The sequence below is a fragment of the Pempheris klunzingeri genome, chromosome 4 (genome assembly GCF_042242105.1).
Source record: "Pempheris klunzingeri isolate RE-2024b chromosome 4, fPemKlu1.hap1, whole genome shotgun sequence".
NCBI classification, from domain to species: Eukaryota; Metazoa; Chordata; class Actinopteri; order Acropomatiformes; family Pempheridae; genus Pempheris; species Pempheris klunzingeri.
Genome location: NC_092015.1, coordinates 12683560 through 12827738, shown reverse-complemented (window position 1 = coordinate 12827738; position 144179 = coordinate 12683560). Strand labels below are relative to the sequence as shown.

The 144179-nt window shown below is 41.5% G+C and overlaps 6 protein-coding genes across 6 annotated transcripts; 3 read left to right on the top strand and 3 right to left on the bottom strand.

The window, feature by feature from the left end:
• The first annotated feature begins 42453 nt into the window (after nt 1-42453).
• On the top strand, nt 42454-104378 carry dock10 (dedicator of cytokinesis 10). Its single transcript, XM_070829963.1, has 56 exons — nt 42454-42634; nt 71085-71204; nt 73477-73566; nt 74565-74647; nt 76984-77056; nt 77369-77506; nt 77863-77997; nt 79060-79246; nt 80155-80243; nt 80750-80833; nt 81002-81160; nt 81331-81579; nt 81715-81837; nt 82394-82476; nt 82595-82717; nt 82822-82901; nt 83010-83197; nt 83385-83450; nt 83580-83672; nt 83843-83966; nt 84091-84212; nt 84424-84507; nt 85511-85603; nt 85789-85907; nt 86225-86294; nt 87766-87879; nt 88066-88137; nt 88297-88443; nt 88870-88953; nt 89089-89185; nt 89343-89375; nt 89651-89829; nt 90289-90405; nt 91195-91312; nt 91427-91548; nt 91912-92026; nt 92398-92464; nt 92865-92912; nt 95416-95526; nt 96098-96210; nt 96296-96411; nt 97034-97171; nt 97258-97440; nt 97537-97647; nt 97765-97980; nt 98091-98148; nt 98814-98915; nt 99527-99633; nt 99790-99912; nt 100006-100119; nt 101424-101570; nt 101717-101927; nt 102039-102229; nt 102305-102405; nt 102794-102932; nt 103406-104378. Exons 1-56 carry the CDS (start codon nt 42527-42529, stop codon nt 103451-103453), a joined length of 6525 nt encoding a protein of 2174 aa, XP_070686064.1. The 5' UTR covers nt 42454-42526; the 3' UTR covers nt 103454-104378.
• A 3234-nt stretch (nt 104379-107612) lies between these two features.
• LOC139199610 (putative coiled-coil domain-containing protein 195) lies at nt 107613-109087 on the top strand. Its single transcript, XM_070828675.1, has 3 exons — nt 107613-107934; nt 108502-108724; nt 108958-109087. Exons 1-3 carry the CDS (start codon nt 107613-107615, stop codon nt 109085-109087), a joined length of 675 nt encoding a protein of 224 aa, XP_070684776.1.
• Nucleotides 109088-110442: 1355 nt separating this feature from the next.
• On the bottom strand, nt 110443-118375 carry LOC139200018 (guanylate cyclase soluble subunit beta-2-like). Its single transcript, XM_070829246.1, has 16 exons — nt 118359-118375; nt 117172-117250; nt 116991-117064; nt 115195-115289; nt 114000-114160; nt 113812-113911; nt 113463-113661; nt 113237-113301; nt 112933-113036; nt 112579-112795; nt 112174-112494; nt 111914-112062; nt 111589-111735; nt 111230-111384; nt 110927-111123; nt 110443-110783 (listed from the first exon to the last, which is right to left on the bottom strand). The coding sequence occupies exons 1-16, from the start codon at nt 118373-118375 to the stop codon at nt 110443-110445; spliced, it is 2421 nt and encodes an 806-aa protein (XP_070685347.1).
• A 1609-nt stretch (nt 118376-119984) lies between these two features.
• Nucleotides 119985-124335, bottom strand: cep57 (centrosomal protein 57). The gene is made up of 11 exons (XM_070829705.1): nt 124204-124335; nt 123587-123773; nt 123068-123268; nt 122841-122962; nt 122597-122725; nt 121900-121977; nt 121606-121698; nt 121173-121253; nt 120830-121053; nt 120606-120750; nt 119985-120501 (listed from the first exon to the last, which is right to left on the bottom strand). Exons 1-11 carry the CDS (start codon nt 124249-124251, stop codon nt 120316-120318), a joined length of 1494 nt encoding a protein of 497 aa, XP_070685806.1. The 5' UTR covers nt 124252-124335; the 3' UTR covers nt 119985-120315.
• A 339-nt stretch (nt 124336-124674) lies between these two features.
• Nucleotides 124675-130043, top strand: mre11a (MRE11 homolog A, double strand break repair nuclease). Its single transcript, XM_070829627.1, has 20 exons — nt 124675-124743; nt 125205-125274; nt 125435-125567; nt 125700-125860; nt 125957-126044; nt 126204-126345; nt 126440-126554; nt 126657-126842; nt 126942-127113; nt 127220-127300; nt 127385-127514; nt 127618-127718; nt 127833-128003; nt 128075-128134; nt 128217-128397; nt 128712-128798; nt 129021-129085; nt 129201-129262; nt 129415-129511; nt 129697-130043. The coding sequence occupies exons 2-20, from the start codon at nt 125255-125257 to the stop codon at nt 129736-129738; spliced, it is 2094 nt and encodes a 697-aa protein (XP_070685728.1). The 5' UTR covers nt 124675-124743; nt 125205-125254; the 3' UTR covers nt 129739-130043.
• Nucleotides 130044-130639: 596 nt separating this feature from the next.
• tmprss4a (transmembrane serine protease 4a) lies at nt 130640-140709 on the bottom strand. Its single transcript, XM_070829852.1, has 13 exons — nt 140151-140709; nt 135722-135776; nt 135324-135467; nt 134942-135094; nt 134712-134838; nt 134461-134580; nt 134038-134081; nt 133633-133795; nt 133353-133519; nt 132921-133016; nt 132669-132811; nt 132293-132445; nt 130640-131892 (listed from the first exon to the last, which is right to left on the bottom strand). Exons 1-13 carry the CDS (start codon nt 140154-140156, stop codon nt 131881-131883), a joined length of 1383 nt encoding a protein of 460 aa, XP_070685953.1. The 5' UTR covers nt 140157-140709; the 3' UTR covers nt 130640-131880.
• Nucleotides 140710-144179: the final 3470 nt, after the last annotated feature.

The following is a 144179-nucleotide window of genomic DNA, read 5'->3' as shown; positions in this document are numbered from 1 at the left end:
TAAACATCATCAAAAAAAAGGAGGAAACCCTCCAGCTTCACACTATTGGGTTTCATTCATTTCATTTGATTTGACATATCATGCTTCTGTGCCTTGGCAATAAGGACACAACATTGCAGCATATTGGCAAGCTCATTTGCTTTTCATAGTGAGCGTTGTGTCCAAAAAAAAGTGCCCCCTGGGATAAACACGTGTACGGGGACTGCGGGCTCGCCGCCCCAGCAGCAGGTGGCCCATTGCTGCCTAATGAACACCGCAATCTGTTACTATCGCAGCGGTGCTTTTCACCAGACAATTAGGCGACTAAGCATGTCATTATTCCAGGCCAACAAGAAGAGCCTCTTCTCTAATTTCATCTTTTCATTCCTGTTTACTCACCCACACTCCCCTCATTAATGAGAGATTTTCCAGTCCATGCTAATTGGTTTCAATAACATTCATTTTAGTTGAAAGGAAACGATTCTGTTAATTGAGGAGCGCAGAGAGAGGAGAGAGGGAGCGAGGAGGAAAAAAAAGCGGGGCTTCTTTTCATTTTCAAGTGCGTCCATGAGATGACGCTTTTGAAAAAGCGCTCTACAGGTTCAGAGCTAATGAAATTAAGTGATGCCGGCCGTGGCAAAAAGGAAATCCCAAATTAAAAGCAATTTATTTTCATTGAGGCATGTGGCACTGTTCGGGCACAATTAATGGGCTGAGCACAGACACAGAGATATGGAGAGAGAGAACAAAAAAGAGACAAAGATACAAAGAGATGACTGGTGGAACAGATGAGTCAAGGGAGAGCAAAGTCTAGACCTGGACAGATTAACTGTAACGATTTGTATTATTGTATTTCTAGATCTTTTTTCTGTTTTGCTAAGTTTGTAGAAAATACAGGCGCTGGATGTTCAAATATTTAATATAATCTCAAATGCTGTAGATGTTTGTCTAAGTCTGGCACAGAATAATACTGTGTGTGGTTTGCCATCAGAATAACTACAATCAGGACTAATTCATATTACAAAGGCTATGGTTTGCCTGCAGAGGTAAAAACATCAATGTATGAAAATATTTGGTTCAAAAATGATTATGTAACCTTTTCCTCACTGAACACAATGTGGATTAAAATGATCACTTCATCTATATATATCACCATTTCTTATGTCTATTTCCTCGTAATTATACTATCATACTACATTTCACACTCTTTGCACTATTATCTATATTTAAGAAATGACTTTAGTTTTCTAGTTCTGGGTTCTGGAGCTTTTGACCCTATCACGTGATCTTCGTCAGTGGATGGATTTGCCTTATTATCCTGGAATTATAGCATTATAAGTATTTGTTGATACATTAATTAAAAGTTAATTCTTTCCTTGCTTCATTTAAATCGATAAATTCCTGATTTAATTAATTTTATTAAAAGACCTAAAATTCCATGACAACGGGGAAAATACCATCTGGTAATGAAGACCGTGTGAAGTAATTGAAAGCTCTAGAAGAGATACCAAATGGACCTCAGAATCTAATGCTGTGATAACATGACTTATAAGATCATGGGTGTTCAAAATTAACACTTAAATCATGATTAATCAAATAAACAAATTTCTGAAATGTTCAGGCAGAAAAAAGGAAATTTACAGTTTCATGACAAACTTCCTTCCTTCTGGTGACATTAGATGTTGATGATGTTTTCTCATTGACAATTCACAAGGTCAAGACTGAACTTTATGCCTCTATTTAATATACATGTTCACTGGCTACTAGCATGACTTTCAAGTTCTGCTGACTGTTCAGTCAAGTAAGGTTTATTTATATATAATCTGTAAAACATATAACGCCGCCTATCCTTGATAAGAGGAAACTCAATAACCAATATACACAAAATCATATCTTACTTATTGTACACCACCACTAACACGTCTTTGCTTGGACTTCCTGCACACTACAAACTAAAATGGTAAATGTAATTTTGAAAACCCTCCAGGCAGCGTCACCAAAGCCTGAGAAATGAGTCAGTAATCTTTCCGGGAAGTATATCAAATGTTAGAGCCTAACATCGCTGCCAATAACAGAGCCACGGTGTGGGCCATAACCCCTCCACAGCATTCAGATACGGTCAGTCAGCTGCCTAACCAGCCGTTGTATGGTTGTTTAGTGACGGCAGAGTGAGCGTGCTAATGGCCCATCTAAACAGCCTCAGCTGGGGGTCACAGTACCGGGTGGGGAGGGAGGGTGAGGATGAGTAAGACAGCCCTCTGGCTGCTCTGCAGCCTCGAGGTGTGGCAAGCTGTAGCCTGTAAAGGCATCTGGAGACCAGAGGAGGAGAAGACAGAAGGGATGACTCAAGCAGCTATAATCATTACTTATCGATATGTTGACAAGCACAGAGAAAGGCAGGACGGAGCTTGAGATGGAAAACAATTAAAAGAATTATTTGCAGTGCTGTCTGTTTCCTGGCTGAACCATCAGTATATCTTTTCCTGCCTGTGTTTCAGCCAATGAGATACCAAACTAGTATAAAGTATGACTAAATGCCCTGCTAGTCTCCGAGGAGCTCTGAGTACGGAGCTAGCGGGAGATCAGTGCAGTTAATTTACATAGCATTTGCATTATGTCAGGACATGAGCTACAAATAGGTATGAGTGTGTGGCTTAATTAAAAATGAGCCAGGCTTTTCAAAAACACCCTTTTGCATCATAATTGAGTCAGTTCAGTGCTGGAGTAAACGGCAGTGAGTGGGGGAAAAGATGCCTGTTTCTGAACACGCTCAGAGATGATTGGCAATTATGATACACCTACCTAGGCTCAGAGCAAGTTGTATTATTTTCATACAAAACATTAGTGTGCGCTTTGAACTGCAGCAGAAGAAACTGCCCTATAATATCTGGGTCAAAACAATTACATACATGATAAATATTGTATAGAAATGCTTTGTATGCAGAAGGGGTGGGAACTTCAAGGTTGCCAGTGTTTCAATACGTGGGCAGTTTTTGATCAAGGATGCACAGAAGTTTGTCTCAACCACTGCTAACATCAGGAGGTCTAAAGAGCAAGTATAAATTACTACATTTAGGACAAAGTTTATGTGAATATTTATTTGACATCTACTGATGAAAGATTATTCAGGCGAAAAGCGAAAGCATGACCATGAACCATGAAATATCTGGAGAGAATAAAATCCAGCATCAGGTACAGACGCAGTAATTTCCTGAAACACCTGGGCACTGTAGTTTTTGGCAAACATGACTCAAACATGAGTAGAAAGTGAATTTGTTGGGGACTAATTTCACCCGCGGATTGATACACATTTGGTGCAGTACTGAGCTTTTACAGCTGCAGATTGCTGTATGTGGGATTAACTCAAAGTAAATTGAAGTACCTGCGTTAATCACAATGAGGGAACATGACATTCTGAGAAACAGTGTAGCTCAGTTATGGGTTTTTAATAGTCTTTAGCCAATAATGAAGCTCTAACGAACTAAGGAGAAAAAACAAAACAAAAAAAATAATTTTAGGGTGTCAGGGTGAGGATTAGGGTTAAACAATCAGTGTCACGGTTGACAAAATCACATTTCAAGGACAAGTGGCGTCAAACTACGCCAGAGGATGCCATTGACAGGAATTGCTTCCACTGGGCAACAGTTTTCACAGACGAGGCCTCAGCCAAGCCACAGAAACCCCAAATGACCATCTGAAGCTGATCTGTGGCCAAGGGGTCAATAACTTTTGTCTCACCTGCATACTGCATCTCTTCATGTATTTAATAGCCTCTCATTAACTATGTCTCTATTTTGATCCTGTCTGCTCATGTGTTGAATATGGCTTTGAATATTTTTGTCTTTGAGTGTTCGACGCTGACTGCGTTAATGTCTGCACAACCTGCTTTAAGTGTGTGATGTACAGTATTTTTTGTTTGTGACAATGTGTGCGTTTGTATTTGAATTTGCCAAGCGATGTGCCAAAAATGGGTGTGTGTTGGGGAGCTGGGGCGTTCAGAGTACCTGGGGTTACCAAGGTTACCCAATTGAATCGTCCCCTCAGACATGCCTGATCTACATAATTCGGTGGTATCATTCACAGCGTCTCACGGCATGAGTGATGAATGGCAGCTGCAGATGATAATATTTCTGCTTGGATGTAATAAATCTTATGTAAAGTGCTTCACCGCTTATATAGCAATGGCAGAGATGTGGTAGAAAAAAGACGCACTCCTTTTTTTACTCTCCCGCCATTTCTCTTTTAGCTCTACTTTTAGCTCAGTTGATCCCATGAACAACAGGAAGTCCAAGTTGTATCTCCAAAGGTTGAGTCATGATCCACAATGTTAGTCACTGATTTCGATGGTCACACTACAATCACAAGAGTAATGTATGGGAAATTTCACTTTCACTTTTCTTCAGACACAATAAATGTATATGTTTTTCTACGGTGTGTAGTTTCTGATAACGCTGGTCTCCTCAGAGACATCTTCCTTCTGCTTCCATCTCTGCTGCTCCCGTACCTGTTGTATTGATCGCAGCCCCAACCATCCCCTCGCAGACAGCCCGCAGTGTCCTGCTATTACTAAACCAGCCCCTGGGTCGTGAACTCGTGACCTCCTGCTGCTCAGCGCTGCTCAGCGAGGGGGCATGACCCCCACAAGGGGCTGCTGGGAGCCGAGGGACACTCTGGATAGCTGTTCATGTTATTCATAGCCCCCCCCCTCAATCATCATGTTTTTGCATGTGTTTATCATGCATTAACACTCATTAAAAACACAGTAAAACTGCGAACAGCTTTGCGATAGAGATCCAGAGTCAGCTAGATTCTTAGTGGTATAACAAAGCATGCAGCAAAGAGAAATAGACGTGGAATGGGTTTGTGTGCATACAGACTTCTGAGCACTTTGTTTGCCTGTGTGGAAACAGGAGCATATGCAAATTAAATGCAAACTGTGTGTGTTACTTGTAGTTTAATTTGATATGTGATAACACTGCTCGAAAAGTCAAAGTCAGAAAATGTCTATTTATTCCAAAGGTTACTAATCACAATTGTTTACTAATTAAGTTTTTCGATCTCCTTCCTCCCATTATGCCTGTTTTTAATAAGCTGAGAGTCAGGTGTACTTGACAGTAATGAATGACTGATTTTAGCTGATCGTTATTGCTGCCCTCCTCTTGCCTGCGATGCACCATGTGTGTGTGTGTGCACGTGTGTGTGTCTGCGCGTGCTGCGGCTGCCTAATAAAAGGGATAATTGTTCCATCTTTGCTTGCAGACACATAAAGCAGTGTGTATTGACTGCTTGACAGGCTGTGATTCCAGTAAAGCTAATGGCTTTCTCAATTCTCCTGCTCCATCCATCAGGCCCCGAGAGCACCCCGTCATGTTTTCAATTAATGAAGAGAAAACCATAAAAAGTTAAAAGGCGGAGTGACACAGTGAACGACAGCGTGTATACACACTCAGGCGGGGGCACATACACAAAATTTGTAATCACCAATATGAAATATACACACACGCACACACAGACGCAAAAAAACCAAAAAGAAACAAACAAACTTGAGACTTGAAAGCTCTCACGGCTCTTTTGCCATGACACACACACACACACACAGGCAGCAAAACAATCCTATCTTTTGTCTGCTGTGGGTCTGAAGCTCGCCTGTGTCTCAACTTCACACCCTCAGCTTGTAATCATAATGTATATGTATTCTGGTGGTGGGCCTGCTTAGTTTGGGTGCAGCTTGCCGGCTTTATGTAGGAGATAAAGGGAAACTTCCGATCTGCCTGGGTGAGCGATAGTAAAGCCCTCCAATTCAGGCAGGAAATTATGGAGTAAGTGGCTTGGTGGCTGATAGTCAAATGAAGCCAGGGCGGCTGGATGCCTGCTCTAATTAACCGGCTGGCAGGTTTCAGCGATATCAGGAATCCTACTGGCTAACCTGATGACAAGACCAGGGTGCGCACAGGGGTACAAACAGGCACTTGTCTGGAAATACACAGGATAATATACACACACACACACACACACACACAACTGCGACACATGCTCACAGACATGCACACAAGCCCACACAAATGATTATCTCAAACCTCAAATTCAATAAATAAAAACCCAAAGAAAACTGTGCTTCATACCTTTGACCTCGCATTGTTTACGCCATAGAAAATAACGCGAATGTGCTCAGATCAATTTGCATGTGCGATGTTTTCTTATCGAGCAAATACCCCGGCTATATTCTTCCTCATCATCACTTTCCAAATAAGATCAGAAAAGGAATGGGGAAGCGAGCTGACAAATATTAAAACTTTGCATTCTGGTTTCAAACGCAGTCAGCAGAAGAAGCCATTTTCTATAAACAACTCCCCCCGTTCCCTAATGACGGCTCATGTCTGTAGATCAACAATCTAACAATCACATCATCAGACGCTTTACAGAATTAATTTTAAATGATTGACAGTCTTTTATATGCATATCACTAATCTCTGTAATTCCCCATTACCTTATTGGATGGAAATAGGGAAGGAAAATGGGGGGGAAAAGTTAGCAGAACAATTAACTGAGGAAAAAAAAGACTAAAAATATGCAGAATACACAGATCAATTACAAATATATATGTGTATTTGAGGGACCTACTGCAATATCTAAGCATTCAGGTCAATCTATTTGTGACTACAGAGTATAGAGTTACAATACTGGGGAAAAATTAGACCATAAAAACGGTTGGAGAAGGTGTATATTGGCCGGCAAGGAAGAGATTTATGCCTCTTCTTGTGTTTAATTTGCCGGTCTAAATCACCAGTGACATGATGAGAAAGTAAGCTAAAAAATAAATGTCACAGTGACAAGAGTGCCTGCTGGGAAATGTTCTACATGACTGCCATATTCCTGAAGTCTGCTGGCAGTGTTTACTCCACATAGACATATAAAACATTTATCTCCGCTGCTGGTTTCACTGAAATTAATCAGGAGAAATGCTTAAAGAGGAGACTCAGTACACTGTAAGCACATGATTTACTGAAAGGGAATATTTCTGGAGTTTTCTCGTACATTTATGCTTGACGTTCCCCTGCTACTGGACCATACATGTGTGGGTACCTCTGACTTGCTGCAACAGGAGTTCACACCCAAGGACTTTCTGTTTCCTGACCAGTAATAAGTTTAATAAGATGAGAATTTAAAGTGGTTAAAAGAAGTTAACTTGGTGAGAATGACTTGATAGAAATCACATGAGCATCCCGTTCTGCGCCTGCACGCCTCTTCACTTAAACCAAACAGAGCTGAAGGTGAGAGAGCTACTGGAGGATAGATGAAGACAGCGTAATCATGCGTGGGAGTGAGATATAACCAGTGCTTGTCAATCATCATCAAGCGCCCTTCTTGATGCCTGCAGTTTGACTTTCCTCATCGTTCAGGATAAGTTCCAACTCGACACACTCAAGGCTTTTTGAATTTGATGTACTTATTTTTCACTTTGCTCGCGCATGTTGAATGTGACACATACCTTATTCTGTCTCACTAACACACATGCATTTTCACGGCAATGTTTTTCAGAGGGGAGAAAAGGAGGAATGGCAGCTGAGGATAAATGCATTTTTCATTATTATAGATTCTCTCCACTTCTCCGCTGGCAGTGAGAGCAACCTCTGCTTAAACATCTCTTCTCTGCCCCTCGGCGCTTTCTCGCGTTTGGACGCCGGCCAAGCAAAAAGTAATTTAAACATTACAGGAAATTAAATCTCACATTTCCAATTTTTACCCTAAAGTTTAAGTACAATGAAAATGTCACCCATGAATTATGGAATCAAGCTGAATTTCTCTTCCAAACTTTAAACTGTAAACGTAAATGCCCTTGACAACAAGGTGGGCACTCAGAGGCTTTTGCCGCTCCCTCCCTCTGATGTGGTGCTACAGCCAATCAGAACCAGATAAAAAAAAAAAAAGCAGAGGATAAAACCATTTTGCTGGTTCTCTGCTTCAAAAATGAAAAAAAAAAAGATCAGATGAAAGTGAGATTCAGTGATTCGTATCGGCTATATTTTTTGTCTGATTTGAATTTGTCTTGCAATAGAGAGAATCTCACACTCAAACTTAAGGTTTGACATACATTTTCAGGGCAAAGTGTTGAATCTCTCACAAAGCCATCATCTGCTTGACATCATCTCTAACAGTATCTGATGTTATACCGTATTGTACCTTATCTAAAACATCATACCAGTCTCCAGTGTTCTTAGTTATCCTAAGATCACCTGTTAAAACATGTCTTTGGGATATTTCATTCGCTAAGCACAGCATTACTGCAAAGATAATACATCCACTTGATATGTCTCACACCAAGACCAAATTATATTTACTGCTAAATCACATTTTTGGTGGTGCTGCGTTATTAGAAAATTGCATGTTGTACGTTTGATTTATGTCCTAGCATATCTAGAGAAAAAAAAAAAACCATCCACCCACCCACGCTTGCAGGTGAGATGAGTTCCTGCAGATTGCTGTTAGTGTCATCCTCCGGGCTAAGTGTTGTATATTAAAGAGACATCGCAGTGGATTGTCACGCTGGCGCCCCACCACCTAGCAATGGGCCATCTTTAATTATGGTCCAGCGGAGGTGAATGCATCAGAAAAGGCCTGACAGAGCGGCCACTGTGTAGATTATTTTAATTTGCGCCCCGCCCCTAGGTGAGCGATGCGGCCGGCCTTGACCCTCCTCTGACTGCATGGATTAATGCCTGGTAATGACTGCTGAGGCTATCATTGCAGCGGGCATCATTAATTATCCTTATTGATTGTTGCTTTCAGAGATAAAGCGTTCTGCTGACTGGAAAATACCCTCCATAAGCAAGGTCAAGGTAAGAAAAAAAAAAAGAAAAAAAAAGGAACTTAGATAATCGCATAGGGGCCACCACACCTACAATAGAAGATAAATATGGCTGCCGCCCATTGCACCCCCATACGACTAATGTCTCACTCTCTCTGTCCTGTCCTTCGCTCCTGTCCCCTGTCTCCTCCTCTCTCCCTCAATCTGTCTGTCTCACTATTTCCTGCTCCTCCTGTCATTTTCTCCCAACAGGGACTGTAAGAGAGTCCAACAGGAAACTTAAGCAGGTTACGTTATGTGTACACTGGGAGAAGAAACATACAGTTTGTGCATGTATGTGAAAAAGACTAATGACATGACAGAAAATCTGGTGAGAAATGAGGGAGTCTAAGTGAAGGAAGATGCTGAGAGAGAGGAAACAGTTGGAGGACGGCAGGAAAGAAGCGCCGGGGAGCAAAGGGAGACAGCAGTGAGGTAGGCTGGCTGGCAGCTGTAGTGCTCAGGCAGATTAAGTTTCTGTGGCTGCCATAATGGAGGAGACAGCAGGAAGTCAGGGTTTTATATTTACACTACTCTACATCACCCTGCCCTCAAAGACACGGAAACAGGCACACACACCCTTGTTACCAATATTCGACTCTCCACCCCAGCACACAGTCCGCTCTGAGCGTAGTTAAAGAAATCGCACAAAACCTAGAAATGCAATTGACATATTTCCAAACCCATCGCCAAACAAGACCATCAATGTTGGGCGACTCTGCAGAAACCACGTTTACGCTCAATGAAAAAGTTTTTTTTACATTCAAGGCCAGTGTTTTATAAATCCTCAAATTCTTGTTAAAAGAAGAGTTTGACATTTTTGGAAAATATGTTTGTTTTGCTTTGACTCACTGTCATGTCTGTACAGTAAATGTGAAATACCTCAAGCAGCCAGAACACACTATATGGCAAAAGTCAGCGGACACCTGCCCATCACACCTATATGAGCTTATTGGACATACCATTCCAAAACCAGGGCATTAATAGCCCCCTCTGAGGCTATGACGGCCACCGCTTTTCTAGAAAGGCTTTTTGTAGTCTGCTTAGTGCATTTGTGAGGTCAGGCACTAATGCTGGAGGAGAAGGCCTAGTCCACATATGCGTTCTAATTAAACCCATAGATGTTGAGTGGTGCTAGAGGTCAGGGCTCTGTGCAGGCCAATCGAGTTCCTCTGAACTAAACTCGTCTAACCATGTCCTTATGGACCCTGTGTTTGTGTACAGGGGCACAGTCAGTTAAGGGCCTTCCCTAAACTGTTGGCACAAAGCTGGAAACGGCAAATTGGCTAAAATGTCTTTGTTGCATTAAAAAGATCCTTCATTGAAACTGAGGGGCCTCGCCCAAACCCTGAAAGCAGCCCGAGACAGTTATCCCTCAATAGGCAGAGGCAGAGCGGGCACGTATTAGACAAACTGACTCGTGGCAAAGTTCCTATGACTGTGCCACATTTACGGTCACTAAGGTCTACATTCTTTGTCTGTGGAGATGTGTATGACTGAAACACTCAATAATTAGGAGAAGTGTCCACTGACTTCATATGGTGTAACTTAAGCGTAAAAACAACACACTCAGTATACGTGTAAATATTCTTCATCATTTGACAGTGTGAGAGTGGGCTTGTTTTAAGCCTACCACCTTCACGAGATGCCTGGTGTGTGTATAGCTGCTTGTCTGTGTCGGTGAGTGTCTCCGCTTCCCGACTCAAACGGGCTGATCCAGCAGACGGGAAGTGAGTGTGACAGAAATGTATTCTCCTTTCAAACGCTGGCTGGAGAGGCTGCCGTAGCGCCTCTCTTGTCCTCTCTCTTGTCTGTCTTCTCTAAGCCTGTGATTGGCATGTCTTCATATGTGGATCCTGTTCTTCCTGCGACTCGCTCCTCTGTACAACTAGCCCGTGTCAAACAACAAATAAGTAAAACTAAACCCATCCCAGAGAGAGGCAGCCACACTAAAGTTGTAGAATATGCAGGCACTCATTTATAAAGGTTCATGTAGTCCTTCAAAAGAACACCCGCGTTTCTCTTGGTCTTAAAATTGATATGAAGGATACATTTAGGCACACTCTGCTGGTTTTGGTGGTCTTGATCCATAAATGCACTTTGTCTGGGCTTTATGAGGCGATAGAGACACAGACAGTGGAGGTAGGGAAAGATGAAGGAGTGGTCTGTCTTTTTTTGTTAGTACCTGTTTGAAGTGTATCAGAAGGAGCTTTCCAAGGTCTGGAAATTCATTACTGGACAGGAGCTTTGAAAGGGGTCTGTTAGAAATATATATGTGTGTGTGTCTGTGCGTGCGTGCGTGCGTGCGTGTGTGTGTGCGTGTGTGTGCGAGCCTGCAGCCCATTGTATTCAGAGAGGAATTGCTAAGCAGTAGCCTGAGGCCATGAAAAGGCAACTATGGCCAGGTATGGCTAGCCATTACTGCAGGGCATCAGACTCTATCAGACTCTCTGGAGAAAAGATCATACAGGCCATACACACCCATATAGGTAGTGTGTGTCTAATTGGGTGAGTGTGCATGCATTTCTGTGACAAAGACAGACAGAAGAAAGACATAATCTATGTCTACATTGTAAAGCTGTTACAGGATCCAGAGCATTTGAACTTTGATTGTGATCTTATTCAGTGTAAAATTGAATTGTTTGATCTGGATCAAATGACCCCGTCATGTGTATACGTGTGTGTGTGTGTGTGTGTGTGTGTGTGTGTGCATGTATGCAAGCATATGAAACAGAAGGGGAAGGAAAACCGAGAAAGAGAAGTCAGACCGAGTTGTTCAACAACTGCTGGCAAATCAATACATGACCACAACACAGACAGGAGAACCCAATCAGAGTTCAAAGGCTGGAGATACAGCACCAACGCTTACAGTGCATACACACATTTATACCAAATGGTACAGTAAAGTGCTGTGGTGTGGTGATTCATCAGCTCTTCTCTTTTCTCTTCTCATAACGTTGATCAAACATTAGAGCTGAAAGTGGCTTTAGTTTTCATCTGGAGAGGAGATCCTTGGGGCAAATAGACGCGACAATTACTTGAGTCCCGGGCTGGAGAAAAAGTCATCATCCTTGTTACTGCTACATGCAGTCCATGCCAGCGTGTGCAATCCTATCCGGTGTTCTACAGAATGTGTATGCTGCTTGCTTCAGATAGTAACTGGGGTGTAATTCAGTTCTGCACATTCTATATGCAAAAGATAAGACAATAATCGTATTACACCTACAGTTTTGATAATATGATATGAACTTCTTTTTCTTTTGTGCAGTATTTAAAACGATCTGACATATGAAACGGATTTACATGTAGGTAGATGTGATGTGTTTTGTGAGCACACACATTTGATAAACACACACACACATGCAAAACAATTTGAGGGGTGTAGGGGGGGGCTTAGGTATCGTAGCATGATGCCCATCTATCTTTCTGACATCTCCTAACCCAATCCCACTGGGGCTAACTGAATTCAATCCTCAACATTAGATAAGCACATACCCCCTCCCTGCTTGTGTGTGTGTGTGTGTGTATTTGTGTGTGTGCGTGTGTGTGTGTGTGTGAGAGAGTGTCTGTGTCTATGAACTTATCACACACATAGCAGCAGGTTTAGATTGTTTCTACAGTCAAGTGTTAGTGTGCAGGTCACATAGCAAGAGGGGGAATGAGGCAGAAATCAAGAGAAAAAAGCCAACAGGCCCAGCAGACAAAGAGAGACCCTGGCGGAGACAGAGGGAGAGAAAAGGTTTGACGTTGCCTGTCCGGTGGGAGTCCATCCTCTCTTCCCTCACCCTTTCTCCCCCCTGTATCTCCCTCACTCTCTACCCCCTGCCTTGTACCACCCCCACCCCTCCAGTTCTCCCTTCTCAGCAGCTCTCTGCTGATTGTTTGGGCTTCTTGGTGCCTATCAGGCCCATCGCTCTATGTTTCCATCAAACACAGCATTTATCTTATCATTGCCTTGACAACTGCCTATTAGTCCAAAAGAGTCTGCAGGCTCTGTGTTCCCATGGCGATGACATGGTGACATTGCCAGACAGCTCTGAACCACCTGCTGAGATAGTGTACCCTTTTCCTCTCCTCCTCTCACCCTGCTCTTCCCTCGGTCTTCCCCTTTGCCCATCCCTTTGCCTCCCTTTTGCTCCTCCTTTGGCAGCAGCCCCCATCCCCGGAGCTTACAACTCTTTGAGGGTGTGTGCACGTGTGTGCATGTGCAAACATGCACGTTTAAGCATGACAGATGGGAAATTCTCCTGCTCAGTGTGTCCTCCTGCCTATGTGTCTATTTGCCATGTGTAGTGTATTGTATTACTATCACCAAAGTGGGGAGAATAGAGGCTCCAGGAATGTTCAACAAACACCTGGCGAGGACATCCACAATCTTTGTGTTTTCTGTGTTCTGTATCAGTGTTTAGGGCAGTATGGTACCTCATTAGTGAGGGTCTAGGGACGGTGAAACATCTGACGCAGGTTTATACTTTCTCTATTGGAAAAAGAGATTCTGTAATCGCATAAAGATGAATCAAAAACAAGGACAAATGATTGATGCAAGTGAGAAGGTATGCATAGACTGTACATGAAGTGGCCTTACAGCTGCATGACTCTGTTCCTGATACTCATCATCTGTGGTAGCATGTGTAATTACATTTCAGTCTGAATAGCACTCCTGCATCGGGGCACATGGAGAATTTTTAAACCTCTGCCCTATTTTTTTCTTTACATATCTTGGGTTTGAAATCACTGGTACGTACAAAACGGTTTGGAAATGGTCCAGTAGATCACCTCAGCTGGCAGCAGTGAACAGGCTACAATGGCTGTTATGTAATCCTTTGGGACAACTACGCCTGTCAAATTACGACCTCTAAAAGGAGTTGTTTTTGCCAGTGAGTGGGTCAGATTGCTATTCTAACAATCTGTGTCGGTGCCTGACACTGACATTTGTTCAGCAACAAAAATTTTAAGTTTTGGGATCGTATTCTATTATTATGTGTTATTTATCTTCTTCTTTCTAATATTATCATCACTAGTAGTATTGTGGAGAGGTTCCTTACAGAGAAAGATCTGTAAGATTGTTTTTGTACCTACCAGTCAAACCCAAAATAAGTTAAATATGGTCCAAGTTTGAAAATACAGAAGTTATCCTATAACTTTGATTCACTGATATATTCTGAGCCAGATGGCCTAAAATGTGCCTTTGCACCGCTACCGTTACTAATGTTGACATCACTGGCACTACGGCTTGCATCCTTTCAGTCTCCTGTGTTTTTTTATGAGAGGGTTCAATTTCAGATAATGTAGATTTACATTTCGGCCAGTGGTCATATGTTTTTATGCTTTCAAGTTCATATTTTTCAAAACTTGTCTGCATATTGTAGCAAGAGATACTGAAACTGAAGCGAAATTAAGTCCCTGTTCATGTTATGCACAGACACAGATGAGTAATGAGAAGGAGTACTATACACACACACACACACACACACACACACACACACACGACAGTGTTGGAACTTGCATTGTGCTGACTAAACTCTGTTTCCACACTCCTTTTACTCACTTCCTCTTGTCCTGTTACTGAGCTCCTAGGTGTGTTATTATGAGTGCTGTACGGCAGTTTATGAGGTTTACACGCAGACTGGGTCATCTAATCTGCTGCTATTTCTACACACTTACACATTACAGTAATACCGAAATGTTTAAAATTACATCTTCTAATTTTGTTTGCCAGGAGGGATGAAAACACATAGACACAGTGACACACACACACATTTATGCAAATGCTATGATTATCAGTATGTTATCCTGTGGACAGTGATTCAGTGCATTAGCTGTGATCTGGATGAGAGAGGAAAGGGTCTCAGAGGGCAGCTCAAAGCGGCCCTGCTCTAATAATAGAGTGTAAATCTCAGTCATTACTGCTCTGACAGGACACTGTGTCATCATTGTCTGGCGCACAAGTCCATTTGAGTGGAGAAGCTTTAAGTTAACTACTGTTTTTTATTGTGGGCAACTAAGAATCACTTGTAGTTTGGTAAATGACAGTAGGGGGAGTTATGAGGGCAGCGCAGTCACTGCAGGATGTTTGATTCAAGTTGCAAGAACAGATATTATGATTTGGTACTGAACTTTGACTTGTTCCCTATCGATCCAGAGAACTACCATGAGACCAAAAAACTTTTGCACTATTGAAAGATTTTCCTGGATACAAATGTCAAGCAGAGTTATCCCAACAAATCTGAAAACTACTGTTGCTACACCAGCACTTTATAAGACCGTTTTCCACTGTTAAAACAGCATGCCAGTGGGACTGACATTCCATATCCTGTTAAGCAGGAAATCATCATTGGTCTCAATAACAGCAGGCCATAAAATCACATTTCAGCATCCATCGATTTTTATTTCATAGTAAATGGCAAGTAACAAACCACGGGGCCGCTGAGCGCTGCAGTGTAAATGCACCTCTGATAAACAGTTAAAGAAGTTCATCCACTCTGCTGAACTGCGGCTTGGCGGCAGAAAAATCAACACTAATCTGATGAGAGGCAGCAAAACAAATTCTACTGTTGTGCTCTCAACACAGAACACGCAGAGGAGAGGAGAGGAGAGGAGAGGAGAGGAGAGGAGAGGAGAGGAGAGGAGAGGAGAGGAGAGGAGAGGAGAGGAGAACCAAGACTAAGGAGAGGGGAAGAGAAGACATAATAGGAAGAGTGGAACAGGTGAAAAAAAAACGAAGAAAGGAGAAAAGCTAAAGTAAAAAGGCAGCAAAACTACATAAACAAGAAAGGATTAAGACAAAGTGAAGGGAAGACAAGAGGTACAGGAGATGTTTGGAGACAGAAGGGGATAGAGAATATGCATAGAAAACATAGGGTAGAAAAAAATAGGCTTCATTAACAAAATTAATTTGTAGGTTTTTCTCTCTTAATTGAATTAGTTTGCACTTTTCCTTTAATTATGAGTAGTTCTATTGCTTGAATGACTATATTGTCATGTGTTTGCCCCAAAACTACAAGTCTTGTATACGTGTAGAATATCAATTAACGACCATCTTTAAAAATGAGTCACTACTTTCTGTATAGTCATTGTTTATTTTAAAGTCATTGTTGCTGTCAAATTATTTCAGTGCAAACCAGACTTGCTTGAAATAACAGTGAACTACTCCCTCCTGAAAATTGTTTTCAGAGTAGTTTTAATCATCTTGAATGCAAGAACCTACAATCTTAATTTATCCATTTCACAACACGTGTGTAATCACTGTCTTTCATTGTCAATTCATTGACATGAATTCAAGAGAAAATGGCTGCCTATAAGGTGGGAAATCAATCTAAAACCTCATAGTTTGCTTTGGAAATGGGATGGGAAATGCTGAAGAAATGTTACAGTATGTGCAGGTTGTGGATAATGGGTTCAAACATCAGTTTAAACATGCAACAAATACGAATATGCAAAAGAAACGATCTAGTATGTTCTTTTAACCCATTTCCTTAACTCCCTACATTCTCCCTTGCCTGTCTATTTCCTTTTTTCCCCATTTTCTTTTCTCCTTCAGTCTCTCTCGTCTCTGCACTCTTTTTGGAGAAAAAATGCCAGCTCAACAGAAACGTCACATCCAGGATAAGGGGCTTACTTTTGTATCTTCTAATTGAAGTGCCTTCCTACCTTAGTGTCTGACAGCGCCTTTTGACAAGTGATGTGTTTTTTGAAAGTGAATCAGCTTTCTTTGGCTCTGAGTGCTAAAGACAGCAGAGATCAGTGAGGGTCAAGCTGAATGCTGGGCTCTATACTGACTTACTGCTGCCTCCTGCCATCACAAAGCTTGTCATTTATCTCATCGTTAATCCGGCCTTCTTCTTTCAGCAGATACATTCCCTTCATGAGTTTTTTTCCTCCCCTAAAGTAGCAAACAAGCCAACCAGGCTTGCAGTTCTCCCGCATGGTTTGTTTGATAAATGTTTAAAGCTCCAAGTACTAATGAATAATTTTGGAACAATGGATCAAATGACCATGTGTAACATGAGGTACAACGCTTGTAGTGACCAACCCACAGAAAATTATCACCTGACTCGTGCAGACTGTGCAGCATTTTAGCAGCTTTCAGCTCACCGTTTTGGTTTTATGGTCTGCAAACGTATTGTTTTTTCTCTTTTCAGTGAAAAGGTCTAATAAACCTGCTGTATGCTACCTGCCCAGCACCAAACAGCACACAGACAAAGTTAGCAACTAGCTGGTGAATAACATAGCCTTAAGGAGCTAAGTAGTGGCATATCTCTATCAGGAGTTGGTGGAGACCAAAACAGAGATAAAAGGGAAGTAAATATTAGACTTAGACTTATTAGGTGGACATAAACTCAAAATGAATGTTGGTCAGTTTTCTAGATGACACAATATATTTATAAGGTGATAATGTCTCCTACCAGCTTTTGCTGTTGGTTCCTTCTAGCTATGACCACAATCTTCACCTGTCCATAACCACAAAGTTTTAGTTGCCGTCAACACAACCAAATCTGACCACAGAGGTGACAGATTAAAAACGCTTTAGGGAATCATTTTTGGGATGGTCATATAAGTTATTGTAGAAGACACTGACAAAATACTTTATATTAATACTGTAGTGACCCATCGATCAAGGGCACCTGGTTGCTGATGGTGAGGATGTTTTGACTTGTGTAAATAACATGTCCACTCCACTGCTTCGTTCCTTGATATGGTACTGTTTATTGTTTACATTCTTTAGTTTCCATTTCCTTCCAATACCACTCTGACCTTTACGCACTTCTCAATAGTGTCTGCTTACCAATGCAGATCCCAGAATATGCAGTTCAGAATCAAACAAACAACCCAAAACGCCACGACACGTCACCTCCCGACACGGTCTAAAACTGTTTGCTTCTCTTCCATCAGTCAACACCTGGGTGCATCACCTGGATGATTATATGCCCTCTCGCATGTCACAGCAGGGATGCCCCCAGTGGTGGGAAGCTCACAGCAAAAACTAAACAAAGATATCTAATGCAATACAAATGCACAGAAATGGCTCTTACAAATACTTTAATTTTGTCATTGAGGTAAATGTAGGTATTTAGGTTTACTGGTTGCAGTTACAATGTATCCACAACAGGTGGCAAAAATTTGTGTTGGCTCTAATCTTTTAGCTAAAGGCCCACCTTTACATAAATCACCACAGTACTCATATTTAGTCTTTTTGAAGTCATATGTCATGCTTGTATGACATATGACATGATGTCTCAGACATTCATTCTTTGGTGTATATTTTGTGGTTCTGGTGGTGCAGCACAAAGCTCATCCATACCCTGTAGCTTCTGTATGTATAATCCCATTTTAGCCTGCACTGTTTAGCATTGCTCCATCAACAGCTAGAGGGTGAACCTTCAATTATATCTTTGACCGACACACACAGCCAGTACTCATCACTGGAAGTCAGCCACATCCACATGGAATGGAAATATGGTAAGAATCAAGTCGTTTTGTCTGGAAAATTTCCTAAATTTGACTCCCTCTGCCTCTCCTTGGCGTCTTCCCACTTTCCCACTCCAGCTCTGTGTGTGTGATATTATGAAGAACAGATTTTCCAGAAAGGAAATGAAAGGGCTTGTTAGCAGAGGAGAGAGAGGGAGCGAAAGAGGGAGATCAGAGGGCCAGTGCAGAGGCTGACAACAGCCCAGCCTCCCAGCACCATCAACCGACCCACCCAGCAGCTAGCCAGCCTTCACAGGGCCGCATAAATCCGCATGCAGGTCACATTACTGCTCGCCTTCATCAATGTTTACTGGCATGTTAAAGATTGTAATAACATTGGTCAGAACAGAGATTTTTAATTTAGATGTTTTTTCTAAGGGTTTGTGACCCAGCTGTGGTGAGTGGAGAAACAGTCAGAGAGAGACAGATGCTGGCACAGAGGAAGAGGTGTAACCACATTTGGACAGAGATGAGAACGGGGGCCTGCAAGGTCATGCACTATAAACACTCCTCAAATCAGGATGCTAGACTTTTGTTATACATACCAAGTTCAGTCAACAATTTGTGCATGTCTTCATGTTTTCAGTGGTCATTTGAGTTAAAATAATAAAAGCCGTTTGAGTCATGACAGTAAACATTTGGCTGCAGCAGGGAAATAACCTACAAAAACTGTGCTCGGGCAAATCAGAAATTCCCCTTTTTACAATCGCCAACATCTCTCTGCCTCTCCCTCGTGCTATAACGTGTGTGTAAAGGCTCAAAGCAGAAACACGGTTTGTCAGTGTATTTTCTTTGGGTAGCGGGCCATAGCTCTACTTAACTTAGATATATTGGATTTTGATCAAATACTTGAAAAGTGGCACAAGGACGCTGTGCTTATTTAAACTGTAATGTTGAATATACAAATCAGACTGGGTGCTGTGATGAGGCACACACACTCACCCACTCACCCACACACTCACACACTCACACACACTCCTCTGCCCTATACTGTAGATTGTTGCTGGGCTGAAGCTTGAAGAGCCTTGCCTTGTTCAAGGTTATACACCCACTGTTCTGTTCCACTGAGCTGTGTAACCATAACAGTTTAATGACATGGTATTACAGGGCTATCACACTTAGAGCATCATGTTAACACCACAACCACTGCCTCAGACCCACACACACAGTAGGCTATATCAGATTTAGGCCCTAATCCTACTCATTTGGCTCATTGTTTTGTACTTTCACACGGACTTTCTGTCTTCCTTTTCTTCTTTTCTGTCCTTTTTCCTTACATGTACATTTGTACATTACTTTTTCTGAGGTTGTAAGTTACTTAACTACTTGCAATTTTATATCTCTATTCCACAAGGTTTCAGGGGTATTTTTTTTCCTTTTACTCCATTGAATTTATTTAACAGCTACAGTTACTTACTTTGCAGATTAATATTTTAAATGGTAAACAGTCCATATAAATTAGGATATATTGCTAGACTATACATTTAAGTGCCAAATGGTATACTAAACAATTAAATTGTATTACACCTTGACCAAACTCACATTCAAATGCTGCTTTCACTTTAGTAATCACTAATAAAATAATTGAAGGGGACAACTTTGAATATCGACATTTTCTTTTATGTTTGATAAAATAATGTGATGGTAATGCTGAACAAGGAGAACTTCAACCACAAGAGTTTTACTTTCTACTTTACGTAAGTAAAATGATTGAATACGACTGTCTCTTCATCATTCAGACGCAGTATATCTTGTCCCTCAGTTTCTTCTCAGCATCCAAACAGCAGAAGACAAAATATTTCTTGTGTAGTCTGGTGCACACAACAAACAAAGCTGGTCTGCCTTGTTTGTTTTGATACATTAAACCTGACCCTGAGAATTGGCCACAACAGTAAACCCATGCCAAACCTCGAAGCAGAGCAAGTCGCTTATGATTTATTTCATATTTCCATTTGATTGGGGGCTGTTTTGGGGTAATCAGCCTCTGACAGAGGGCCCTGTGCTGTGGCTGAGCTGTTTACATAGCTCTGCTGGAGACATGTTGACACTGAGGAGGGCTGAGACGAAGAGCCGAGCTGCTCTCAAGGTCTGGACAGTATTTGGATCTGAGTTGGTCTGTCGTTGGGAAGGATGGGTCAAACAGGGCAGAGTAAGGGTGAAAACCTGTTGAACAAGGACAGGAAGAAAAAGGAAAATAGAGTGGAGTCTTGTATTGTGTAAAAAAAAAATCCACCCTAAAACACTTTTACTAGCAGCTACTGGTGAATTCTTTGAATTGTTTGGCCCATTTTGTGAGTTGGTGGTGCACTGTTATTCTTCCCACCAATAAGTATTTACAATTTGATTACAAACATAAGTTTGATCATGTAAAAGTTCAATATTGCACACCAGGAGTGGGTCAAGAACAGCCATGCAGGGAAAATGTCATCAGAAAGAGGCAGAAATATCAATTTCTCCACTGAAAATACACTGAAAAGATCGAAATGTACATCAGCAAGTTTGGAAAAGTTAAATTCCTGAGATAGAACATACAGCTGGAGCTGTCACACAAGCATCTCCTCTTTTCTTCAACAGTTAAAGACCCCAGTACAAAAAAAAAAGTCAACAGCCTCCCTTTGCACCTGCTGCAGCAGAAGGCCCCCGGGTCACTGATGGGAGGAAAGAGAGACAAAAAGACACGTTTGTGAACTTTCTAGTGTGAGCGAGTGGAATATTGAACTTTTCACATTGAGTTGCATCAAAAACCTGAAAAGTTTGGAAAGCCTAATCAATTTACCAAAAGGTTTTTGTTTGACTGCAGAGCAAGAGTCAAATCTTTTGAAAAGCAGAGGCTGACATCCTTAAAAAATAAAAAAAAGGCATGCACTGAACCCACGCCTTTGTATTCTTTTGGTCTTTGTTTGTAGAAGGTTCGTACACGGAGGAGGAGGTAGTTGGCTCTGAGTATCAACCTCAAGTAATATCACACACACATGCACGCACACACATTTGTTCAGCCTTTAAAAGAAATGTATAATGCTGTTAGATATTATTTTAAGTCGAGGTAGTGATTTCAATGCCAAATGTCAAATCAGATGTAGATGACTAGGAGGGTGTTTTATGCTAATAAGGTGGTTAATATTCTGATGATATGTCTACATGAAGCCTGAGTGTGTTTTAATATCCCAGAGAAGGTGTGTGTGTGTGTGTGTATCTACCTCCACATAGAGACGGGGATGGTGCACCCAGGGGCGAGCCAACGCACTAGCTAGCCTGTGTCGGCTCGACTGCAGCGCATTGCTGTTTTACCGCAGGAAGTAACACAAAAGAGCAGCAGGAATGTTTATGAACACCTCAATCCCCGAGGACCTGCGGGCTGACCTGATTATCGCCTGTCTGTAATTCCACAGTCGGCAAGGTGCTGCTACTCCTGGAGGGGTTTGGAGGGTGTGAGTGTGTCTGCGTCAGTGTGTGTGTGTGTATTCCATCACTGATAGGTATCATTAAACATCATTAGAGGGTTGGAAGAGTCTCAAGCTGCTTTGGTTTTTGTGTGTCAGACTGTTTCTGTCAGACGCACTCTAGGAAGATCACTAACAGCACAGCCCTCAGACACATACACATGCATACACATTTAAACACACACACACACACACACAGTGAAAAGAGGGTATTTATCAGTCAAGCTTGTTTTGTTATTGCGTGCATTCTTTTGACATGAGCTCTGACTGTGGCCTTTGTAAAAGAGGAAATCAAATAACAGGGCCAACAGGAGCAGAGCTACAACCCCCTCCAGCATATACAAACAGAAATAAACCTCGGTTGTCTATATCTAACAATAGGACAACAACTTTTACTTCAAGGCTATTGCGAAGTTTGAGCAGTCATTTAAAAGGTTTGTGTATATTTGTCTACTTGTGTATTCGGAGATGGCTGGCATCTCCTCATTCATTTCCCCAGACAGCTATTCGTTAAGTTATGTTTAGTATTCACTGCCAGGATGTGTCATGAGTGATTCTGTTGATCAGCTGTTGATTCGTGGGCCGATCCAGGAATGCCGCGGTTAACTGGTTCAGCATGTTTAAATGTAGAGAGCAGCAGAGAGGACCAGGCCCCCAATCAGCCCAGTGACCTACACTGTGTAGCGAGAGCAGCCACGAAACATCTCTATCTATCATTGGACGCAGCATATCCATGAACACACCGATGGACACAATAGAGATCAGACGAGGCCAAAGCATAGCTGGGTGCTGCCATCTTCTGGCCAGGCGCCACATGAGGAGATTCATTTTTTTTTTTTTTCCATTAAATTGCCTACATTATTTTGCAGTTTAAGCAATCATGTGTAATTGCCAGTGAGATAGATGCTGCAACACTTTCAGCCATTGAAACCATTGAAACTTATATTTGTTACAGCTTAAAAAATAATTCCAAGACTTCACCCCCCTCCTGCTGCAAATACACCAAACACCTTCAGAATGGGAGCAGGCTCTAATTTGCACACTGTAATTCTATAATTTGTGCGAAACAAGCGATCCACGATGAGCAACCTATAAAACTTCAAAGCTTCAATAAGCTGCATTTCTTTACAGCAGAATATGCTGTATCTCCTCAGGTGATACAGTAGTACAGAGCAGCTGGAAAAAGCTCCTGGCTACCTCTCTCCACCCTGGCTGAACGCGTCAAGCTAATATGTGGTGACGCGTGGTGAGTTATTGCGCTGAGTACCAGGCCGCTGGTTCTGCTCACAGGCCTGGTTTGATCTTTTATTTACACTCCTTTTTGCTCAGGATTTCAGGACAATTTTCCCAGCTCTTTACAGTCAACAAACTACAAAGCAAGAGCCCCGTCTCTGGGAGGCATGTTGAGTAGAGAAAAAGACTGCTGGTTTGACTGCTTGCTTCAGAAACAAAAAAACTAAATCGGTTCAGCCACTTTGGACTCCATGTTGGCCTGGTAAATAGGTTGATCTGAGCGTGACAGCTTGGGAGAGAAAGGTGGGTGGATGGATGGATTGAGAGACAGCTGTGAAAGACAAGCATGCAGACAAACAGGCCAACAGACTGAGGGACAGACACGTGCTGCAGACAGACCCCCCCAGACCATTACATAGTCAAGGTGGAGGACAAACCATTTTGACTGCGAGTAAGGTTGCATATTCACTCAAGTGGCTGTCTGCATCAGAGAAATAGAGCCAGTACCTAAAACTATTATTCTGCCATTAGTTTTCTGCAGGTCACGATTGTGGTATAATGCAATAGCATTCATCTATTTCATTCATTTTAGTTCTTAGAGAGCGACACACAATTTAATTACCATCCTCCTCTTTGGCTGTGGGAGCGGGAGCAAGCGCCTCTCCCCCCTCCCTCCACTCACTCACTTCTCGTAAAGGATCGAGGGTGCCGAAACAATGATGGATAGAGTCTGAAAAGTGCATTATTTCTGATGCATTTTTGATTATTTCTACCCTTTCCGTTTTTTTCAGGTAATGCAATAAGCCTGATACGCCCTGAGTTCTGTCAGAGACATGGATATTGCAACAGCTCAGGCATCGCTTTCTATCGGCAGGAAAGTCATTGTTTCTGAAACAAGGAGTACTCTGTTTTTTTTTTTTTAATAGCTCTTTTACTCTTTTTCTCCCTTTTTTCTTTTTTTTTTTGTCTGTGTCTGTCTGTCTTTTTTCTTGGCCTTTTTGATTTTGTCTGTCTGTCTGTCTCCAGCTTGGAGACATTCTCATTTGGACTGGTGCCTTGGATGCCCCAATAGACTGCCACAACAGTTCCTCATCGAAACAATTTCAAGGACCTCTTCAAAGTGAATGAATCAATAGTGCTCATATGTGGGGTTAAAGCAGAGGTTACGCTGATATTGTTCAACTCCAGACACTCCCTTAGCCCCAACATGCTAGCCAGAGCCCGTGACCTCTTGTTTGGTTAATATAATTCATTCTGTAAATAGAGAATATCAATCTCTCTAAATATAACCCCACTTTGCCCTAAACAAATAAATATATATTTAAAAAACACAAAGCACAGCACGAACCTTAGGGCTAATACTCTTATGTCTAAACTTGGTTCATCCACAATCAAACAATGCAAATGTTTCTGATGTCTGAAACGTTGCTGCTGCCAGCCAGAATTGATCCCATAGTCCTCAGAGCTATTCTCAAATAAACCAATTGTGAGTGCAGTTCTCTTTATACAGATTATTTTAACAATATTTTCCTCGCTGCATGTATCACACTTTCCACACTGTGATTTCATTAGTCGCTAGTGATGCACAATGCTATCATTTTAAAATGTTATATTCATGTAAAGATATTACTAGATCACTTATTATGAATGTTGTTTATGAAAATACATTTTTTGAATAAGAAATTGTAAGAAATCATTTAGAATTGTTATCATTAGTTGGCACAGTAGGTTTGTCTCTGTTTTCTAAATATATACATAGATACAGATGTAGACTGACACTTTAATAAAGATTTCTTAATCTTAATACATGAAAAATATGATATAAATCTGATCTCTCCAATCTGCAATCTTTACACAAAAAAGACTGGCAGAATGTTTATGGTTAAAGTTTTGGGGATTTTTGCATTACTGGAGTCTGTCAGTGCATTGACAAATTGTATGTTTTCCAGAGCCTTCTCAAAATAGCTATCTTTGCAATTGATACTTTTTAATTGCTGTTAGCTACGTTGGTTTAGAGTATTGATTGCATCGATCTGTTCACTGCTATGTATCATCAGCGCTCCACATATAAAACACATAATAATGCTGTAGTTGTCCAATAGGGGACTTTCAGGGAAGACATTCACGTCACGGTATGAAAAGCACACGTGTACATAATAAAATTAATGATGGCTGAATTCCATTTAGCTGCTTCAGTTTCAGGGTCCTGGTTTTGTGCATGCTGCCTCACTGTGACACTGTTGTGACGTACTGGGACACTTTAATATAACTGAGCCATTGTCAGTCTTAACTGTATGACTTTAGTTTCACGAATCAAATAAGAGGTCAAACTAACTGAGCCAGTGGAATTACTTTGGAGAAAATCTAAATCAAAATCTCTTTTTATGTAAGTTTATAAATTCTGTACTTGTTCCAGGTTTTTGTGGTACAGGGGACTCTTTGGGGTCTAGGTCTCTGCAGTGCTTGACGGCAACAGGAAGTTGCTCAATGATGCTCTGATATTCCAGTCTGCTCTATATAGACAACATCTATTGCATGTGAGATATCACTGTTGTTTTAGCCCCTTTGGCACGTTACAGGGTTCTTTGGTAGGTTTTTCCTTTCCTTTCCTTTGTTTTTTCTATTTGGGCTATATTAATGACACTGGAAGGTGCCATAAATTCAACATCAACATCAACATTTAGACATCTAAACGTCTAAAAAAAACAGCATAAAATGCACTTGTTTTCATGTTTGGTAAAAAATGTCTCCACATACTTACAGCAAAGACCCATTTTGATGTGTGACAGTGCTCTGTAGTGATGATTATGCTATATTGTCAGTACAAGAAAGAGGGTCAGTTTCACACCAAAAAGCTCGCCAAAGAACCACCATTTGGCATTGTTGAGCTTCTCTCATTCTGTGAGTGTATGTCCTGCACCCCACTAACCTTTTTCTTACATACCAGTGTTACACATCACTTTTCTTTGATTCAGCCAACAGCTCTACACATACAGAGCTGCTATGCACCACTGGGTCACAAGCACAGGTGAAGCAGTCCAGGTGAGCTTGGCAGGAGAACGCAGACGGCTGTCTGTAGGACGTGAGACTCAGATGGGCTCTGAAGCCTCATCTTGGCATCCCACTTCACACGGAAACACAGTGTAACCCAGGTAAGGTAACAGTATACAGTACACAGCATTGGCCAGGCTCCATCGTACATTTGATTGGCCAGAGTCCTTTTTTTGTAAAATGCTGTGAAAAAAAAAAGATCACTCATTGTTTAATTAGTGCAAGTGAAGCATAATCATTCAGGGTAAGACCCGAGTCTGCTGGATGTAAATTGATTTCCTGACGAATTAATGAAAGTATATTATGGCTTTATTGTGTTGTGTTACTGTTAGCTGACTGTCTCTTAACCAGCCTATCGGCTGCTGCCATGATGGCATTATCTTCATTATCTCCATAGTCTCCAGGGTCTGATCTCAATAGACGGAGCTCAACTCTGTTGCTCTGTAATACAAAAGTTGCTGAAATACCAGCTGGTAATAAGGTTAGTCAATCATCTGCTGCTAAATGAGTTAAAGGGTCGAACTGTAAGCGAATCACGAAATTGACTTGAATCAGAACTTTCTTGCAGCAACTACACACAAATACACAATCCACATGTAGTCCTCTATTCTAGCACAACCATCTTCTTCTAGATCTTTTGTTCTCTCTTTCTCTCTCTCAGACACACTTGCACACTCAGGCGCTTAACAGGCCCGAGGTCTCCTGACATAGTCTCTCTAGTGACATTTCGTCAGAGGGTGAGTGTGGCATCCCAGTCGTGTTGATGTGATTGGCTTTGTGCTTTGCTGTCTTAGTGACCGGGAGAAGATTGATCGTGGGACCGTACGGTATGTGTGTCTGAGTGTGTATTTGTGTGTATTTGTGTGTGGGCGTGCATGTGTGCGTGCGCGTGTATTTGTGTGTCCGCGTGCGTGCATGGAGGTGGGGGTCTTTTAGACAGGGGACAGGCTGGAAAGGTCAGGCTCTGAGGTGAAGCCTCTGATATTGACTCTAAAAAGGTTCGCTCTGATGAGAATCTAATACCTGTGATACCCACAGCTCCATGGTGCACGCGTGCGCGCGCACACGCGCACACGCACGCACGCACGCACACACACACACACACACACACATAATCATAATAAGACATGCAGTCAAAATAATGCTGCTCTGAGGATTACTTTGAATTGATTACAGCAATACTTAAGTATAACTAATAGCCTAGAGCCTGGAATAAACAACAGATTATTTTCCTCTAGTCTGTATTGATTTGCAACAATTCAAAGTGCTCAAGCTATTTCATGCCTTAACATCAGAAACACCCCAGAAACTGATGCAACTGGTGCTGATCTTTGGCCCATTGTACTATCCATGCCCATTCAAGTATAGGAGCATGACTGTTGTGCTGTGTCATTTTGGCAGATTTTACATTTTCTATCTTGCTGATCTCTCTGAAAAATCCTCAGACATGCGTCCAGTGGTGGAAGAACTACTCAGATCTTTTACTTGAGTAAAAGTAAATCAGCAAAATGTACCTAAGGTATCAAAAGTTAAAGTACTTGTTAGACAGAAAGGGTCCTTTTGGAGTGGGCGAATTTTATTACTGTAATATTGATGCTTTAAAATGTAAGCAGGGTTTTCAATGTCACAGCTGAACTGAAGACAGCCAGAATTATTGCTGAACATTGTGGTGTTATGAACAATGGTGCATTCCAGTATTGTTACATGTGCTGAGGTGCATTTGAACTACGACGCAACCACTTCGCTAAGAAAAAAGCCAACAAACCACCTAGTCAGTAACCACTTGTCTTTAAATTACTGAACGAAACTATTTGAATGAGCAAAGTGATTCGCAATTTAAACTTTTCCCATCGACTGCGGTCTCGTTACTGTCCGTAAAACAATCCCTGTTTTGTGGAGCAGTTTCTACTCAGACAGAGGAGAGTAAAATAAAAATAGAAGTAAAAAAAGAGCGCAGCACAGCTAAAACTATGGTAGCATCCTCCATGTTGGCTCTCTGGCTCCCTTAAAGGTCAGCTCTGCCACGGAGCTTATTTGCATGTCGAAGTTCATCAAAGTAGAACTGGACATGATGAATTTGCTTCGGCCCTGCAAATGAATCTGCTGATTCAATCCAGTGATCTAAATTAATTTATTCATAAGGACTATTGCAACCCAGCCTTTAATCGGGAAAGTAACTGGCATGTAATTGCACAAAAAGTAAAATTTTCCCCCTACGAAATGTAGTGGAGTAGAAATTTAAAGCAGCATAAAAATGAAAATATCTAAGTGACTGAAAATCATGCTTAACTACAGTTCTTATTCCTCCACCGTTTTTTCTTGTTAGTGTTTCGCCATCTCAACATTCTTTCCTCTTTAACTCCTTCCTTTCATCTTTGTCCACCGTTTCTCTCCTTTCCTCCCTCTGTCTTTCTTTCCCTCCGTCTTTCCAGCCTTTTTTCACCACTGGCTGGTGTGTTTTTCTCCAGGACATTTCCTATCATTGTTCTTCAGTTCGCAGCACCGTGCCTCTATGTTTCCTGCCCCGTCTCAGTCTGTGCCCGCACCCATTCGTCTTACGGCCACCTGGCAGCGCGGGCTGCCTCTCAGCATTTCCTCGTCTGATGCTGCTCCTTGGGGCCAGGCCTTCTCACTCGCTCAGCCCCGTGCCCAGGGAACCTGCCTGACTAATTAAAGGAAAACAAACTCTGCGCTTTTCAACCGCTCTCTGCAAAGCACTGCTTATTAAGGAGTACAAGTCAAACTTCATGATTCATTAAGAAGAGGAAGTCTGAGCAGACTGGACAGATCAGTGAGACTGGAGAGCAGTGGAGAGATGGAGCAAAGGAGGAAATGGGGTTTGGGAGGGTATGTGTCTCTGTGAGTGTGTGTGTGTGTGTGTGTTTAACATTATTTAAGTGTGTGGGTGGCAGAACCCAGATTCATCCCAAATGGTGACTGGAATCCACTTGATCTAATTTGGATAATAAATCCCCGCACTAAACTGGACAATGTGGTTTTTAGGGCTGCCCTCTAACAGTTGAACCAACATTATTCGATGTGAAGAGTCTTAGGCGACCAAGTTTTCATCAGTCAGTTGGTGGCAGGAACAAAATAAACTCAATTTGGAACCTGCACAAAATTCGACATGGCTGGACTGTCTGTGTCTAAAATGCTAGAGGGCATTTAATCTAAAATGACAGACCCAGGAAGAGGCGACACTGAGTCACTCTTATGTCGGTCACGCACAGACATAAGCATTTACACGGCTAGTTATTAGATAGTTATTTACTGATATATGTCAGGCAGGAGTGTGGGATCATTTTGAGGAGGTAAAGAGTAACCCCAAGAGAGGGCTCATTTTTACAGTTTTGCATTTCTCTGTAATGCAGCACTGTGTTAACAATGTTAGTTATAACATTATTTCTGAGCCTTGGAACTCAAACCATTTTGATAATCAAATAAATATCATAAATGTGCGACGACAAGTCATTGAATGGCTTGAACTAACAGCTTCTAGTCAACTAGGAAAATCTTTGGCCAGGGGCAGCCCTCGTGGTTTTACTCCTTTTTGACTTATTGATTGCAGACACAGACCAATACCTTTTCTTTCCCCCTCTACCCTCTCAGGTCTGTTTTAACTTCTGTCCTCTTTGTCTCCAATGTGAGTCTTGTAATTTCCTTTAGGAATGTGTTGAATGAAATATTGAAGTGAGTGCTGAGAAGCTATCCACACCTGCGCTGGTGTTACAGTACAGAACAGATCAAGTGCAGCAAAGTGATGGAAGCGCAGGACTGTTGTGTGGAGCAAAGGTTTTTCAGCATCCACTGATTTGGGTTTTTGTCTTAAGTTTGTGAAAAGTACTCACATATAGAAAAAATAAAAAATTAAAGTTTGAATTTTAAAGTCAAGTATTCACCCTTTTGCCACAGTTCAGACACACACAAATCCTTCCTCATGATTTCATAACCAATGCTTTTAATGTGAACTCTTGCATGTATACACATCTTTTAAACATATTAAATGTTAAAATATGTTCCATTAGTACATCTTAAAATAGATGTAATGCTAGAGGACTTTCCATTATAATCTTCACATTGGCATGAGTAATACAGTATGTTATGATGGTGTGAGTCCTGCCTTTTTACTATCAAAGAGCTTTCATGCAAACATGTCTTGACTAATTTGTAGTAGTAATTAATGTGGTGTTTTTGCTGTTTTATCAATCAGACTACCTAGTAACTGTAGCTAGTCCAGGTAAGTGTACTGCCAACTGTGAGGATATTTACTCAGAAAGTAGATCCTGCAATCACCAAAGCACAACAACAGCAAACACCATCTCCTGACAGCAAAAGACCTCCACAGGTCAGTTTGTGAACTGCCCTGCAGTATCAGGATGAAAACGTTATCAATCCAGCTCTTGATTGGCCGTCTACCTGCAGTGACATCATCATCGTCAATTGTTTCCAACATTTGGTTTGGACTGAAACTATAACTTAAGTCACGCTATTTTCACATTCATATTCTCCGCGAACTGCTCCTTCCATATTTCAGCGTACCACTTCGTTGTCACTGTCAGCAGACTGCAAGAGTTTGTCACAGTGAATTAACTATTTCAAAGGTTACAGATACAGATTGTGAATATAAGGGTAATATACAGCGAACAGCGGCCATTATTGCAAAGCAGACCCCGGCAGAGTGATGCAAGGACCCTGACGTGAAGAAGAGGATCATCTTGAAAGGGTTCATTTTGCTGTGACGACCGCCGCTCTTTGTACACTATTCCGTTTATTATACAGCGTCTTCTTAAAGAAATCAATAATTTGACATCAAATATAAATTTTAAAATTATCTGATTGATTTCAAAATGATTTATTGTTCCCACTATCAGAACTGCGTCCATCATCAGTCTGCTGTATAGAAATAACAGGCCGTAGAGTGCTGTAACTGACCAATCAGAATAGAGTATTCAACAAAATATAATATATATATATATATATATATATAATGAAAATGTTTAAAGCCCAGGATAACTGTTTTGTACAATACTGACGCCATCACAGAATGAAAGTTAGGACCACTGACATTTTTTTAAATGAGGTAACAGTGCTGTATATCTATGTGTGTGCGCATGTATATGTAACTGCTTATGTGGGTCTATATGTGTATGAGTGCTGGTATGCATGTTTACATATGTCACCAACATTTAGGAATAACAAAGTCATGTAAATACAGTATCAATAGATGTGCCAGTTAGTGTGAGTCTTTCAGTGTGTTACAGTGCATGAATGTGTGTGTGTGTGTGTGTGTGTGTGTGTGTGTGTGTATGCACCCCATTCGTCTTTTCTCTCCTCTCCTCCAGCTTTCCTCAGTGTGATGTTTTCCTTTGGCTCTAATGAGTTCTAAGTGGCCAATACTTTCTTCTGCAGGAAACTCGTGTCAAACTAATTAACTTTTAATGAGAGGAAACCCACTGATTAGAGTGTTTTTCTTGGCAAACGAGCCTATTAATTCTGTTGGTTTGAGCAGCAGGGCTGAGGAGTCGGGTAAGAAGAAGGCCTCTCTTCAGCAGTCTGCACCACTCCCTCCCTCTCTCTCTCTCTCTCTCTCTCTCTCTCTCTCTCTCTCCCTCCTACACACACACACACACACACACACACACACACACACTTCTGCCTGAACCCCTGCTCAGTCTGTTTGGCCAGCTGCTGAAGCTAAGGCTCTTTGAGTCCACACACTCTTTTACATTCTTTATCTTTCTCTCTCTCACACACACACACACAATTGGCATCTCCCCTCTCATCGCTGAGCAATACTGCTCTCTTGTGACTGAAGAAGATATTAAGTGATCTTTGCATGTGTGTGTAATAGCACTTTTAGCGTGTATCCCTCATAAGCGGACTCCTCGCCTGTTTGAGGAAATTGAGGAAAATGAGAAGAAAACAAGAATATATAAGCCTTTGTAAAGTTTTATACCAACTCATCGAAATAACTAAACAATCCGGGAATAGTTATTTATTAATTCCTTTTTTCAAATTATCATTCCTTCAACCTCCTCAATCCTTTCACATCAGTTTGCTGTATATGAGCAACAGGTAGTCAAGCAGCAACCACCTTGATGATCAATTAAGCATTTTTATAATTTCTTCAATTGTGAGGATTTGCTTTCTTTTCCTTATGTGACAGTAATCTGGATACAATGTCTATTCATCTCTGCTGGGTCAATTATCAGCTAAGACAAGGAACTTGGAGATAACCTGACCTATTAGCATCACTAAAGTTCTTACAACAAAACTTTTAATCAATTAACCTAGACTATAATCAACAGATTAAACAATGTTAAATATATTCATTGGTTGCAGCCCTAATTAGAGTCAAAATGTTGATGCAAAGATAAAGGCAAAGTGATAACATAATATAACATGGCACTCACGTATTAAGAAAAAAAAATTACTTTTTTTGACACAGTTGTCAGTTACTCTCATTGTGGGGCAGCATGTGTCAGAATTAGCCTTCCTGTGTAATGTTAGACTCCCACTCACATGAGGGCCACACATAAGGGGGAAACATTTCAATGACAATGACACATTTACATGACGGTAGTGGCAATTTTTTGAGTGTGTCTGTGTGTGTATGTGTCTGTGTCTGCTTCACTGCGATCAGCAATGGGCCTATTTGACTTGGATTTTCACATCAGAGTGAGTTTAACTGCCAATAGACCACATTAGAAAGTACTAACATCTTATTATGGCTGCATTTAGATCCAGTGGGAGCAGAGCGTCGCTCTCTGCCATTCCCTGGAATCCCGAGTGAGAGCGTTTGATGTGCCTTTCGAAGTGGGCCTCTCAGAACCTGGAAAATGTGTCTGTTTCATCTCTCAATTACTGTCAGGGTTTGAGGTACTGATGTTCTACCTTTATCTGTCACAATATGGCTCAAGTTTGTTGAAGTATCTGGAAAAAAAGGCAAGCCAGCGAGTCCAAAAGAGAAAGAGAGAGAGACAAGCAGGCTCGGCAGCTGGTGCTGTTTCAAAGCCTGCCCAAGCCCTTAAAGATGAAATCCATTTTGTTTCAAGTTCCGCACCCAGCTTGCCTGATGAGGGCTCTAGGGGTGAGGAGGGAGAGAGAGAGAGAGAGATGGAGAGAAAGAGAGGGAGAGGTAGAGAGAGAAATCTGTTTGATTTGTCAGAAGTTCTTTAATTTAATCTACAGCTGTCAGGATGCTGACGATCCAGACCTCATCACTGCCTTTTATCTGCCTGATTTCACCCCAGGCACCAGACACTCTCCTCTAATACACACACACACAGACGTGCATGCCCACACACACACACACGTACAGACTCACACACACACACACACAGTAAGTGAATGAGAGAGGGATAAGAGAGGATGAACACTATTCATTTATTAAAGAACACAAAGAAAAGCTAGAAAGTAGGAGTACAAAACAAATAAAGAAGGGCATGTCATCTACTATTTGGGAGTCTATGTTCACTCAGATTGACGCTTCACATATCTGCTTGACTTTGTAAAACTCCAGAAAGAAAGAAAGAACAAAAAGAAACTAAAATAACTGGCTCGCAGTTGCATGCCTCCGCCAACCAGTCAAGTTGTAGTTTATGTCCGCGCCTGCTGGGACTCGTACAACATACTGCATGTAGTGAAGATTAAATTGTATTTTTAAGTGTATTCTTTTAGCAAAATAGAAGTTATGTTAAACTACATTGACAAGTATGATTCCAGTAAGTAATTCAGAGACTATTTTAGACAGAGGAGTTACAGGGGACTGAGAGAGAGCTTTGTCATATGGTGCATCGAACCATATCATACATCATAAGTTCATTGAGAGAAACAAGTTCCTTGTATGTGTTCACATGCAGGAAACACACAGTTGTAGCCATGAGAGGAGACAATGCCTCAGATGTTAATACCAAGAAGCTACAAATTCTAAAACAAGGATGCTTCTTCAACCCCCGATCACAGATTAGTGTCACCAATTCAGTTTCTAAACCAATAAAAAAATATGGTCACAATCTCCCCTTCTGTTCCTGAGTTGTGGCGATGTCAGTGTGAGGTCAAGCTTTGACCTTTTGGATATAAATACAAAATACATAAATATTGATCACTTCATCATGTCATCACTTCATCATTTTATTTTATTAGACATACATGTGAAATGTTCTCATGAACTAGCTTGTGAAATCTTGAAATTGAATTTTTCAAAAAGTTCGAGTGGATGCCAAATCTGAATAAATTCCCTCTCAGTGTTCCTGACATATAGCGTTCATTAGAATGGGACGGACAGACAACCTGAAAACATGCCTCCATCCACAGCTGCTGCTCGAATGGAAGCACAAAAATAACCAGAGGATGAGAGCAAGCTGTGCATACATGCCAAAGCAAGTACATTTAGCGCACACATTAGTGGATCAAGAGCACATTCTCAAGTTCCAGCTTCTGAAATATGAGGATTTGCTGCTTTTCTTTGTCTTCTGTGGGGGCAAATTGTTTTAGACTGATTGGGAGGGCTGAACAATTAATTAAGAACAACATTGTAACAGAACACAATATTCTAGTCGCATGGCCGCGTGCGCTCATGCTCCCCTTTACACTCCATGTGACACCTGTGAGTGACAGTACATGAAGAAAACGGCACTGAAAACTTTGAAATGCCGCGCCAATACTCAAGCTTGGACACCATATGAGTGTCACAGAAACGGTATGTGGGTTGTCTAGACATATTTTGGGTTTACGATGACGTTCAACACAGTCACATATTATACAGAACATGCCTTGCTACTGTGGCTAAAACAAGCAGCAACACTACACATCTGTTCCAGCACTTAAAAATGAATCAACATGTACGATGTCGTGTATAATGATCATGTGGCAAAAAACCTGACTACCACCCTGATGACTGACTGACTGATTCAAAACAGCACTGTGGAGTTACCCAGACTGGGTCATACACCTTGCTGACAATATCTTGGCCTTTAGGCAATTTTAATTGCCAATTTTAAAAAGATTTTCTCACTAGTCAAGTAATTGATAGAAGAATTGCCTGATGATAATAAAAATAATGCAGTACCTGAGTGTTGGTACCTTAAGCAAAATATGTTTTAAATGCCTTGCTTTGAGGAGTTTTCTTCCTACAAACTGGAGTAAAACTTCTCAGAAGTTGAATGTTCTAAAGGGCTTAAAACACAAGCAGTCATACAAGACCTGCCCCTGAAAAACTACAGTTCAAAATTAGCAAAAACATGATTTAAATCAGGAACTATCCAAATATAAATAATATATGTTTAGAACAGTTTGTCTGTATTTGATTCATTCCTTTGCCTCTCATATTTGCTTTGCTTACTATGCCCCACTACTGTACACTGAGTAGATGTGCAGATTGTTTCTGTTCGCCAATATAATTTATGAAACAACTGAGGTCTGAGAGGAACTCTGCACTGTACATTTATTACCGCGTGGCTCTTTATGAGCTGATTCATCTCTGACAAACACATCAACCCATCAACTTACTGTTTACTGCATTTGCATTTGATGGCTACTTTGCAAATCTCAGGTTATGAAAAAAGTGATAAACATACATATTTGCTCAGTGTGTGTACATGAATCAGACTGTCAAACCTCAAGAGTTAAGATTCCAATGTTGGAAGCACGCAATTGTATCAGAGTTGGGGGTCAGATGTGATTCTCAGTGCAATGAAATTAAGTTCATTTGGATGGAAGAGGTAAACTGGGTTGTCGCCAAAGCAGCTCCAGACTTTGTCTCTTAAAAGCATCACAGACGACAGCTCCTCCATTTTTTTTTTACCTTTGGAAAGGGGTTGCTCTGATTCATATCTATTGACTTAACTGTCTGACATGTTTAAAATAAAAAACATCTAACTCCAGCGACACAGTGGATTTTCCCCTTGCCACTCACTTGTTCTCCACAGTTGGAGGCCCGTATGTTCAAAACTGTCAAACGTCCACATGTTATTTGCAAAGGTTCTTTTTTCATTTCCCCCTCCATCTAAGCCTCGCTCTGTGGTTGTATATCCACCATCAGCTTGTCCTCTGCCGCCAAAAGCTCTCGTTTCCCATACTCTCTCAATCTTGCGCAAGTCCAGCCACTAACTCTCCTCCGCATTGTATCCACATCTTTTAAAGAATCTCTCACACATGCAAGCATCAGACCCTCACACCCTCACACCCCTACACACACCATTCTCCTCTTTCCCATTGGGGGACCCTATTTCAGATGGACATGCACTCCTTTTTTGTTAGCTTGTGAAAGAGGAAATTGGAATTAGACACTCGGGCAAAGCCTGGCTTGGAGAAACGTGATCCTGCTGCTCTTCCTGAAGGTTTCTAAATGGTCTTTTTTCTCTCCTCTGTCCTCAAGATAGTCTTGCATTGAGGAACCTGCGGACGCTTGAGAGTGCTATCTTGTTATTGAATCTGAGGACTTGAGAAGAAAAATAGACTGCCTAAAGCTGCACTATGTCCAACCCCTGCCAGGAGAGATCCAGTATTTCTTCAACCCTCTTCACTCCCTTTTTTTTTTTTCATCTTGGCTGCTTTATTTTCTCTTTTCCATATCCTGCATTTCACTTTCACCTCTCAGTTAACCTTCACTGTCAGCCATACAGGACTGGGATTAGAGTAGAGCTCACAATGCATTCACAACTGTCTGGCTGACGTATTATGAGATGAATCAATCATTTATGAGTACACCAGCACTTATTTCTTGGCTACTTTACATGTCTTCTTCATTTCTGCTCTTTTGCCTCTATCCCCTCCTTTAAATCCACCCCTCCCCATCTGGCTGCCTCTGAGGTGAGTCTAGATGTCTGTCAGACCGCACAAGATTTTGTCATGTGTCCAAATAGCATTTCTACTTTCTGTGGCTACTTTATTAGTTGATTATACTAGCACTATGGAGGACTGATATACCCACAGAGCAGTGTTGGGCAAGTTCAACGTGCAAATCACACACTATGTTTTTCACTTGGAAAAAATAATCACATAAATTGACTGATTATCCGTTACACAACCATGCTCCCTCAGAGAACTACTAAAAGCTCCAAGGCCATCACACCCACACACTGGAACTTTGCTGAGCATGAACAGATAGCACAGGCACACATGAAACCTCAGACACCCCATCCTCACAGCTTCACACAACCTCCGAACTTTGAACAAAACCCAGGTGATTCTTGGATAGACCGGTAGTTAGCTAGCCAGCCAACAAGACAAATCGCAAAACACAGCTTTGGAGTTGCAAAGCACTGAGGGCATTTTCAGCCTGTTTTGGCAGAGGCTATCCTCCTGCACCACTCTTCAGCACCCATGCTGTGCTGAGGTGGATGCACAGAAATCTGTGACCCCCATCAGATTTAGTTATTGTCTCACAAGACGTCAGGAGTCAAAGTCTGTTTCCCCTCTTTGTTAGCGCTTAGGTTAGGGTATGGTTAGGCAAGCTGGGGAAAGGGCTAAGGTTGGGCTTATGTTTTAAGTTTATGTCAGAGAACTGGGATTAGTGAAAATAAATCCCTTACTGCACTTCTGCACTGTAACACATGACTCCTAAATATTGCAGGAGGCGGTATTCGTCCTGGCTTGGACTCAACACGAGGTAAGAAATACTTCCCAGCAGCCAAGCTTAGATGGTTGAATCTTTGTGGTCCATTTGTGATGGATCAAGACAAGAGACTGCACAGACCCATTAGATTAAGCTATAGTTGCTATCATGTTACTGGAGCTACCTTGATTATATGTGCCTCTATGTGTGGGCAGTCTGAGGCTACGAAGGATCCTGGCTGTGTAATTCGAACACCTATCAAAGAGCCAACAAAGGTGAAGGTGGCGCACCACTAAACCAACAGCAGCCGGTTCTGTATTAACATTTAGTAATCTATCCACGGATAAACTGATTTGGACTGTCGAGTTATAAATACAGCTCATGTCGGCGATGGAGTTATATAGTGAAATACATGAGAATTGTGCATGAATTTTGGATATCTGGATATCAGAGCAACACACCTATAATCTGGGAATGCGTATGAGGCCATTTTACTTCTGTCATTGCGTTAAGGTTGCTTGCACCATACGCTCATCTGGTTAGGCTATTGCAAAAGTCTCTGTGAACTCAAATTTTCCTGGCCTAGATAGACTGTAATAAACAACAGTTAGAGTTAGGTAGGCTTTGGCCAGATCACCCAGATGTGGCCAAAAATAATATCACTATCTATTTAATTGCAATCATGATCCACAATCTAAATTGAAACAAAATACACTCCCTTCACTGGTATGACAAGAGAAATTTAAGTGTTCCCAAAGCCTTCACTGGGAACACACTGTAAGATTTAACAGATGTTTTTTTAATGTCATACATCACATATCATTCATCAATATTGTTGGATTGGTGCAAATATCACATTGATGGTTTGTTCCGCTCAGATACACGGGTTCATCTCAGGCAATACCTGATGTGTTACTGCCACCCAGAGATCAAATTTGGCACATCACATTTCGACTTTATTTTATGGTGCTGTTGACTTGTACTGTGAGGAGTTTCTATTATTTTGTCCATCATTATTGATAAAAATGGGGTGCAACATACTGAAAACACATCTCATTATAACACAACATAACGTAGTAGCACCACAAACTGCAGCCTTCAATGTGACCTCTCTAAAACATAAACACACTTTATCAAAAGTAGAATCTATTGAGATGCGGAGCTGTTGCATTAGACTGCATCACAGTAGCTTTAGCTGAGTATACTGCCATCAAATACATACATACTCAGCATCCTTATGCACCAACACACACACACACACACACACACACACACACTCACTCACTCACTCACTCACTCACTCACTCACTCACTCACTCACACACACACACACAATAAGACAAGCAGTCAAAATAATAATGCTGCTCTGAGGATTACTTTGAATTGATTACAGCAATACTTAAGTATAACTAATAGCCTATTTTCCTCTAGTCTGTATTGATTTGCAACAATTCAAAGTGCTCAAGCTATTTCATGCTTTAACACCAGAAACTGAACATATATACTGCTGACTCAATAAATATCACTGCCTTAAAAGTACACAAATTAAAACTTCTCAGCTACAACTAGCAGGCCTTTCGCACAGACTCACTCACAAACCACACACAGTCCACCGGAAACGGGGCAAATAGTAAACGCTAAATGAGAAAAGTCCAAAGCCCTGCAGGCACTTTCTCTGCTGATTGGGTAACAAGCACGCAGCCTGGGGGGTCAAAACTACAACCATTTACCCACCAGGACGGAAAGCAGCGAGCACAGAGACCCACACTCAGGTGTATCTGACTCACCTGTGCTGATTGAGACGTCCAGTCTTCTTGCCCCCATGGAGGTGAAGTATCCACGCCATATTGAGTCCAACCTGTCCTCTTGTCTGGGATGGTGGCCATTTTGTTACCAGCCTCACCAAACCACGGCAGCAGGTAGCAACACTGGGACACTAACATTAGCTCACTTTAACAGGTTAGCTACCAGGCTAACTTTAACAGGTTAGTTACCAGGCTAACTTTAACTGGTTAGCTACCAAGCTAACTTTAACTAGTTAGCAACCAAGCTAACTCTAACTGGTTAGCTACCAATCTAACTTTAACAGGTTAGCTACCAGGCTAACTTTAACAGGTTAGTTACCAGGCTAACTTTAACTGGTTAGCTACCAAGCTAACTTTAACTAGTTAGCAACCAATCTAACTCTAACTGGTTAGCTACCAATCTAACTTTAACAGGTTAGCTACCAGGCTAACTTTAACTGGTTAGCTACCAAGCTAACTTTAACTAGTTAGCAACCAAGCTAACTCTAACTGGTTAGCTACCAATCTAACTTTAACTGGTTAGCTACCAATCTAACTTTAACTAGTTAGCTACCAGGCTAACTTTAACAGGTTAGCTACCAGGCTAACTTTAACAGGTTAGCAAATGTTGCTGGTTGTGTTGGCTGGCCAAACTGTGACTGCCCCCACAGTTCAGTTCATAGTTGTTAAATCAAACCCACTTCACCTCACTTCACTTCCCGCGAACGATCCGGTTCTTAGAGCCGGCTCTTTGAAGTGAACGACGGGAGCCGGCTCCTGATTGGGAGCCAATATGTTTGTTTTTCTTGTCTTTTTTCAGTTAAAGCCGCACGTGATTGGTCAAGATGTGCGGTGGTGTCTGTATGTCCATACTGAGTGGGAGGGGAGGGGTTACAGACACACAGTGCAGTGAGCACATGAACTGGAGTGAGGGAGAGACGAGAGTGAGAGAGCACTGCTACATAGTCAGACTGCAGGCAGGACAGGTGACAAACATGAGCATAGTAAAATTTGGACACATTTTAATGTAATTGATAGTTCGAGGGCAGAGTGCAGACTTTGCAAAATTTAAATTTCATATCAGGCAGGCTCCACAAACAACCTGCACAGGCATGTGTGTTCTGTTCACCCATCAATTCAGTTAGAGGAGGAAAGACAAGCAAGGGAACCTGCTGTTAATGAAGGTGCCAGTGTGTCTACAGTATCATCCAGGACAACACCACAGCCACCAAAACCTGCAGCCCAGAGCTCTATAACCCCAGTAAAACTAAATAATTTCAAATTAATAAGGCAATATAAACAATAAATATTCTATATAATGTGTTTTTTACATTAATATTTCTTTTTACACATAATTTGCTAATAAATTTATTGAAGCAACAAAAAAATCTGAGGAGCCACTTGGGAGCTGAAAGAGCCGGCTCTTTTTAGGGAGCCGAGCCAAAAGAGCCAGCTTTCTAAAAAGAGCCGAAATTCCCATCACTACAACAGACTTGAATGATCCCCATGACTGTGACAGTGCTATAACAACTTTGACCTGGAGGAGCGCTGTTTCTCTCATTTCAGGAAATTATTGAACATTTTATTTTTACAAACGTATGAAATGTTTCTACTAAAATAACATTTGTAGATTTGTTTTTATGTGTGGATACTGAGGAATTATATTGTTTTTCTGCAGAGATGTGGTGCAGCTGAGTTTTCCCATTTGAATGTTATTTTAATGCACTAAGCACCTTAAACTCCTCCGTTATATTACACTTGGAGTCTCAGATACCTCAAAGCTCTGCACATAAAAACAAAGATAAATATAATCATAATCATCTTTATTGATACAACTAGATTTGTTGTGTTTTGGGTGAACTGTCCCCCACTAGCTCACTCTTTTCATTTTACACTGCAGTGTTGCTCATTCACACAAGAGGGAGGCACAGTACAACTATCCTCATAAAAAGGCAGTGTGTGTGTGTGTGTGTGTGTGTGTGTGTAAGGAAATGTATTATTAATCCTCCTTAGTTGATCTCAAAGAAACTTAAGCATCTGTGGAGCAGCATGATCATTTAATAATAGCATTTTAATTACAAACGGATGCCAACTAGGTTTTAAAGGAATTTACAAATAATTTACCTTTGTATTTTGGTTCTTAACAATAAACGTAGTAAGAGAAAAGAAAAAGATAATGAAAGTACTGCAAAAGTCATGAATAATAAATAGAAAATAGAAAAATCTAGTAATTTTCAACAACAAATACAAAAAAAAAAAACATATTTAAAACATATGTAGCTATATTTCATTGTGCCTCCTAAGTATCGTGGACCTCTCTGAGTTTCAGGGGCTCACCCCCCTTTTAAAGTCACCCTGGGGTGATAGTAGAGTGAATGTCTCTTTTAAAAGGCCTTAACACCGTCCTGCCGCTACGTGCCGCTACTGGCCTCTGAGTCTCCCACATCCTCTCAGCTCCACTGTAAATGCTGCTCCATCCTCCCTCAGTCGTGACTGGACTGCTGATGAGTAGTTGACATTTCAGAGCTCCCCTTGGGATGCATTATGTGTACAGTATAGCCTCAAACACCCTGATCAAATCAGTGGCACGTGTTTAGACTGATGGGCTGCTGTTGAATGCTGAATGAATGAAGGCTGCAGATACTTTTGGCTTCACTTTTATTTGGCTATATTTTTTAAAATATATATATTTATATTTATATGTGGGCTGAATGGAATATAATTTCAATTGCAGCACTATGAAAATCTGTTTCTTTTCAACTATCAAGTCAGCCAAAGATAAAGAAGAACTGCACTAAAATTTGGCGCTTTTAGCCTTCAAAATTAAATGCACCTCTGTCAGTGTGAGATCAATGTCACTCAGGGCTCGCCGAGTGTGTTTTAATATGAAAGTCGTAACCGGAAGTGCTGTCCCAGATGATCCAGTCCAGTCTGACACCAATTTCAGCGCACAGACATCCTCTGCACTCCGCGCGTGTGGACCCACGGTGTGATGTGTGTGTGTGTGTGGGGCGTGTGTGCGTACGTGTGTGTGTGAGAGAGCGTGTGTTTGCGTGTGTGTGTGTGTGTAAACACAGCACGGTCGGCTCATGTTAGGAGCGAGGACCAGGTCTGAGCGCTGCAGGATCGACCAGGCTGAATCGTGCTCGGTGGCCGCTCAGATGAGGAGATGGCAGCCGAATCGACCCGGAGATTCACCAAGAACCTGCTGAAGCCGGGGAGCGCGGCGGAGATACGGCAGACGGCGTGCAACGCGGTCAGACGCTCCACTGTGACGGTGAGTGGACCCGTATGAATTGTAAAAACATGGTGGTAGTGAAAAAAACACGCATCACCACCTGTGGGCCCGAAGCTTTTCGCTGCTCTGAGCTTTGAGCGTCACATCTGGATGTGAATTTAGATCTGGTGTCATCTGTGCCAGCGTCTGCGAGAGCCACGCCGCACCGCTGCACCGTATCTCTGGCAGAACTGACATTGGCATTCACGTTGCATCTTTCTTTGCAGTGGATGAGCAAAAGCTGCACGGTGCAGCAGAGCAGTGCAGCCCCTGTCTATTGATCCTGCAGGGGGAACAATTCAATACGTTTGAATGGAGAGACTAATGCTCAGAATACGCAGGAATCGCCACATTTCTTTCCACCATTGAAAAGATGTCGCTTATTGGCTGGTAATGTGGCTGTAAGTCACAGAGCCTATCATATTCCCTTGTGGGTTGGAGTTTATTTCAGTGTGGCTGGCTGAAGTGAATGAAATGCAGTAAATAGAGGCTTGGTAGTAGGATAGTGGGATGCGGCATGACACAGACAGCGGTTTACATCTGCACAGCGGTGCAAAGAGACACCAGGAAAGATGGAGGGAGGATCAGTGAGGGGCATTAATTCGACCACCAGGCTTGATTTACGACTAATTCTATTATCAGGCTATTTTCACATCCTCAATTGTGGAACGTCTGCTCCAGTGGGTGTGTCAGGCCTTATAATGAGAGGCTATGATTGACACATAAGATAGTGGGAGGAGGGGTAATCCAGGAAAAACCAGCCACACACACAGATGTACGCGCGCAAACACACACAAGGAGGAGGATTTGTGTTTTGATGATGTCCTTTTGATTCATCTGGCAGAGGACAAATCCTCTACCTTACGTTTTTGCATGTGTGTGTCCATTCTGTGGAGATTAGCATGGAGAAAGGTCACTCCACTCCAGTCTCTTTGCTGCTACTCTACATCCTCTTCACTCTGGTGTTAGTGTGTCAGTGGGACACAGGCAGCGCAGAGCATAGTGAGAATAGATTGGAATTAAGAGGGAAAATGTAGTATTGTTTTTAAAATGGGTGCCTGGCTGAAGATGGGATTAAAATGGAAAAGAATTGAATAGGCTCACAAAAATGAATGAAACATTGCTCTAGATTAGAGTTTTTCCCACTAGAAAGTAGATTTTTTTACGTGAGCAGCCAGATGTTACCACTAATGCTGGGTCAGCTGGATAGAGCGGAATACAATATAATAGGACAAGCCTTAAAAGTAAAGGTTTACTGACAGTATGCATTTGTCATGTCCCCAAATGGAGTACAAGAGAGTAGTGTTTATTGATTCCTTTATTGGATATAGAAATTGACTGGTGAGTCACCTTGTGTTGGTATTATTTAGGACACTGATACATGTGTTGCACAGCTGTAACAACCTCACTGAGCTTCTCTGGCTTGCCTGCAGCTGAAGTCACACATCGAGTCTGTGGTTTTCAAGTAGAGACACCACAGACAAGTGACAAGTTAAAAAGAAAAAGGAAGTGTGGGGTATAAACATGTATTTCCTTCTGGAACAAGAGGCACTGAAGTTGCCTGATGTTCCACCGTTATCACAATGTTTTAGTGCTTTCTCCAAAGAGAATATTTTCTACAAAAACAAAGTCTGATGTCCCACATGTATTGCTACAGATACCATAAGATATTGGACAACATGGATAACACCTTCTTTGCCAGTATATGTAAAGATAAATATCATGATGCAATGCATCATGCTCTTGATAAAAAAGTTCAGAAATTGTTGGTGAATAGAATAACCAGACGGGCACAATTGTTTTGGCTAATCCAAAGAATTGAATACCAAACAAGTCAAGCTACTTTATCTCTGACCATGTGTGACACAGACCACAATAGGACAATACACCATAAGTCATAAAAGGTACCCATATCGCAGTGTAAATAATAATAATAATAATAATAATAATAATACTTTTTACCTATAGGCGCCTTTCAAGGCACTCAAGGTTGCTTTACAGTAAAAGACAATAACATACATTAAAATGGCAGAAAATACATTAAAAACAGACAATGGACGGTAAGGATATGATCGGAAAGTACAGTGAGTCACAGGGAATATGCAAGTTGGAACAGGTGGGTTTTGAGTTTAGTTTTAAAAAGTGTAATGTGGTATTTACATCAAAATGTCATATGTTTGACAAGTTTATGCTGTCTCATGCATAAACTGACATATTGGCCGCACCTACACAGAATTTACCAGAACACACAACCATTTCATAAAACGGAAGTTGTTGTTTTGTGGCAGTGAGAAGTGAAATGGAAATTGTGACTGAAATGTGACAATGTTTGCAAAAACACCTGCTTTTTTTGTCTTTACCGTCCTCCAGCCTCAAATCCTTCCTATATCTAGAAAAAAGTAATGCCTCTAAAGTTGAAATAAGCCATAAAGAGCTACTTGAATTCATTTTCTGTGCGGACATAGGATGCAGAAATGTGGACAGAAAGGGAGGGGGAAGCTAGGTGGAAGAGTAAGCATGTGTGTAAATGTGCGGGTATAGCGCTTGTGTGCACAGGCTTAAGTTAAGTGGGTGTGTAAATGTCCATAGGCACATGTGTGTGTGGACGTTTTTGTGAGTGTGTTAATGCGTGGCCTTTGTTGGTGAAAGAAACCAGGTCAGCAGAATCAGGCCCTATGGCATAACATTCAGTGAAGCGTGAGTCTCTTTCTCTCTCTCTCTCTCTCTGACCCCCCTCTCTTTATTCATAGTAGCCGATAGTTTTCTTCATTCACTGAACATGACCCCCTCTCTTCTGACTTTACTCCCCGTCTCAACACGCCTTCACCGATGCAGATTCTTTTATATTTGAGGGGCCTCTGACACTGTTTTCCTCTGTGCTTCTCACTGCCCCACTGCTCTGCATGGGTCCCCAGTCAGGTTGGATCAGGTTGTGAAGCGTGTGTAAGTATATAGCATACATGATACCTGGTAAATCCCCCCTGGTGCATGCTGGATTTTTCTCTGATGAACTCCTCTGTGAAAGCAATCACTGCTTTCTCACTGCTTTACTGTTTCTCGCAGTGGTCAGCCCACCCACTCCTCAAATATGCAGGGAGAATGGATGGCTAGATAGATACAAGAATGAAGGATGTAATGGCGGTTGAGTTTTGTTTTAGTTGCTTCAGTGACCATGGGATCTTTTCCATTACGTCTTTTCTGGCCTCTGCCTGGCTCCGAGCTCCTGTACAGTGAAACTAAATATAAAAACAGATGCAAGATACATTTCACATATAAGATAATGGAATAGGTTTTGCATCAAACCTAACCTGTTGCCTTTAAACCAACTTAACAACTAAATTAACAGTATTTTAGACCTTTTGCTGGTACCAGAATGAGAGTGTTTATTATGACTCTCAGTAAAAGTGAGCAGCGTAGCTCTGTAGACACAAGTGTCATTCTTGTTGTGACTCTGGCTGCCTGCTGGGATGAACCACATGTCATACCATGCCTGAAGGATGGCAGCCACACTAACCACACAGCCAGAGATTGGGGCCAACATGTCCACACCGGCATCCCACTGGAGCTCAGTTTATTTGCCCAGTAGCACAGGCTTGCTTGTATGCAGTCACCAGCACTTGCTGCTTTAAGGCCATATGCATCCTCATGTATTTTCCACACTGTATCCAAATTTTGGTGTTATATCACGGTTCTTCTGTCTTTCCTTTGGCATCAGATGATGCCACTCCTTGCGCTTGGCATCCACTATGCCCTTATGGTGCTTCGTGCCTGATCACATGTTGACTATTTTTGGTGGCTTACCCCAGACTCTAGGCATTTGCTGGGAATTTTCCATTTCGTTACAAACCAGTGTCTGTTGTCCAGTCCAGAGATGGCCCTATAATCATATAATGTTAAGTTATCTAGTGTGTATAATCACTGCACAGAGTTTTTCCTGATTTAGCTTATGAATATTTTTTTTTTATTGCTGTTGTGGATCATTTTCCAAAGTAAAGGTGGATACAGCTGACTGTTTATTGCCATTGGCTATTTCAAACAGGTTTCAAGTCTCTGCAATTGATTTTCATATCATACAACCATGACTGCAACTAACAATTACACTCATTATCAGTGAATCATCTGAGGATTGTTTTGTCTCACAGTGCCCAAGGTAAACATCTGCAAATTCCTTGTTTTGTCCGACCAACAATCGGAAAACTCAAAATATAAGATTCACAACATTGTGAAATATAATTTTACAAGAATGAAAATCCTCACATTTGGCACTGGAATTAGTTTTGCTCTATTGGTTACTGATGACAATTAATAAATTATCAGAATATTATTGATTAATGTTCTGACGATCAACTAAATGATCACTCAAATAATTGTTTCAGCACCGTACAGGTACCAAAGGCTGCCTTGAAGGCAACTGAAACCATAGAGGTACTTAAGTAATTCCTTACCTCCCCAACAAAGCCCAGAGAAAATTAAGCTCAATTCTTATTGTGAACTTTTGATATAATTTTTTGATTCATGTCTCTTTGACGTTAAGAACTGCCTGGAAGGTATGAAATCACCCCAAAAGCGCATGCTTTGGGAAGTGGCTGACAGTGATGTAAAATACATGTGACTCATAGTTAATGGGCTTAAACATGCACAAACCCTTTGGTACGGTGGTCCTTTACCAATGCGGTTCACCTCCACGCTCATGTGCATGCTCCTGCTCTCCTAAACTAAATCGCCAGAGAGCCGTATGTATTTTTTGGCCTTAACGCTAAACATGAACACACACACACACACTCCCGCTGCAGCATATAGAAAAAAGCTCACACTGTGGTTAAAGTTGAAGTGCTTTTCCTCCCTGAAGTTCCTTCATGTTTTATGATCCAAAGCTTTCACTGGAGGTTCTCAGGTGTTCGTATTTCAGTGACTTCCCTTTAGCTTGCTTTTTTTATTTTTCAGTCTTTCAGGCTTCATCCCGTTTCTTATCTAACTCAAGGCGCTTAAAAGGAAGATGGGATATTTCATATCTCCTCTTCTTTCTTCTCCTCTCCTCTCTCCAGAGACTGTTTTTGTCTTGTCTCATTGCATTTATTTCACTTTCTCTGCTTTCTGTTAATCTGTATGCACACAAGCCTTTATTTCTCTGTCTTCTGGGCATGCACTAATCGTGTTCTGTCCGTGCATGTCTGTTCTTCTAGTAAAATACCACTACTGGGCATGCCTGTCTGTCTGTCTGGAGCTAAAAAGTGTGTCAGACAGCGTGACGCAGTCATTTGTTGGTGGGGGGTACGTCTACCCAGCTTTCCCCAGTGATGTGTTGCGGGTCTGTGTGGCCGTTGGGGGACATGCTGTCAGTCTGACTTTGCTCTCTCCTCATGCCACATCATGTCAACTGCCTGGGATGCATTGTACATGACTGCTGACCTGCCTATTTGTCCAGCATATATGCAAAGCATGCGCCTGTATGTCTATGTGCGTGTTTGTGTGTGTGTGTGTGTGTGTGTGTGTGCTACTTATACAACCATTTAGACTGTGTAAAAATCTTGTAGCATGTACAATAATATATCGCCCAATATACAATAATAATGAGCTTTATTTATGCAGCACTTTTTTTAAATGTTCCAAAGTGCTTTAAAACAATATCAGATTTGACAAGACAGTTAAAATGAGATTCAAACTAAAGGACAAAAGCGCATATGAAGTCAAACCAAATAAATAAAGATAAGATAAAGAGGAACAGTATAAATAAAAAGATAGCAAAATGTTACCCACAGCTGGGTGTATGGGTGCTTGAGTGTACTGCAACTCCTTTTAGATCCGTGTCACTGCAGTTTCATCTTGATTTGACCACAGTGCACTGCAGTTTCAAGAACAGTGATGTCCGTGTCGTGTTAGTCAGCCCCTGGCAGCATGTAACGCAAACTAATATGCGAGTCTCATGCGAGTTAGTCAAACTGATAATGCTGTAAATCAATTGTCCCAGAGGAGAGGAACCCGTTAGATTACCAGTAATTAGCCTACTCTTCCACGGTCATGCCTCTGTTACCACGGCAACAGAGAAAGGTCAGTCGGGATGGAATACTAACAGGAAGCGCTCTTATCGCTCATCAGTCCTCGTTTATCTCTACTTTTCCTCTTCTAGTATATCTTATTTCATCTCATCTATCTCTCCTCTGTTCCCACACTTCCACATATTTCAATAAATTCAGCTTGATAGTGTAGCCGCTTATATTATACTTATATTTAAATTACGTCTTCCAGCTGCTCTCTGAACACCCTTTTATTCATATGTTTTAAGTCTGGACAGTGGAGAGGCTGTAGTTGTTGGAGCAGACTTGCACCAATCCTGACATTTCTGTCACATGCCTCTCATTACATGCGGACAGGGCAAGGTAGGACAGGGACAGGAGTTGAGCCAGACTGGAGCTTATTAGGACATCACCAGTCTTATCATTTTAGAGAGCGAGACCATAAAGAGGGGGAAAACCAAGAAGAATGTGAGGGAGGAAGGGTGAGAAAAGGAAGAGAGAGATTCGGTAGACCTATCTCACCTCCCGGAGGAGTTCACACCGAGGCTCTACTGCAGATAACTTGTCCTCCTATAAACACTCTGTCTAATGTTTGTGTATGAGTTTGTGTTTTCTGCAGGCTATTGTCCAATTGTTATGTGCATGTCTTTATGTGCAGTATTTCCACATTAGGGTGTCTCATTGGCTTTAGCATTGTATGTACATGCCGTTGTTTGTATCTTTGTGCTATACTCATGCATCAGCTTGCAAGGTAGCAAGGTTTGAGGTCTCTGTGGACGGTCATGTAAGTGTTTCAGTTCTTGAAGAAAGTTGGTTTCTCAACACTTTAGGACAGAAAATACGCTCTGCTGTCGTCTTTATTCCCATGGAGTCAAATATAAAGCTGCTTCACAAATCAACATGTCCTTTCCCTGCCAATACAGTTATTCTCTTACATAAGTCGGGGTTTTGGAAATCAGACCACATTCGGGTTGTATAACCATATGAATAAGACTGTGAAAGAAAGAGAAAGAAACTCTCGCAGCAAGAACAATCAAGAAAAGAGCTTTTGGCCTTTCACATCACAGGGAAGCTGTTAAAGTAGCATTTTACAGAGTGATTATCAGAGTTTATAGTAGAGGTGGGTCACATCATCTAGAATAAAGCCTACCCCCACTAACATCATAAAACATGAAATTTAAGGTAAAAAGGGCAGAGATACTATTTCACAAAACAAATGCCCTATTTTTAGTGAATGTGGCTTCTGTTTAGACCATTATCTACTAGAAACATGTATCACAAAACAAGAGGCCTTATGATCCGAGTGGAAAAAAAACCCCTCTGCTAAACAATTTCCTTGGGGAAACCCTCATTATACTGAAACCCTCATTATACTGAAACTAAATTAGCACTGATACATGGTACTATATGACACTGACCATATGTCACCTCTTGGGTCCACCGTGTCGTGACCTATTGAATGTGAATGTGTGGTTGAAGACATCGTGGTTACCCGCTCCATCTCAGTTTGAGTGTATGTCATTTTTTTGTACTCTATATCTGTTAAACCAGGTTTTGAAAGTGCGCACTCTGACAATGTGGGACAGGATGTCGTGCTCGCTCTGTCTCTCTTTTTCTCTCACACCAAGTGTTTTTTCGTCTCTGAACAACTCAGCTTGCAACCTTTTCTGAGAAGCCGTGCAGCGCAGTTCTTCACGACGCCTTCGTCATGCGGTGCAACCTAAATGTGTGTTTCATATCAATTGGAGATTTCATCAGCAGGGTGACGCGTACTCATTCTGTTGCTCCTGTTAAACCTCCCCTCGCCCCATCTCCCCCTCTACTCCTCCCCCTACTTTGCATCTGCTTACCTCTCCCTCTTATATTTTTGCTTCTTACTTTTTGCCTCCCTCTACTCCGCTCTCTCCCTGCCTTTTTTCTCGCTTTGCCTTGTCTACCTCTACATGAATTCCCTAATTGCCTTCACTTCCTTTTTACTCCCTCATTCTTTCTCAAACTCAACTGGATTACACACACTCCACTCTTCTGCTCTCACTCCTTTTTATTTTGAGTGAATGCCTCTAGTGTCACCGGTGTGTATATACATGCAGACAAGAGAATAGAGAAAGGGATTAGAGGAGATGAATAGCTCTTTGACATTTGTTATGACTGAACTGCAGACGACTCAGCCGTGTTTGCCTGATAACAGTAGGACCGTGCACTGCCAGGCCTTGGTGTGCGTCTGTCCCCATCCTCTCAATGACTCTTTCAGAAAGGACAGAGAAATAAATGCAAAGAGAAGCAGATGCAGAAAGAAAAATCGGAGTCCGTCACTGTCACTAGTGACACTGTCTCCTGCTGAATTCCCCCACTGTTTGAACTCTGCGTGATGCTGCACAGTGATCTCAGTAGTGTGCATGCTGGGTTTGAGCTCAGGAAATTCATATTCTCCCCTGAAATACATGCAACTTTGTAATATCAGATTGCCATTTGTTGAATTGTATGAGAAGACAAAAAGCCTGTTTAGTTTAGGTAGGAAAACTTGACAGAGAGAAAGTATGTGTCTGTATGTATGTCAGTATTTGTGAGAGGTCACATGAGAGGAGGCGAGTGAGTGAGAGAAAGAGGTCCCCGGGGCTCCATGCATTGTGCCAATGTACGTTTACAATAGGCTCTTTGGAGAGGCTTCACAGCCAGTGAACTGCCCCATTCAGACTTAACTGACCAGGCTTTGCCTCACTGGAGCTTAACTTTTATCCTCTCTCTCCCTTTCTCTACTTTCTCTAAAACCCTCCATCCAGCCTCGCCATCCTGCCCTGTACCTTAATAGACACCATGTCCACTCGTCCATCCAGATTCCCTCCACGGCCCCCAGGGAGGGGAGGAGGGGGGGGTCCACTTCACATACTGGACTAAGAATAGTTCAGTGACTCTCTGCGAGTGAATTGCTGTGTTGTGTCTCTCCCTCACTCTGCATTCCAGAGTAGGAGGCTTGAATATGTAACTGCCATTACCGTCCGACCCCCCATGCCACGCTGCCCTCGCCCTGTTGTATCCACAGACACACACTCATACACACTGTGTGGCACTTATACGTGATGTGGACTTTCCCTCATTAACACTGGCTGGACAGAGTGAGACAGAGAGAGTACAGGAGTGATCTAATTATGTGACAAATTGGCAGGCAGGATAAAGAAAATGTGTCTACCATTTGTACAAGCCATCTTCAAAGTCTCTGAATCTTAAAACAGAATCATGTTTTTGTTAGATGGTGAAATCCTCTAAGATCTTTTTGTCCCTCTCTACTCTGCCTGTCTGACTGTTCCCTGTTAGCTTTGATCAAAGCGGCTGACCCACCAATAATCCCATCTGACCGTGTCTGTCCTCCTGGCCCTGGTGTCAGTAAGTAAAACTGAGAGAAGAAGAAACAAGCAGCCATTATTAATATTTCACCACCAGCACTCACTTCAGTTACCCACATCCACCCACACATACACACAAAGATGAAAGCACACATGTGCATACACCCATATTATTATGTCTGCAGTGCCTGGGCTCTTGTTACAGGTAGAACAGATAATTTTCACTTGCAGATAATGTGTCTTGAGTAGCAGCACACAAAAAGACAGAGCTGGCACAACTCATTGCACATGATAACTGGCAGAAGCCAAGATATGGTTGCTTTCATCGTGCTGTCAAGTGGTGAAACGCTGCATCATAATATATAAACTTCACTGGTGACTTTCTACCACATTATCTTTTTTACACTATTAATCAAAGGGCTGGGCAACGAGCTGAATTTATTAGGTCAGTAATGCTAGGAATGTGTTACTAGCCAAAATGTACAATAATCTTTCAATAAATATATTTAAACTAACCATGGCTGCAAAAACCAATGACATCTAACCAGGAGTCCAGCCAACCAACCAGCCAACAGCTCATCCTTGTTACAAGGCTGAGTTTGAGTATTTTGGGACATACAAAGAAAATATTTGCTTTCTTGCTGATAATTAGTTGAGAAGGTCAATACCAAGACACCACGCTAAACAAGAAGCTACAGCAGCCAGTTAGCCTAGCTTGGCATAAAGACTGGAAGCAGGCTCTGTCCAAAGGTAACAAAATCAGCCAAAAAAACCTAATGTAAAAATATCACGGTGTGGTTTTACTCTTTCTTGACCAGTGTCAAGCACTGTGAGCACTGTCTGCCTTGCAACCTCAGGGTGACAACAAAAGATACATTGTCCTAATTGGAGAGCTTTAGTTATGCGGGTAGGTGGATTTTGTTTCCTTTGAGCAGAGCCTGGGTACCTGTTCCCCCCTGTTTCAGTTTAGCGAAGGTAAGCTAGGCTAATGTACAGACATGAGAGCGGTATTTATCTTTTCAGCTGACATACACTGATGTACAAACAAACAAACAGTTATTGTTGTATTTCAACAATACTTTCATTTGATTATTTGAATGTTTCTCTTTCTGAGAATCAGAAGTCTTGAGAGGGTATGGTGATTGTATTGTCACAGATTTTTCTACCAGCAGTGGACATACATTTGACTCACAGATGCCGGTTCCACTCATTGCTATTCATGGCTGACCGACACAAAGAGGTGTCTCACTGACATGTGTCCCACAGACAAGGACTGAGGGGTAGGTAGGGGTGCTGAGGGGTGCTGTAGCACCACCTAAAATGAGACATAATAAAAATCATCAGTTCACACTTAGAATGACTTTCTTTTTCATTGGGATTTATATGCCTAATGCACTAGTATTTCTGGTAGGAAAGAGGTTTGACTTTGACTATTTTTAATTTGTTAGATATCGATATATCTTAGTTTATAATTACATTAAGGCGTTCTGGGGAGTTTAGAGTCTTTTCACGTGTCCCACTTTTTCAAAGTAACCAAAAACATCACCCTGTCAGACAGACCCAGACGGCTGAATCCAGCCAGCTACAGCTAGAGGAAATTAGGTAAGTGCTGCTGTACAGTGATACAGGTCTGTTCAGGCCAGTGGTACAACAGGATTTGTGGTTTGGTTATAGCTCTAGATTATGAAATATATCAGGTTACAAGAGCTTGCCCTAAAATTTTGAGATTTGGCAGAGTGTTACTTTAATTATGTTGAAACGTACTGTAATCCCCTGAGGGGAGAGAGATAACCTGATAATGGGTCAAATCTCTCACCCACATACAGGTACTGTCTCACTCCCTCTTCCTGTCCTTGCAGTTTTCAAATGTTACTACTGGTGTGTATGTTTGCTGTCTGCTTGTGAGACGCTCTAAAATTGTTGTCAGTTGCTGTTAATAACTATTTGACATAAGTCCCTGGCCTTTCAAATGAATGCAAAATGAATGTTGCACAGCATTTAGTATGATGCTATTGCATAGACTGCATTTTTCTCAGCACCCCCAACCTTGAATGACTTCCAGCATCCCTGCCCACAGGAAACCCTGAGCCAAAACGCTCAATAAGTGAAGATGGTAAAGGTGAAGAAACAATACTCAGATCCATGATTGTCATGCTTCAGGATGCTGATGTTGGAGAGTGGGAGTCTGTAGCATTTCTGCTTTATTTTTTTCTGTTTAGGATTTAAAGCCCTTCTATGTGTCTGTGCCGGCTCACTGTTTGCGTATTCTTACTTTTTATCTTTCTCTGCGCGTACATCAATTTTGTGTGCCTTAAATGTCAGCCAAAGAGCTGAAGGGGGATCTGCAAAAGAAATAAGGGAGGAAAAAAGCACCAGGAGGGAAAGAGGGAGACAGTGGAGTGATTTTGAGTCTGTGAGAAGAAGATAGAAATTGGGAAGGGTACGGGGGGAGGAAGGGGGAAAGGTACTGGAGGATAATACATATGAAAACGCATGAGGAAAAGTCTTCAGAGCAGCTGCGTCCTCAGTCTAAACTGGGACCTCAGGGAGAGGGAGCTGTGCTGAGTGGGCGTCTGGTAGATAGTTAGCGCTGGTGTAGAGGTTACACAGAGGTTACATGTAGGCTTTGTGTAGGTGTCATATGTAGGCGTCATGGCTGAATGATTTATTACAAACTAGGCATTCTAGTTGACTTTTTCTTTACTGTGAGGGTGTAGATTGGGGGTTGGCACAAAGTCTTGTGATTTATTTTTCACTCAGGCTGGAATGAGGCTGTACATATCCATTGTAGCTTATAACCGTAGTATCCATTGTGCTGGTATGTGTTTCTGGCATGTCTGCATAAAAGTAAATATTGGCTTGGGCCTGATTTTAGGATGAACATGGCAGGTTCAGAGCGAGGACATATTTTTCAAGCTAACAGAGTTACAGGAAACAGAAATCATTAGGGATAATTGCTTAAGGAATGGTTACGGTTTCCGAGTGACAGAGGCTCAGACGTGGAGTGGAAGTGGAGGAGCGTTTGGGGTATTTCTGAATTTGACTTGGCCAGCAGGAAGAAGTTAGGGAAGTGTCTTATTGGTTGGATGCTTACCTGGACAGGAAACAGGAGAGGCCAAACAGCTGTGTAAATGGCAAGGATAAGATCACAGAGAAACAACGCGTATATGGCCGTGCTGAGAGAGTAATCATGACTACTGTGCTGGACTGGTATTTATTATGTTGCTGCAGTACTTTTTCCAGCAATATCAGGTTTTGATGAGCAGATTAATGCTGGAAAACCTCTTCCCTCTGCAGCGAGGGTCCTTTTTCTGTTTCTAATTAATGTTCCCCCTCTTGGAAAAATCACAATTAAAGGAAGAGCTCTTTTGCTCTGTTTTCTGCTGTTACCTTAAACCTTCCCTGTAGCATGAGCAGATACTCAACAACAACATAGCAGCACAGAACCAGACCCCTGTCAACCTGTCAATGCACAGACCAAAAAAAAAAAACAAACTTAACTACCTCACGCATTTGAAGAAGGATGGGTATTATCACAAATACTTATTGTGGAGCACATAAGAAGCCGGTGACCTCAGCCGTCTATGTTTGACTGCTGAGGCTCGATACGGGACAGGAGCGGGGGAGGGGAGGGAGGAGAAAACAGCAGGGAGATGTGGAGAGATGCCACGTGGGAGAGTGAATTAATGAGACACCAGCTCTGTGACAGTACAGTAGCCGTGTGTGTGTGTCTTTCTGCTGCTTTTGCCGCTGTATGGCTTCTAAATGATACTAGTCTTCTGCTTGTCATGTTTTCAGATTTTTCCGTCATGCCGCAACTTTATGAATGTTTGAGTCAGTGAGTGAACGTTACAACAAAGCAGACGGGTAGAGAGGTGTATAATAGTTTTATTGGTGTTACAGTTGCCGCTGTTAAGTCCAAGCTAAAAGGAGTATTTCACAGAGTAGATCGAGGAACAATAACACACAGGCAAGATCACAATCTAAAATATGTTAAATTAAAATATAAACTTTTTAAAAAAGGAGGAAAAGGAGCAGTGAGTGTGATTACTAATCTACCAATTAAATTGACCATCAGACACGATTTCGGTGGCTTACCACCACAAAGTTTATTTTTTTTGTTGTTGGATCCCTGGATGTTAAATGTAAACTCATCTGTATTTAATATGACTCCATAAATTATCCAATAATCAAACAATCGATAACAAATGTTTTCTCCCTTTGAATAGAGTTCACAGTTCATGTTTGCAGCTCTTTATTTAATAACATTTTTAAAGACAAAGTAGCATCTGCTTCCAATTGCTCTTCCTTTGTTTGCTTACCATTTACAGCTGCTTCTCTGTCAGGCTCTGTTTGACCTATTATGGTGTCTGTTATAATAAAGTCTGTTCATTCAGAGCCCACAGATAAGATTTCCCCATGAACCCAAGCTGTGTGTGTGTGTGTGTGTATCTGCATTTTGTTTTTATATCCCCTAAATATTTGGAAAAAGAAGAAATGGTGTAATGAAAAGACTTTTTGGAGGCTAGGTGAAGTGGATGGACAGGAGGAAAGGTGAGATTGATTGTTGTTTGGGGAGGGTGGCTGAAGTTTAAGAGGGTGCTGTGTCTAAGAAGAATGAATGGAAATTTTTAACAATGTCCCCCCTTCCCGGCAGTTGTTTCTCACCAACTTCCCTTCTCCCATATTCTCCACCTCATCTCCCCTCTCTGGATCCCTCCCCCAACATCCCTCCTGCCCCAGGACTTTAGTTCTCAGTTAAAGACATTTTAATAGCTTCCTTCTCTAAATAAACCAGCTGCCAGACGACCAGATAGTATCTCTGGCACAGGGCGCCTCCTGGAGGTCATTCATTGAAGTCGTGGCAGTAAGAGCAACTGCCACACAGAGGTGTGGAGACTGGCACAGACCTCATCGGTCACACAGCCTGCTGTGTCAAGTCCTCAGCACTAGATGGCATTGGCAGTGTGCTGTGGCTCTGAGCTCAGTCCTTCCTGTTACCTTCTCCCAACTCAGAGTAAAAAAAAAAAAACACATCACACATTACACATGGTCTGTCTTCAGGTTCTTGCTGCAGTAAAGTTCCACAATCAGTCGTATTAATCATGATTTTGATTCATATTTGCGATTGCATTCTCAAGTTGTTTTTTTCTGCAGTATTATTGCATTAGGAGGGGGAATCCATTGCATCAAACCAAGTGCTTCTAATTTCTCCCTTAGGTCGCTTCAATAAACAACAAGACAGCTGTCTGTCATGTGACAGGCAGGCACTGGCAGAGGGATCGGACACGAAAACAAATCTGATGTTCAAGACAGAGAGAAGAGTAACGAAGTAAAGGCTCTGGAGGAGCAACAAAACCAAGATCAGAATGAGTCAGGATCAAGAAAACCCCTCTCAGTTCAAACAAAAATGTTGTGCGTGAAAAGAAAAAGTCTTACATCTGTCCTGTGGAGCTCTTTCAGATTCACTCTGACAGTCAAAAGCACCAACTTTCCAAGCACTATTTTGCCCCAGCTGCAGCACAGCAGGGTAATACCATACATGTGTACAACCACCTGAAACAGCATCAGAAAGTACCACATGATGAAGATGAAGCAGAAACAAACCAAGTAAACTAAGATTAATATCACATATAGTACCAAGAGCGTTTTATTGCAGTATTTTCTCTAAGAAATTCTTGGCAAGACAAAAAAAAAAAAAACATGCTCAGTCTAAACCTTGTCTGTCTTCCTGTTTGTGCAAGAGTAGGTGTGCTGTGGTGGTGCATCCGCAAGCTGAGGTTTTCCGCACAGCACATTAGGATCATTTTGAGACAGTATTACCACCACTAGCAGCACCACAGAGTTAGAAAATAGTGAGCTACTCTCTGCTGCAACCACCAGTCTCACAGAAACACACTGATCATTTGATGAAATTCATTCAAACAAAGATTGAAACGAGAAAAACTATTTTCTTTTCATTATCACCAGTTGAATTCCTAAGAAATCCCAGATTGAGTTTATCTAAAAGTTTTCAGTCTTCACAGTTCTCCTCCTGACTGCATTTTTCTTCAGCCGCTCAGTTCTTTGAATCCTTCTTTCCACCAAACCTTCTCCATGTCTGCAGCAGATCAGAGAAGAGCCCTGTGTGTGTGCGTCCTGTGTGAGAATGGGGGGGTGCAGCAAGACAGAGGTTGACCCTGTGTCCCTCTTGCTGCTCTGTGAGTGCCAGGGTTCAGACCCCAGCACCTTTGAATGACAGCATCCATCCTTCCTGTTGTGGTCACCATGGGAACAAGAGAGTGTTTTCCCAAGTAAACTCAGTGTAGCTCTGCACCACATCAAACACCGCTGCCATGAGTCAGCCTTAAGCTCTACGGGGAACCTAACTATAGCAGAGCTAACTGCTTACAAGGCAGTGTGCAGGAGTTTTAATGGACTGTGGTTTCCTACTTGGCCTAGTTGGCTGAGGTATTTGAAGTCAGTAAAATGTCTTATGTTTGTCTTTTGTCTAAATAGTTAACATACAAGTGTATGCAAGTGTATGCATCCTGCACAGACACGCATCAAACTCCTGCAAATCAAGAGTACATGACCGCTGCTTTGTGACCTTTGGTGTTGTTCAGTGAGTAACAGTTCTGCTGGGAACAACAGGATTGTAGAGACCGAGGCTGTACAGCTGGAAAACATTAACTCCACAAATGATGGCAGCACACTGCCCTGTACACCCCAATGATGTCATCCTTTACAGAGGTTTAAACTAACACACAGCTTAACTCCGGTCACACAGGGAACCACAAGGAGGACACACACTCAGGCAAACTGTAGGTCCAAAAAAATAGCAAAGATGCACACGCGCGCACACACACACACACACACACACACACATAGAATTGAAGGCCTTATTTTATTATGGGTCTATTTGATTCTTAATATAATCCTAAATTAAGCTAAAGAAAGCTGAGAACATATATAAGTGGCACAATAGGGTTAGGGTTAGATACATTAGCATGTCATATTTATTTTTCAGTTCAGTGTTTGTTTGATTTGGTGTTGATCAAATCAACTGAATGTACAAAACTATAAAGTCTCACTTCAAGTTGTGCACTGAACATTTAATTCACAAATTGAATGATTAGCTTATTAGCTGAACGGTAAGAAAGCAGCTCCGCCTCAACAAATGATCAATAAAATGATTCTTACACATTGATGTAAGAATAAAAATAATGACTACTTTAGATCAAGTAAAACTAGAATTAGACTTGAACTATTGAGTAGTGTTATATTGTGGTATTGCTACTTTTGTGTAAAGTAAGGAAAGGATTGAAATACTTCTTGTGGTCGGAAATTACAGGTGAGCATCCAATTAAATATGCCTACAGCTACAGAAAGACTGTGGTCTTCTATTGTTTACATTGTGTTTTTTCTCCTGAAATCACAGTCAGAAGCAGCGGATACTTACCAAGTGTACCAATGTAACACTATCCCATTTCCTTAAACAAAGAACACCATTCACAGAACTTCTAAGAAATAACAGCTACATGTTTTTACAAGAAAAATATTTAGGATATAGAAGACAATAGAATCAAGCATTACTGAAGATACTGTTAAGGTGGTTGCAATTTATTACGCATCCAACAGAGTTCAGAAATTGGCTATGTGAGTTTGAGATACTGAATCGAGAATAAATAGTGAGTGACAGAGGGGCAAAATAAAGAGCTAAAGAGCAGATTGTTCTGTCTAGTAGTGTGCATGGTGGGATGTGACTCTATCCTTGTAGTGTTTTGTTCTCCCATTTCATTCTGTGATTTATTTATTCTCCTAACTGACTCTAACTAAAGAACGGGTGTCCTGGGAGCTGAGCTGTTTTACACTGTATCATCTTCATGTCTGTGCCTCCAACCACAGAGGGTGTACTACTTTCCTCATTCTCTTCCATGCAAGCGCGAGGTCCTCATCACTTATTCAGCACTCACCACCTCATTCGCTGAAAGTGGCCTCGGGTCTTTTACTTTAAATTCATCTCTCCCTCTAAAAGGAGGAGAAGTGAAACAATTACAAAAAAGGTTCCAACAAAACAAACAAAAGGGAAGAATGTAGCTTTTGTAGTTTTCCTCAATTAACCCCTTGTGCCGGCTCTGAATGAGGACTGCAGTGTTTTCTAATCGGAAATGAGCGAAGAATTACAGCACGAACAAGGTGTGATCAGGTTTCATCCTAGCATGATGATGAACAGACTGCACACCTAATATCAAATGCAAGCATGTTTCTATTAATCTATTATCTTTTTATTTATTTACTATTTTTCGCAAATTTTGCAATTGTGCACAAACCTCTTTGGAAAAAAAACAATGTTGAGATGTTTTATAAAGAGAAGATGCAGTGAAGGTTGAAACAGACTTTTTTGAAGATAGAGAAACAGCACATGCTCGTGCTTTCCCTCTTTGTTGTTTTATTTACAGCAGTGTAGACAGAACTTCGGCAAATTACTGCCACCCACTGTTACATACCTCTATTCCAGCAGAAAGCTTTCCAATATGGAAAAAATGTCTCATAATGTGTGTGGACAGACAAATCTGTTAAAAAAATAACACAGATGCCATATCGGCATCAATTTAATTCCACAATTCAAGAGTTAAGTTATCTTTTCTCGTCATCCACACTTGTAAATGTTTGCATATCACCAAATAATGCAAACATGCAATGATTAGTGTAAACCTTGAGGAACATTTTGATAGAAACATAGTAATGGCAGCCAGCATAGTGTGTTTGAAGGCGGGCGGAGTGAATGAGAGCACAACACCAAGTTGGCTGTGTAACATGAGGACTTTGGTGGCATCTGCAGGGCATGTTTGTGTGGGCATATTTGTATGACAGGGACATTGTGGAGGCCTGGCTTACAAACAAAGCCCATCTCTGTGGTTTCCGTGTGTTTTAGCTGCTGCTATCAGGCATGTTGCACTGAAGAGCCTGCACTGAGAGGCAGCGGTTAAGGAGGCGTTGGGAAGGAGGATGATGGGGTTGCAGTTAATGTTTCTCTTTCTCTCCACTTGGTACATTGCACTGGACATATGCACCGTCATCCTGTACTGAATGGCGCACATTAGTATTTGTGCAGTGTGTGGGCGAGGAACAGTAATTTCCACATGTGCATATGCTCATGTGCATTGTTCTGTGTGTTTGTGTGCGATGTGTTTTTTATATTTAGCTATGTAAAGCATTATAATGGTGAGCATTTATGTGGGTGTTGGGTGGGATTTTCTGTCACACTGGCATGGACACTAATAACCTTAATCATGACCTAACAACATCACCATGGTTACCTCCCACTCTCTGCAAGGAGCTGAGTGTGTGCAAATGTATGGACCTTCACAATATGTGTCACTTGATTACAGATCTATGGACAGCTTTTGAAAACAAGGCATGCATAGAGCTAAATTATAATGTATTACAGGCCAAATATGCAAACTGATCCCTTAAATCACTCTTTGCTTGAGTATAAATACTCCTCACACCATCACCTTCAGTGATGCTTTGTGATCTGCGTGTGCATGTTTGAATTTATCTGTGTTAATGTGTGTTAATCTTCTTGTGCTGTATCTTTTATCATTGTTTAAGTCACCTCAGTCTTGTCGCTGTCCTTGACCATGTCCAAGATCCAAACCATGTATTTCCAAAACAGCAACTTTTCTTAGAAGCTTAGAAAACAGCCAGGTTTTCTTTGTGACTCTGCATTTTTCAGCCAATCCAATTTTTTATTTAAGTCACTTGTTAAGCTTAAAATGCTTGAGATTTAGGGCAGTTTTCTTAATCCTCTAAGTTACTTTTTTGTTTTTATTTATTGGACAGTGACACTATGTGTTTTGTCTTTTTTAGTGCAGTACGACCTAACAAAAGCCACAAGTGTGTACAATCAGCTTCTCCAATAGTTTCTGGTTGCTGGATCCATGGAAACTCACTGTCAGCGGATAAAACTTCTCTCTTTTAATACAGTCAATGCATTATTAAATTGTTTGTTTTCACTTCCTCTACTGTGTGTCTTGGTGTTGATTTTGACAATCATTGTTCCACTGAGGAAATATTAAGGCTTAAAAGAGAAGTATGGTGTGGGCAGTGTGTGATTGATTGACAGATGTCTCAGCCTGTCACATTCCCTTTGTTGTTCTTGTTCGCCCCATCTTGCTCCACCTCCTTCCCTTTTGCCAAAATTGAAATTTTGTAGCTTCACCAAGAACCATGAAGTAAAATCCAGGCCTCATGGTGTCCTTTCAGAATCCATATCTTTCTGAAATCTGTGTTTTGGACAACCACTGGTTCAGCAAGTACGACTGATAAGGAGAAACGAGGGGAATTTCCGATCAGTGCAAAACATATTTTAATTTCCATTTAGCCCGCACTGTGAAAATATAACATGAAGAGTAAAATAAGATCAGATGTTACGATGACATGAGAACAATGTGAGTAATAAAAGCGATTGTCGCTGCCAGCCAGGGGCATTAAAACCGATGTAATGGAATTATATACTGGACACACTTGTTTTACACTCATAAAAAGCCCAGTTAGTGTCCTGTTGCTTGTCTATGTACTGAAAAAAGTCAGGCGAATTTCACATTAGCATAGTCCTAAAACTCCACATGCACACTTCATCTGTAAAGCCGCCCACTCCCCACTTTCCTTCCACTTTCTGTTCAGCAGCCTCTCTGACCACTCCCCAACACTCTCCCTAAAGCCTCACACACTCTGCCGAACATCGACTCTAGAACACTAAACTGAATTTACGTCAGCAAGCACATGTATATGCAGAAACACACACATTTTTATACCCTTTTAGCAACAGTTTATTTTACAAAATCAAAGTGTGGGATAGTGTGTATGCGCTTTAAGTCCTGTCTTCCGCACAAACCACAAAGGCACAAACACAGCCAGCAGAACTCTGATTTGAAAGGACTGGTGCGATTGGAGAAAAAAATGGTGAAGGAGAGTGCTGCAGAATGAAAATCAGAAAAATTATGTAGTGTTGTGTGTGTGTGTGTGTGTTGTGTGTTGTGTGTGTGTGTGTGTGTGCGCGTGCATGTAGCAGCTGGTTCTGGTCAGCTGACAGCTAGTGCAGACTGTGATTTGTTGGGCGAGCTGGGCTGGGCTGAACCGTGCACAGCTGCAGTGTGTGTGTGTGTGTGTGTGTGTGTGTGTGCGCGCGTGCGCTTTAGAGGGAGAGAAGGAAAGAGAGAGAGAGCCATGTAAGACTGCCAGTGTGTAAGCTCAGCAACAGCAACATTAGGAGCTGGAGACTGGAGTGGAGCAGTGCAGCGAAGAGACAGAAAGCTTGCAGAGCAGGACTGGTTAAAGTGAAGCAAAGCGGAGGAGGGCAGAGGAGGATGGAGTCTCAGTTATCCTACTGGGCTTGAACACAGCACAGCACCACTGGCTGGACCAGGGGGCTGACTGGACTGAACTGGACTGTCCTCAGGTCAGAGAGTTGAGTTCAAGTTAACTGGGAACAACAAGGAATCTCAGCTCAGGTGAAGTCTATACTGCTGGACTGGATCAGGCTGGACCAGGAGTCAACAGCAGTGGATTATGGGTTGTTCGGCCAGTGTGGTCCTGCTCCTACGCTCAGTGGGCGGGGCCGATTGCGGTCACATGTGTTCACGACAGGACCAGATGTCACTGGATGCTGCCACTCCTACCCTAGAGGGTTACACCTCTACCACCTCACCCCTGACCATCATTGTAATGGTAAACAGCAGAACTGAACCCCCAGCTCTCCACTGAACCTGCCTCTCTATTCCATGCATGTGTGGGCAGGTAGAAGGGAGTATGTTGGTGTGGAGTGATTATATACAATCATGCACATCATATTTTGATGTGCATGAGTGTATATATGTGCATCTTGAATTGGAATGATGGATGGATGTCCCAAGCCTGAGTTTTTCTAGTAGCAACTTTAACCATGGCTATAAACTTTATTTTCTTTATTTTGGCATTTGGTTTTGTTTTCTCTACGTCTCTGCCTTTCCTGGTCATAGTTTCTGTTTTTCACTGCCTCTTTCTTTTTTCTGTGTTGCTGAGGTTGCTGCATGATCAATGATTGGGGCCTGGTTGTTTCCCTTCACAGCTGAGAGGCAGAAGGACGGAAATGAAGGGAGGAAAATAGAGGGGGATGGTGGGGTCAGACATGAGGAATCTAGTTTCTGTGGGAAAAATCTGCTTTCTCTGCATATGGCCTACAGAGAAGATGATAAAAATAGCTATTCAAACAGAACCATGATTAAAATGGTGGATGAGAGTTGTTTGAGTAATGAATGAATGCATGAAAGAATGAATGACTGGATGAGAGAATCGATGAATGAATTACGCAAAAGTACATGTGTATTTCCTTAGTGACTTTTCTTTTCAGTGCAGTGCTGAATGTCAGCCATCTGTTTGGTATCTGTATCCATTAGTGTTGGCCAGATTTTTTTTTTTATTCCCAGAAAGACCCAAGTTTCTGTAAGCCCAGTGGAAAAAAATGTCCAAGTTTTGGCAGGGTGGGATCTTAACAGTCGCTCCTTCTGTTTCTCCTTTCTTTCTTACCCTCCATAAACCTCCCGTCTCCTCTGGTGCCCATTTTTCTGGTCTCTGTGGCAAACTAGAGTCATGATAGTTTACACTGCAAAGTCATGTTTCCCTGCCGGTACTTGTGCTGTAAGTATAAGAGCATGTGTGGTTGTTATATTCAGGCCAGGCTGCACTAGAAACTAGTGCACTAACTCAGCCTTTTGCTGATCTAGCAAGTGATATTTTCGTGTCAGAGGAGGAGAATAATCAGCCCTACAACAATGCCAAGGTTTATATACTTTTCAGGCATAAATAGCTTAAAATACTTTCATAATCATGTTGGGAATGCCTACATTGATTTAGTAAGTCACCTTTTTAAAAATCAAAAATGGTGCTGTTCACACTAACAGCCAGTTTCTGCTGCACAGTTTTATTCTATAGGACAGCGCTCCGATATGTGATGAACTATTGGCAGTTTAACTTGGTGTCCAGGGCAGATATGTTAGTGCTGAGTTTCAAAAGGTTTTGTGACACACAATTGTATCAGACACTGAGGAGTCACGTTGCTTGATATTAGGAAAATCAAGCGAAAAAATACAGTTGTGTCATCCGCATAAAAAATGACAATCGTGTATATATCGTGATATTACATAGGGACAGAGAATAGTAAAAATCTGAGCTCCGGAAGTCAAATGCAGCTTTGATGAACTTGTTTACATTTTTTTTTTTTTTGAAGATACAAATAAAACCAATTAAGAACTGACCATACTCTGACATAGAAATATCCCTTGCTGGAGTTTCGTTTCATTTGTGTCAAACAAAAAAGAACAAAAAATGCCAGCTCCTATGAGTAAGTCATTTATAACTTTAAGTTAGTGCAATCTATGGTCGGGAAACTGTCAAAAAAGACTTATGTAAGGAATTTAGCTGATGAATCAGAAAAGGATTGATCACAACCATAGGTCGATCAAGGACTCTTTAAAGAGTCTTTGCCCCTAAGCTGTCAGATGTGCAGTAAACTCCCTTTATTCCTCCTTTTCTCCCTTGAAGCTTGACACTCCGTCTATCCCTCTGTCACCCTGTCACTGACACTATGGTAAGAGAAAGGATGCAAATCTTTCAGTCTGTTTTGAACTACTGTCAATCTACTGTCAAACTCTTTGGTTTTGACCTCTTGAGTGGCGTTCGATAATGTGTTGCTGATTAATAGGTCATTGGCAAAATGTGCGAATCTGGGAATTGTCTGTGCAATCACTGCAAAACGAGTTTGCAGAAATGAGCTTCACACAGCTGAATGGACAGACTGAAATAGATGTGTTAAGTAGACAGTCACCACAAACCCAGTTGTGTGTGTGTGTGTGTGTGTGTGTGTGTTTTGGAAGAAAGCAAGTTAGAAAAAAGCTTCACTGGCTTTTCAGCACTAACTCAACACATCAAATTGGCCTTACAACAATGGAGAACACTGGTTTGCATCAGAGAATCGACTTCTCTTAGAAGTATGAATCCCCATTAGTCCCACTGTGTCCTTCCCAGATCCTGTATTGCTCTAATGATGTAAAGCAGATGGCTGCTGTCTACTTTCTTCTTCTCTCTGCTGTCTCAGCTGTCTCTGTCCCCCTCTCTCCCCCTTTCTGTCTCTTTCTCACTCCCAATCAATCTTCACACACTTTCCCTTCTTCCACACTCCTCTCCTCTCTCTGTTTTTGTCACACTTTTCCTCACATCTTTCTCTTAACCGGTGCTTAGGAATGACGCAGACCAGCTTGTGCACAAGATATGCAAAGAGGTGGACCTTGTGATTTCTCTCCATTTTAATAATTTCTCAACTCAAGATTTATTCTGCTCTTCTTTTTTCTTCAGACTAATTTGGAGCAGCCACCCTCCTCTCCCTCTGTCTCACTGCTTTTTTCACAGCTATGCTGGAGGAAGGCCGTGCTGTGAGCCACCAGTCTAGTGCTCTATTTGTGCCCTCCACACAGCTGTAGTTTACCAACATCAACACCCACTCCATCTCCCCTGCAAAGAGGGACGGGGAGAGAGGGAGAGAGAGAAACAGAGGAGGGGGTGATTGGAGGAGCGATGTTAAAAGCGATGTATAATCGGGTGAGAACAAGAGAGCAGGGAAGAGACAGAGAGAAAATCAAAGGTAGAAGAAATAAAGGAGTGCACTGCTGAGGATGTTTGATGAAATGATGAAGCGATAGGAGGGGATGTGAGGGAGGACTGGAGGGAGGGAGCCAGCTGAGGCAGCTGGTGCAGAACAGAGGATGGATGGATGGAGGGAAAGAGTGAAAGAAGAGGATGGGGGGGGGGGGGGGGGGGGGGGTTGAGCTGCTTCGTATTGCTGCTGACGTTAAATACACTTGAAGGAGTGCAGTGCTAAGATCGAAATTATGATTTACGGATTCAGATGCAAAACATTAAAGATTTAGTAATGGTTATTGAATTAGGAAAACAATATATTATGATCAATGTATTTATTAGAAATGTCTTGCCCTGGTAGACTTCCAGGGCCACGGTGTTGTTTCACTGTCTCATGCAGATCAGAGTTGCAGTAATGAATCGTACTGTAGTGCAGTAATTCTCAACCAGGGGTAGTTCTGCCCACAATTTGTGTGTATGTGTGCCTCAGTTTTCCACCTCTGCCTTATACAATTGAAATGAGTGCAATTTTTCTGGTGGTGCTCACTACAATGGAAAAATTACATTTAAAAAAATTGACCAAATCAATGTGTCCATTGCTGTCATCAGTTTCTATAATATTCTATACTCTCTACCTAAGGGATAGTCCCGAATAAACACTGACGGTGTTTGCTGTAAATTAGTGAAAGGGAAACAAGGACGCTGTGTCGAGAAAGTGAAAGCTATTATTATTCTGAGCACATAAATGAACTTCCCCTTCACCTCCATTAAATTGAAGAAAATGCATTTAATATTCCGTCACTGAAAAATGTGTTGATATAAAAAGACTATCTGCATGTCGTGACTACTAACGTTAAGTCAAAAATGTGTATGTTTTCCTTTGGAAAAAGGACGAATCGACCCTTTAAAGTGGAATAATACAATACCCTGATTTCTCTGTGTCATTTAATCCAAGGTGGCACCTTTTATATAATGTGCTGAAAGCAGGTATACCAGTTTGTTGTATCGTCAGGGGCCGTTTCCTCTTGTACAGATCTCTGTTCTGCTGAGGGGTTTAATCTTGGGGAAGTGAGTAAATGTTATTGTGCATTTATGTTGTATTATGTTCATTTATTTCACATGGAGCATGCATCAGTGAATACACCTGTGTGATTTTATTTTGCATATGTCTTTTTATGTGTACATTATCTTGCCGACAGTGTCAGGCAGGAGGAGCAAGACATTCTCGCTGTTGAACAGGAAGTCTATGGTTGACATGCTCTGGTAGATATGATTGATATGGTTTACGTGCATGTGTGTGCAAAAGGTGTGCTATTGATAACTTTGGACAGAAGAAGATAAGATGCTGAGAGTTTGACTTTTAAATGTGTGTGAGTACCTGGTAGGGCTTAACTGTAGAGAGGCTTTGTTGGTTATTTGTACGGTTAGTAGCATGGAGCATAAAAAAACTGATTGTTGTCCCTAAGCTGTTACTCTAAATTGAATTGTAGACAACAATGTCTGTCATTGTCATGGCAAATTGTCATAAAGTGAAAGACACTGAGAGAATGATGTGTAGAAACTAGAGGGCCTGGTTTGTTGGGGGATTTTCTCAATGTCTATGTGTGTGCGTGTGTGTGCGTATGCGTGTGAGCTGAAGAGTGCGTTGGACATCAAACACCAACTTCCTCTATATCCACGTGTGCTAACACACACTCATAAAGCCACTCAGAGTCAGTTCTGCTTCTGACAGAGCACATGCCTGCGACGTGCGTTTTTGTTTAGTTCACTGTTAATTAAACTTTAACCTGTCTTCTTTTTTTTCTTTTTTTTGGTGTGTGTAATAGTGTACACACTTACTTTTGAACTTGCTTCTGCTCACAATGAGCTTCAGGAGCAAAATCACCCTCAGGAAGAAAATAAAGAGCAAACGAGTGCGATCGGATTTCAGCCATCTGAGTATTGTAGGTATTCTCTTTCTGTCTCTGCTAGCTGATAAAACGATGAATTGTATTCACGCTGCATTACTCTCTAACTGACTATCACAGTGACTGTATGTCATTGTGATTTATACAGCTTTAATGGTCATAGGCTGTAGTCTGCTGCATTGGGCCAAGCTGTGTGACAGGAAGAGGTATATAGAAGAAAATACTTTGAAAGTGACAGATTAAATGACGTGCACATTAATGATGCACACCTAGCAGAACTAATGCTACCTTACTGTATCTGCCTGCGAGGGGAAACTCAGACTCTCCCCTGACACATTTACATCACATGCGTCAGAGTAGAGTCGCAATGTACATGTGAGAACCCCAAGCTTAATCTACTCTATCCTGCCTATTGGTTTTCTCTGTTATGTATCTGTTTGAATGTCATGTCATTCATGTGCTCATGCTTGTTTTCCAGAAAAAGCAGTTTTGGTTTCCCATGCTAGGGCAGCAACTAATTATTATTCCCGTTATCGATTAATCTGTCAAGTATTTTTTTATTGATTTGACTAATTGTTCTTAAAATTCTGCAAATCTGTAAGATATCCATCATAATTTCTCTTGACTCATTCAAACTGCTTGTTTTGTCCAACCAATAATCCAACACCCAAAGATATTGAATTTACAGTGATTTAAAATAGGAAAAGCAGCAAGCCTTACATTTGAGAAGCTAATTTCGGAGCACTTTTGTCTATCAGCTATTGCAATTGTTGACAATTTTTAGGACTAGAAAATAACACTCTAGATGAACAGCAGGTGAGTATATTGTAGGTCTTAATGTTGTATAAAAGTGCAAGTAAGCTTACTCATTTTTAATGCCGGATTGGGGTGAATATTGGCAGTGGAGTGGATGGATGGTGAAGACAATAGTCAGACAGAGAGAGACACACTAAAACATAGATCACCTTCCGTTGAGTTACATTCTTGCTTTTCTCCTCTGTGCTGATTTCTGTCTGCGCTAAGAGGCCTGTTCTGACTGTCAGGATAGCTGTGGTGGGTAAAAGCTCAGGCCCACACTGTATGCATCTGAACCAAACCAGACATCGCTACCTCTTCCACCTCCCTCGCCTCACTTTGCTGCTGTTTGCTGCTCCGTAGCTATTCTCTGAATGACAGAAGTAATTTACCATTGTCCTCTATCTGTAAAACACATTTTAAAATGCTGTTTTTTGTCTGTGACTCACTGAGCAGTTACATAATCCCTCAGTTATAAATCACTCACAGAAAAGAGAAAGTTATTGTGAAATGAAGTGTTTTGTCTGAAGTGCATCATCAAGTTCTGGCTTGATGGTTTTTAGGCCGAGCGTGTGAAATAGGGGATGTGAGAACAGGCTGTCGCATACAGAAGCGACTGTAGGGCAGCAACGATTGTTTTCGTGTTTGAGCTCATTAAGTGTCAGTGTACAGTATGTTGGTTTCTTTTTCAAGTTTTCATTTACTGAAAGGAAAATCTGCATGTATCATGTTGTGTGTTCATTTGAAGCCACTCCATGTACGTATTGCTGTTGGTATATAGTGTGTCAGCCTCACTTCTGCTGTAGCGCTACTTCCTCTACGATTATTTTGGGTCCCAATGATGTCATGGCAAAACACAGGAAATGTATCTGTCATGGCTACTGCTTTTAATAAAAGCTTTGGTTTCTCTCTTTAGTGGTGCAATATAACATAAGAAAAACAGGACAGTTTGGACGATGTAAAAACATACAGACATTAGGACATTCAGAAAAAACAATGCAACAGATTACATTTAACTGGGATGTTCAGTAAAGGTGTTGAGGTGTTCATATAGGACAGATGAGATATGTTTGTAATAGAGACCACTAATGACTAATGAAAAGAGAGGAGGGGGAGAGAGTATGTAAGTATGGAGGAAAATAACATCATCATTCATAAACACAGCTGTACCAAATGTAATATAAAGGGTCTTTTTTCTTTTTTCAGAAAAACAACAACTTTAATTAAATAATCCAAGTACACATTTTTAGTTAATTGTACAAATTATTATTGGTGTACAGTATATGTGTTTTCTTCTTTTAAGTAGTGTAATCTGTTTTATGACATTTACTAACATCTGTATATTTGACTTCACTTTATATGTAAAAGCCCAACTAGGGACAAGAGTTGAAAATTAGCAATAGCTATAAACTCTGTGTGCATCTCATTAGTGCCAAGCTTTGTACTGGAACAATTTTGAATGGCATCGCCCCTTTCAAATAAAACAAAAATAAAATCTAATGAAACAAAATACGACAACCTGCTCAGTGCATGTGTTAAATAAAGACATTTTCCTTGAGTCAGACAATGTTTGATCAATTTGACCAAGTTTCAGTGTTACATTCATTACTTGACACTTTTCAAAAGTGGGTATATCTTATTGTATAGTATTATGTCTTATTGTTTTGTATCATATTGAGGTTTGGTAGCAGCCAAACATGTAAACACTGATCAAATGTTTCTGTTTCCTTTGCAGCAGGAGAAGCCGAAGCTGATTGATCCTCTTGACTATGAGACTGTCATCTCTGAACTGGGGGACGAGTTGAAAGAAGACCCTCTCAGAGACCTGCTCCTATTCCCTGACAATGATTTCTCGGTAAGTGTGCGTGTGTGTGTGTGTGGTGCCCTGATCATTCATTGCTTAATGCCTTCAGAACAAGAAGGTTCTTGGTTTAAACCTAAATCCTGGTTCTCTCCATGTAGTGTGTGCATGTTTGTCACAGACACACATGTCAAGGATAATGTTCATTATTGATTTATTTTGATTTACTGATTAAACATTTAGTTTTTTTGAATACCAAATTTCTTTTTAGACTTTATTAGACCTAGGGACCCACACCTCGTGATGCGTTGTGATGTGATGTATTAAAATACCTTATTTGGCTGACCAAGCATGGATAATCATTGCTGATGACACCAGAGTATTTTTCTTTTTACATCTATAAAATGTGCCACATTGCATTGTGTGGTTGTTAACAGAACGTAGTATACATGAAGTGGACATCACATTTTAAGGCATTATATCAGCAGAAATGTCACACTCAGAATTTCGGACTCTTAAGTAAAATGGCAGACACTAAGTATAGTACACTACATGCAGAGGCAGTTCAGACACAAGTTCATGTTATTGTTTCTTAATTTGACAATGATACATGCTGTTCAAAATGCAGTGTGTGACGACTTCTGATCTATTCCTGCGTTACACACTTGTTCACACAGGTCATGCATGTTGAGCATTACGGTCTTTTCATTACAGTCATCTTCTGGCTCCCATTAGCTTTTCATTCATTAGTACCTTCATTACTGTTCTAATGCTTTTCTGCAGATGCAGACCCACTGCACATGACCTAAGATGACCTAATTGGCTGCTTGTGGTGAAGGGAAACATTTGTATTGGACCCTGGAGTTGTAGCTTTAATGCATGACTCTGCTGGTTCCCAGTGCTGTCTGGCTACAGCACAATCTCTTCAGATTTTCTTTGTTTCTGCAGCCTACAGTCAATTTCCATAATTGTAAGTGAAAGTGGCTTGGCAGAGTATTGCTAATGCACAAAAGGCATTTACTAGATGTGCTTCATTGCCAGTTGGTTAGTGAGCTCAGCGCTCTAGCCAGCTGATTGGGTTTCATAAATCAAAGTCTGTTCTCAAGCTTTTTACTGCTGACTTGTTTTCATTCCCATTCTCCACAGTCACTTGAAGGAATATTTCTGTATTTCTTTTTGAATACGAATGCGCACCGTAAAGATTTAATGTTGATTTTCTGCCTCATGGATCATAAAATATACTTTGTATAATTAAAGCTGCATGATTCATTGGTTGGGTTATTAGTTGCATGTCTAATCACGGCTGAGAAAGTGAATACTTAATTATTCATCTTCACCGCAATAAAGCTGGCCAGAAACAATTTCAAGAAGGAACGAATGGATATTAATTCAATTCACTGGATAAGTTTTTGCATGTCCTCCCAAATCATCACTCAGGAGGTGCTAATATGTAAGACATGAGATGTGACATGATAAGGAGTCCTGATAGAAGAGGTCTGGAGGAGTCCTGATAGGTCCTGATAAAGAGTCTGCAGCCATGCTAAAGGCTCCATGATTGTTGCTGTGATCATCTGCAGTTTAATAAACAGATGGGTGACAAATGAAAGGGGAAACGGCAACTTAAAGTGTATTAGCATCATGTTGGGCCACCAGAGGAGCCACCAGAACAAAATGAATACTAGTCAGCGTAGATTCCAGGGATGAACTCCTTCCAAAATGTATTCCCTCATTTGGTGTTCGGTGGTGATGATGATGTAGAGAGCTGTCAAAACATGGCAGTCTAAAATCAGTCTGTCTTTCACTCCCACTGTTTCCTTGTCTGAATGGAGGGTGTAATGGCAGAGGGTGTCGTATGCTATACAGACAGTTGAGATGTGGTGTCTGTGAAGGTCACAGCATATGACTCTATGATCTGTTTCATAGAGTCACAATTACAATGTTTCGGTTTCTACTAGTTTTTTTCTTTCATTTGTCATCAATCTGTATATTGTGCTTTGACTTTGATGCACTTTCTATTCTTTTATATTAAGAAATATTTTCTATTTTTCTGTGCTCCCTGTTTTAAGAGATGTTTGAGCCACCCACACATCTTGGCTTGTGATCAATTCATTTAGTAGATGGCAGCCTAAACAACACCCACATTTATTAAATGTCACCTCTGTTTTTTCCCCCCTGATGGTTAATATTTCATCTTTTTACCGTTTATTATTTTTGTGTTGGTGGAGGTGTTTGTTATTTCACACCCACTATAAAACGTATAAAAAAAAAATGTCTATGTATTTCCTGCCATATTAACGGTCCTCTCTTGATCTTTTTGTCCGTCCAGGTATCCACTGTGCCTCAGGAGAGTCGGACTCTCAAGTCAACTGTTCCAGAGGGGGCAGAACTACAGGCTGAATGTCTGCTGGTCAGACAGGTGAGGTGTTAGAGTGTGTGTGTGTGTGTGTGTGTGTGTGTGTGTGTGTGTGTGTGTGTGTGTGTGTGTGTGTGTGTGTGTGTGTGTGTGCGTGCGCGTGTGTGTGTGCGTGCGTGCGTGCGCGTGTGCGTGTGTATAAAGGTCTTAACTGCCACTGTGGTTTGGAATGAAAAAAGTTTCGGTTTGTCAGTTTAGGCTGTTCTTAATTTAGGACATGTTTAGGATGTCCTCACCCTGAGAAGTGGTTTCAGCTCGCCTCCACCATGCCACTCAAATAAACCAGAAGTGTGTTTGCATATTTTGTTGTCTTTTTGCCTGTGTGTGTGTGTAGAATATTTCCGATTGACCATCCATTATCTCAAGGGTTCAGTGGAGAAATAATATCTGAGTAAACAGAACTCCCCAGACAGCACTGTCACAGCTCATTGGAGACTGGCGTGTGTGTTTGACTCTCTTTGTGTGTGTGTGTGTGTGTGTGTGTGTGTGTGTGTTTGCTGTCCTGTCTAAGGTTGATATTGTAGTTGATAATTTATTTGGTTATTCATAATTTGTTAACAAAAGATCAAGCTCTTTCTAAACAAATGGATTAAAGATAGATTAAAGAGACGTGTGTTTGTGTGTGTGTGTGTGTGTGTGTTTGTGTGGTTAAGAGAGAGAGACAGTGAAAACTCACAGAACACACCCCTTGAGAGTACTATTTCCACCCCTGAGAGTAATCTATTAAGATGTTAAGATATCTTTATTTGCAAAGTCCGTGGAGACAGAGCCTTATTTCAGTTCCCTTTATAATTTAAACAATCTAATGATGAATCCCAGCCTGCATATCAGTAACTAGGCCTCAGGAGATCTGAAGTCCGACTCGACTTTCACTGTAGTGTAGCTTTCTTCATTGTCTGCAGACGTTCCAGCTGCCCCAGGTCCAAATTTCCCAGAGAGGCCATTATTTTGGAAAGTTAATATTTAATCATATTCAACTTAATCTCGTTCTTCTCCCCCAGGCCTGTAAGTATTATAATTCTGAGCTAAATGTGGTCCAGTTCAAGTATGATGACTACGCTGGAGACTACCGCCTGCTGCCCAGGTAATCCATTACTCTGTAAACCTGTCTACTGTGTCTGCTGTGCAGGATTTTAAAGAGTTAATCATTAAATCATTTTGAGAACCTCACTTTGACTGATATCATTGACGATTGATACCACTTTCATATCCGACTCTACCTTCATATATACACTACTCACAAAACGTTAGGGATATTCGGCTTTCAGGTGAAATTTCAGGATGAACCTAAAATGCATTCTAAACTTTCCAGGTGAACTTAATGTGACCTTCTCTAAACCTTTGAATGCACATGTCCAACTGTTCAGTGTTTCAGTACTTTTTGCACAAGTTGCTGTTCTCTAACAAGAAGCTTAACAGCAAAATTCACAACAGGTTTGATCCATGAATCGACCAATACATTTCCTGCTTCAGTTAGAATTGGTATTTAAACAGTCCTCCTCATCATGCTGTTCACATTCTGACATCATGAGACCAAGACGACACCTAACAATTGATCAGCAGCACAGGAAGTCAGGAACAGGAAGTCCTCAGACGGAGGTGTTCACTGAGCTTAGAGGGTCACGGAGTGTCATCAGGAGGTTGTAACAGTGATACAGAGAGACTGGAAGAGTCACAGAAAGGAGAGGAGTGGACGTCCTTTGGCCACATCCCAATTTATTGAGACACTGAAAATTTTTTGTTGTGGTATACCTACCACTGTTGTTAGATTTTCTTTCAATAAATTGTTTAAGATGAATAAAATTACCATTGCATGCTTCTACTTAAATGCCCTACTTTCATGATATAATATGAAAGTCGAATATCCCTAACTTTTTGTGAGTAGTGTATATGTATATATATGTGTGTGTGTGTGTGTGTGTGTATATATATATATATATATATTTTTTTTTTTCATCTTTAGCCTACAGACATGAAAGTGGTATTGAAGTGTTGTAGAAAAAGGCATCAAAAAGGTATTTTATGGTAAAGGGCAGGTGTGGTGTTTCCTTTACTCTTGTTATTATGTTCATCATGTTAATGTTAACATCCATTTATCCATTATCTATACCCCTCATCCATAGAGGGTTGCAGGGTACACCCTGAACTGGGCGCCAATGAATCATGGGGTCTAATCGCGCTAATAAAACGCAGTAAAACCTATTTTCTCATATACAATAGTTTTTTTCTACACATTATTTTTTTAAAATGTGGATTCAGATTTGTTTGACTTCCTGACTTGATGAAAGAGATGCTGGATTTTTCCTCATGAACACCCAGACCCAGAAGAATCCAATAACATCAGGGATAACCACAATTTTACACTGAGGTGGGAGGTCATTAACGAGAACAAGATGGTGTCCCGTGTTGAGTGAGGAAGAAATAAGAGCGGGAGACTGAGGTCATTGCACTCTAATAAATGCTAACTTTCAGTGCTCCCTCGAATGCCTGTTTTAAATGTCAGATCATACCCATTCTGTCAGTCAGTCGTTTATTTAAATCAGCCTGCCTGTCAGTCAGTCAACAAGAGTTTTGTCAGTCCCAGTGAGAGTGACCCTGCGCAGCCCCGCAGTTACAGCTCTCAACCACAGGAATGTCCCTCCTCTGTCCCACGGGCTGCCACTGTATTCTTTCAGTCAGTTCACATGACCTCTGAACTGACAACCAGGATGAACTATAAAATAAGATGCAATACAAACACAAGCTACGGCACAATCATACCAACTTCACTTGCCTCTTTGTAGCTATGGACTGAGCATAAAAGCACAAACACTACTGTTATATTGTTTGTTTATGAGGCTAATAAGCTAACCAACCATAAACTGTAGGCTTAGGGGTTTGTAGTGAAATCCACCAGGGAAACCATAGTACAATGGGAATACAGCTATTGTATGTGTGCGGTTGTCACCATTGGGATTGAGCGGAGCGATCTTCATCTGTGCAGGCCAGTATTAGCATTCCTCTGTCAGTGGCCAGCCCACAATCACCAGAAATCTTCTAAACATAGTCCCCTAAGGAGATTTTTTCAGGCAGATTTTACGACTGTGTGACTTTTAGCAGAGGGTGGTTCCAGTGTTGTCCTCCGCAGACGGCAGCCAAGCTGTCTGCAGCTCGCAGCACACACACAAAGGCATTTCATCCCATGGTTCGCACACAAAGACAGGTCAGCCTGTGAAATCAGTGGAGCGGGATCGAGTGAGGACCACCTATTGTTGACTCCTGACAGAGAACGATGGAGCCGAATCAGCCACCCACAGTCATTTGCACCACTCAGATAGAGTGGATTAATTAAATCCCTGAAATAATTTTCTCTGTCCATCAATATAATTTATTATCAGAGTTCCACATTTTCCCTTCTCGTCTCTCCCCATTCCTTTATAGGAAACTGTACAAAGCAGAGAAGCTGCCATCCCACTCTTTTGAGATCGACTATGAGGACGTGGACAAAGATGAGGTCAGTAATGACCGTCTTCTGACAAATGCTTTTAGAATGAATGCATTACATACTGGATACATCCTGAGCCTTATGTTTAAATTAGTTTATCTCAGCCTTAAAGCTGTTAAAATATACTTTGCAAGGGCAGTTAGCTCATTACAGGTCAATGGGACATTGTTTATGAACATAATTTGGCTGACAAATGGCCATCCTAAGATAGAGTGAGTCTCAGAAAAGTCTCCTTTTCACAATTGATCATCTGCCCCTTTGTGTCAGAGGGATGAATGTAAAGATAATCTGTCTATTACTGACCGTATTTGTGTTTTACAGGATACCACCTCCCTGTCCTCGTCCAAAGGAGGAGGGGGAGGTGGTGGAGGAGGAGGAGGAGGGATCGGTGTGTTTAGGTCAGGCTGGCTCTACAAAGGGAACTTTAACAGCACCGTCAACAATAGCATCACTGTTCGGGTGAGGAAATATCTGATCCTTTTTTATGCACACACACACTTTTTCTGTCTGGTTTTCCCACCCAAACATCAGATTTCCCCTGTGTTTTTACTTTTTACTCTCTGACTTGTTCAACTTATTTTGAACTTGAATTATGAATCTTTAAATTAGTTTGTAAGGGTAATTTTTCCATGAGTATTATCAATATATCATTATCTACATTGTTCATAGTTCAAGAAATATTTCTCTTATTGATGAATAATAGTTAACTCTCAGTTTTTTGTGCTTTTCCTCATTTTTATTTTATAGCCTAAATAAGTAGTTGCCAGTATCCTTAAATCACATTGATGTATTTTAATCTTTTTTCATCTTTGCAGTCATTCAAGAGGAGATATTTTCAGCTCACCCAGCTGACAGACAACTCCTACATCATGAACTTCTACAAAGACGAGAAGATCTCCAAGGAACCCAAAGGATGCATCTTCCTTGACTCGTGCACAGGTGTAGTACAGGTGGGTCTCAAAGTCTTTTATGTAAGATCACCATATACACAATATTAAAAATATATAGAATTGTGTATTTAGAGTAATATAGGGAGGCTTTTCAGGCTCTGTTCCCTCCAAAACTGCTGCACACTAGCACAAGACAAGAATGTGCTGGATGAAAAAAGCTGCAAAGAAAAAAGATCAAAACATCTAAACATTTTAACTGCATCATGTTTTCGATCTACTGTAAGTAGAAGAACTTAGATAGAGCATCAGCTCTATTAAGTAAACTAGGATAAGTATGAAGAAGTGACTTTTAACTTTAACCATCTTTTATAAGGAGACATTATGTTTTGCAGTTGTACTACTGTAAATGTATCCCAGGGGATGATAATGTAGGGTTTGATGACACCACGTGCTGAAGATATTATTTTGTTGTGTCTAAGGGCTTATTTGACAGCATCATGGATGCCAATTATGTCTGAGCATGCAGTTTAATGACACTCTTCTCCAGCCTAACTTACAGTAATTGCTGGATTTACAATTTGTCGGTGACATTGATTTGTGTGACAGTTGCAGCTTTCTCTTTCTTACAAGGACCACAATGGAAATAAGCTTTTAGCATTATTGTATTTTTATCCTCAGCAATTTAATTGTGTGGGTTTGCAGTCTTGTATTTACCTATATAATTGTCAGATAAATCCATCTATCTAATGCCACAATAGACCATTACAACATGGTAAATTTAAACGATGAAGTTAGATTAAAATTCCCGTAGCCATGACAGATGGGTGTAACTGTGCATACTGTATTTTCAATTCCAAACCAGCATTTTATTGTTATGATTTAATGTCCTTGTGAAAAAGCTGTTAAGAAACGTTATTAACAGTAAACTTTATGATATTTTAGATTTTTTAGAGGGGGTTTCTTTATCCATTTGACATACAGAAACTAAGCTAAGCTTGGCTAAGTTATATTTCATTATACATATATTATGTTTCAGTCAAATTTTCCAAAAACTCAACCAAGCTCTGGTTTTGTTGTGTGACCACATGATCTCCATCCATCCTTCCATTTGTCCCCCTAAAGAATAACCGCCTAAGGAAACACGCCTTTGAGCTGAAAATGAACGAGGTTACGTACTTTGTGCTGGCTGCGGAGAGCGAACAGGACATGGAGGAGTGGATTAGCACATTGACCCGCATCTTGCAGATCAGTCCACATGACGGTCCGGCTCCTGATCGCAAGAGTCTGGACCTCACTGACCATCGGCACGGTGAGATTTATTCTGTTGTTGTGTCTAGGACTACACAAAGTTTACCTACGATGGGTTTAGAGAGAGGAAACCGAAAATAGTTGGAAAGAGCGAAAGAGATGTAAGCACGAATTGTAAATTAGTGGAGAAAAGGTTATTTAAAGAGAGACGAAAAGGAAATTTTAGCACAATTCCATGTATAAATCATGGTGCCCTTAAGAGAGGAATGATTTTATACTCTTTGTCAGCAAAAATGTAACCTTTTCCTCACTAGCTGACTTACTCTAACTAAATAACATCAGCCATGTAGCCCTGACCTTAATGGGGAATTTTTGCTGGCTCTGGGTTCAATCCATAACATCTCAATCAGGAAATGAGGCCTGGCACCAACCAGGGTCTCCACCTTTGTTTAATACATCAAGCCTTGTTGTTGAAAAACGATGGCAGCAAATTTCATAAAACTCAACCCCATGTGCCAGCTCTGTGAGAGCCCGGGCATGGCACCACGGCCTGTAACGTGACACACACTGACAGAGCACTGAGACTTGGCCCAGTGAAAAGTGATGGAATGATGTAATAGCCTCAGCCGTCGTGGCTCTGTGGTCTGTTAGCATACCTCTAAATCAGGCTGCAAGCATGTGGTGACCTACCATTAATAAGCCATTTTGTTCGGCATGGCCTTTGGGAAGAAATGCTCCAGGCGCATGAAGGCTCTATTTCTGCAGAAGTCTGCCTGCCTTATTATCCATAACTACCACAAATGGAATCATATTTTATCCTGAGATGGATATATGTCCTCTGAATTTGTCTAGTGTGTATTTAGTGCTTTGCTAAACCTATTTTAGAAAGCTCTATATGGCCTTTAACCGACAGGGAAAGTGGACTGCTGAGATAAACTTTCCCATCCATTTTATTTTTTCTCCCTTTAGATGTGTTCGACCTGTCGCTGAGTGACTGCTGTTTGCAGGAGAATGAAGATACTACGACAGAGAATGGCATCAATCCAGAGCTAGCAAAGGTTGGCTAAGCTGATCCCTCTGCACCTTCAGAAAATAATATAACTCTGCTGTTACTCCTTTACAGTTGCCTTTCTCATAATTAATGGTTGATGCATGTATAGCACACCCGTCAGTGTCTTTAAAGGTATCCTTTGGAGTTTTTGACATTTTAATGGTGGGGCGATACCTTGCATGTGGTTGGACATGTACAATTGGAAATGTAGCAAATCTTCAGCAAAAGACAGAAAAGAATAAAACTGATTGTGAGTGCTGGTTTCCAGATGACTCTGTGAGTATATATGAGGATGTAAATGTATTTGTCATGTTTTAATATTCCTGAAGGATACGCACAATACATTTTTAGGAGAAATACTGAACATTAAGATACATGTAACTGCCCTTGTGTACAAGAAAACTCCACAGACTACCTTCAAGTCCAAATGGAAAAGCAAAAGCAGAATAAAGTATGTATTATTTACATAAAGTTGTTCATTGACGGTCTTTCTTGTCATCTCTTCCATGACAGTACATCTCTGAGACAGATGAAGGGATTCGCTCTGCAAGGAGAGAGGAAAGGTTGAATCTGTTCTCGCTGGACCCCGATACCCCTGTACGTATAAAGAATGTCGCTGTTCATCAACATGTGTTCATTCTTTTTTACTGTTCTATTTTATGCAGTGCTTTCCTTTTACTTTCATCATGTTTTGACTTCATGCATTGTTGTAGAATAAAATATGGCATGCCTCCAAGTAACAAACTGTGTTTCACCCAACTAAAGGTACTGAGGAGCCCCAGGACTGAACATTCCTCAGTAGAGAATGCAGCAGTGCGTCCGTTTGAGGAGAAACTGGGCAGAAGGTTTATGATAACCTGTCGATCACTCAACCTAATGCTACAAGGCTGCATCAATGAGAGCGAAACTGAGCCAGTTACTAATGTGAGGATTAGAAATATAAACCTTCTACACTTTCAGTCAGTTATTCAGACATGCACGGTAGAAAAGGGAATTATTGATGTGTTTTTTGCTGAGTTTTGCCGAGTTAACCTGCGACTCTAACTTTACATATAAAGCAATTGAGAATGACTGAGCTTAATCTGCTCCATCAGATTGAACCCTTCTTCGTGTCGCTGGCTCTGCTGGATGTACGAGAAGGGAGAAAGGTGTCCGCAGACTTCCACGTAGACCTCAACCACGAGATGGTGCGTCAGATGCTCTTAGGCTGCAGTAACGGGACAGGTAGTCCAGGGATGGGGCTTGGAGGTCAGGAAAATGGCCTGTGCTCTCCTGCTGAGCGGAAGACAGGAGACTGTTACCTCAGCTTGGACCTGGATCACTGGCTGTGCTTTCCCAAACAGGTACAAAGATGCTACTCCTACAGTGTGATGCATAGATGCCGATCAGTCAGAGGAAAAGTACTTCCTTCCTTCCCTTCGCTGTGCAGTTGACATGAAGAATGACTCTAACCTGCCTTTCCAATACTTTCCATGCAGGCCATCTTCTCAGTGACCAACCCTCACACAGACATAGTGATGGTGGCAAGAGTGGAAAAGGTGCTGATGGGAAATATTGCTTGTGGGACAGAACCTTATATCAAGAATACAGACTCCAGCAAGGTCAGAAAGTCATTTTTTCATTGCTTGGCTCATTCTCACTGATGGTCTTGCATTACTATCTACATTCCTTGATTTATTTTCTATCACTGACAAACAGCTCAGAGCTGAACCTTGTGTATCTTATTTCTTGAGGAAAGCTGGGAAAAAACAGCGAAAGAAACATGCTGTTAGGGTGTTTATTGTAAAGGAAATGGCTTAATCTACTCAAATTGTTTAATGCATGACATTTACAAAATGGTTTTCCTGTAAGGCCAGAGTTTATCTTCATCACCGAATGCCAGTACGGCCAGATAGTTTAGAAATTAGGTTTTTCCGAGATCCTATCCCAGACATTTCCTGGCTTCCCCACTGGCAGTGTTTCATATGGTACTTGTTTAAATGACTAAGTGAATCACCAGACATTCAACCTGCAGCCAGAGTTACTGCGTTAATCAACCCCTGTTTTAGTCTGTCTAGATCAAGTAGAATTTATGGCTAATCACGGCCCATTCTATTTAAAAATGTCAGCTGTGGCGTCTTGCTAACATGTCCCTCTGTCCACCTTTGTCTTGTACAGACTGTTCAGAAGATTTTGAAATCCAACAAACAGTTTTGCAGTAAGCTGGGAAAGTACCGTATGCCATTTGCCTGGACCGTCAGGTCAGTATCTCTCGTTGGAGGATCAGTTGTTGAAACTTCTTAAAGTTGATCTACCATGTTCTCAGCACAGGATCTACTCTTTAACCAAAATCCTAATGTCTCTTTACATATATTATAGGTCCGTGTTTAAGGACAACCATGGGGCCCTGGACAGAGAGTCTCGTTTCTCACCTCTCTTCAAACAGGAGAGCAACAAGATTTCTACAGATGACCTGATTAAACTGGTATCTGAGTACAGGAGGTGAGGAATACTGAAGCTTCTACCCATAAAGTAGTCCACTCACGCTTTGCAAAGGCAAGATAAACAGTTCTTACAACATTTTATTCTGGATTTTGTGTTTGCAGGGCTGAGAAGACCAGCAAGCTGCAGACTATTCCTGGGACGCTGGACATCGCAGTGGACTATGTTCCAATGGAGCATCCTAGTATGTTCACTTTTCAAGCAGTGCTTCCCCTCCGGCTGCTGTTCTTCTGCTGTCTTTCTGTCTCCTCCTCCTCTTTTTGAAAATGTTTGTTCTCTTTTGTGTTTTTAGACTGTGTGACATCCTCCTATGTTCCCGTGAAGCCCTTTGAAGAACTAAGCGAACACCAGCCTACTTTGGAGGTGGAGGAGTTTGTCCAGGACACCACCAAGTTCACGCAGCCGCACCGTGTCTACAGAAACCACATCTACGTCTACCCGAAGCACCTGAAATATGACAGTCAGAAGAGCTTCGCCAAGGTATGTCGCACTAGTTTTACCGACAAAGCACAGTCTGAGTTAAGGTTATAAAAAGGATCCAGAATCATTAACTGTACAATTGCTTACAGTGTACCTCTTATTTTGTACATACTCCATGTACTTTTATTGTTCTCTGTTTTTGGTATGTGGACTATTATTAATGTTACAATGAACTTCTTGTTCACAGGCTCGTAACCTTGCAGTCTATGTGGAGTTCCGCAGCTCAGACGAAGAAGTTGCCAAACCTTTAAAGGTAGAATCCTTTCCAGAAACATGCTGATGAGACATTTATTGGCTTTTATACGACTCCATATTCTCCAGTTGAACTCATCATGAGAAACTGGCTGAGCATGACTTGATTCTTTTTTAATGTTTTTTTTAGTGTATTTATGGCAAGTCAGGAGGTCCAGTCTTCACCACAGCAGCCTGTTCCACAGTCCTGCATCACTCCCAGAACCCCGACTTCTACGATGAGGTAAAGGATAGGATGGGTATGAGGAATCGTCACATAGACATTATTAGAACCTGCAAGTGGACTGACTTTAGCTTTAGGAGCATTTAGAACATGAACAAGAACATGTTTACAGATAATCTGCAGCGTTCCTTTCCTGTGATATAACCCTTTATATGCTCTTGTGTCTCCAGGTGAAGATTGAGCTCCCTACTCAACTCCATGAAAAGCACCACCTTCTTTTTTCCTTTTATCATGTCACCTGTGACATCAACGCTAAGACGAACGCTAAAAGGAAAGAAGCCCTGGAGACCCCAGGTGAGGCGGTGGTAGATCTGATGCTGTAATTTAGTGACACGTTTATTATGTAGGAATTTGTTTTGTGGTTGATCTTGTCCACTATTCACTGCTCTGTGTTTTGTATTCATGTGTGCCTTTTTAGTGGGGTATTCTTGGCTGCCTCTCTTCAAAGAAGGCCGTCTGTCCTCTCAAGACTTCAACATCCCTGTCTCCTGTAACCTGCCGCCTGGATACCTGGCCATCAAGGAAGCCAGCAACACCAAGGTGAGCGGGAGGGAGAGTGAGAGGAAGGAAAGGGAAGTGAAAGAGGGAAGGAGAAGGGAACAGGATGTATTAATATTAGAAATACTGCTGAATAATAAAAATATTAATCTATGAGAAAGGAAGGATATTAAGCATTACAGCATGTGATAAATTGAGTCAGTGGCTTGCTTTTTTTTTAGCGTAGGACTCAACCTGTCTTTTCATTTTACAGAATGGAGCAGATGTGAAATGGGTAGATGGAGGAAAACCTATATTCAAAGTTTCCACCAATGTCGTCTCCACAGTATACACTCAGGTAAAACCACCATCTGGGCTTCAGCGGTTTCCCCTCACTTCTTCTCTGTTTTTACTGGATCGCTGATACTGTGATGGACTGGTGATGTGTCCGAGGTATGCCTAGCATCTTGGGACAGAATATAGTCCCACATTTGCCCGAACAGGATAAGTGGCATAGAAAATGGATGGATGGCTTTCTACCCATTGTTTCAGCCGCGACAACCTTTTAAAAATGAGCCAAAATGGGGACATGTAGTGTAGTTATGGTCTTAGCCTCAAAGGTACACTTTATCCCAAAATGGCGTAAGTGGTCAATTTTCTGAGCTGTTCTGTCTCAGCTTTCTTCAGCAGAAATAAAATAAATGGGTTTCTGCTTGTGTGGAACTGTAAAATTGACATAAGATGACCATAAACAAATTATATAGCATGTAAAAGTATATAAATAAATGCAATGTGAAGATGCACAATCAGCATTTGTGGATAGTTCTAGTGGTAACTTCCCTTTATGTAGTTTGGTACATGAAATAAGGAAATTGTCTATTTCTGTGTCCAGTTGGCCAGTAGAGCTTTTTTTTTTTTTTTTGGAGAGCTGTTGGAGAGAGTTTGTTTTACAGACAAGATAGAAATAGAATATAATCAATAAATGAATGGAATAAATTCAATACAAGACATTTAAAAAAGTAAATGAATTCACAGTCATAAAGATAGAATATGAAGCAATGTAAGTAATGTCATTTAAAAAAGAGAAAACATCTTGAGGATATTGATGTCTGATACAACTGTGTCTGCTGCTGCAACAACAATGAGCCTTTTCTCTACACAGAACCAAGTCACAACCATGTCACAATAAACTTGGTGGTTATTATTTTTCAAGCTATAAAAAAAGTACCTGAATTGTTTGAACCAAGTCTGAGGCTGAACCACTCATTGAAACTGAGTCACTTATAAAGGAACCAGTCCCACAAAGTCTTACTGCAGACGTTATTTGCTGAATTTCTGACTCACTCTGCTCTGCGTGCCAGGACCCCCACCTGAACCGATTCTTTCAGCAGTGCCAGAAGAGAGAGCTGGACCTCTCGCTACCTCCTACCTCCAACTTCCTCAACTGCCTGAAGGTCAGAGAAAAGGCACCCTATCCCCTCAATTAATTGTGACTGAGACACAAACCAAGACCTTGACTGCTAAACACTGATTTATGTCTCAGCACAGTACTGTATGTCAAAAATGGTTTTATGTTTCTTTCCATTCTTCTCATTCTCCACCTCCTCCTCCTCCTCGCCTCTTTTTCACCCTTCTCCAGGGTCTTCTCAGTATGGAGAAAATCCCAGTGATCATCCGATTTCTGCCGGTGCTCTTCAACCAGCTGTTCAAGGTTTTGACTCAGAATGACAACGATGAGGTCACTACTGCCACCACCAGGTAGGCAGGGGCGCTACAACATCCCCAACATCTGGATCCACATCAGGGTGGGGTGCTGAGTGGATGTGGGGAAGCACACGGTGTTTAAAGTTCCAGTTTAAAACACCATATCTCATTTCTATTGGTTGTTTATGACTTTCTATTTTTGGGTTTCACTGTTTGATTAATCCAGTGTCATAAAAAAATATGAGAGTTCTGCCAGACATTAAAGAGAAACAATGAAGAGAAAATAAGTCAGATGTTTTCCGTCATTGTTTAAGGATAAATGCTGCAATAAATAAAACTCTGTGGTGGTTGTTTTTGTCCTGTGTCTGCAGAGTGCTGGTCCACGTTGTTGCAAAGTGCCATGAAGAAAACCTGGATCACTACTTGCACTCTTACATCAAGGTATAATAACATACTATAGAAGGTGGTGTGTGTGGTGTACATGCAGTAAGATATAGATGGGTGTGTGTGTGTGTGTGTGTGTGTCTGTGTGTGTGTGTATGTGTGTGTGTGCGCGCTCAGGGAGATCATATTATAATTTTGAAGGCTGTTTTTTTCCATGAAAGAGCAGAGTCTCTGCACAGACTATTTGATTTCTGAATAAAAAAAAAAAACATAGAAAAAGGGGGCTTTATGTGTTTATATGTGTGTATGTTTGTGTGTGTGTGTGTGTGTGTGTTTGGGCCAGCAGGAGTGTGGCTAGGGCCGCGTGCCCAGAACACTGTGCAAACACATACAGAGAAGTAGGGAAGAAGAAGACGAAGGAGAGGAAGAAGACAGGGCGATTGAGTAGGAGTCAAACTAGGACATTCAGGCAGCTCAATCAGAAACACAAGGCATGTTTGTTTAGGGGGTAAAATCAGTCAGAGAATTAGAGACGAGAGCAGGAGAAACCACAAGACCTGTTTCATGTTGGCCACAGTGAAGGAAAACTGCAGCGCTTGAAGAGGTGGCTACAAAGACGAATGGTGGGAGGTGAGAGGAGGGGAGCGGCAGAGCTAATGGAACCAGGGTTGCCATAGTAACAGATTGGCATGATGCTCAGTAGTAGTGGTGCCCAATTTAAACTGCTGAGTCTGTGTGTGTGTGTGTGTGTGTGTGTGTGTGTGTGTGTGTGTTTAATGAGAAGGGGGGAAAGGAGAGGGGGTTGAATTCACTGTAGCATGAATTCAGTCGTGTGCATTGTGTAATTCGAATCAACCCCTATTCAAATTGTGGTTTAAGATGTTCTATTTTAAGCGTTTTGTTTATATATTATTATATTATTATGTTTATTTTGTACGTGTTTACATGCATCTACAGTATTTGTGCACGTGTGTTTTGGTTTGTATTAGAGCTGAAACAATTCATCGAGTAATAGATAGAAAAAGCAATCTGCAATAATCCATTCATTGTTTCCAACATTCCCAATTGTAAAGATTTGCTGCTTTCCTTGTTTTCTATCATTCTAAACTGAATATATTTGGGTTTGGGGCCTGTTGGCCTGGGGCTTAGGACTAGAGCTACAAATAACGATTATGTCCATTAACAATTAATCTGCTGAGTAATGTGTTGATAAATCAATCAATTACTTGTTTAATGAAACTTCCAAAAACAGTGAAAATAGTCACAATATTCTATAGCAGGTCATTAAACATCATTGTCATTAACCTGGACTGGAACTATCACTTTTTTTTTTTTCCTTGAAATGTGATTTTAAATTATTATAACACACCTGGTCTTTGGTGCAAGTAGTTATCTGTGTTTCTCTTCCCTCGTTCCCTGTTATCTCCCCATTATTACTTTTCAGTAAAGGCAAAAAATTCCTAAATGCATGCCGTCTTGTTATAGCTGCACTTTTAACAGACTCCTTTTTGCTTCTCTCTGTGTGTAGTATGTGTTCAAGTCGGAGCCCCACGGCTTCAGGACAGTTCACGAGGAGCTGGCTAAGGGGATGACCTTTGACCTGAAGAGCAATGAGCAGGCAGCAGTCAGGAACGTGCTAAAGGTTTGTCTCTCTCCTCGTGCCCACTCCGCAGTTTATTTCATTTACTCATCTCTAGGATAAGTAAATCAATCAGTGCAAAACCCTCAAACAAAATCTTGTGTCCATGCCCTGTTATCATTCTGGAGCTCATTAGATGAATAAATAATGGGATAAGATTGACCTTGCTTTCTCCTCTCCTCCTTTCAGTTCTCCTGGTTCTTCTTTGAGCTGATTGTCAAATCCATGGCCCAACATTTGGTCGACTCTGACAAGGAGAAGGTAAGGTGGTGTACTGTACTAACAGAGTCTCCCATTCCTGAAAACATTAATATCTTTAACCACTTATTATTCTCAGTTCAGTATAGTTCCTTTGCACCTGTATAATCTGACCTGGGACCTAGTGCATGATTATGTTGTGCTGACTCTGTGCTCCAACAGCTTCCAAGGCCCCAGCGTTTCCCCTCATCCTACCTGAGCCGTGTGGAGACCCTGGTGGAGACGGTGTCTGAGCACATTTTCTGGAAAAACAAAGATCTGCCAGAGGAGACACGCAGTGCCAACTTAGCTGTAGCAGCTTTTGTTAAGGTGGGCGCTAAATGTTTTGTCTAATGGATTTATTAAGAAACACAGGTTATAGATGCTGTGGGACCCAGTAACGCTTGAATACATGTGAGGGGGACATATTGTGCTGTTAAGCTTACTTTATGTTGATACAGTAAGCTTTTTTTTAAAATAAGATTTGTCTTCCTGCTTCTTTTCGGTCATGGTATCAGTAAATAGAGTTGCTTATAGTTCATTTCTTCTGGAGTCATGCATTTGCATGAGCAGAACAAATGGAAATCAAATGATCAATACAAACTGTACAAGCAGTCTGCAAATGAAAATTGTTTCCATTTACAATTGTTATTGCAAACATATTGATTCCTCCAGTCTTTGTTAAATGATCTCTCTCTCACTGTCTTATTAGCTGATGCTGGGTCTGATCTCCGGTTTCTGTCTGTCTCTTTGCAGCGCTGCTTTACTCTCATGGACAGAGGCTTCACATTCAAACTGATCAGCAACTACATAAACATGATCACTGCTACTGACAGCAAGGTAAAGTTTCATTGGATATATCAGTAATTGAAAATTCCTTCAGCACACTTTGACATTATTTAGGGTTTAATTAAGCGTTCAATTAGACGCATATACACAAGGAAATAATATTTATCTTGTTTTTGTGTCTGGTAGATCTTGTGTGAGCTGAAATTCGAGTTCTTGAGAGAGGTGTGTAACCACGAACACTACATCCCTCTCAGCCTGCCCTTACCCTCCGCTCGCATCACAGGTAAGAGCCCGGGTCATCACCTGTAGTTCAGTGCCACCTGTGTTAATGTGGTAACTATCATACATCAAGCAGCTGTCACTCTCATTCGTCTATTAACACTCTGTCTTTCTCTCTGTCTGTCTCTCTGTCATTTCCTCTAACTATTTGTCCATATCAGACCATGCATCCCCAGAGCCACAAAGCACTCATGGTAAATATGTTCACTCATTCCTTTGTAATGTTGTATGTGCTACAGTGTGTGTGTGTGTGTGTGTGTGTGTGTGTGCTACAGTGGTATGATGATAATGAAATTCATGGAATATTGGTTTGACACATTATTTGCTCACTGTAACCAGACTATTATTTAGAAATGGATTAATTAACTCCCTGATGGAAAGCAAATATTGGCACGAGCATTATTTAAATCACATGCAGCTCAGTTAATTTCCATTTAAAATGTGAGTCTTTTATGCTGTCTCTCCTCAGTGTCCGTGCCCGAGTACAACCTGACGGGAGAGTTCTGCAGGAAGCACTTCCTGACTGGCCTGTTGCTACGGGAACTGGGGCTGGCACTCCAGGACGAGCAAGACCTCAGACACCTAGCGCTGGCCACCCTGAAGACTCTGATGGCCAAACACTCTCTGGATGCACGCTATGCCACCAAGGTAGCCAGAGCACGTTTACATGGGAGAAAACTAAAAGGCATGAACAATGAGTCATAAGCTCACAGTAGGAATTCTTCCTACGTGACTCACACAAACACATACACATACACGCTGACATGTGATTGTTCATGGCAGCTGCGAGCGGCAGAGAAGATGTCTTAATGACTGCTGGGAAGTGTCCAGATCAGAGCGAGTCAGTAATCTGACATTAACATTAACAAATACTTAGTGCCAACCACAACACAACAGCAGGGCTGCGGTCACAACAGTCAAAACCAAATGCGTGCAGAGGCCAACTAAAAGGCAAATCTGGCAAAATCCTGTTTCATAAAATAAATACGGTCTTGTCTGGACATATTAGATATAGAATTGCATGATGATTTGTTGGTATTACAAAATAATGTCACTGGCTATAGATTATGCACAAATCTTAATCTAAATGTTTTGAATCCTTTCCAGGAGAAGCAGGCTAGAATTGCATCTCTCTACCTGCCTCTGTATGGCCTGATCCTGGACAACATGCCTCGATTCTTCCTCAGGGACCTTTTCCCCATCTACTTCACTTCTAGTGACCAAGTAAGGGTCAAGATGAACAATTAAATGATTGATGGACTCTTTATGTAATGAACTGACTGAGTGTATGCAGTCATCCATGTTACTGCAGTGTTTGAAGGTAAAACCCTTTCATTTTGGCTTTGATTATTTTCATTGTTTTGGCTCTCATTCCTATTAGTTATGACAACATATCACCTGCTGAATTGCATTTATTTCAGGTATGGTGATTCTACTCAAGACGACCTGGTATCACCGTACTTTAGGACAAGCAACACAACTTTGAAAGCTGTTATTTTAACAACAAAATAAATCCTCTTGCTCCTCAGTTAGACCACTTACTGTACATTAATTTCTCTCCTTCATTACTTCCTAAACTGGACAGATTTTTGTACCATTCTTTGCAGCACTGACTCCCATCTTTAATTTTAGTCCTTAGTTTGCTGTGACTGCTGGAATATCACCTAAACATTACAGTACGGTCTTACTGGATGCCTTACATGTCATCTTTCTGTCTCTGTCTGTCTTCTTCCATTTGGTGTTTACCACACTGTAAACAAAGCTGAGCAAGTTGAGCTGGAAGGACAGTAAAGCAATGGTCAATTTTAAAGGGACTGTGAATGTTTTTATGGAAAAACCGCTGGAGACTTTGTGCCATTATGGGTGCTGTTGTTAAGTTGCATCTGTGATCTTGGCTTCATAACCACTGGATAATAGCCTGAATTATGAAATGATGAGTAAATATGATATAAATACAATATAATAATAGGAAAAAAATCATTTTCCCTTCTCCACTGTCTGCTCCCTTACCAGGGCTCCCGAGATGACCTCAGCGTAGGAGGAGGAGTGGCTGGAGGGGTGATTCCTGTTACTCGCCATGGCAACTCTGTAGATGCCTCCTTTTCCAAAGAAGTGCTCAACTCCATCACAGGTAGACACAGTGTGATACGCTTGTGTATAGCTCTCTGTCTGCATTTCCAGTGTCTAGATAAAAATGTGTGCACGAGAACACTGAAGCTGACAACCCTCCCCCCTCCTCCACCAGCCTTCTCATCCTTGGCAGTTGCCACGGGTAACCAGGCCGACTCTCGGGGTTCTCTGATCAGTGTGGACTCCAACCCTAGCAACAGTGACAGGAACAGTGAGAAGATGGACGGATGTGAGAAGGTGAGAAAAGAGTAGAGTTAAGAAAGCACAACAGCCATCACCTACTGTGTCACGACCTGGCAACTTAAAGTGTTCTACATTTAATTAATTAATTCTACATTGTATATGGATTCCTGAAAGAGGACTATGCACATTGCCTGGAAAGCTAATACAATAATTATGTAAAGAATATATAATTTAAAGAATATATAATCTAAACTTATATGATATTATTTGTTTCCCTCCAAAATTCACATAGAAAATACTGAGGAAATGGCCTCAGCTACCATTGTGGAATGGTAGCTACAACCCTGTAAACTACACTACACTACACTACAACACTACACCTTTTGACTGTATTTCTGTCTGGATGTTTCTCTTCAGTTTGCACGGCCGCAGTCCCTCATTGGTTACGGTTCTCGTTGTGACAAACTGGACCAGGCAGAGACCCGCAGCCTCCTCATGTGCTTTTTGCACATCATGAAAACCATATCTGAGGGTAAGAAATGTTTACGGAGGATTCACACAGTCCAGCCGGAGCCTTTTCAAATGTTATTTACGGGTTATTATTATCTTTAGTATCGTACTACATTTGTGGGTTTCTTAAATAGTAGATCAGCAGAGGCCCAGAAGATTTGAACAATAGTTTTTTTCTTCTGTTGTTGAATCATTGTATTACAGCGAACCAAAGATAGCTGCATATTTTTGCAGGTTAAATCAATAAGTATTAGTAACCAGATCTGTTTCAGTCACTATATCTCAATATAAAAATGCTGACTTTACTAAAGTTTCCATTGGCACTTGGCTGGGAATCTGCTGTGATCTGCTGTGATGTGTGACATGATGTCTTTTGTTGCCTGCTGTTTCCAGATGTGCTGGTGTCGTACTGGCACCGGGCCATTCACCAGGAGATTTCAGACTTCTTTAACATCCTGGAGTAAGTGCTATCCTTTCTTCACTGCAGAGTGTTACCACAGTACCTTTTAGGCTGACTAGTGATACTGTGCACGGAGAGAAAAATGTTGAGACAGACAGGGATGGGGACAGGAGAACGAGAGGAGAAGAAAAAGGAAGAATGTAGCCAGAAGGAAACAGATGAAAGTAATGACGCAGCAAAAAAGGAGAGAAGAAAAACAGACCGTAATTCCAACGAGAGCTCCCTATCCACTAAACAGCGCAGTTAATTAACTGTCTGTTTCCTGTTTGTGTCAGCATCTAGACTGTACTGTTGATCGCATGCACTCCATTTATCCTGCGTTCTTAACTTATGAAACACACAAAAACAAGCAGATCTTCACTCTTCACCTAAGATATGTTTGCATTTCCCTTTTCCTCAGACTGTGTCTTCAGCACTTCAGGTTCCTCGGGAAACGCCACATAGCCAGGTGAGTCTGCGCTCCGCACTGCTGTCTCCGACAAAGAGAAGGACCAGATCTCATTCACATGCATTTTCTTTTGTAATGCAGCAGTTATGGAAACAGCTTATTAACTCAACATACATGCCACAGCCAAAGGTGGTAACACTGCCACCCACTGATACATAATTCATATAATCATACACACACATGAATGCATCCATTTGCAAATGCAGTCACGCAGACACACGTGCAAACACACACAAATACATGAATCAGCCACAGAAATACTAATATGTGTTCTGTATGCGTGTGCATGCTCAGGGATGAGCTTCAAGAGGGGGAGAGGGAAGAAAAGGAAGAGAGGGGGGGAGGTGAAACTCTGGATCTTGCTGTTGAGAGAAAAGCACTGCTGGATATTGTACTGTAGTAGTTGGCAAGCACATGATGGGGGTTGATATCATGTGTGTGTGTGTGTGTGTGTATGCTCTTACTGGAGCTGAGCCATTGGCACTGCTAGACTCCTCCATCTTCTGGTTCCTCCCAGCTAATTAAATTAGCCCTCTTTTTCCTTTCAGCAATAAGATGCTGAGATGTAAGCCAACAAAAGGCTGGAAGAACACACTGCTTTACTGTGTGTGGAGGCATTAACAGAATAAAGATAGCTGGAAGCCTAGCTTGCGTTCTCAGACATAGTTGAGCCTGTCTGGGGCTGCTAGCTACTTAACATTCGTCTATAATACCAGACCATGGGGGATTCACAGTCTTGCGCCTGTGTCTGTCTCAGTGTGTCTCTCTGTTAGCTCTTTAATGCCTGGCTGAGTTAGTGTGGGCACCCATTGAAGTTCAGGAGAGATTTATTACACTACCAGTGTGTAGCAGGCTAGGAAGACAGTCAGCCAGCCATCCTGATCAGACAACATTTCAGTCAATACAGCCCTGTAAAGCTCTTTGTAATATTAAATATTATAATATTAAAGCAACAATAAAAGTCGTAAACAGTCTTTCAGGTATTATATGTTGAGAGTTAAGCAATCAGAAACTACTGATCTGCATCTTTAGGAATGTGTGGATGTGATTTGATCAGATTATATTGACAGTAGCCTAGCAACATCAGCAAATAATCCCAAAACTGAAGATACAGAAGTTGCGAAATCCTGATTGGTGCATGAATGTAGAAGTCATTACTAATTTTTAACTGAACCCCACCAGCTTACAGAAATCTGTAATGTTAAATAACCAATATTGTTTCAAATTTCACAGAAATTGAATTGTGTTCTTGTATGTTACGTGCATGGGACGCTCTTAAGAAGCTGATTGAGAAAATAGGTGGTCAGGACCTTTTAAGCTGGCCAGTGCTGCTGCAGTGTGTGTGTTGGCGTAGGGAGCCTCACTTCCTTATGTTAAGTCAGACTTAAGCTGCAACGTAGACGCACTCACTCTCATGCACATTGCACACAACAGTACTTGACGCTAACAAATAACCATGATTGTAATGTTTTCCTCACTGTTTGAGTCTCCATCACAGTGCATGCCTCACACCCTCCCCCTCTGTGCATGCTGCTGCTGTTAATGGATTGTCAGTGTGACTGCACGTTATTGATGTTCTGCATTTTTGTAGTGACATTAATTGTAGGAATTTACGCTGGAACCGTATGCTATTTTTGTTTGCTCTTTACATCCTTTCTCACATTTTCCTCATTGATGTTGCATGTTGACCTTGTAGCCCTCTCTCTCCACGCCCTGCCCCATGACTGGCTGGATTCCACCTTCTGCCTGGCTTGGTTGAGTTTCCTTATTGGGCTCTGAGGCAGTTGTGTTGATTGGCTTACACCGTAGTTGTGTCCTCTTTCTTGTGGCTGGCCAAGGCACCATTTGCTTTGTGTAGATTGGCAGTGGTTTCCGTTCAAGCTTCATTTTAAGCATTTTAAGAACACGATATGCTGACCATCAGTTTGTTAAAATCCAGCTACTAAACTGATTTGTGCTACAGCTTAACTGTCTGTTTCCTCACATCTATACACCTTAACCTCCTTGCTGTCCACTCTTTTATTAACGCTGATCCCGAGCCTTTGCTCTCCACTAACACTCCAAGCGTTGATATGACATTTACAGAATATTATACTAATGGCAAACTAAACCCATTGACTCTGCTACGCCACTAACCTTTCCATCGGGCTGACCGCCTTCTCTGTATGAGATGATTCCCTCTGAGCCGCTCTCGTTACACCAAGGTCAAATTGGAGATCCTGTATGTATTTAGCATTTCATTTACATGAATACTTGACCTAGTTGCTATAAATATGTAACAAGGTCGCAAAAGTGCATAAATAGTGCTGTATTGTAAAGTGTTTGCACTTACACTGGATCATTACAAGTCGATTTTTATTAATCGCAGGCATGCTGAAGCTACTGTTAGTATGCCACACATATTTAATGTGGCTGACTAATGATGATAATAATGGACACTAAACAATGATGGTCTCAACTAAACTAACTAATGTTAGCTTTGATGTGATTGGCTCGTAAACAGGAAGCTAGCAGCGGCAGTAAAGCTGGCCCAGTCCACCCAGGCCAATGGCACCCTGAAGGGCTCTAACCACCCCTCCCAGTCCTCTCAACCCTCAAGCCTCTTCCCACAATGGTAATCACCCTCCACCAGGAAAACACCCCAGCCATGATGACAGAGTTAAACTGTTTAAAGATATCGAGTCTTTGGTTACTGAAATTGTTCTTAACGCTAACGATGTCTTGTGATTGGCTCAGAATATATTATTTTCTTTAATAGCATGAAACTCCTTACTATTTGAATATGCGTACAACCTCCTGTACAGTAATGTGAACACTTGGATTTAGATAAATACATTCTTGTCCTATATATATTCATCTTCGATGTGACCACTGTGCGTTTCCATGTTGTAGACTGTGACGGTGTTCTCAGCATGCCCCTCCTCATACCCTGCAGTGTTTTGTGTGATTTGCCAGTCTCTGTCTCTGTACTCCCATGTGTTAATAGACTCACGATAACAGCATGTCCTTGGGACATGGATGCCATTTTTATTTACCTGCCTACTAAAATGTGCAAGACCTCTCGACAAGGTTGGCCTATACATGGCGCTAGGTTTGATATTAGCTGCAGCGATCAAAAAAGACTTAAATCATACGTGTGAGGACTGTGATTGACACTAGCTGCTGATCCCTGCTGTTGCCTCCAGGATGGCATCATCTGGAGGGGAAGGTCACCGACATGCTCGCTCCCAAACCATGCCCATCATTAGGGGCAAGAATGCTCTCACCAACCCCAAACTGCTGCAGATGATGGAGACAGGTAACACACACGCACACATTTTGACCAGGATAATATAATGTTACTGAGATGCATTTGAGTTATTCATATCTGAATCTGTTTCCAGATGGGAATATTCAGGATGGAGACACCCTGAGTCCAACAGATATTGAGGCAAACTTGTCCACTGAGGTGTCGCTGACTGTGCTGGATGTACTAGAGCTCTTTGTTTACCATCACAAGGTCTGTGGTCTTGTCATAGTTTACAACCTGAAACTGCATTTCACATCACACATTTACTGGGTGTCATCTATTTTCTTAATCTATTTGAATGTATTTTTTGTGTTTTGTATACAGAATATATTTAGATTCATGATATATAGATATTCTCTGAATACTCTAGTCTGCTACATTAATATTATTATGTTAAATCTGAGCTCTGAGCTCAGTTTCTGGATTGAAGTTTCTGGACAATTATATGTAAGAGCAGAAACTCTACCCTAATCTTTTCACATTACTCTCTACTTCAAAGATCCAATAATAAACTTGAATTTTGGTTCTATGACTATAACAGAGTTTTCAGATTGCATCTCTGTTTCTGCTTCTTTATGAAAATAAAAAACAATTGTACTGCACAAAACAAATCTACAAAGGCTCTTGTTCAAATGAAATCTTCATAGATGTGTTTGCTCCAGAATGAACTACACACATTATAATGCCCAGCCAATTATACTCTACTGCCACCTGGTGGTGAGAAGAATCTCTATCTTTTAAAAACCATGTACTTTGAGGTCTTTGCATGAAACCTTTCTGTTGATGGTAAAATGTGTTTTCTGGTTTTATCTTCTTCCATACGTCCATACAGAAGCAGCTGTTGCTGGATGATGGACAAAATGCATTGATGAAGAAGGTGCTGGACACCTACTTGCTCTTCTTTCAGATCAACCAATCAACTGCCACTCTGCGGCACGTCTTCGCTGCACTCAGGCTCTTTGTACAAAAGGTCCAGCAAACACAGATAATATCTATGTGAAGATTCCTGCTGTTTTTATAACGTGTTGTTAACATCATCATCATCTCTCTCTGTAGTTCCCCAGTGCATTCTTCCAGGGTAAGGCGGACCTTTGTGGCTGTCTGTGTTATGAGATCCTCAAGTGCTGTAACCATCGCTCCACCACCACCCAGACAGAGGCAGCTGCCCTGCTGTATTTTTTCATGAGAAAAAACTTTGAGTTTACTAAGGGCAAGTGTATAGTCCGCTCGCATCTGCAGGTCAGTGAGACCACATGTAGCACAAATTTATCATGTCAGCATTGAATGATTTGTGAATAGTGATTTCATGACCTTACACTCATTCTTCCACCTCAGGTTATCAAAGCAGTGAGCCAGTTGATAGCAGATGCCGGCATTGGAGGCTCAAGATTTCAGCAGTCCTTGGCTATCATCAATAACTTTGCCAATGGAGATGCACCACTCAAGGTACAGTAGGATCTAGGGGTATATTACGGCTTTAATGTCAATAATTAGGATGTATAGTGGCATTTTATTCTACTTTTGTATTAAAATGATAAATAACATGCAACACGTTTTCTACAGAACACTCCATTCCCTGCTGAGGTGAAAGACCTGACCAAACGGATCAGGACGGTTCTGATGGCCACAGCCCAAATGAAGGAGCATGAGAAGGATCCAGAGATGCTGGTGGATCTTCAGTACAGTCTAGCCAACTCCTACGCCAGCACCCCCGAGCTTCGACGCACCTGGCTGGAGAGCATGGCTAAAGTTCATGTCCGCAACGGCGATCTCTCCGAGGTTAGAAATGTTTTACCTTTTAGAGTGTTCTCCCTTCAGAAACTTCACAAATGGCAGTTGGAACAAAGTATGAAATACATTTAACTGCAATGTGTCTGACTTTCCCTCAGGCTGCCATGTGCTACATCCACATCTCAGCCCTGATTGCTGAATCGTTGAAGAGGAGAGGTTAGTGTACACATGCTGCTGGTCTGGCTTTCCTTTTTGCAGCATGGTTTGTGCTCTGTATGCAGGGCCATGGTACTGCTGTTTGTGTGTGCATCTTCGCCGACTTGGTAATTTCTAACCAGAAAATCTGATCACAGCCATCTCTCGTCAGCAAGCAAACCACTTTCTTTCTGCTAACATGGTCATTGCAACTCTGTGAATTACGTCATATCATCATGGGGGTTGATGTGGATTTCTAAAAGTGAGCACACTTGGGCATTTAGTGTGTCTTTGTGTGGGGAGGATGAATTAGGAATAAAGATGGATTTCCATGCTGCCAAGTAGTAGCATAGATCTGCCTTTGCATCCAGACACCAGTCCCATTCATGACTTCTCGTAGAAACAGTGACTGATGTCACGTTTTGCTGTGCTGCATGTTCCTCCATCTGCAAATCTGATTGTTCCTATGCGTGCATGCTTCCTCATGTGGACTACAGTCTGTGTCTATCTTCTGCTGTTGGTGTCTGACTTCTTTTCGCATGCTGTTTGCACATTGAGCCTGTAGCTAGCATAGCGTGCCTGCAGCCCCGGCTGATGTGTGAGCCTTGTCCTTGAACATAAAAGGCAAAAGCAAGTGGACGTGAACTTTGTAAACCTCCTCCTCCTCCTCCGCTCCTACCAAACAGGCTACTGGAGAGCTGACAAGGCCAGGATGTCCAGTGTGTCCCCCGAAGAAAGCCCTGTCTTTAACTGTAGCTCCTTACTAACTACCTCCCGAGATCAAGACAGTGAGTGTGTGCGCCTGGGGCCCGCTGGGTGGTGAGGTTGGGAGTTCAGAACATGGGATGGAGAGACAAGGAGTTGTGGGAGGGAGTGGGTGTGCACCAACATGCTTAAACCGCTTGGAAAGAAGTGGAAGGTGTTGATATTGACAGGTGGACAGGTGGTTTAGCTGGAAGGTACACTGGGTTGTCAGCTGCCAGTTCAAATCTTAACCACTCCATTGCTGGATAAGGTTTTCCTCACTGTGATGCACCATATGTTTATGTCTGTTCCTGCCTTAATGATATGAGATTGTGCCAGGTTATCACTTTTTACTGCCACAGTTTAAGCTTCTCTGTTCACTCAAGTCTCACTGGATAAGATGTTCAGTGTCACTGGGGTTTGATATGAAGCACGTTCACGTTTTATGATTTTGATTTTGTTTGAGTGTGCAAAAATGTCATGTTTGACTCCAAAAACCATGATAAAATCTCTTGTATTTAAATACAAGAATGGATGTGTTGTATGCATTTTATTCAGCTGTGTGTTTGAAAGCTGAATATTGCAACCATAACGGGAAGGCTAAATCAACTGAATTACTTGCCCCGATGTAACTTTGACTTGTCTGAAACCCCAGCGTCGTTCTCTATGGGCTGGGCAGCGTTTATGTGCATCAGCCCTAATGTCAAAGAGGAGGGTGCCATGAAGGAAGACACCGGTACGCAAGACACGCCCTATACCGAGGTCAGTGTTTATGCCTTTATTCTGGAACAAAACTTTTTATTTTTTTCTAATAACCGGTGTTGCCAGTTTGAGAAGATGTGACATGCTAGTGGCACGGCAGGACCTGGGTCTCCGTTTTCTCTCTAATGTGCTTCCTGATCTTGTTGTACCGTGTAGGACACTCTGGTAGAGCAGCTGGAGCTGTGTGTGGACTATCTGTGGAAATCAGAGAGACACGAGCTCATCGCTGACATCAACAAACCTGTGATTGCTGTCTTTGAAAAGAGAAGGGATTTTAAGGTAACCGTTAACCCTCCCACTCTGTGTGTGTGTGTGTGTGTGCATGTTGAGCTGGTTTTAAGCCTACATATGTGCGTCTGTGTGTGCCCACAGAGGCTGTCAGAGCTCTACTATGACATCCATCGCTCGTATCTCAAGGTGACCGAGGTCGTGAACTCAGAGAAGCGGCTCTTTGGGCGCTATTACCGTGTAGCTTTCTACGGACAGGTGAGTGACGGTTCATTACTGCAGACAGTGCACGCTTACATGGGCACGTCTATACACAAACACACAAGTATGGTTTTGTTACTGCCCTGTATGTGTTGCACTTTACTGTACCAATAGATGCACTAGAGGTGCTACTAGTCAAATGCTGTATGCTTCTTATAAGCCCTTGGAAACTAAGACTTGGCCAGCGCATGTCCTATTCCACAACCAACAATGTTTTTACTTCGGGACTCAATGGAAACACCTTTTTTCATAAATGATATTTGCATTAAATAGTTTTTAATTGGCCGTTACGTTTTTTCATTGTAATTTTTTAATGCTTTTTATTTACATTGCCAGACGACCCAAGGTGTATCTCAGCGAAAATAGGGCTTTTTTTTTTGTATTTTCTTCAAAATAATTCTTTAGAAATGGTAAACGCACATTTGATTTAACTGGTGAATTGTGCCCTGGTTTATCTTTGAATGGAATTGGTCTTGATTGTTAAAAATATGGTTCGTTGATCCAGTGTCCTATTTGTTAATGAGGGGACTATTTTTGTACGTAGAGATTTCAGAAGTATAGGAAGAGTTTTAAAAAAACGATATTTAGAATATGAAATCTTCTTACTATTTGGAAAAAAGGAGAAAACTTCTTCTCAGTGAGGCATGGAGATGGAAAGACAAGGAGATCAGATTTTTTTTTTTTTTTACTGAGTCAGTGTCCTTAATTTCTGTCTGCTCTTTTCTTCCTTTTTTTTATTATATTTCTATATCAAGATTGCGGTAAGTTTTGTATGTCTTTGATTTTCCTTTCTCCTCAGTGCTAACCACTTTTACCTCTCTCCTCCTTCTACCACTATTAACATCTGCTGCTCTTACCCTCTGAGGGGTTTGTGTCAAGCTTGCTGTGGTCCATTTTACTTCCCATAATCTCCAGTGATGAAGTTGTTTCCTCCCTAAACATTAAAAAGAGCTGGTGTGAAACAGTCCTGGTGGACAGGAAGATGCTATTTAATAAACCTCATTCATCTTTATCATTTGACTCTAAAATGACCTCTGAACTCTCCCATCCAGAACTTAAAGGCTAACACTGACACCCTGTGAGGGCTGAGTTATTCTAACACGTGCTATGGCCTAAGTGCACAACCAGAGACTCAAGAGTCCACTAGGAGGCAACATAAACCCAGACTGACAGTTAAACTGAGTGTTGTGACGACAAAAGCAGCACCATCTAAATGTTGCAACTGCTTTACATACACGCAAACGCCCCTAGATGTAACAGGCTTTTCTAACTGCCGTATGCATGTGTGTGTGTTCTGGCAGGGTTTCTTTGAAGAGGAGGAGAGCAAAGAGTTTATCTACAAAGAGCCGAAGCTAACAGGGCTGTCAGAAATCTCCCAGAGATTACTCAAACTCTACTCAGACAAGTTTGGAGCTGATAATGTCAAGATGATCCAGGACTCCAATAAGGTAATCGGCAGAGCTTGGCCTGTTTATAAGTTATTCATGAAGACCTTAAAACTGAAGTTTTAGTTATTATTGCGGCCAGTTATTGGTGAATGACAGACTCACAAAAATATTCTTTAATGCATGCTTAACGTTCTTTTGAAAAACAGGTAAATCCTAAAGACCTGGACCCCAAGTTTGCCTACATTCAGGTGACGTACGTGGTGCCCTATTTTGACGAGAAAGAGCAGCAGGACAAACGGACAGATTTTGAGAGGCATCACAACATCAACCGCTTTGTGTTTGAGACACCGTTCACTCTGTCGGGGAAGAAACACGGAGACGTGGAGGAGCAATGCAAGAGACGCACCATATTAACCAGTAAGCATTGGTTTACATATGTCCATACAATTTCTCCCTTTACAACAGACTGGCGGGGAACTGTAACATAGAGTTGGTCTGACCAGTGGGTTGTTATTTCTCTTTCTTCAGCGAGTTCCAGCTTCCCCTATCTAAAGAAGCGTATCCAGGTGGTGGAGCAGCAGAGCACAGAAATGAACCCGATTGAGGTAGCCATCGATGAGATGTCACGTAAAGTCTCTGAGCTCAACCAGCTCTGCAACATGGAGGAGGTGGACATGATCCGGCTGCAGCTGAAGCTACAGGGTAGCGTCAGCGTCAAGGTATGGATCCTTTACAATAAGACACTAATGTAAAACTCGAGGTTTGCTCTGTCTCACCCGATCTTCTCCTTGCAGGTGAATGCAGGGCCTATGGCTTATGCCAGGGCGTTTTTAGAAGAGAAGAATGCCAAGAAATACCCAGACAACCAGGTCAAATTGCTCAAGGAGATCTTCAGGTAGGATTAAACGCTCAGTTTAGTGATTTCTGTTCCGAGCATTACACAGTAGCTATATACATTTTATTGTTTTGTACATATTTAAAGCTGTTTATGTCTGGTCCACTGTAATCATGCAATCATGTAATGCAGTTCAATGCAGCTTATTTTTGACTTACCACAGAATATAGATGCAAATTCAAATTTAAAAAAAAAAAGAAACCATGAATTCAAAATGAGATAAATCAATGAGATAAATCCACATCAAAAATGTAGGAAATTATAGTAAAGGATATGGCACACAAATTATTCCATTATTCCAAACTTTAAAGCCTAATATTTTTTGACAGTGTTGCTATAAGAAATGTGCAGTCATTAATAACATTACAACTTTGTTTGCCCCCTACAGGCAGTTTGCAGAAGCCTGTGGTCAAGCTTTGGATGTCAATGAGCGTCTGATCAAGGAGGACCAGCTTGAGTACCAGGAGGAGATGAGAGCTCACTACCGCGACATGCTGACCGAGCTGTCTGGCATCATGAATGAACAGGTCTCACTATGCAACGACCAATGAGTGTTCAGACTGTTGTTACCACTCTGTTGCCTTTTACTGCTTTTTTTTTTTCTTTCTTTCTTTTTCAGTTGCATGGCATTATGAGCATCATCTTTTCCTGTGCATTATTTTACGGGGCATTTTGCATTCTCATGGGTATCAGCTTCTGTTTTTTACCTCATCGTTTTCTCTACTTCTTTTTGAACTTTTCCTCTCATTACAGCTGCAAAAAAGTGCCAGTACCTCCTCTCTCTCTAACAGCTCTCTGTCCGCTTTTTCTAAGACTGGTATGTCACGCCATCAGATTCCTTCATGAAAGACATCTTGTCACCCGCTACTTGCTTTACACTTTGCCTTTCCCCCACGTCCCAATCTATCCAAGAGCCAAACTGCTAGTCTTGATACTTAACTCCCTTTGAATTTTCTTGTTCCAATGCAAGTTTTTTTTTTTTATTCTCACTCTTGTCCAGATTCCTCACACAAGACAACCAGGAACGGAACGGCACAGCGCCTACTGAATGGCCACTAGACTCACAAGAAATTCTTTGTGCCAGAGGGGACTTTTTTTTTTTTCCCCTAAATGGATTTCGGACGCCAGTTTGAGCTTCAAAGTGGCTCATTTGCTCATTTCTGACTGTTGTTGTTTCCTGCTGCGGGGAGCAGTGGGTTAGTGGAACTGTGACTGATGGCGAGTGTAGAGAAAACAAAGGAAGAAATGTGTAGACTGTGGTCGTGATAGTCTGTAGTCCTGTCGTTGAACGTTGACTATCTACAGTAGAGGCCAGGCTGCTGGACTGTTAGCTACTGTTTGTTTTTGGTTTTAGAGACTTGATCCATGTGTCGTATGGATTCCCCTGCCCTGCCAACTGATTCATCAGCTTACACACTGACAGACACACTCACAAACAAATGCATACAGTGCATATATGCTCACATACACACAATATGCGCCTTCTCTCCACAACCCGGTCCCTTTAGAGAACAGTGACCTTACTGAGCTTGAGGTGCGTTCAGCTATACATGTAATATACAGCTTTCTGGTGCATTTTGATGACAGTTTATAACTTTTTTCCGTGGAATATCATTGTACTTCAGACTTCTTGTAAGATGACTTGTGTGAAAAAAAAAAAAAGAATTGGATTACAGGTCTAATCAAGTATCTGAGGAGCTGAACGCACCTCTAGTTCCTGTCTGAATGTAGAGCAGCACCACATTGCTACTTTGTATCCTTGCTAACATTCTGGAAATATCAGCTTGCCGATTTTCAAATGGAAACAAAAAAATTATGTTTTGTAACATTTTTATGATTGAAATTGCATTGTTACTGTTATTATTTCCTGTTCTGTTTTGAATTGTAAATAAGAAATATTAATATTTAAAATGTTTGAAATGTTTCTTTTTATAAAATATACAATATATAAATATTTGTTTAGCTGAATTAAAAAAAAGAACAAAAACTAAAGTTTTATGTATAACATTTAAATAAAATTTTGTTAATGTCCAAAATTCATGATTATACTTAAGTCATTTTCCGCAGCATCTCAGTGTTGCTACAAATAGATGCCCTTTATTCTTTCATAGGACATTGCACCTTATTTTCAGATCACACTTCCTCTCACTATAATTCATATCACTCAGTATGTTAATGGCCTTAGCCCAGGTTTCCAATCATGCTCAATTAGGTGAAATAGCTTTATGAAATGAAATTGTGCCTTGGCTGCAGCTGTGCACAGCAGCCTATCATATCCTGTCTATTGACTGAGCCTGAGACCAGGCAGCAGCTAATTACAGGTAATTGTGAGGTCCTTCATCGACACAATAGATGGAAATGTGTGAAACAGGAATGTGTAATCATCAAATTCGGTTTGAAACAAATTAGAAGAAACTCACTTTTCACCTGCACAGTGCAGAAAATAATAGACAACAGCTGCATAACTCTTTAAATCCATCAGGTCCTAATAAAACTATATCGTTTTCCAGTTTAAAGTAGTATATACATACAAAGTATAGTCTTTAAGGTCAACCTGTCATCTCCCTCAACATCACCATGCCTGTGCTGTTATTTCTTATATTTGCTACCTTGAAATCTAAAATGAATTCCATTGTTAGAGAAGTGTCCTGCACACACATTGTAGAGTTAGTTAATCATGTGTCTTTGCATATCAAATGTACTATAGAAACACAGTAGTGAGAGTTTCAACCTATTTCAACTGGCAGGATAACTGTGCAGCAATAATAATCCCAACCTTAACTCCAGTCCTTTGTTTTGGATCATTGATTTCTTTTCAAAGTCAGAGGGGTCAGAACAAATTCAGCAGCCAAATGAATCTGACTCTGAGCTGCGTGTTGAGATCTGATGGTGCCTTGAGGCTCTCTTCATCATTGCTCTGTGTGCCTCTCTGTTGTTTGGTCTCTCTGTTTCCACTATGTTTACCCTGGAGCTCTGTTTTCCTTTGTGCTGTGCATCTTGTGCACATTTCTCTGTAACCACCGCTGACGCCTCAACCAGACTATTTAGTGCAGGCAGCTAAGACGGCATCTGAAAAACAGAAATTAGTGAAGAGAACTATATTAATTGATAACAGTGTTTGAATGATCTACGCTTCCTTTATTTCACTTACTTCACTGATTTGCTGAATGTCACTTATTTTCCATCTGGTAGACTTTGTTCTAAGCTTTAACACCAAACTAAAGCTTAGTTCAAATATTTTCTTGGCAAACTAACATACTTTGACACTCCCTTATATACTGTATTGTGTGTGTGACTACCAGCCCACTAGTGTTTCAACATGATCAGCATCATCCTTTATCAAACAGGCATATTGGATCCAAAAGGAAGCTCAAAAAGCGTGCATATCTGACCAGAGTGACAAATAAAGTAATGCAGACAGAAACTTTCAGATGGAATGTATAAAACTTGTGTTTTAGGTGTCACTGAAAGTGAAATGACATGAACGCTTAGCATGCACTCCGACAGAACCGTTTTCCATGGGATCTGGTGTCAGTTTTTTCCAATAGTTGGGTATAATTACTGACCATGCAGAGAGAGAGCAGCAGAGTGGTTGTTTATTTATTTATGCTAAGCTTGGGGTTGGGGCGCCGCTCATAAAAACAGGTTAAGTGGCTCTGAACATACAGCTGGTGGTAAAAGACAGCATGCAGTCCTGCGTCTCTCTCAGTTGTCCGTCTCTGTCGCTGCCTGACAAGACAGCTGACACATTTACACCTCCGTCTCGTCACTCTCCCTCCGTGGTCGCACACCTGAGGTGCAGCAGATTGAGTTTCATTGACCTCCTACCCCTTCTTCACAAACTCCCTTCCTTTCAGCCAATCGGGGGTTTCTCTCCTCCTCCTTCAGTCTCCTCTTCCTCGCCTCCCTCCCTCCCTGTAGCCTATTTTGTGAACCAGAAAGAGGAGGCTGATTGGGTTTCTCTCCTCTACAGACTGGCTTATGTGCGCCTGTCTCCCTCCCAGTGGCCTAGACTCTGGCGGGGTCAGGTTGCTGTGAGCCAGCACCACTCAGTCCAGGTCACAGACAACAAACTGTCTCAAACCTACATGGTAGCCAAGAGCTCCTCCTGACAACATTTCACACTTTATATTATTTTGAAGACTTTGGGCGGTGTTACACTTCTTTTCATGTTGGAGTCAGGCCAGCTAAGCCACAGGTGCACTCACAGACTGTCTGGTCTATTCATAATGGGTTACAACCTGTGGCCACATGAGCTCCATTGCAGCACCTGACCACACAATCCCCGCTGTGGAAGCCCCATCGAGTGTAATTATCTGTAATTTTCTCCTTTGTGCACAGCCTGTCTGTATTTGATGTCTGCAGCAGTGATTTCTTTTCTTATCGTTTATCAAACGCCTGTTTTGTTTTCATGTGTTTTTTCAAGACTGCCTGTCATCATTGTGTTAACCCCCTGACCTCTGCCTTTACAAAACAACATGCATATTCAAGAGACCAGATATTTAGCAGGCTTAAATTAGAAGCCAATCAACCCACGTCTCTGTTTATCTCTGTCTTCTGAGTGAAACCTCACTATGCATGGGCTCCCAGTTGTATATATGTACATTTAAAAGAATCCAGTCTTTCACTTACTTGTGCAATTCATCAACCTGACTCAGTCAGTCATGTATTCTCCTCTGCATCACAATAAGAACAGAGAAAATACTGAAAGGTGGCCTTTTCTCAGTTTCCTTCCTAGATTTATCTTTGCTGACAGATGTAATTAATATTTTAGAGGGAGGATATTGTAATCCCAACAGAGACATGGGCATTACAAGAGGAAGAGTGATGTGCCAAAAAAAAATCTGTTCATCCGCATGTTCTCTCGAGATAAAACATGAAGTTTTACCACGTTTTAGGACACAAAATGTTGCCTAAAACTGAAGCTATTTTAGTGATCCTGCAGGTTTAGCAGGTCTCCCGCCATTCAAGCTCTTGTGCAGTGCACATTTCATTTCCGACCCCTGCTTAGTTTTCCTGAAACTGGACGCCGTGGCTGATTAATAAAACATCCATTGTGTGCTGCTGGCTGATCACCGGAGCCCTTTCAGCTGTATAAGTGGTGAAAGGCGACATAATCTCCTCAGAACAAGATCTGAACTGAGATTGAGGAGCATACAACAGAGAAAGGCGCCCAGCGGGAGGACCACAAAAGCCCCAGGAGCAGCATGTTAAAGCCCCAGCAGCGCGGTGAGCTCCTCCTGCAGGACGCGCCGCCGGTTTTTGGCAAGCCGTGGTACTGGCAGCGCAGCAGCAGCACCATGGAGAGCACCCGCAGCCTGGCGCAGGTCATCATGGAGATGCGTGACGAAATCAAGAAGCTGGAGGCGGAGAACCGGGAGCTGCGGGGAGGCGGCGGTCAGCAGTCGTTTGGGGCCGTAACGGGGGACGGAAGCCCGGCGTCTGCAGCAGCAGCGGAGATGGAGGAAAACCCCTATGGGAACCTCAGGAGAAATGCCTCTGCGCCACTCCTGGAGGGGCAATACAAAGGTAAGAGAGAAGGCCTGATCTGGCACAGGTGGTTGCTTTGAAACTATTTTTCCCGTTTTTTTTTTTTTGTGTTGCCATTTAATTATCAATACATCCCCATAGCACATGACAGTGAACTGTTAAATAATGCCTGTTGTGACATGACTGGAATAATGTAGGCTACAATTACTCTTTGACCCAAATCATACCACCCCCACCCCTTAGTGGATTTTGTTTATTTCCCAAAACTTTTATTAAGTTTGAGGACCCATAAGAGACTGATAGAAACAAAGAATGTTCATCCTATGATCCTGATTTTAGTTTATTTAGTTTACTCCCATAATGCAACTCAGTATGTTCTTTACTGAAACTTTTTTTTTTTTACAGAAATGTGCTTTCTCTTCACAGAAAGGGCAACACAATGTGAAAAAGGACGATATAACTATGTATTAATTCTAAGACATAGAAAATATCACATGAAATTTAAGCTAGATATTAGATGATGTCCTCAGTGTTTTCTTTCCACATCTATCTCCGCACTGTGGAAATGAATCCATGCCAGCGCACCATGTTGGTGTTATTTCACAGAGAACACCGTCATGACGGTCCGAAGGTACTCCATAAGCTCCAACCTGTCCGGGGTGACCATGAGGCAGGGAAGGACTGATGTAGCAAAGACGAGTGAATCTGGATGGGGAAGACTACAAGAAGAAATCCAGCATGGGAAGGACATCTTTGGTAACTCAGCCAGAGGTGAAGTGGGGAAAGTTACCAACAGGCACTCCCTGCAGGAATATGTACACAAAAACAGGTACAGACAGACATGTCGTGCACTTTTAATCCCAGAAATGCAGCTGTGAAAAGCAGCATCTTTGAGTAAAGTTCAATTTAAGTTTGGCACAGCAGTGTTTTCCCTTTTAATGGCTAGTTTTATTTTAATGTATTTGAAGCTGCTTTTTCTCTCTCCAGGCGTGACTTTATTCATCTTTTCCCAACTTGCAACTTTATACCCCTATAACTGTTGTGATTTCTTTAACGTTTCAGGGCCAAAGTAAAAACTGTCACATTCCTTCTACCTGTGGATGACATTTACACGAACCGGCCAGTACTGACTAAGCACCAGGAGGAGCCTAAAATCACCGAGCTGGCTTCCATAACCGAGACAGATTCTTGAGAGCAGAAGCAGAACTTTTCAAGTCTTTGGATGTGGCCACGAGGCAACATGAACACACATGAACTGAGCCTCCGTGGCCTCAAACCAAGTTAGACCCTTCATTTAGGTCAGTGTAGATTGGGCTCTTACTGAGCGAGCCAGCAGACCGATTTTATCACACCTGACCACACAAACAGAAGACTCTGGTTACAGGTGTGGTTTTCATCCGGCCACAGCAATCCAGGCCCGGTCAAAAGTGATGAGACACGGGGCCCTCTGCAATGAGGATCAGATTTCTGGACTCCTTTCCCAACCTGGGGTGTCGTTTTTGGAGTGAGACACACACCCGCAGGTGACAGCTCTTTTACAGACAGTTGTGGTCACTGAGTCAGGCCTCGTGAGCAACATCACGCTCATTACTTATTCATCTTTGTTTCTTTTCACAATGTAAACCTAAATGGGTAGTCATGGTGCCACGTGTGCGTTTCAACATGTGACCCATTTCTTGACTTTGTTCCTGAAGAGTGTATTTTTTTTTTTTTTTATTTTAAGTCCAAGTCGCACATCGTCTCTGCTCTCATGTATGGAGGGCTCCATGTAAATATAGCAGTGTTTAGATTACTATTATGAAAAATTAAAGTAAGGCACCTTTAACAGTCATGTAAGCTATTACCTGTGATACGTGCAGTGTTATAAATTGTTTTGACAACTTTTGAAGAGGCTCATTTATTATCCATACTGTTTAAAATTCAGAATTATCACATGTAAGTATTAATAAGACTGAATATAGAGCTGCATTTTGATGTACAAATGAAGATGTATTGTCTTGGCAGTAGCAAGACAACGGCGGAAATGTTCATTTTTACTCTTCTGCTTTACATAAAAATAACCACAAAGCAGGTGAACTTCAAAAGACTAGTTTTTACTCCGATAGCGGTGTAGTGGGATATATTGCAGATTTTGCTGGTGTGAATGCGCCGACTTAACAAGTGTGAGTGTTGATTCTTCGCCTTTTGCATGAAAACGAATAACTGAATATTTTTGCCTTCTGTGCTCTTAAGATTTATATATTTTGCTAAGCTTTATGAGTCAGCCACTGATGGGGCAAATGCATTTATTGTTTAGTATGTCACACGGATACACGAGCAACAAGCAGAGCATATACTGTCAGCTTGAACTTTCTACCTGATCTGCTACATCCAGAGTCGCACACATTTTACCACAGGGAACAGTGACAGTGCAGAGAATCTAGCTAGCTGATGCTATACACAGAATGATACCATCTTTTGTCGATGGCTAGCAATGGCACGTATTAAATGCACTTTGTCTGATAAATCATTTATAGTAAATCAGCCATTCAGCTTGTAATTATCAGCTCACAGGACCAAACACAACCTGCTCCGGGTGTGTTTGCTTTGATTGTTGGTTTTCACAGCACCAGTATTCAGCAGCTGTTCCTCTGTTGTGCCCACATGGCTGTCGCTGTCTAAGCCGTCTGTTTTTTTTTTCCTGACTTTGACTTCAGTTCGGGCAAATTCATCCCGATGTCTTAACTGGTCCAGAGCTCCACTCTCTGACTGATCCTCACTGTGCAGGCTTCCGTAGCTCTCTGAGTCCCGGGGATTGATGACTGAGCAGGTCTGGGGTTCACAGCTCAGGCTGTCTTCATATTTCATAGGGATCAAGCAAAGGTTATCCCTGCGCTGCCTCTGGAAAGCTACAGCAGAGGAAAAAAGTGAGTGAGAGAGGGGAAGAGCCTGATGTATAGCTGATAAAATCTGCAGGACATAAAAAAAGGAGAGGACATTACTATGTGTACTATGTGTAGAATGAGAAGAATTTGTCAGACAGCAAACAGACCTGGCCTGCGGAGGCCTGGCTGGTAGCTCATCTGGCTGTCCTGCTGTCCAGCCCCAGTCTCCAGGTCTGAGAGACCCATAATCTGCTGCTCGCTGACTGCTGTGTTCCTTTTAAGAAAGTAAGTTGTCATTCTGCCCTTCCCCTTTACCTCGATCTCACCTCGCTTCTGGATAACAAAGACTTTATGGTCCAAAGCCCTGAGAGATGAGGAAAGACGATGTATGAGACATCACAGGATTCGTGGCACACATCGAAGTGCGTATTGATGCATGTGTTGTTGTACAGGAATATGCGCGTCCTTACTGGTAGACAGTTGGGCTCAAGTGGATCTTGTCGGGGAGGCCGTGACTCTCCATGCGAGACGCAGTGTTGACTGTGTCTCCAAACAGACAGTAGCGAGGCATCTTCTCCCCGACTACACCTGCCAGTACAGGACCGCTGTGGAGACCCACACGGATCTATAGAAATACAACAAACTACTTAACAGATGCTGATTGCAGACAGAAGACAACAGATCATATTTAATGCATAAAAGCAAAGGATAACTTTGGTTTAATCGTTGATAGAGCGATGGAAGTTTACTTTTACTTAAGTAAAAGTACAGTACCTAGTTACTTTCCACCATTGTGTATTTGAGAAATGCTGCACAAACATTCTTGCACCTGAATGGGTCCTCCTGTCACAGGGTTAATAACCTCCCTGGCAGCCAAGATCATACCCAGGGCAAAGTTGGCCACCCTCTCAGCGTGGCTGGAGACAGGTATGGGCACGCCACCTACCACCATATAAGCATCCCCTATGGTCTCAACCTGGGAAACACCAAATAAATACACGGACACTTTCAAATTCAGTCAGATCAAATGATCCAGAAGTCAAACTTGACTTAAAATCCACTTAATTTCATCTCTCCATGCTGAGATAAAAACAAACATAGAAATGACTGTTCCTTTGATATTTGAGTCAAAAAGTTAAACCTGCTGTATGTACCTTGTAAACATTGTGCACAGTTGTGAGTCGGTCGAATCGGAGGTACATGGAGTTAAGCATAAGGACAATTTGGATGGGTTCACACAGGGAACAGATATTAGTGAAGGTCACCACGTCGCTGAACAGTATGGTGCACTCTTTGAATTCCCCTATAAGATATGAAAACACGTACATAAAGATAAAGAGCAGTCATGTTAGCCACAGTCATACGCAAAAACATTCTGATTGTTCAATATTTATGGCATCTGCATTCCATTAACCTGCTTCTACTGTTTTGCCCTCTTTGAGCTGGTTGGCTACATGCTTGGGTAGCATGGCGTACAGCAAGTTCTCCGTCTTCCTTCTCTCCTCCTCCAGGTGCTGAGACAGGAGGCGGAGCTCCTCTTTCTTCCTCTCCAGCTGGTTGGACAGCTCGATTTCAGCCAGTCGCTGCTGATTGAGCAGGATGAGGTCGCGTGTGACGTCATGAGGCGCAATGTCAGAAATGTGCATGTCCCTCTCCTCCAGCTCCTGAAGACTTCTCAGCAGAGGAGAAGCTTGATAGAGCATAAGGTCCAGAGAGGGCATCCAGATCATCTGACCTAGGTGGAGCAAACATTAATACTTCCTCCATCTACTTAGGGTAAACATTGTGTACAGTTTGGGATTCTTTTTTTGACCTCTACCTCTGAGCTGCAGCATGGGTCTGTCCTTCCACGCTTCAGGCATCATATCCCTGCGTGTCTGCAGGACGAAGTGGCTGTTGATGAACTTCCTGATGCTGGAGATGGTGAAGGTGACTTCAGGATGCACAATGCTGAAGTAAAGATCCAGTTGGATGCTCATAGTTTGGAGCCCAGGGACGATCCTCTGAAGGTTCACCCCAGCCTGGTGCACCACCAGCTGCCTCACACACCACCCGGATTATTCCCGTTAATTTGATATGATCCAGTTACTCTTTAATGACAGACTTGAAATGTGAGAATTCACAAAGTGCTTCAAATAAATTGAATTTGCAGCTTGAACATTGCAATCTATACCTGCTCGTCGAAAACTATATGGAAAGGGAAAGCATGACAGAAAGTCTTCAGATCGATGTTAAGGGTTGTAGGGTACACTGGCTGAAAACCCCTCAACAGTTTACCTGCAAGGTAAAACAAAGGGTGTAAGAGTTTGTAACTTTGCTAATGAAGACACACATGCATGGATACCTGCAGGTATGTAACTCCTTTTGGCGGTCTTGGACACAAGTCATTACATTTTCAGTTTCTGATGATATCTCTGGCCACTAGCTCAACCTGTTGCACCAACGTCTGTATGCATGTATGGGTGTATGAACTGTACCTTTCCCGAGATGAACCAGCCCTCTGATTGTCTCCCAGTGACTCCTGTGCAAAGACAAACTGATGCTGGATCTGTTTTGATGAAGGGGCTAAGGTTAAAAACAGGACAGAGTTAGAATTTCACTATGATGCCATGTTTCTGGCTTCTACATAGTTTATATGCTTTACATATAAGTAATCTAACCTCTTTAACCCAGACCATGGCACTACGTTGGTTGACCAAAGGCTGGAGGGACTGGGTTCTTGGAAAAGGCCCACTTTTACTGCTGACCACACCTGACCGAGCAGCAGCAGCAGCTGGCCACTGTGTAACAAGGAAAACTACATGTTCCTTCTTCCCAGTTCTCTCCAGCTCCTCTAGCTGGCTGACGATCTCCATTGTCACCTCACTGTGGAAAAAGTCTTTAGCAACAGCTCCAATAATACCTGTAAAAGAGGGTGATGTCAGGTCTGCAAGCTTAAATGCCATTGCTGCATGTCCGAAGTTTAATTGATCAGAATACCAAAACTACGAGAATGATACAACAGAACATAGATAAATGTGGCGGGAATGTGAGAGGAAGTCTTTTTAATTACCAGGAACAATGTGGCAGAGCCCTCTGCGGTCTGAATAATAGTGGAGGAGCATGGTACCATCAGGGTTTCGCTCCACACGAAATGATGGTGCATTCATTTCCTGCAAGATTCAAACACTGAATTATAAATCACAGACAAACAAGATAAAAAAAAAAAAAGACAACATGAATAGGCATCGAAGCAGGCACCTTGTAGGAGAGGGCGAGGTAGCTATGAAGTGCATCCAGATTCTCAGTGAATTCAAATAAATCTCCTCCTAGAGTCCGAAGCATGTGGTCGTAGCCTGAGCGTTTGCAAAACTCAAAGAAATATTCTCCGAACTGTCTCAGGACAACCTCTGGCTTGACTCCTGCCACAAAAAACAAAACAAAAGAAAAATATTACATGACAAGCAAAATTAATTAATTTATTTTTAATTTAAAACTGAGCAGTATTTCAGTATTTTGAATATTGAAACCAGAGGTCTCGTGCTATTTATGTACCAGAGCGCACCTATGACACTTGGGTGTCTCACCAATTCAATAAAATAATAATAAAAAATAAATACGTCCATATTTGTTTTAGTAAGACTGAGGCTTAATTGAAATGGATATTAAAATGTAAAGTCACAGAAATGATTAACAGATTCAACACAAAGGAAGTCATCAAGCCATCAAAACCTGACTGTCAGCTTGAAAGGCACTATTTCTCATATACAATAACAGAAACAAGAGCATGTCCCAGACCTATGTCAGAGTGCCAACACCTCCACAGCATATGGCATCTAATGAGCTGAAACAGACTGAGACAAACCTCTTTGACATCTGTAGGGCTGCAGCTCTATCTACTATTTCTTATTCCACGGTTCTCTGAGTATACAGCTTATACAGGTTTCTGAATGAAAGAAGCTCCGTGGTCACTTCGCTGACACACACACTGAGAGAGAAACACAAGGAGGCTAGAGGCACAGGTATGACCGTGGCAACGGGTTTCACATATTTCAGCAATAAAGCAGGAAAAATTAACAGATTAAAACTGCTGCCGAAGCTTCATCTGAACAAGCCATGGTGTAGTGGTCTGACAATAGTGGTGCAGAGGCGAAAGCATTGACCACAACCTGTTGAGTTTTTTCTGGCCTTATTGCTGAAACATATATTACCTTCCACAGACATACACTCTTGGGCCTTGGAAAATGAAGCGATGAATTTGTATTAAGAGCAGCGCACACTGAGACGATTGCCACAACATTGGAAGTAAACAAAGGACAGCTGCATTTAAATTTTTGAATTTAATTTGAATCTCTCAAATTAACTGTGTCGCTTTAAGGGTACCTTTAAGGTGCGCTCCGGCAGCACGACACCTGTGATTGAAACGAAATGTGAACACACATGAAAATCTGTTTACCTAGCAGCTTGCAGGCTTCTGCTACTAACTGCATGGTGATTTCATCTTTATAGACTTCATATGTCAGGAAGGTATCCTGGACTCCAGCTTCATCCCTGTACGTGATTGGCATTGTTTTTTGATAAGAGAGTGGAATTATTGCTTTTGTGATTATGATACAGAAAGCCACAGTGAAGTTAACTTGGACATTCACTCCAGACCAGGCGGGGTCTTCTTACTCAGTTTCTCCCAGTGTTGAATGTAGGAGGAGGGTTAGCTCAGTGGTGTCGACTAGTTTATCGTAGAGGGTATTTGATTGCACTTGTGCATTAGAGATAATATATGAAATGTATTAGTTGTATAAAACGGACTCCCTCAGATTTCCTTTTATATATTTTTAAATATAAAATGTAATTGTAATACACTACGGCTTGTCTTAATACTTGATGGTTATTCTGGTGGTCAATGTGCATCCACATTGAAAAGTAGAATTCACTATTTAATCAGTCCATTGAAATAGTCCACAGTGGTTGACTGGGAGACTAGATAATCACTGTCTTGTTTTAAAATGATCTGCACCTATGAGGAGTGCCATCAGGGCTAGATTTCACTGTTGCTTTGTGGACTGCTGTTTTGAAGCCTGCTGTTTGGCATTTTGGGCGTCGCCCTCAAGGTTTTAGAACCATAAATGACATTCAATCCACAAAGACCTCCACATCTGATTGGTTAGGTTTCGGCATGACCTGCCTACTGCCCTACTTACTATTTTACTTTAAATGGGACCATAATTGACAAAATGAACAACATGCTCTATTGTAGAACACTTGAAACTATTGACTGAGACCATAAACTCAGTAGGAAGATGTATAAATCAAGTGAGAAGTAAGGGAAACACTGACATCCACTTTGACACTTGAGGGGTGTGGCCCTATGCAACTTGCCTAGTGAGTAGATGAGGTATAAAGTAAAGAAGCAAGATCTGTCACAAAATTACATTGTTATACTTCCTTGCATGTTCTTCAGAAGGTATACAGACATCCTGGAGTTTTCTAAGTGGATACACAGCATGTAGAAGTTTAACATGTAGATTACACCACTGGATTAGCCAATCTACCAGAATCTCCTGTTTAAAACTGGAGACTGATTTAGGGACCATCAATAAATGACACAAAAACAATGGCTGCCTCTCATTGGTTGCTCAACATGCCCTCATTGACTTCCCCTTGCACTTGGTATTCTCTCCACCATGACAAGTGTCAGTTCCATTTCTCTGGAAACTTCAAGTGAACTTCATTAGATCGACCCTCAGAGGGCCGACGTGTGGCCTGTGTGGTCATAATTTCCGACGCTGATTTGGAGCCACTGGGTCACATTTCATGGAAACTATTGGAAAAAATCCTATTAATATTATTATTATTATTATTTATTAAAACATTTAGGAATAAATAAATCAATTTCACAGAATCAACACTAGTGTGCAACATTGCATCAATTCCAATTTTTTTTATCATATTTTGTCACGTCAGCATGAAGTTTTTGTTTTTTTTATCAAACAGTAATGTATTGGTGGTCCCTGAATTAGCCTCAAGCAGTTAAGGAGGTGCTGGAGGGGAGCTGACCGTCCTCCTGCTGCCAACACTGGGGAAACTGAGGAAGGAGACACCGCTGGGTTGGGTCTGTACAATATCCAACCGAAAACTAACATCACAGATTCATAATTATTTAATTATTAATTAATAATTAATAATAAGTTACGCATTCATTATCACTTACACAAAGTAATCTGCAGTGATCAGTAAATATAACACTTCTTTTACCTGAGCTTCACCCACGTCTCCTCTCCAAACTTTTCCACCACCAGTGATTTCAAACAGGTGTTGATGAATCCATACTGTCGAGAACAAATGCACTAATGTGAAAGGAAGCAGCTGTTGAAACAATTTAGGTAATTTATAAAACAACCAAAAAGAAACCAAACTCTGTAAAAAAGCTGCGCACCATCTCTTTGACAGGTTTGGAGCGCGGTTTATCCACCAGCCACCTTTTTTCTTCCTCAGTGTCGTTGTCACATCGCTCTCTGCATCAGAAGTCCAGCCATTAATCCCTGAGTGATGTCCCCAGCGACTGTACCACAGCCTGCAGCAGCGTCCTACAGACAGACAGACAGGCAGGTAGACAGGTTGGAGCTCTCCCTCTACAGGTAGCTGCTCAGTCCCGCATGGAGACAAGAATATTTTACATCCCAATGACCCATTAATCTACAAATGAACACCCTCAAAAAACACAGCGTTACATAAAAGTAATATAATTTGACTGGACTATTTTACTGCTTTGCGCGCCAATTATTACGCACGTTTCCAAAGCCTATTTTAGGATGTACAAGGATAATAGTTTGTAATAGTTCTTATAAATCTTGTGCGAATCAAAATATTTATGGGTAATTTGATGCATGGGAGACCATACAGACAGTTTTTTTTTTTTTTTTAACATAAAACACAATAAATGAGTCGCACATTTAATAAAAACGTGTATTCTCAATCTGTGACTGATCCCGAATCTATCTAGATTACCTAATACACACATATATATATAGTAAAATAGAAATTTGTTTTTGTGCTTCTTTTAACAAGATGTTTAGAATTAATGTTGCACAAATACAGGAAGAAAACAAGAACTGTACTTGTTAATAATATCTTATAATAATATGTTATTTCTTTGTTTCACAGCTTATAAAATTAGTTTGCTTGAAGGTATATAACTAAACTCAGCCCACTATGGTGTAATGGAGCATAAATCCTTAAGACTGTGGTACAATAGTTGCTGGTAATTTGTTTTAAGGCTGTTAATGATCTTATTCTGGTCTGATGTCTGCAGACGTCATGAAGGCGATCCACAGGAGCAGCATCAAAGGTAGATGAGACAAGTGTGTCAGAGAGGAGAGCCCAACACAGCGGAGTGCACACACAAGGGCACAGAGGATCATTGCAAGTACTGTGCTGAGGCTGGCTGCCAGCGCATAAGCAGATGGATCTGTCACCAAAACACAAAACAAATAAGGAGATTGTCCTGCGGTCATATGCAAACATAAATACTTTATTTCTCAGAGAAATAGGTGTCCACTCATTGTCAAAAAGTATCAAAATCCTCCAACACATATTTGTAGGAATAATTACAAATATTCTGACCTAAACATGCGCCACATGGCTGCAAAGACACACATATTGAGAGTATGAAAATATGTCACACCAAAGGATTCAGTCATTTTAACCAAACAGACCACAGTGTGTTTTTTGAATCATTTAGCATCATCAGACAAGTCAAACTGCAGAAACACACATCAAACTATTTCCTCACTGCAGTTTCTTTACACTACCGTTGCTTTTGCTGCGTCAACTTTATGAATGTCTATGAAATTTGATAATCTGTAACTGTAAATCTGCACACCAGAAGTGTTTCAGTACCATGAAAGTTTCTGTTCCTTTAAAAAAAAAAAAAAAAAAAGAAGAAGAAAGAAAAACTTTTCTCATTTTTATTTTATGAGACTCATTGAGTTCCACGTTTGTTTCCACTCATCCTTTGGACTATCAATTAAAGAGATATCTAAGTTGTGAACTTTCCTGCCCTCTGCTGGTGAAAGATTTTAACATCAACTTGAAAAAAAGAACCTTTAAGTGAGTCCAGGCTGATGTTGGAGGCAACAAGCTCCATGAACAAAAACACGGCATCTTAAATGGTCTTTGTTGAAAAATTAAAGAAAAGGAAATGATCATTTAAAGTAATTTAACACTAAGATGACAAATCAGAAAGCAAATTGACCTTGTTCTGATAAACTGCACTTTAGATGGACTGTAAGTGTCAACTTAAGCCTGGTTTAAAGGCAGGATCTGCAACTTATTTTAGAAGCACCTTTTGTTATATTGCTTAAAATAGCATAGCAGCCTGACAGCAATCAATTAATGAAATAGCTTGACAAAAAAGAAACAAATCCATTGTCTGTGTCTGTCACAGGAAGGTAATAAACTTGTCTAACTATTTCATTCAGACTGAATGAAATGACTGGATGGCCGACCTGCAGGCACACTGTAAGTGCACCCATTGTGCATGACCGGAGTCTTCCATGAGGCTGGAGCTAGCGAGATATCTGCCCAAGAATGTGCAGATAAAGTGCAGCCAAAATTTGAATTACATTACTGTCGTGAATTACCAACACAAGGCACACAGCCACTGAGCTGAAGAACTAGAGAGCCGCTGCTGACCGCAACTAACTGCTGTAAAGTGAGCCAACAACACACAGCACATGCTAAAGGTGATGTTACGCTCATGTCAGCTGCTTTGTTCGTGCTTATATGACTGTGGCATTTCGACAGACTTGTTTGTTTGTCAGACTGAAAAGCTGAGAGAGGCTGTCAGTCAGCGGTTGTGCACAGAACGAACGAGCGCCCCGGCGGCGGTGGCTGGTCGTCTCATCACAACGTTAGTCTGGCAGCGTGTTCATGTGTTGTGGGCGAGCGGCTTTGGAGGAAAGCCTGAGGGGAGGTGGTGAGATTTTTTGTTTGGTTGTATACTTTCCAAATCTGGCTACTCTCTCCCAAACACTGTGTGTAGGGTTACTGTTTCTAATTATTGACCAGAGTTATTGTTGTTGTAATAAATCAAAATGCAGCGACATTTGTGATTCTGAATAAGGTGCAGTTGTACGGCCATAAGATATTTTTCATACCCAATTTGATGTATTCATTCATTTATATTGTTCTAATACAAACATTTTTCGGTGCAATCTGTCTCCTGAGTTTTACTCAACTATTGCCTAGTGTAATTTATCCTCCTTTGTCTGTATTTAGAGTCTCCTGATTATCCTAGTCCCCATTCACCATATATTACCATAATTTACTCTAAAATCTAATGGTATGCCACACTAGTTTCTCCAGTGTTGCTGACTCTGCCTTTAAAACACAGTGTTTTTACATCTAATACAGTGAGTAAAATATCTATTTCTGGATCATTGTTTAAGACAGGCTGGTCTGCCACATTCTGTGGGGACTATGAGTCTCTGGCTGTGCTGATGGTAAAATGATGGCCTTAAGTAGGTAGACAGCACCAATGAGATGAACCTAATGTTCTGTGTTCATGTCCTGGTGGGTTTCAGGTCCGTAATGAGGTCTGCAGAGCCCTCATGTCCCTGAGCAACCTCAGGTTCCTCCTGCTTCTCTCTCCTGGTTGAACTTTGACGGCTCCAGCAGAGCGACCTCTGGTGGACACTGTGGTAGTCACTCTCACCTCATTCCTGCTGCTCCGCCTTGAATTTGCCTCTTTTCTTAACTTCTTTATCTAGAAAAGAGAAAAGAAAGATAAAGGATAGGAGCCACAAAACAAAATTTTACTTTTACAGTTTGGCAGTGCGTGAACTGAATTGTTTTGGCGTGAGAACCAACCTGTGTCTTGTGTTTGTAGAGCTTACTGATCTGCTCTCCTTTCCTCTCCATTTTCAGTAACAGTGTCTCCTGCTCCCTCTGGACTTCTTTTCTTTCCAGTTCAGAAACACTGGCCTCCATCTGCCTCATCAACTCATCCTGCTCCCTACAATACACACAATATAATTCATCACTATCCCAAAGCAGTTGCCCTCCTCATAGAGCTCAAATGCCGCCACACTCACAAGCTCATAAGTCGCAGCTCCTCCTGTAGTGCTTGTAGCAGCTCTGAAAGCTCCTCACCACAAGCAGAGGAGGAAGAAGAGGAACTGTCTGAACGCCTTCGGCTAGCTGTCTCATAGCTGCCGTTAGAGAGGACGCGGCTGTTGCAGAGGTGTGGCTGGTGTCGCTTCAAGAGAGACAAAACTGACTGGACGTTTGCTCGGACTGAGTGGCTGCAGCCTACTGACTGAAAGTCAGGTAGGAGAGGAGAGAGAGAGTCGATTAGAGAGAGCCTTTGTAAAGGGAAGCATTACAAACTACAAACCATTTTATTCTTATGCACAAATGCATATATGGCCATATTACCTTTCCAGCAACAAATGGTACATCTCTGAGACTCAGTCTGTAGTGTGGCTGTGTGTAGGACGCCTGCTGTGGTGGAGATTTCTGGAGAGAGAAAAAATTACTTTTTTTCCCCCCCATGATCAGAAAACACTAATTTCATAATGACACCAAGCTGAGAAAAGAGAGCTATTCTCATTAGAAAAATAGGTGATGCTTTTGGAGAAACAAAAGCAGAGAAAATTGAACTTTCTTTTACTATTTTAAGAATTTATCAGGATATTCTAATGAATGCAGTTAAACTCCTTCAACTCGACTCATCATGACATTTGCAGATGTACAAACAAGAAGCACTAAGCTGCAGCCGTATTGTTACATTTGTCCAAAAATCTACTGATATAGAGTGAAAGAAACAATCTCAAGTAAAACCTTGAACTACAGACGCTAATGTCTTCACCTTGGAATTGGACTTCTCTTTAGATTGTCTGGTGGACAGGCGAGGTGAGACTGACTGCAGCAGTATCCTATTGGCCTCCAGACCTGTTTGTAGCTAAAAACACACACAAAAAACCCCACAGAAAATGATGTGCAAGCCTGTGTGTGAGAGCACTGACTTTTAGCAGAATACGTATGTCATGTAAAACAACAGACTGAGCTTCCTTTCAAGTATAAGAAACATTATAAGCTGTCAATGGTGGGTGCAAGGAGGAAAATAGAAGCTCAAGAGAAATATAAATCATGGCCTTGTCACCTGATTGGCCTTATCCTGGACCAGCTTTCTCTGGTGCTCCTCCTCCTGTAGTTTCATCTCCAGGTCCCGAATCTTCATCTGACATATTCAGACACACACAATCGTCGTTATCGTGGAGACAATCACAAGACAATTTTCCTCTTGTCGCTGCCCACTTGAGATTAAATCATAAATCAGCTTTTTGACATCATTGTGGTCAGGTAAGACTATACCCTGGATAAACGTCTGAGCTGACAGAATGATAGATGGGATGTTAAAATTGGAGAGTGCTAGGCCACCCAGGCTTATAACTTCTGAATTGATCTGAGGAACCAGAGCTGGAACAGTCATTTCTGACCTACAGGATTTGTATTCTGACCCCTTAGAACTCATCAGTGTCTACTTTTGACCCCTCGTCACAGATTTATGGCCTTTGTTTGGACATTTTAACAGTTTAACCAAATAGTGACTTTTCCCTCTCAAATTGAGACCTGAAGAGGTAAAAGTATTCAGCATTTCTCTAGAAAAGAATTTAATACATTTACATTTACATTTAACTTCGCTAACCCTAACCCTAACATAAGCTTGTTTGATGTGTTTATAAATAAACGGGCTGTGAGCAAGCTTGAAGAATTAGTGTAATTTCGTCTGCATAGAAATTTATAATTACAGGCAGCAATTGCTCTTAACTTGCATTTCACTGTGTCTGTGTGTGTACCTCAGCGTTATTCTGTGTGCGCATCAGCCTAAGATACTCCTGCTCCAATCGTTCCAGCTTTTCCAAATGGGCATGCTCCGACACTGCGTCAGGCTGGTGCTCAGCTGACTTGGCTGTCTCCAAGGAAACCTGAAAGCATAAAGAACAATTAATGCAATTATACAAATCAACACACTCACACATACGTGAAGAGTCCTAGCATCTACGCATCACAGTCTATGACACTAAGGAACTCTGGGTCAACCTGCTGTTTGAGCAGGCTGGTCCTGTCTGCCTTGGCATTGCGCAGCATCCTCTTCATGTGATCCAGCTGCCGCTCCAGCTTCACACAGCGAGACTCTGCAGCAGCCAGGTGGGTGATCAACACTGTGGAGAGGAACAATGAGACACCATAAGATACAAGGAGGGAGAAATAAAGAGGAAACATAATAATGTCAGCTAAAATTTTAAATATGTTATTCATAAACTCACCTTGATTGCAGTTGGACTGGCCCACTATCTCTCTGTCTGAGTCTGTCTGAGCATTTAAGAGTCTCTCTGTGACTTTATTACTCTGCAGACGTGTGTGTGATGCATCTTTCCCCATAGTGCGCAGACTGAGGTCTGTGTGTCCTCTCTCCAACTCCAGCCTCCTAATCTTTTCCTGGAGGTTCCTCAAGGCAGACAGAATCGCTACACACATACGGATCGTGTGTGAGATTAGATGCAATAATATGATGCATGTGGAGATATGCTGATAGATTTCACACATATTTAGGATATGATTACAGTCAAGGCGTAATAAGATATGATTTAGACTATACATTTAGAAGAATGGGAGGGTAGGACTTAGAGAATGAATAGATGTCAGTGCAGCTGAGACATCCAAGTGGTGCGGCATCATGTTGCACATGCTGTAACCATGGAGCTCTGAAACACCGCAGTGCCTGAATGGAAACTTTGTACAAGGAAAGTAACCCACACACACACAAATGCACAAATTAAAGTTACCTGCACTGCTGGTCTCTGGGAAAGCCTTGCTGGGTGATGATGGGCTACGTGACAGATGAGTGCGTGTTTGAGGTGTGTGGTGCACAAGTGTGTTGATGAAGGGCCGGTGAGCAGGATACTCCTTGTAAGATGTGAGTGACAGGCTGTCAGATACCACTCCACTGGATGGTGGTGGTGGACGGAGCTCCTGCTGAGAAACAGGGCTGAGTGTTGAACAGCATCCACAAATATCTGGAGAATACTGCAGATATAACGTTACAAACACATCTTCAACACTGACATTTACAATATATCACTAATGGGGATCAGCACACAACATACAGAAAGTTAAATGATTTAAAACCTTAAATTCGCCCTTAACGTGACGTCCCAACATGATATGTCTGTCCTGCTAAAGTCAAATAAGCACATGAAGCTGAAACTTACAGTATATTTATAGTACTATAGTATACTTTCTGTGTCTGCAACACCAGCTGTTCTGAGTTGTAGCAACTGCTGCTAGGTTTAGGTAGCTGTCCTATAAACTAACTCACTCTATGGTCAGTTTAAACGGTGGCGAACTGCATTTTCCTCTCTTTTATGTCACATTGCCCTCAGTCTAGTAACGGTGAAGCTACCTTCTCACTCGTGGCATCAGCAGCGGGTGTTTTTGACAGAGTCTCCATTGAAATGCAGCCGATCCAGTCTGCCTCGCATGAGCTTAACCAGGCTCTAAAACGCGTAAATCATGCTAATAATAGTTTTGTTTAAAAGTGTAGCCTTACTCCTTTAGTTAAAACTGGAGGTTTGCTAGCTAGGCGCCGTTTCTACAGCTGCCAGTGCTAATACGAGAAGAAAACATCCCTTTGACAAGCTGCACAGTCCAGCGTTTCCGAGGGGTTTGCTTGATATTAATCCCCGCATGGCCCGTCAGACACCGCGCAATCACACGTTGGTGCTATGTTTGAGAGTTACCCACACCGGTGCGCACTTTAAATAAAACAAATGCACATTACATGCTTACCGGAAATGTAGTTTTATCTCCTGAGGTTTAGAACAGCGGTACCCAAGAAGAAAACTACAATAACTCTGAGCCATCTGGGAGGAGCGGAGAGAGGGTTTGCACGATTTACCGTGAGTTTTATGACAAAGTTGCCTGTTCTGGGATTAAAGAGGAGGTGCGTAACAACACGTTTTTCTCGAGTTGTAGTTTATAGCATATTCTACACAACAAGTGATTATTGATATGAATATTTAACAGTTAATAGACATACTTACCGTCGGTTAGACCCATCCGATGTGTACACATAAACTCGTGTTAGCTATCGCATTAACTCAAGGGTTACTAGCTAATGTGAAAGCCAATGTTAATTTAACCATAACTCACAGTACCACCAGTAACCATTTACTATTTAGCTACAGGTTACTGTTAGCTACTACCTAACGAAGTGATCACTAGTTAGCTGGCTATCACACAGTATTACACCATGTATTTTAATGTCTCATAACACCAATTGTCCTGTGAGCCCGATGTTAAACTTGGTTTTCTAATTTAAAGCTATCTCTACTGACCTAACCGATATGTTTTTGACAGTAGTTTTTAGATGTGGCGGTAATGTTACTGCCTTTTTTCCTGCAGGAGAGGCCTTTTGCTCAGGTGTAAACAGACTTTCACTTTGTCACACAATCATGTCCTCGGAAAACCCCTTGTGAGTTTGTTTGAATCATAACTTTGAACCTTTCTCAGACCAAATATATTGTGATTGTACCCACTGAATCACAGGTTTTGTTTATATTCAGTTAATGCACAGTGTATAATAATGCACATGTGTCTCCAGGTTCAAAATGACCTAATGTGGTTTCTTCTAGGGATGATGAGGATACATTCAAGATCCTGATCGCCACTGATATTCACCTTGGTTACCTCGAGAAGGACGCTATCCGTTGCAATGACACTTACAACACACTAGATGAGATCCTGAAATGTGCCAAGACAAATCAGGTACGCACACCTTGATGGACGTGTGTGTGTGTGTGTGTGTGTGTGTGTGTGTGTGTGTAGGATCAGATGGATTTCATCCCAAAGTCTACCTGTCCTGAACACCCACTGCTCTCTCTCTTTGTTTGCTTGCAGGTAGATTTCATCCTGCTTGGTGGTGATTTGTTCCACGACAACAAGCCGTCACGCCGCTGCCTCCACAACTGCATCACAATGCTGAGAAAATACTGCATGGGAGACACTCCCATACACTTCAACATTCTCAGCGACCAGACTGTCAACTTCAACACGACCCAGTCAGTTCGTTTGATTGTTCGCTCGTTCTTGCAAAGTTGCTTCTTCTTGTTGGATGAATGTTATATTAGTGTTGTATATGTGTTGATGTGTTTTAGGTTCCCCTGGGTTAACTATCAAGATGAAAATCTGAACATCTCTATTCCTGCATTTAGCATTCATGGTAACCATGATGACCCAACTGGGGTGAGTTGCAGCTAATATAAAAGAAAATTATTAGACACAACACGAGATTTTAATTTGCAAACATTCACATTTGTGTGTGTCTGTTTTGTTGTTATCGTAATTTCCCATAATGTTATATATCAGTTTAGTTAATTTACAGTTTTCTTTCTTTTCTTCAAGGCTGAAGGCTTGTGTGCGTTGGATCTGATAAGTGCTTCTGGTCTTATCAATCACTTCGGTCACTCCAATTCAGTAGAGAGGATAGAGATTAGTCCCATCCTCATGCAGAAAGGCAACACCAAATTAGCCTTATACGGTCTTGGTAAGTGTGTGTTTTGTGTAATCTTTGTCTGCATTCTCCCTGGATCAATAAAAATAGGAAATGTTGTTTCTCAAATGTGCGTATGTGTGTGTAGGCTCTATCCCAGATGAGCGCTTGTACAGGATGTTTGTCAACAACCAGGTAACTATGCTTCGCCCCAAAGAAGACCAAGATGAATGGTTTAACCTGTTTGCCATCCACCAGAACAGGTGTGTGCATGCATGAGGGAAGAGCCGTACATTTTAGACATACAGTGCCAAACATCAAACCATGAGAATTAACTTTGCTATTTATCTTTGTGTTCTCTCTAGGAGTAAGCACGGACCCACTAACTACATACCTGAGCAGTTCTTGGATGATTTTATTGACTTGGTGGTGTGGGGTCACGAGCACGAGTGTTTAATAGCGCCGAGCAGAAATGAACAGCAGCTCTTCTATGTGACACAGCCGGGCAGCTCCGTAGCCACCTCCCTGTCCCCTGGAGAGGCTACCAAGAAGTACAAATACACATATGCGCAGTGAATGATATTCATCCATATCCTGAATGTGTTTTAAAGTGATGAAGTAGGCAAACCACGCTGTTTGTGTGTATCCAGGCACATAGGGCTGCTGAGGGTGAAAGGTCGCAAGATGAACCTACAGAAGATCCCCTTAAAGACGGTGCGTCAGTTCTTCATCCAGGATGTGGTACTGGCGGATTACCAAGACGTCTTTACGCCTGATACACCCCAAGTTACAAAGAAGGTGGAGGACTTGTGCTATGCAAAGGTAACACTCAAAGGCGCCAACAAACAATCTTAGATCTATTGCTCAGTCGCCTTATCCTTCTTGCCTCTAATCTGTCCCCTTATATCTTTCTCTGTCTCCTCTGTAGGTCACGGAGATGCTCGAAGATGCTGAAAGAGAACGACTCGGATGTCCGGTCACCCCAGAGAAGCCTCTTATTCGCCTGAGGGTAACATGGACACGCTTGCAGCATGTGCACACGCCTTAATATTCACTCTACATTCGAATTCATCATCCTCATCACCTTCCTCAGGTGGACTACAGTGGAGGCTTTGAGGCGTTCAACACTTCCCGCTTCAGTCAGAAGTTCGTGGATCGAGTAGCCAACCCAAAAGACATCATTCACTTTCTCAGACGTCGTGAGCAAAAGGAGGACGTTAAAGGTCTGACGCAGATTAAATAGACGGCTGTGGATTACAGTATACACCATAAATCAATGTACAGTATACTGTCTGTTTGACATGTTTCAGTCTTTGTGCTTTTCAGATGAGATCAATGTCGACTACGGCAAACTGTTAAAAAACGCAGCAGTTGAGAGTCTGAGAGTGGAAGACTTGGTTAAACAATACTTTGAGGCGGCAGAAAAGGTGCTGTACACACACTGATTCATATGCACATACTTACAAGGTGTCATAATGCTTATCTGTATTACTCTTTCCATCGTATATTCTTTTGAAAAGTGTGCGTGCATATCTTCACAGACGGTACAGCTGTCCCTCCTGACCGAGCAGGGCATGGGGAAGGCCATTCAGGAGTTTGTAGACAAAGATGAGAAAGATGCCATTGAGGAGCTGATCACTTACCAGTTAGAGAAGACACAGCGCCACCTTCAGGCCAGAGGAGTAACCACAGAGCAGGATATAGACGCGGAGGTAAGGGTGTGGGGCTTGCAGGTGAAGTCGACGTTATAAGGGTGTGTGTTTTTACATTTTCATTTTTACAGATCCAGCGTTTCAGAGACTCGAAAAAGAACACAACTGAGGAGGAGAATGAAATCACAGAAGTAAGTAACGAATGGACACACACCAAAAAAAAAAAACATGCGTCTGATGTGTCTAATATTGTGCATTTTATCTCTCTCTCAGGCTATGAACAGAGCCAAAGCTCACCGTTTGGAGCGTGGCAGTGACGTGGATATGTTGGATGACCTTGCTGATGTTGCTATGGACTCTGATGAGGACTCAGTCCCGTTCCCTTCCCCCACGAGAGGCAGGGGGCGAGGAGGCCGCGGGCGGGGTGGCCGGGGTGGCCGGGGAAGAGGGAGAGGTAAGCTTTTATATTATGTAATGATATGAAGTGAAAATGGAGGCCTAGAGAGCAATGCACAGTGGTAAATAGATGTTTTAAATATTAATTGAAGAACATAGGATTGGTATAAAGCAGTGACTCAGAGCAAATACACCACTGAGTGCCTGAGTGGCAGGTTACATCAAATGTACACAGACATATTGTGGCTGCATACCAGTGCTAATGCCCCGTGTGTATACAATGAAAAATGCAAAGGAAATAAGAGATGGGAGTTAATAAGTGTGCACAGAATCTTGAATCCCAGTTCTGAACCGTTCATTTTATCCGTGCAGGTGCAGCTGCCTCTGAACCAAAGCCAGCCGGTCGAGGCCGTTCCCAGAAACCCTCAGCACCACCCCAAAGCAGAGGCATCATGCAAGGTAGGAGACTTAAGATTATGCGTGAGGGTGAGGATCTACAGACACACAAGTTAATGTTCTGTACACAGCATAAAAATGCCATCACAATAAGCACAGAAACCTTTTGTCTGAATCCGTTTACAACATTGTCCCGCTCCTCAACTTTTAGTTTCTTCCTTGCTTTCACCTCGACTCCTCGCTCAATGTGTCTCTCCTCCCTCTTCTTTATACCTCATTCTTCAGCGTTTCAAGCTTCATCCCAGAGATCATCTTGGTGTGGAGCCAGCACATCGCACACAGCAGATGAAGTAAGTCAAATGATGACACACACGCATGCAGTAAACACGCACACCTTCTTATTTATGATTTATGTGTAAACTGTGCCATCCTCTAACTTTGCTTCTCATATTTATCCATCTCCAGGTGACCATTGATGACTCTGATGAAGATATACCTGTAATGAAAGCCACCCGTGCCCCTCCAAGGTATATATTTTTTGGTCTACAGTGTGAAATTGCAGTCCTTTTAAGAGAAGAAAAAAAATGCAATGACGAATAGATATACATGTTGTGCATTGTTAATGTATATACTATATACACACACAAAGTACGGTTTTGTTCCCTCCCTCTTACCGTAGACCGTCATCGTCATCGTCCTCTTTCACCAAGCACAGCTCACAGAGCCAGAGCCAGTCATCTAGAGGAGTTGCATTTGATGACAGTGATGATGATGAGGTAAGAGATCAGTAGTCACTGCATCCACCATGCAGGGATTTCTAAGAAAAACGTGCAGCCATGCATTTACCTCTCCCATAATCCATTTTACATTTGCTTGCCAAACAATAACTTAAACATACGTGATTTTCTTCTCAGTTTTGCCTATCCAGTGTTTTAATCCTTTTTTCATCTTCATGTTACAGGATAATCCATTCAAAGGCCCCAGCCATCGTTCACGGAGATGAGTGCATCATTTATGGTTGACACTTGTTAATGTTGTTGATTAGCTAATTAGCAAGGCAGGCTTCGGGAGGACTTCACAGTACATGCTTCAAATTTGTCAGCACTTTCCAACCCCAACGCTGAAAATGAATAATTAAGCTGATCAGCTACTATTACTTGGAGTTAAACTGTCCAGTTGTCAGACCCTCATTTGCTTGTCGCCATCTAAACCTGTTGACTGGTGGAGCACATCTGCTAATGCACATCAGTATCGATCAGTGTTGGGTTTTCTCCAACGTTCAGGAAATAAATGTTTTTTCATATATAATCATCTGTCTCTTTTGTTTTTGAATTATGGTCTGTGTCTCGCTCTCAAAGGTTGTCATGGGAATAGCCTTGTGTGTGCATAATGTGCCAGTGGTAGAAGTGAAAGTAAGGTGGAAAAATTTACAATAGAATATAATTTGGAAAAATTAAGTCATTCTCACTCCCTACTTTGCACTTTGTACTGACAAAGACAAAACCTGAAGAATCATTGCATTTATGAAAATTAGGATCTTGTCAAGATGTAAGGTAGATATCTTAACTTTTTCCAAACATTCTTTTTAAGGTATAAAGTTATTTATTAATCAATTAATTAAACTTTAATTTAACTTTATTGCACAGTAGCTTGTAATTTTAGGGTATGTATCACTGAGTGCGCATGGAATTTGAGATGAAATGTGCATCATCTTTTGTTCAGAATTTATATAATGATTTTCATTAATTCTTTTCCTGTTGTTCCTTTTGTTAACTATGGGTCAGAGGGCGTGTGCATGTGTGGGAAGAGGAAGGCACTGAATGGAACAAGAGGAGATCCAGTTTCCAGCACAGACACAAAGGATATCAAGTCAGTTGTATGAGAAAAAAAAAACAACTGCCAAGTTAAAGAAGAATGTCTTTATTATATTTACAACCTATTTACAGGTATATATATAAAAAAAAACCCAAAATGTACCATATTTACAGTCAGACATTCAGTCCACAGTTTGCATACTGTTTGCAAACCTTGAAAGAAATGCTTTTCACATGTGACTATTTTATATCATAAGGTATAATACAATATGTTAACTTTAAATTCAGAAGTGCCAATTTCTAATGACCTTTGTGTAGATCTCTATAGACTAGAGAGTGACAGATACACAAAAAAATACAGGTTGATGTATTCTTGTGCTTTGCTACACATGGATTACTTTAAAATGAGGAAATAATGATAGTGTTTCGCCCGAGTGTACGCCTCTGGTCAATTTACATACTGCACTTCCTGTTGCTCACTCAAATTTGAGGGAAATTTAGGGCCACTGTGAATATTCTGGCTATGGCGTGAGTTTTCTGAAGGCACACTGGATATCTCACTGCACTTTGAAACTCAGGCACTACGAACACATAACTGTGATTCGAGTTGCAATCATCAGTGCATTATTAGGCTATTTACATGACTCATCTGCTCATACAGTGAGATCAAGTTATTCTCACTTCATTTAAAGTGCTCATGTAAATCAATCTATGGTAGGAAGCGAGCACACCATCGGTGCTGTAAAAAGGTGCATTTGCCCTTTTAATAGGGACACTTTTACAACGTTAGTGATTGTAACCTGAGGCTTCACACTGCCTGAAGGGCCACCGTAGCAGTTTACCATATGAACCCTCGCATCCCATTGCACACCTAAAATCACAGCACGTAGTAATCAAGTACATTATGTCTGAGGTCTGCCAGTGGTATGGTCCAAAATCTTCACAGTTGAAATAGTTTGTTATTGCTAAGTCCTCACGTCAACGCCAATGATTAGATATTCAATTTTCATTTAATATTCATGTCTTAAAAACACATAAATCAGTGACTGACCAGTGACAGATAACAACATAAATATACTTGTCCCCTGAGATAAGAACCTGAAATGGCACAAACGACACCTGAAGTAAGTGTGTATAAAGCGTGTTTTTGCCTATGGCTGTGTTTAACAGTTCATCTTTGTTGCTGCTAAGGGCGATCTTCAACTTCCCCTTTCTCTTCTTCTGCCTCCCCATCTTGAGTCAACCACAATGAATCAAAGACGTTCTTTTAGTTTCACAGTCTGTTCATGGTAGACTGGAGTCGTGGTGGCTGCTCATCACGATGGAGGACCTCAGGGGTTTTTCTGGAGGGTTGAAGTTAAAATTATCTCATGACCACAAGCAGCAAGTATATTTATGTTTTACATTCATGTTAACATGTTACTGTTTTTTCAGTTAAGGTTTTTTTTAAAAATCATTTCCCTTCTTCCTTACTCAGTCAAATTACAGCCTTTGAGTGGAAATGATGATGTTGTGATGTGCTTTCCTCTGAGCATATACTATAATTTTCATTCAGGTCCCTGACTAGCTTTACTGAGGTCCACAGCAAGTGTTCTCAGTTCAACTAACTGAGATACCGTTGAACTGAGTAAACTCCGTCCTCTAAAGGCAGGCTGCTATATGTGTTATAGCTGAAAGCTATGGAAAAAAAACCGTATGAGGATCTTACTAACACAGAAACTTGGCTTTTTCTGTATGCTGTACCTCAGTGACTGTATGAATCCAGTCTAGCATCTCTTCAACGTTGCTGTAGACACCTGGCCTTCTCTCTCGGGCACAGCCAACGCCCCAGCTCACCACTCCAACCAGATGCCACTGAGAGGAGGTGAAGTGCACCAAAGGACCCCCACTGTCCCCCTGAGATTCATAATAGCACGATAACATTTTAATCTCATTGTAATATTCCAACCATTTGCCAGAGAAGAACATCAAAATTGGATGATGACAGCTAATACTGAACCGCAGGCCTGTAGCAGCATAACAAGAAATAGATCCAGTTTTAAAGGGTGGTGCATTATTCATAAGAAATATTTTGCCATCCTAATCAATATGATTGTAAATGGAATCAGTGGTTCGTTACCTGGCAGGCATCCACTTTCCCCTCCAGGAAACCAGCACAGATCATCCTTTGGGTTATGGCATTACCATACACTGTTGGGCTGGAACACTTAGCCCGGTCTATCAGAGGGACGGAGGCCTTCTGAAGTGATGGAGAAACATTACCTGAAGGAAGAATAGGGATGCGACGTTTGAGTTATAATGGTAACTACAAAGAAGCGGTGATCTTTACACAAGGTCGTAGCTGATGAAGATGAGTGTGCAAGTTTCTCACCGTTTTCCTCCAGGTATCCCCACCCAGTCACAGCCATGGTGGCTCTGGCAGCAAGGCCAAAGGCTTTAGGAGGAAGACACACCGGCTTGCGGCTCACTGAAAGACGGGCAATGCATGTTTTTAAAAATTTTGCCTTTGGGGTTCTTATTGTTTGCTTTTGTTATAGCTTTGGCAGTTTAGAAAGGTACAGCTAAAGTTAGCAAGTGGTTGCACTGGCTGAATTTGATCTGAAGTGAAGAGCTTGCTGTTTGGCATATACACCACTAGAAGGCAATAGAGTAAAATTTAATCCATGTTGTTTCTTGCCCTTATCATGGTCGTGTCTCTAGAGACTTTATAAGATCATTTAACCAATATGCTGACAAATATACCAATCAATTAAGGGCAGTGAGTTCTGTTGGTGTGTTTTTGTGAGCATTAAATTAAACTGACCTCCCACTGAGATCGGGCTGCTGAGTCTTATCAGCGCTATGTCGTAATCATTTCTTGATGGATCATAGTCTCCATTCAGTATGATCCTGTCAACATAGGAACCTCCCAGTGTGCCCATGTATGTCCGGCCTGACACCACTCTCCACCGACTCAGCTCCTTTTTACTGCTGCAAGGCCCAACAGAAGAGAACAAGGAGGGGATGTGAGCATGAGTTTATGTACCGGATGTTCACCACGAAGGAAAATCATCAGAAATTGTATATATGGAAGTTATACTGACCCAGTAAAACAGTGGGCGGCAGTGACAACCCAGCGTGGTGACACCAGTGAGCCTCCACATGTATGATGGCCTCCCTGCTGCAGGCTGACCTGCCAGGGCCAGTCCTCAATGAAAGCATCTGTACCCCCGACAATACGGTCCTGAGAGCCTACCTGTCCACAGTCTGATAAACAAAGTAATATTCTTTACTGTGGTCCTTTTCAAACTAACTTTTTTTTTTTCCCTTCCTCTTTTTTGATTTGTCATGAAGTATTAGGAATTAGTCATATGTTGCTAAGACAGAGTTTTGCCACTTACTAGAGAAATGCCAGTTAGTGAGAAACTGCTTATTTCACTAACAAGGCCCACTCTGCCTTGTAAGCAATGTGACTGACAGCGGTTGCTTTCCCAAAAAATTAAACTCACCTGAACAGGACAGAGATACCACAGATCCGGATCTGCATGCACCGCTGTTGGGAAAAAAAAGGCTTATCAACTATTTTGGGTTACACATGTGCCAAAAATGGCCAAACAATTTGTCAAACACACAAGACAACTTGTCGTGATCTACAGACAGAAAGGGAACAGAAACAGACGGGAACTGATACCAATATAAAAAGGGGGGAACAGAAAATGATATAGAATGCTTTCTTTTTCCACACAGCAGCCACTTTTTAGTTCAGAGGGGAACCAGGTCTGTGTAAACTGTTTCTTTGTCAGCTCTGACGTTAAGCAACAGAACACAGACAGAGTTTCCAAACCAGTACTGCTTTATAGATGATTTCACATCTGACAATGACATCTGACTTTCATTTTTCTGCTTTATGACAGGTGTGTTGCCTAACTCACCGGTCAATAGTAGCCTGCTGTAAAGGTGTGGTCGTACTCCCGGGCCTGACAGCTGTGAATGGTCCGGTTTTCAAGGAAGATATTAAAGCATCCACTGGGACGCTGGTGCTCTGAGGTTTACTGTCAAAAAAAAGGGGGGCGATGTAAGACTTGATTTCACGCCAAATATCCCAGTCATTAACTTGCAACATAATCGAGTGTGTGTGATGAGTATAATCTCATATATTCATCCTCGGTGGGAGTAGACTCACTATGTGTATCCCAGTTGTTTACACGCTGTGTGTGTGTGCTGCTGGGTCCAGCCGTCGCTACACACACTCCGCCAACCTGAGCCAGGACTGTACACCTGCAGGATATGCCGACCTGACATGAGACGCACTGGAGGGAGGAATGGCACAAAGAGGAAGAAAAGAAGAGTAATTTTCTCACGTTTTTTTGTCTGCCATGATATACTGAGAGAAGAACTGGCTGTTTGTTTTACCTGGAAAGGTGGTGTTCACTGTAAAACTTGACACACAAGTAATTTCATCCTCTCCCTTAACACAGTCATCTTTCCCGTCACAGGCTTTGTCTATTGGGATGAACTTCACTGAATGCTTGCAGAAGAAGTATTTGCTGTCAATTAGCTGCTTAACTGGTGGGAAAAGGTGTGGCGCATTGGAAAAGAAGGGCAGAGCACAGGTTAGAACAGCATTGGATTGGATTATTTGATTAACACTTTATGCTGTCTTGAATTTCACGTTTCAAACCATTTTTTTTTGAGAATCCAAGCAGTGACGGCTAATGTATAGTATATGATGCCATCCTGTGGTGTGCGTGTGTGTCTTTAGGGGAAGAAAGCACCGTCAGTAATTGTGACTCACTGAAGTATGCTGCTGTGGCTAGTACACCCAATAAGACCACGACTGTCAGGACAGTCAACAGCACTCTCTTCCTCTTAGACGCCTTGTCTTTCTGAGTCTTTGGAGCCGTCATGGGCCTTCTGTGGCGGCCTGGCCGTGGAACCACTGGGAAGACGTGAAAAAAAAAAAACATGGCAGGAGAGGGAGACACGTACAAAGGGCAGCGATAGAAAAGGGAGATGAAGAGAACCACAAATGAAGAGAGAAAGGGGGAGAGAAAATTAGTGAAGAGGAAGTGCAAGTTCTAGGTACTGTTTGACACTGCAGTTTCTAAGTATTCAACAGGCTGGTCATAAAAAAGTCCTCCATCATTGCAGTAACACATATTAACATGAAACCAATACCAACCGACAGCTTACCTGCCTTCCTGGGATTCAATGGTCTAATGCTTTCTTCAGGCACCTGGGCAATTGTCTGAGGAAAGAACATAGATACATATGACAAAGTGAATGCAGGTGTCCAAACAACAGTGCACTGCATGACTTGAGAGAAAATATACGCTGTGTGTGTGTGTGTGTGTCCAGGTGGGGGTATAGATTCATGATTGTGTAATTTAGGATGTAAGTTCCAGTATAATTATAAGTATTATAAGTATATTATAAGTTTTAATGATCTGTTTGCATGTGACTTTTTGTGTTAATTTCCATGTAATTGTTCAAATATACTTGACAATAAATCACATCTATCTGTTCGAAAACAAAATACAACATAGACAATTTGAGCCACATGTAAAAGAGGAATAGAATACATGAATATCCACAGGAGGAGCCACAAAGGATTGCCGTTCATGCACACATGGAACATAGCGTGCCACAATGAGTGGTCACATTACACCCATGTGCCTTTCTGCATATGTCAGTCCCTCCATATGCTGCAGGCAGTTCGCATAATTTGTTATCAGACAGACTCCACCATGAAAGTGATAGACTCTGAATGTACAGTATTGTGGGGTGTAGTGTGGCAGGGTCTATTGAGACGCAGTGCATCCTCCATTCAAATGAAACTGATATTATGCACACTGAACACATATGTTGCAAGATGGTATAGTGAGAGGGGTGGCCACCCATTAACCACAGGAGCCAGATTAAAGAGCCATGCTTCTCAAATATCTTAGAGCAAAATATCAGTTGTATCCCAATTGCATAACAGTACATTTCAGTCTGCATTGTGAGTGTAGTGTCATGTCCCAGTGCAACAGCAGGATCTTCCAAAGCTGTGGTTCTGTGGAGCAGAAATATATAACTTTCTTCTGTCTTATGTTGTTAATCATCTTGCAACCCCTTACGATGGTAGATCCTCCAAAGATCTGAACATTCATCCTAAGTTCGGTGTGGTGCTAACATATTTGCATTTTTAGCACCAGGAAAGTGACCTCAAATATACAGTTTAAAATAAAACTAGTGGTTTACACTGGCACTAAGATGTACATTACTAGCTAAGCTTGTTACTCATTGATGTCCAGCTGAGCCCCAACACCTGGTACCTTCATTCACACAGGTGTGCCTGAAAATATATATATATTTTTAAATCTTCTCCAGTAATAATAACATGTAACATTAAGGGATAAATATTAAATAAATAAATTAGGTAGTTACATTAGGTAGTGCCTAGTCGCAGTGACCCTCCAGTGCCCGGCTCTTAGTGAGGACCTGCTCTGGCTCTTCGGTGGTTCGCCATGTTAGCTTGACGGTGAGGCTGAGGGAGACTCGGTTAGCTCGGTTAAAAAAAGCTGCAACTCCTGGTAAGTTGTTTAATTTTTAAACGTCTGTCTTGTTGGCTGGTTTACTTACGTTAACCGTGAATGACTGTACCTCCAGGAGTCCTGTCGTTCAGGCTACATTAAATGAGGACTGGACGTTAGCTGTGCTGCGGGGCTAACGCTAAGCTAACTGCTACACCTCCGAAATGGAGGCTAACCGTGTGTTAAACCACAAAATGTATTTTCCTGCTTCTACACGTGTTTAATACAGAGGATGGGGCTCTGTGTGTTTTTACTTTGGGGTTGTTAGAGGCACCTTTGGCTGAGTAACTAAATCCGCAATAGCTGACTTTTTTTGGCCACTTGGGGGCAGTGAGAAGTTATGAAAACACCGTTGACATATCTCTTGCGTTGTGTTTGCAAACAGACGCTTATTTACATACCTGACAGTTATGGAGCAACATTATTATTCATCTGTAGTCATGTTTAAGGCCACCTGCCAAATGTAGGTCCAGTTCACTCTCCTTTGGCTCTGTGTTTGGTCTCTACTAACTCCTGAGGGAAGCTAAATGCTTCACTACATGGCTAACTGTGTCTGTCTGCTGTCTGGTGCTGAGAAGATGCTGTACAGTCGATGAAAGCTTCATTGTCACATTGCTCATTTGATTCTTTTTATATTAAAGAAAAGTAAATTAAAATTGATGTAACAAGTAATTTTATAGTATGTAAAATGCTTTACAGAGAAGTTCCTACTATGCAATGATTTTTCAAAGCTGACTTTTGATTATTAATCACTAGTATCTTGACAGCCGATTTATGAAACCCAATGAAATGGTGCTGAAATTATTCAGTCTGTACCAATTACACACGTGACTCTATGCCTCTGTTGTAGGTGGCAGACAGATAGTGTAGCGTGCGTGTGCTATTATTCATCAAAGGCGAATTCGATTCATCCCTGTGTTGTAGCTCAAGTATCACATTAATGTGGCTGCTGAGTGGCCTATTTGGAGAATTTCAGCAGATGGTATATAGTTACGGACTGATGGTTTGAAGAGCACTTTCGTCTGCCTGCTGTTCTTTGTATTGTCCTCACAGCTTTTCGTTCATTCTTTGAAAAAAAAAAAAAAAGAAATCTTTGTTGACTAATTGCCAGAACTGTAAGTAAACAAAACAGATAATGGGGAGCACTGTTAATGGTGTTCTCTCACTTTTACTTCTGCTTTTCTGAGGTGAACTTCATTATTTGCGTGTGTCATCAGGCTTGTTCTGCTGTAGTTACTGCAAAGTCAAAATCATCTTTGAAAGCTCGTCTCCCGTCCACAGTCTGCTCTTGTGAGTCAAATGCAAGGAGCAAGCTAAGTGTATGAACTCTATAAAGAGAGAGGGGCAAAGAATGTTGTTGGACAAGTTTTTTGGGGAGGAAGGGAGCTCACTTTATCCTGCTATGAATCAGCTGTGCCATCTAAGGCTGTTTTTTTTTTTTTTTTTTTTGAGAAACTCTTATATAAGACAGCATTTCAACGTCAAACGACGCATACACCGTTTTCTTTACATGTTGTGTCGTCAGCTTTTGACTCAGATTTCTATTTTCTTTGAAACAAAGACTTGTTCACTTGTGTGCATTAAGCCCTGCAGCTCTTTGGTATGTAACATGAGAGTGGTACTCACTTACAGCAAAAATACTGTTTTATTTCATATAATTAGTTCTGTAGGCTGTAAGGTGATTCTGAGATTCTTTTCTCAGACTCACCCAGTTTTCACCTCACGTTGGTGCCATACAATTGAAGTTGAGTTGAAAAAAACCTGCATAATAGTAATCCATCCATGTAAACAAATTATTTGTTCTGAGATTATACTGATTAATACCACCCTCAAAAGAATCACACGCCCTCATCACTAATACCATCTTGCAGGTACCAGGTGATGGTGTAGGCCTACAGTAAATGACAGCGGAATAAAGGGATGAATGAGACAGCAGAAAACAAGTGGGAGGTTCATCCAACCAAGGAAACCAAGATGGCTAAAGGAAGACTTATTACCAGAGTGGACAAAATATAATGTTAGTGTACTTTGTAAACCATCAGTGAGCCACAGCAATATTTCAAAACAATCATGCAGTCAAGCATCACCATGTCTTGCTTCTGCAGTAGGCTAAAGACTAACGTTTTAAACCTGATTCTGTTTCTTTTTAGAGTCAGACTGACCCATATGATGGACTCCAGCCAGGTAACCCAGCGTTAGTAGGAGTTGCTTCAGCGAAAAAAGCATAACTGGGTCAGCCCTAACAATCACATGCCTTGACACGGTAAACCTTTTGTTTAAACGAGGTCTTCCTCTTGCTGTTGCTCAGCTTTTGTTGGATTATGTTTCTCTCATCTGAAATGTTCACAAAAGGGCTTTTGAGAAGCTACGCGTGACACGTTGGATGAACTTTAATCAAAGGCAGAGATCTAGACCAGTGCAGCCTGCATGTTTAGACATTTAGAGGCACAAACAAGAACATGAACATTTATACCGGCAGAAGTGCAAGTTATAGTCAGTGTTTACTAGGCTGCACTCACTAAGACACATGCAGGTCCGCACACATCGCTCATTTATATAATGAGGTGGTGGGTGCACACATGCGCTCTGAAAAAATGTTACTGCCTAGTTTGACCTGCAGGTAAAATTAACTTTTTAACACACAAATCAAATGCAACTAATGAGGATCAGCTGGATCAATATGAACCTTTATTGTTCCTTCCTGCACCAGAAGCGTCACTGGTCACACACGTTTAATGAGCTACTGTAGTGCAAGTCAACATATTGTTAAACTAAAGCCTTGTATGTATGAGATTGTAGATAGCATTCTCAACATGCAAAATATCTTCTGCTATGAGCCAGCACACTGGAGAAAGTGGACTGGTTTAGCACAAGTAAGCAAACACAAAGTACTTTCAGTGTGACAAAGTGTCTCTGTTCCACATTATGGTAATCAACTTCTTACCAGGATATCTTGTGGGGATGATACTCAAATGGCCCCTTCAATGCAAACCTGTGCCCTAACATGCCATCATCTCAATGACTGTGTTGATTCCATTTGCACTCACCCACATGATGTAGTTGTCTTTCTTCGAAAGGCCTAGATGCACCTCATCCGACACGGAGCACAGAGTAAACACTGCCCTCCCTCCCTGGAGGTGGGACTGCCAAGTAACTTACTGTCCCCTGTATGTCCTTCGTCCTCTCTCACCCTCCTGCTCCACTGGCTTAAACTACAAAACCTGGTTTGATTCAGTCTCTCTCTCTCTCTCTCCCTCTCTTTTCTTTCTATAGCAGTGTAACTGAATCCAGCTTGAAGGGTGCCTGGCTTGCCCTTCTTTGAAACCCCAAGGCTGTAATAAAGAGTGCTGGTGTGTGGCTTTAAGTTTCGACGCTCCGCACATTCAGAGAGAGCTGTTTTTGAATGACCCAGCCCTACTGACTAAACAAAACAAAAACTGAAGAAATCCGGGTAACCTGACACTCAAACCCTCCTCTCTCTCTCACTGTCTGTCCATACCTGTTTGCCTGCCTGAGTGTCCCTCCTCCCACACATCCTCCGACTCCAAACTTTTTTTTAACCGTCTGTTTATGTCCTTTACTCCTTAGCTGCCCTTCAGTGCTTCTTCACCACTCTGATTTTACCCTAACATAACACAATCATGCACCTACAAAGATACAAACACAAGCAAAAACACAAAAACTGTGCTGCATGTTTGTACACGCAAACTCAGACACGACATTTGTGTGCGTGTGCGCAGTAACATGCCCAGAGGCCGAGGTGTGTGTATTCTGTCATCTGTGTTTTGATTAGTCAGAAAGACAGTTGGTATCAGTCAGCAGGAGATCCTGTCTGACATCAAATTGTGACGCATGCCATGCCGTGAGCATAACAGAAACATGACAAATACACTCCGAGCCCTTCAAGAGTTTACAGGTAGGATAGGGCTGCACATCGGCACAGTAGTGCTTTGAGCTAAATACAAGCACACTCACAGTTACAATGCTAACATGCTGATGGTATAATATAATGTTATAATGTTTGCAACGTTCACCATCTGAGTGTGTTGCAACAGAATGCTAAAAATTGCTAACTAGCACTGAACACAAAGTACAGCTGAGGCTGATGGAAATACTAGTTGTGCAGTTATTTGGTCAAGAAGGAAAACATTTACATGATAATAAAAGTCAACCGATCACCAGATCGGAATAATAGAATTCATCCAGAGGAGAGCATGAATGTCTGCAGTTAATTTCATGGTAATCCAGCCAATAGCGACATTTCACGAGAAACAAAAATGTCAACCGCACGGTGGTGGTCTGGAAGCCACCAAAGTCATAAGTGTTGGTCCTCAGGGAACTGAGAATGGTGGTACAACATTTCATGGCAGTCCATCACCAAACAGTGCAACAGGTGGTCACTTAATATAGTGAAAATATATTTGAACATTCCTTTACTCGATCCAGTATTAAGGTTTAAATGAAAACACAATACACTAGTCAGAAAAGTACTTTCTATGGGTTACTGTAAACTTTCTATCACTGCTTTGACCACTGGTTGGATTGGGGCCCTTTAAGGGTGCAGTTTATGACCACACTGGTCACTAGGTCACTGCTTCTAAAAATTAAGTTCTGGGACACTGAGCATAGACAAGTGAGGGGGGTAAAATAGCTCACATTGGGAGAGTGAGGAAGAAAGACTGATAAGGTTGGCTGAAGAGAAAGAGCCATTGTTAGAAACAGAAGCTGATTGTGTTGCTTGACCTGGACTATTAAATGCAATGAACCTTACAACTCGCTTCCAATTTTTCCTGACTTATAAAACTTGGCCTATGGACTCAGATTGGCTCAGAGTATACCATGTATGTGAGCATAGATAGAGGATAGCTGTAGGTAGGTAGGTAGATAGGTAGGTAAGGTGATAGACAGACCTTCCTGAGCAAATCAGTTTGAGATTCATGAACTCATTCATACAAGGTCTCTTTCAGCCAATAACCTCTGTTAACCTTGTTGATGTTCAGGTTGTCATACAGTTGCCAAGACATTTAGCGGCTCCACCCTGGTATGAAATCTGGTGCGTGACCTCCTGTTGTTTGTTTGATCTGCCTGAGCTTAGTTTAAGTAAAAGTGGGGTCATCAGAGATGCCAGTTTGTAAAATGATGGGGTACAAAAATATATACATATATAGATTGTGTGTTATCCACTGTATGTACAGTAGGTATACAACATCCATTCTCTCTAGTATGGCTCATTTCTAATTGTGCAGTCACATTTATCCTGTCTGACAGTCTGACATGGTTGAACAATGGCTGACAAGATGTTTGTACATGCTATAAAAGAGAGGATGAGAGCAGTTCAGAGATCTAATAAATCAATTGTACGCCCTCGTTTGACTCGAGGCTTTTATTGTTCCGTGGAGTCAAGCTGCTTCATTTTGTTCATAATCCCATCAGCTCTCGCAGCACTACAGCCAAACGCACAGTCCACATCAGACAGATGAATTCACAGTCTTCATCTCTTTGCCTATGAAACCACCTGCTGCTGCTAAAATCACTGGTGTTTTCTAAGCTGGGTGCATACAAAGGTCAAGAACATCTAAATCGACTGCTGACTTCCCGAACAGTTTATAGTCCATATGGGTTACATATTAACACGCGTGTGCATTTTTAAAATCGCAATGTAATTAAGAATATGTACCGACAGAGAATCAGAGCTAAAAGCATTCACTTTTAAGTATCACTTATTCTCTAAAATTGTCCTTTTTGTTCTTACTGACTTGCAAACAGTACAACAAAAGATTCAAATTCAGTATAAACAAAAGGGAAACCTAAGCAGGGATCTAAACATAATTTGAATTTGAATTTAATTCTACTGAATAACTTCATATCATATTAGGACCATAAGGCACCCTAAAACCAACTGGCATCAAACCTAAAAAAAATGTGCTTGATAACATGGGTTCCTTTAAAGCATTACACATCCTTATCAGACTTCTGGTTTACTGAAGTTCACTAGGAAACTTGATTAGACAATGGATCAAAGTTCTTTTCTCATCTGAGAAGAAAATACCACCGTATATATACAATTGTGATTAAAAACACTGTAGTTAGTAAGGTGCCACAAGAGTTATAGTTTTAAAAAAAGCAGAAGTGATTAAAAATCATGATTACATACTACTATTGTATTTTTTCTCACCTGTGAAGTAGCCGCGACTCGTTCACTCCATGTCCACATTGAGAAAAGTATTCCTAATGTCTAAATTTCAGCATCTTTCACAACCGACTTTTATGGTTTCAACAGGAAACACCCTTCAGAGTTAATTCATCCCACCTCTCTGCCCTCCATTTCTACAGCAAACATCTGTCTCTCTCTCCCTCCCTTCCTCCCCCTCCCCCTCCCTCTCCCTCTCTGTCTCTTTCTCCCTCTCCTAACACACACACGCACACCACCTCAATTTACCATCAAAGCCTTTACACCACCATCTCCCCAACAGGCCAGTCAAGGCACCCAAACCCTTCTGTGTCCACAATGGTGTGCATTTTTTGAAACTTGATATTTAGCTTGAGAAACGCTACGGAAAGTGCGGACTGAAAAAATAACTGGTTAATAATTAACACCTTCACCTTTCATGTTCTGTGGACTCCAATGTATGGTGTCTCAGTATCACCTGGGAAACTTTGCAAGCTTTCAACAAAACCGGTTTTCTTTTTTAAAATTGATCAAATATTGTTAGAAATTGATCTAATTCAATGGTATTTCATTTGAGATTATATAGAGTAATTCAAAAAACAAAATTATACAGGACAAAAGAAAGAGAAAGGTGAAAAAACATGAATAGAGTGGATAAAATAAACAGGCAGTCAAGCTCCACCAAGAATGTCTATATGAATAATTTGGAATATCTTATCTCATATTGTATCCTAAGGTTTAATTGTGTGTTCCTGTTATCCAAGCTCTGCATCACTTTGAACACAAAATACTTCTTCAATGGTGTTATTGTGTCAGCAGCTGCCCATCTAATCTGACTGGCATCATTAAATGAATGGTTTTACAGTATAAGGAAGTCCTTATGTTGTTTTCTGAGAAATATGAAATA

What these genes read in the sequence shown, in the direction of transcription:
- dock10 (XM_070829963.1), top strand. Translation starts at nt 42,527, where the DNA reads ATGGCAGCCGAATCGACCCGGAGATTCACCAAGAACCTGCTGAAGCCG. An exon ending in AGAATACAGACTCCAGCAAG is followed by an intron (nt 81,838 to 82,393) that starts GTCAGAAAGTCA and finishes TGTCTTGTACAG; the next exon opens with ACTGTTCAGAAGATTTTGAA. An exon ending in ACCCTCCGCTCGCATCACAG is followed by an intron (nt 89,186 to 89,342) that starts GTAAGAGCCCGG and finishes TGTCCATATCAG; the next exon opens with ACCATGCATCCCCAGAGCCA.
- LOC139199610 (XM_070828675.1), top strand. Translation starts at nt 107,613, where the DNA reads ATGTTAAAGCCCCAGCAGCGCGGTGAGCTCCTCCTGCAGGACGCGCCG. An exon ending in CCTGGAGGGGCAATACAAAG is followed by an intron (nt 107,935 to 108,501) that starts GTAAGAGAGAAG and finishes GTTATTTCACAG; the next exon opens with AGAACACCGTCATGACGGTC. An exon ending in GAATATGTACACAAAAACAG is followed by an intron (nt 108,725 to 108,957) that starts GTACAGACAGAC and finishes TTAACGTTTCAG; the next exon opens with GGCCAAAGTAAAAACTGTCA.
- LOC139200018 (XM_070829246.1), bottom strand. An exon ending in GAGACGTGGGTGAAGCTCAG is followed by an intron (nt 115,290 to 116,990) that starts GTAAAAGAAGTG and finishes AATCACGTACAG; the next exon opens with GGATGAAGCTGGAGTCCAGG. An exon ending in CCAAGAACCCAGTCCCTCCA is followed by an intron (nt 113,302 to 113,462) that starts GCCTTTGGTCAA and finishes AAACAGATCCAG; the next exon opens with CATCAGTTTGTCTTTGCACA.
- cep57 (XM_070829705.1), bottom strand. Translation starts at nt 124,251, where the DNA reads ATGGAGACTCTGTCAAAAACACCCGCTGCTGATGCCACGAGTGAGAAG. An exon ending in CCAGCCTGCTCAAACAGCAG is followed by an intron (nt 122,726 to 122,840) that starts GTTGACCCAGAG and finishes TTATGCTTTCAG; the next exon opens with GTTTCCTTGGAGACAGCCAA. An exon ending in GCACACAGAATAACGCTGAG is followed by an intron (nt 121,978 to 122,596) that starts GTACACACACAG and finishes TGAATATGTCAG; the next exon opens with ATGAAGATTCGGGACCTGGA.
- mre11a (XM_070829627.1), top strand. Translation starts at nt 125,255, where the DNA reads ATGTCCTCGGAAAACCCCTT. An exon ending in AGCAGGATATAGACGCGGAG is followed by an intron (nt 128,004 to 128,074) that starts GTAAGGGTGTGG and finishes TCATTTTTACAG; the next exon opens with ATCCAGCGTTTCAGAGACTC. An exon ending in AGGAGAATGAAATCACAGAA is followed by an intron (nt 128,135 to 128,216) that starts GTAAGTAACGAA and finishes TCTCTCTCTCAG; the next exon opens with GCTATGAACAGAGCCAAAGC.
- tmprss4a (XM_070829852.1), bottom strand. An exon ending in AGTGAACACCACCTTTCCAG is followed by an intron (nt 134,839 to 134,941) that starts GTAAAACAAACA and finishes TCCTCCCTCCAG; the next exon opens with TGCGTCTCATGTCAGGTCGG. An exon ending in CAGCCCGATCTCAGTGGGAG is followed by an intron (nt 133,017 to 133,352) that starts GTCAGTTTAATT and finishes CCCGTCTTTCAG; the next exon opens with TGAGCCGCAAGCCGGTGTGT.